The following is a 121,896-nucleotide window of genomic DNA, read 5'->3' as shown; positions in this document are numbered from 1 at the left end:
CAGCCATTTTGTGATGCCATGCACTTACACTGATTAACCCAGGTAATATATATGTATGCATGTATAGATATATGTATGCATGTATGTATACATGTATATATTCATGCATATGTATATATGTATATGTATGCATGTATGTATATGTATGCATGTATATATGTATATGTATGCATGTATATATATGTATATGTATGCATGTGTATATATATGTATAGATATATGTATATGTATGCATGTATGTATATGTATGCATGTATATATGTATGCATGCATATATGTATATGTATGCATGCATATATGTATATGTATGCATGTATAGATATATGTATATGTATGCATGTATAGATATATGTATACATGTATGTATATGTATGCATGTATAGATATATGTATACATGTATGTATATGTATGCATGTATATATGTATGCATGCATATATGTATATGTATGCATGTATAGATGTATGTATATGTATGCATGTATATATGTATATGTATGCATGCGTATATGTATGCATGTATATATATGTATATATGTATATGAATGTATGTATATATAGCCCCGGGCTTGCGTGGGTTTTCTCTGGGTACTCGGGATTCCTCCCACATCCCCAAAACATGCATGATAGGCCTGTTGAACACTCTAAATTGCCCCTACGTATGAGTGTGCACGTGAATGTTTGTCCTTGCCCTGCAATTGGCTAGCCACCGAGTCAGGGTGTGCCCCGCCTGGTGCCCGGAGTTAGGCTTCAGCACCCCGCGTGACTCTTGTGAGCATAAGTGGTTCAGAAAATTTATGAATAAAAACACTCCAAACTTAAAATTTTAACGTTATAATCAGGTAATTTTGTATTGCTCTGTCAGATGCAGGCATGTTCTGAGCCTCAACTGTGCACGATTGAGATCATTTTAACAGAATTGTAATATAATTGCAGATTTACTCAGGAGAATTGGAGCCATTGATTTAATTTGATCAAACATCTGCCATCCAAACAAGTTCTAACTTTATTCTGCCGTGACGTGCACATGTTTCAGTTTGAGAGTGCAAAGAGACAAAGGATGGAGGAAGGCAAGCATAGTTTTGATTGACAGCTGTAGAGTTGATGTTGCCTTGAAGTAAAGTAAAATGGTAAATACGGTTTGCTTATTGACACCTTTTAGGCTGAGTGATGCGCAATGTTCAACACTGATATCAGACTCATAGACACACACAAAAAAAACAATAAATTACTGTTGTTCACATACACACAGAGCAAACACTGCACAAACAACAAACACAACACTTACAGATGACACTCATCTCCAGGACTATATGAAAGATGAGCTTTTAGGAAAAGTGGAACTGCTGGTGTTTCAAAAAGGTGCTACAATTGTTTTCTGAAAATATGAAAAAAAAATATATTGCTAGGAGTATAAAAGTTTGTCTTTACAATGACTGTATTTAAGTTTGTTGTAGTAATGAAGAGGCACTATTATTATTTTACTCTTGTATGAATATGAACTAATTAAAAGGCATTTTAACTTTGTACTTGAACAATGTAAGAAAAGAACCGTGAATAAAAAAAGACTGTTTCTTGTGATTCAGTGATTGTAATTTGTTTAATCCTTGTTCAAACAGTGCACTTATTACATTGCTACTACCACGCCATTATATTTATAAGTTTTGTTTTTTAATTAAAATCGAAGGAAAATATTCAAATTTTTATTTTATTTTAAATAAACATTAATTTTGTTAGAATCATTCAGAAATGTATTTCAAAGCCCCCTCTCTCCCCCAAAAAACTGTGTAGTATCTCTACTGTGCTCAATCTTTCATCCAGGATTACAGAAACCATTTAAATTTTATTTTTTTAATAAACATGAAGTAATTATACTGCACTTCAATAATTCACTTTTGCGTGCAACACAAAACGATGCAGTAACAGTATTAGTAGTCTTAATTCCGACATCATTTTAACGCACCACTTTCTGGAGGCAAGAGACACGCCCATGTGGACTGACATAGTATCTCGTTCGCCATTGGTCAATTGTCTCCGTTAAAGTATTTGTTTAAAGGCATCCCATTGGCTGCTGCATGGCCGACTGAAGGCTGCATCTGTGTCTCGCGTTGTGCCAGCTGTCCTCCTCGCACATACACCGCAAAGGAACCCACCCAAGACGAGACAAGGGGGCAAGAAAAACGCCAGTAAATAACCGGTAAGGCACCACGAAAACTGCCAAAACCCATTGCTGGTTATCACGGTATTTCGGTATATCGTTGTTATTGAGCTCAAAGTACGCGAAAACCACCTGTTCTATTGATTAGCTATACGTCAAGAATTGTGCCGTAAAACCAATTTGCCGTCAATGAGGGCCGACCTGCTAATATTCATAATTATCCGTCGAAAATGATGGGACGGGGGAATTCGTTCACACTGTGAGGTGTATCACATTAAAAAATATATATCGGAATGCTTCATTAACGTGTAACGATGTGGTAAAATAAGGGGTCCCCACAATTGTCTATGTGAACGTTTAAGGGGGCTTGTGGGTGTGTGTGTATGCTGGCGTGCCATCACTGCAATAATAAAAGCGCGTTAGCCATTATGTAATGTTCTTATTCGTTCACGGTTTATTCTCTTTCTCACCAAATGTTGAAAGAGGATGAAACGAGGATGCAGTAAAAAGCGGGATTTTTTGTGTCTTATCATGCATGTTCAAAAGGAAAAATATTTATTAATTGTTGCTTCTTTTTGTTCTTGCTGTGTTTCTTATGTTGGCAATAGAATTTCTCTAATGCCTTGTCTATGAGGATGATGACATCATCTCAATGGTGGGAAAAAAAGAGCCTGCATATTATCTTGATTAGATGAAATAAAGTATTGTCCCAATGATATTGGGCATATTCTAGTTCTATACGGTATATCTGCGTTGTCACAGAATGTAAATCTTTTATATTTTTTACACATATCAGCCATCGTGTAATGTAACCCTTGATGGTAGTGTAATTGTGCTCTTATCTCATTGCTTTGGAGCCACCTTTTTTAGAATTTGTAGTACTACACAAGGCACAACCTGGAAGGTTCCTTAATCCACCTTGTGTCATCCCTTATTTGATTAATCCTTCTGATGTCTTAGGTTGTACCGCTTTCCGTATCAGAGACGACAGTGCGGACACTGTCATGACTCAGCAAAAGGAACATTTGACTGTCTTCTCATCACATTGACACACTGCATTTATTTGGTGACAAAATTGAAGACATAAATCTAATATCTTCAATACATTTTCATGTTTCTCAATGAAAATCCAAAAGATTATCTACTCTGAAAAAAAAATCCAACATTTATTGCTCAACTGCGCCCAAAAATATATATATTACGCCTAAACCTTGCATCATCCCCAAAAAAGTCAAAATACATACATGGGTAAATTAGGTATAACCCAAAAAGTATTTGCTACATGTCGATGGTAAAGATATGTGCACAAATATGCATGAAGCAAACTGTTTTTGACAAATGAATTGGATTTTGATCATTACTCAGCAGATAATGTCTCTCAATGCGTTAGATTCACTATGATAAAATGCACTGTGTAAATACATCCATGATGCTACATACAGATCAATGAAAGAATTCATTAAGACCTGGTCGATTCCATTCAGTTCATAGTCATTTTCATATATGTGTGATTGTATATCATATTACTGGTTGAAGACGGTGTTTGTTGAGTGATACAGGATTGGATTGGTTTATGGTTGTTGTAATTCACCTGGTATGCAGTCCTGATAGAACGTCATAGGTTGCTTGGTTGCACTCTCCCTGCAGCATGTCGTTGCAATCGATTGCTTTCACTAAAGCATTCACATTCAACTGCTTTTAAAACTACTAAATAAATAAATCTCACAAAAAATGCAGACTAACATCTGGATAGGGAAAGATGAACCTAATCCTCATTGGTGCCCCACTTTTTTGCACCCTGGCTAGCATTACGTATTATCTCTTTTGTGATTTACTAGTTTGGGGCAGCCCGGTGGACAAGTGGTTAGCAAGTTGACCTTGTGGTTCTAAGATTGAGAGTTCAATCCCTGGTGGGTTTGAACCATCCCGTGTGGAGTTTGCATGGGTTTTCTCCGGGTACTCCGGTGTCCTCCCACATCCCAAAAACATGCACGGTAGGCTGGTTGAACACTCTAAATTGCACCTAGTTATGAGTGGGAGTGCCCTGCGGTTGGCTGGCCACCAATCTGCCGCCCATAGATGGCTCGGATAGACTCCAGCACCCCCTGTGACCCTTGTGAGAATAAGGGATTCGGAAAATGAATAGATTATTTAGTTTGATTGATGCTTTAAAGCAGGGATGTCAGACTCGGGTTGGTTCGCAGGTCGCTTTAACGTCAACTTGATTTCACGTGGGCCGGACCATTTTAGATATAATATTTAGATATATTTTTTCATAAATGGATTAAAAGAACTGGTTTAAAAGAACTGGATTAAAAGTCCTGAATATACATTTTTTTATAGACCTAAAACAATGTTTATTTTAGCTTTTTTTAAATATATTTTTAGATTTTACAAAATGATTTTTGAACTAAAAACACAGAAAAAAATGATAAAAAAATTACAATTATTGATTTAAAAGGGGGAAAATCAGGAAATTTAATATACATCTATACTCTTCATTTTAATTTGATCCTAAAACAGAAAGTCGGCACTCATGATTTACTTTCCCGGGCCACACAAAATGATGCGGCGGGCCAGATTTGGCCCCCGGGCCGCCACTTTGACACATGTACTTTAAAGGTATGTATCTTTTGTATTTTCTAACCTCAATCTCTGTTTCTCTGCATATAAAGTCTATTCTTATCACCAATTGATAGTCTCTTGTCTGTTCTGTTCCGGTCTGTCTTTTTATATAACAAACCCGTACACACGCACACACACCCGTACGAAATTACAAAGACATGCCTTGTCACTGCAGCAGAAGCTATTAAGCCCCAGATCAGAAGTCAGCAGCTGTCTGCCACATTCTCTCATAAGAACACACACATACGCGTACACATTGCAGTACGTTTCATCACATTTTTAGTTTACATATTGAGATGATTATCTTAACATAGCTACATTAAAGTGATGCTTGCAATATTTTTGGTATTTTGTCTATTCTGACCAATTTTATTACCACTGTACTATTTTCTTAGGATTTGCTTTTTAAAAGGGGGGCGCATATCATTTAAAAAGTCAGTGTGTCTAATGATATGTACTGGTGTTAAGTAGTGTGACTCTATTTGTCATGTGTACATTTGTTGTGTGTGTATATAATGTGTTTATAAACTAAAGGGCAGCTGGTCTGGGAGACAAATGCTGCCTGGTGCTTTCTCTATATGCCTTTATTTAATCCTCACATTTTTCGAGCAACACGTTAACAAAAGGCATTTACCTGAAGTTTATGTGCATATTTCTTTTTTGTGGTACTTGACATATGGCATCTAGTTTTTCTTACTTAGTTCCCAGGTGGATCTTTATAGGATGAGTATTCAGTATAAGAACTCCAAACAAAAAAAGTCAAATTACAGACATGTTGTGGCAAACCCTGCTAGATTAAACCCAACGTTGCAATAGCTGACCCTCAACTGCTTGTTCATTTTTCTCTGATAACGGTCACATTATACTTTAAAGCACTTACCCTAATGATTCCTCACCAGGCCACATCATGCTATCTCATTTGACTTGATTAGTGACTAGTACTTATTCCATAAACTCGCTGTCCAAGGTCCTGATTAAATATTTGTGTGCACTAGTAGTGTAATATATTCTATTGTTGTCAAATGTATCCTATTGTAGCCTATCGTCATGAAATTGGTTATGTACATTATTTACAGAGTATGTGTTGTTGTAGGTTGTAGGTAGTGACAGAAAGTTCATGCCCCCCCAAAATTAATAATTCAAACTACTAATGGCAAAGTTGCACAAAGTCGCTGCACAATTTTAGCAGCTAAAGTGCTGAAACCTATTCAGTACAATACGAACAAATGCAGTTATTGTGCTGCAGACTTTCTCCCATACTCTTACTGTATTTCAAATTAAATGAAATAAAATAGGCAGCATTGGCACAGTCATTCTTCCATGCTCTCATGCATGTGAGTGACTAGGTTAGGGCCTTGTTTCCACCGAAGCCGGCCCCGTTCCCATCTCCTGGGAAACCATTCTTTTATTTCGTCTGCCAAGCCGGAGGGACTCTACTTTCCATAACCTCCTCCCCTCCCCCCCAAAAATATTCCCAGCGTGAACATCGCTGTCATCGAATCCAATAGAAAGATGAGTAATGGGAAAAGAAAACTTGAATTTGGCTTATGCCAAAAGTGTATTAAAGCGACAGGGTTCACCTGAATGATATTTGGTTTTGGGGTCCTCATTGTTCCCATCACTGTTTTCATTCTTCTATTATACACAACCCCCGCCCCCATCCACTCGGTTCTGCTTCCCCCTCTGTTCTCATCCATCTCTTTGACTTGATTCTGTGTGACTAGGACTCAATTGTGTATTGCTTGCAAACACATTGCAAAACGCCATCCATCCATGCAAACAGACAACAACATACACACATGATGTTCAGGGAGTAAACCCTGTTGAACCCCTGTTATAACATTTTTAGGAAAATGCCCAAAGTAAACAAATGAGCAAAAAAAAATTGTGGTTAGAGAACGTCAATCAAATCAAGTACAAAAAAATACATTTTAATTTATGTCTAATTACAATGATTTGAAATTAAGACGACGTCTTCCTACAAAAGATGATCCAAAAACGCACAAAAATAAATATGATAAATGCTTATAGCCAAAAATCTTAATTGTCTTTGAATGGATTGGAATGCATTTTATAGTCAATATAATTTTAATGATGCATCATGAAAAAAAAGACTGTAATTAGGTTAATGAGATGCATGATTCTAAATGTTATGTCCTGTGGGAGGCTTGAATGAAGCTTTTTTAAATAGTGGTTGCAGTTACATGCGTGTTTATGATGTCGAAGCGTTTTAACAGTTAATTTCCTTTTGTTTGCGTGAATTCTGCAGGAAATATATGTAATTTTAAGAGATTGGCTGTTTTTGTTCTCCCAGGAATTTGGCTGTCAACATGGGGTCCATGCGAATTCTCATCAAGGGAGGCAAAGTTGTCAATGACGACTTTACCCAGGAAGCAGATGTTTACATTGAGAATGGTATCATCCAGCAGGTGGGCGTGGCAAACATGGTTTGCTTTTATCTCACTAAATTTCAAATCAGAAGCTAATCCATCCATGAAAAATGTCATAATTAACTCACCAGAAAATTTGATGGGTACTACCCAACTATTTTGATAAAAGTCAATATTATACAGTAAAATTCAAAGTAAGTTTGCTCCTTGAATGAGTAGGAATTTTATTCTTTGTCCTAAATGTGCTCAAACCCTTGTTGGTCGACTTGATTTGATTTAAATGTATTTAAGGTTGGGAAGGAGCTGATGATTCCAGGTGGCGCCAAGGTTATCGATGCCTCTGGAAAGCTGGTAATGCCTGGAGGAATCGACACCTCCGTCCATTTGGAGCAAACTTTCATGAACGCCGCCATCCAGGATGACTTCTACAGTGGCACCAAGGTAGACTTTACAGTAGATAGTACAAATAGCAGACCATGGTTCCAAGTTAACTGTTTCCCGATTGGCCAGTTTGAGAAAATTGTCAGCGGGAAAGGTTTAAAAAAAAAACATACCACATTCCCCATCGGCAAGTGAAAAGGGATTGATATAAAAACAGTCTTCATTGGAAAGATTGCCAAATGAAGGGTACTTTCATTTTTATTTTGTTAAAATGGTTAATTATTATGCATTTAATTAGCCTTCAGAAGGCAGACTCATTGCCTTCATATATTCAAAATTTCACTTTTCCCCTGAAAAATATTGTTTATAGGGTCATATGCCAGTATTGGTCAATCTTAAAGGGAAAGAAAATATTGTTATCGGGTTTAATCATTTGAAAAATCCCATATTTTAATTTTTCTAATGTGGAATTGTGGGAAAAAAACTGATAAAATAAATAAAAGCCAGTATATCCATGAAGAGGCCGTCCGACTATTTAAGCCAATCAAATGTGAGTATCCATTATTTCCTTCCTTTCCCCACTATGTCATTAATATCCATTATCACATACACTTTTGATCGAGTCTATCAGAGTGAATGTGCTTTTGGATAACAAAATGGCTCTCATAAACTGCCCCCTTTTTTGCATTAAAAGAACAGTATTTTAGTTTTTTTCTAGTTATTTAAGTTAATTTCAAGCCCTGGTATACCGTAATGCTATATACAGGATCCATTCCATTTTGAGGAGCTATCAAACAGTCTTCTAATGTTAATCTGTAGTATTTGGAAGATTAAGATGCAAACAGTATTAACAGCCATGGTGGTTTAGCAAAATGAATGGCTTAACTTCTAATGGAATGCCAAGTGAAATCGGGTGAAAAAAATTATTTTGGGGGGCATACCCAATCCTCCGCATGCCTGCTCGCCCCAGCAACCCCCTAATCGCCATCTCTCTCACCACTGACCTCGCTACCATGGCAACCAACTCCATGCTTAATGGGGAAAATCGGGATTGAGTGTGAGCGTCACCATGTTCCTTTCTCCGCCATTTTCTGCATCCAGCAATTTCCTTGTCACCTTCACGTCGCACCTCTTGTCACATACAGCGTACTGTAATTTTTTTTTTTTTTTTTATTAAACATAATTATATGTGCCGTTAAGATCAGGCCATGTGTGTAAGCATCCATTTGAGTACTATTGGGCTGGAAATGGAAATTATAAATCAAAAGTGGCTTTAAATCTGTTGTCATTTTCAGAAAGGGACATTTTAGTCTCCATTTTTTTTTTACAGCGTCATCATTCCGTCCCTAAGGAATATCATGATGTTATATTTAAAATAGAGGATGTAACTTGGTTTTAATTGTAATTTTGATAGCCTTACTTGATGCTTGAGTTTTCTAATTGATAAATATTTTCTCCTTGCAGTGATTTGTTAATTCTTTAAATTTGCCGTCTATCAAGAGCCATATTGAGGTCGCTCTGTACTTGTTCCATCTTTCAGCTTTTTCTTCTTCCTCTGTCCCTTTTATGCTTCTTCCAAGGAGATTATCTTCACAGTAGGGGATAGTGGTTTCCGAATTAGTAGTGCTTTGGAATAAATCACTGGATTCATGACCAGCTAACTATGTCAAAGTGAATGTTAATTCAATGCACTTTCCGAACAAAATGTGCATTAGTATTCAGTTAGTGTAACCTAACATGATAAGGTTAAATGAAAATAATAGTAATTAGTTCCAAGGTGCAACTGAAAAAAAGGAAATCATTGTATGTACTAACATTGATTTAATCATGAATGCTCCTAATGCATCGCACATATTTTATTTTGAACATTCAGTCGTTCATCTTCAACACCACTTATCCTGGACAGGTCGTGGGGTGCTGGAGCCTATTCCAGCTGACTTCGTTGCGAAAGGCGGACTACACCCTAGACCAGGGGTGTCAGACTTTGGTTGGTTCGTGGGCCGCTTTAATGTCAACTTGATTTCATGTGGGCCAGACCATTTTAGATATAATATTTATATTATTTTTTTATAAATGGATTAAAAGAACTGTATTAAAATCTCTGAATATTCAGTTTTTTATAGATCTAAAACAATGTTTATTTTACCTTTTTTTAAATATATTTTTAGATTTTACAAAATGATTTTTGAACTAAAACACAGAAAAAATGATTAAAAAATTACAATTATTGATTTAAAAGGGGGAAAATCAGGAAATTTAATATACATATATACTCTTCATTTTAATTTGATCCTAAAACAGAAAGTCGGCACTCATGATTTACTTTCCCGGGCCACACAAAATGATGCGGCGGGACAGATTTGGCCCCCGAGCCGCCACTTTGACACATGTGCCCTAGACTGATCGCCAGTCAGTTGTCAGGCACACATAGAGACAGACAACCATTCGCACTAACAATAACAGCGCCTTTGAGCGGGAATCAATCCCACGCCAAGTCAGGCGAGTGAACCACACCATCAGGTGGCCGAATGTTTAGAATTTTTTTCAAAATTTCAAATTTCCATTTTAATGACATTTTTATTATGTTAATGCTTGAGGCATTTTTTCAAGGTTTTTCTCATCTGAAATGTGCAAATGTGAAGGTTCCATTGTAGTTTGAAAATACAGACTTGCTTTACCCTGAATTTTCGCTCTCATGGATAACTAGGACTCTATTTCATTACGAAATGTTGCTTGTTTTCCCATCACCACAACAGAATTCCAGTTAGACTGATGATTCTGAATGGTAGACTATTGGTGTCAAGGATGGTAGGAACATAAATGTCATAGGAGAGCACTGTCTGTTGTCATGGTTACACAATATCGTGCATTTACTCCCGAGCTAGCGGAGGTGAGTCACAGCTGGGATGCTCTTTCGCCTCATGTGGTTTTCCTCCTCGTTCTCTCATCTTCTCTTTCTTCCCTTCCTGAATCTCTCATAAACCGATTTTTCTTCACCCTTTTTGCTTTTCTATTGAACTGTGCTTAGAACTGAATCTGCTCCATGAAGGCATGTTCTTTCTTAAACCATCACAAGAAATCCATTTACAGCATCCATTACAAAGTACTAATTGTTTGGTCATCTAAAATGTTGCCCCCGTATTTAGGTGAGAGGGTCAGAAAGAACATAAAAGAAAGAATCCTTCCTGATAAATTGAAACACATCGACTTTCATTTTTCAAATATCTACCAGTGGAGAATAATGTCATTAAAAGCCAGTGTTTAGTGTGGGCAAATATTTAATGGAGGCTTTTACAATTTTAGTTAATAAAATGTGACTATCCCAGATTGCTCGCCCTTCCTTATAATGTCAGGGTTGGTGATTGCGGCTTTAAGCGTACGTATTGCGATATGATCCGGTATGACAAAGGCAAATTGGTATAGGCATTATGTACAATGCTTGTCAGACCTTTTTTTTAGATGAACAAAAACATTGTATTTATTACTTGGCACTGCAAACAATTTTCTTGAATAATAACTAGTAGTTAGCTAAAGTCATATAGCTAGACCTAAATATTGTGAAAATCATTTTTTAACAAATACTGTGAGATCCTGATGATTGTAGTTGCGTCAGTTCTTAGGAATACTCGTTCTCCCATTCACCTCTTGTTTGCGTATATCCGTTTTTATCTGCTTGAAATACAATATAATTGACGTCAAAGGTGTCACAAGAATAGTGTCATATTTTGTGCTTAAACATTATTTCGTCCAATTTCAGAATTTAAAAAGAAATAGGATTTGGATATGTACTTTGTATTTTGCATGAAGGTCGTCAATACGTGGTGTTGTCTTTCCCTGTCAGATATTGATCACTGATTTAAAAATTAAATACTTCATAATAATGCTTAAATGTTATTTTTTCTTTGGCCATGCGTCAAAAATCCATCTCGTTTCCATTGCATTTATCTTCATTATGGTTCAGGTGAGCCTATCTGATTAGGTCTTGGGCAAAAAGTCACCCAATAAGAGGGTTTCCATTTCAGTAAACATTTCAGTCCATAACATTATAACAAGGCAAACAGTGTGTATCTATTGTTATTTTGAGATGATAATCTTGTCCTTCATTTTCTATCTTCTTGACCCAGGCGGCTCTGATGGGTGGTACCACAATGGTGATGGCGCTGATCCTGCCTGAACAACATTGCTCCCTGGTGGATGCCTACGAGCAATGCCGAGCTCTGGCTGACGCAAAAGCGTGCTGCGACTACGCCCTGCATGTCGGCGTGACCTGGTGGGGGCCAAAGGTAGGGTCAACGTGCAACGTGGCATCTGTCAGGAAACACCTCTCAAGTTCGCAACCTACTAAACCTCCATACATGCAGCAACTCATTGTCATATATGGGTGAATGCGTATTGACCTAGATTAGAAACCCTACAAGAACTAGGTTAGCTCACAAATTCAGTGAGCACGTCAGGCATATACACTGAGTCACTATGGGATTTCCAGTTTTTGGTTATAGAATCTTATCATTATCAGAATATCATCTGCTGAGAATGTGGACATAAGGCAATATTAGGCAAACGGCCACAGTCTGTGACGAAAAAGTCCTAACAAATATAGACAAGAAACTATTTATAACGTACTAGGTACTTGGTTGCATAATAGCACACCTTAGGCTAAAAATGGATACATGCGGATAAAAAGACATTTTCTGCTCATGTTTTAATGCCTTTATCTATTGTTTTGGATTGGGTAACTTTATTCATCCCGTATTCGGGAAATTTCATTGTGACAGTAGCAAGAAAAGGCATAGTTATAAGTTAGACAGTACAGTCGCAAAGGCCGCAGAACAACAAAGCAAAATCACAAAGTACAAAGCAAATCAAAGTAAATCATTAAGAATCACCAAATCAAATCATTAAGACAGAAAAGCAGCAAAAACACAAAACGAGCAAGAGTGGACGGAGCTACCGCCACCGGCTGCTGCTTGAACGGCGCCATTTTGGTTGCGGTAGCGAAAACGGATACAGACTCAATCTGTTTTGAATCGTAAGAATCAACTTCAGTTTGTTATTTATCTTTTTTAGTGAATAAATTGTATTTCATCCGCTTCTTCTAGGGTACATTGTTTGTAGTTGATGTGCTGTGATCTAATTGTAGCTGCTCATCAAGCTCTTTTCATGCCCTATATAGCAAGGCACTAATTCCTAGACCGTGATTGTCTTTGCACACAGGTTTGTAATGAGATGGAGACCCTGGTGAGAGAACATGGAGTGAATTCGTTCCAGATGTTCATGGCCTACAAGGACATGATGATGCTGAGGGACTCTGAGTTATACCAGGCACTGCAGACCTGCAAGGACATAGGTGCCATTGCACGTGTCCATGCTGAGAATGGAGAGCTGGTGGCAGAGGTGTGCAACATACTTACTTGGCTGCAACATTTTCAAAACGTGTATTGTCGTTGGAAGTATATACCTAAGGAAATATTCGGCATGTCATTCAGATGAGTGCATTTTATAGATCCGTTTCAATTTTGCGTGTATTTCTAGGGTGCTAAAGAGGCTCTGGACTTGGGTATTAGTGGACCTGAAGGTATTGAGGTCAGCCGTCCAGAAGAGGTAAAGTAGACTCTTTAGTTCATTTATGTTTTGTTTTTAAGATGATTCAGAAGAGCAAAAATGTTGGACAGATGTCGGCTGTAAATAAATAAATAAATGAATAAATAATTGGTCAATTTACCCATAAAAGTGTAATCCAAACAAATGAAAAAATAAATAAATAACAAATACATATATAAGCCCCAAACAAGTATAGATTGTTGATTAACTCGACTACTCTGTTTGCTACAATTAAAGAGAACATTTTGAAACTCTTATGTTTCATGTACAAGTATTGTAAGTGTTTTATCCAAACACTATAGATCAGGGGTCTCGAACTCAATTTACCTGGGGGCCGCTAGAGGCCGAGTCTGGGTGAGACTGGGCCGCATCAGGATTTCCACAAGAAAAGCACTGATAAAACATTCCAACGTTATCAAATATCTTTATTTTTTAACAAAAAATAATGAATTAAATAAATTAACTTAAAGATGAATAAAAAATAAATCAATCAGTAATACAAAACCAAATAATACTAATGAGCATACAGTAGATATACACTGGCTGGCTAAGTAGAGAAAATGAATTATTTTTATTCCGTTTCAAATGTCTGTATTAACAGCTCTTTAACCTTTAACTTTCTGAACTTGAATGGAACATTGAACATGAAATATTCTGAACACGGCTTCTCTTGCCTACTCCTTGCTGCTAGAGACCTGGCAGCGCTTCTTCTCACATAGTCACATTTGGCTTGAGGGAGGAAGCAGTGGAGACCCTCAGTAGAGCTTGAAGATGCTCATCAGTAAGTCTGGACCTGTACTTGGACTTATTGAAGTTCAAGGTGGAGAAGAGCTTCTCACACAAGTATGTGCTCCCAAAAAGGCACATGATCCGCTTGAACCTTCGGGAAAGTTCAGGGAAGCTGGGGGTCAACTCTCTCAAAAATTGCCCAAGCTTGTCTGCTTCTCCACTCACCTCCCTGAACTTGGCTTTGAGTGCAGAGTTGCACTGCAGGTCAATGAGCTCCATTTGAAGCTCAGGAGGGGCATCTTGCACATCAAAGGAGAAGGGGTCCGCAAAAATTTGAAATGTGGCTTTGTGTGTCTTGAAGTCTGCAAATCTGTGATCAAATTCCTCCTGTAGCTTCGAAATGGCCTCAACATACTTCTCACCACTGAATGGTGTGCCTGCATCCACGAGAGCCTTGCATGCTGGGAAATGGCAAAGGTTTGTCTGAGAGAGCTGGGCTTTCCATAACACAAGTTTAGTGCAGAATGCTCTCACGTTGTCATAGACAGCACTGACAAGTTGCCCCTGGCCTTGTAGCTTCTTGTTCAGTACATTAAGCTCATGTGTGATATCAACAAGAAAAGCCAAGTCCATGAGCCATTTGGGATCACTTAGCACAGGATCAATCAACTCACAAACGGCGTAGCTAGCTTTGACTGCTGCATTACTGTCTTTGGTAGCCTTCTTGAAGAGATCCTGTTGCCTCAGAAGACGTGTTTTAAGACTGGCAACCTGGTTGGCTCTCTCATCTCCCTGGTATTTTTCGTACTCCTCAGCATGTCTCGTAGTACAATTACGTTTCAAATTGTATTCCTTGTGCACCGCAACTTTTTCAGTGTAAATGAGACACGTCGGGGTGCCCCTGTGCTCAACAAAGAAATATTGCACTCCCCACTTTTCTTGAAACTGTCTGTGCTCATCACCGACCTTTCTCTTCACGGCAGGCTTTGAAAGAGACATCTCTGGGGCTCTGTAATATGTTTTTCCACTTGGAATGAGTCTCGGGTTGATCTTTCACATTCAGTCGTGCGGGTTTGTGGCGCATGTGCACTTTCGCTCTCCGTTTCAATCGCGGAGATGGCTACAGACACTGACACAGGCTGGATCACGGATCATAGCGCCTCATTCAGTTCTATGCTGAGAGCAGCGGAGGAGTGTGCGCGCCGAGCGGAGTGATCGGCCTCACGGCTTCTCCTCCGCCCAGCTGATTGGAGGAATGAATGAGTGAGTGAGCGAGGCACTGGACAGCCCGGCCGATGTCCCGCCCTCCAGAGCCGTATACCTCACCGTGATTGGTTCATTCAGCTCCGAACCAAAGTTCCCTCTAATTTTTTGTTGGTCTGAGCAGAAAGACAACCTCCCTGAGCGCACTGAGTACCAGTGTGAGCGACATCATCGGTACTCGGATGATTCGCCTAAAGACGTTTCGCCGACGGACGTTTGACAGACGGGCAGGTCGCCGAATGGACGTTCCACCGAACGTTCATTCGGCCGAACGGAGGTTTCGCCGAAACGGGATTCGAACGCTCGCCCCGCCGGATCGTGTGTGTACAAGTTTTTCAACCTCGGCCCGCGGGCCATATACGGCCCGTTAGGATTTTTAATCCGGCCCGCCGCCGGTGTTGTCCAAATTATAGTAAAAATCAATGTTCGTCTACCATCAATGGCAGTCCGGGAATAAGCACTCTTGGGCAGGCAGATGTAGCAGAACCGAGCCGTAAAATGACAGCAATCGGGTCAAATCCATCCTAAAACAGCATTTAATGATTAAATACAAATACTGGATGATATCGCGATGGAGGCAAAAAAACGTCTATAGACGTCCATTCGCCAAACGGCTCAAAATGCTCTCAAATTCGGTCAAATCCAGCTGAAAACAGCGTTTAATGATTAAATACAAATACTAGTATTTGTATTTAATCATTAAACTAACAAATACTAGTACGACCTGTCCGTCTGTCAAACGTCCGTCGGCGAAACGTCTTTAGGCGAATCATCCGGTCACGACATCATCATTGCTCGCTATCGGCACACCAGTATCACACCTGCCACAAGCAGGTGCATGTCAATGTTCCCTCTAATTTTTCATGTAAAACATGCTGTAAAAGAAGAAAAACATGAGTGGACAGAGCTACTGCCACTGGCTGCCACTTAAACGGCGCCATCATGGGGAAAGGGGTTAAAAAAAAAAAAAAAAAATTAAAAAAAAAAAAAAAAAAAAATTTAAAAAAAAAAAAAAAAAAAATCGATCTTTCATATTAAGACGGGGGCCGCAAATTATCGTCCCGAGGGCCGCAGTTGGCCCGCGGGCCGCAAGTTTGAGACCCCTGCTATAGATTGTGTGTTATTTATTATAAAAAAGAAATCATTCATTTTTGCAGCTGGAATCAGAGGCTACACACAGAGCTATAACCATCGCCAACAGGGTAAAGTGACACACACTAGGTTTCTGTCTACTCCTGATGTGAAAAGGATTTCATTAATAATTATCTGCACATGTGGTTTTAGGCTCACTGCCCTATCTACCTGGTCAATGTTTCCAGTACGTCTGCTGGTGATATGATTGCCGCTGCCAAGATGCAGGGTGGGTCCCAGTGCAATAAAAACACACACAGATTGTGGCCATCTTGATAAAAGTGACAATAACTTGTTCGCAGGTAAGGTTGTTCATGCGGAGACCACAGTCGCTCATGCAGTGTTGAACGGAATGCAGTATTACCACCAGGACTGGGCTCATGCCGCTGCCCACGTCATCGTCCCTCCTCTCCGAATTGACCCCAACACTCCTGGCTACCTCATGGGGCTTTTGGGCAAGTGCGTGTATAGTTCACCTAAAACAAGTAGGGTTTTTTTTTTTTCTAATTTACTTAAATGCCCTCAGGGAACAACCTCATTTATTTCCCAGGAATACCAAAAAATGTTTGGTATTCATTTCAGTCCAAGAGCACTTGTATGCCACCAATTCTAAAAATAATTACTGAATCAGTTTGGCCTTCAATGGTCGTCCTAGCTACGTATATCTATGTCTTTGAGGTACTCGGAGGTTTGGTCGCCGGACGTTTGGTCGCCGGACGTTTGGTCGCCCGGACGTTTGGTCGCCTGGACGTTTGTCGCCAGACGTTTGGTCGCCGGACGTTTGACAACATGACAGAGAGTTTACTGTTGAAACCAGCTCTCAAAATTATATTCATGAGAGAGAGAGTTTAATATCTAAATATCTACTGTTGAAACCAGCTCTCAAAATTATATTCACCCGGGCGACCAAACGTCCGGGAGACCAAACGTCCGGGCGACCAAACGTCCGGTCACAGTCTTTGGAATCAACTTAACTGTAGAATTACAAATAACCGTAATCTTCAATCTATAAGTCACACCAACCCCCCCAAAAATCAATATTAAGAGGGTAAAAAATAAAACATCATTTAAAAAAAGTGATTTATACTCCGGAAGATACTGTAGTTGGCTCTAAAAGACGTTCTATTAACAAACATCTTGTTCTCAGTGACACTCTGAGCGTCGTGGCATCGGAGCACCGTCCTTTTAGCACCAAGCAAAGGGCTTTGGGCAAGGAGGACTTCACCAAGATCCCACACGGAGTGCCTGGAATCCAAGACAGGATGAGCGTCATCTGGGAGCGAGGGGTGGTACGTCCGTTGACACGCATGTACAATAGCTGCCATTCATCCTTGTTTCCTTTCTTTCCACATCTTAAACTCCACACGGTAAAAAATGTCTTCACGCCCACATGCCAACGTACTTACATAGGTTACGGGCAAGATGGACGAGAATCGTTTTGTGGCCGTGACGAGCGCTAACGCCGCCAAGATCTACAACTTGTATCCGCGCAAGGGTCGCATTATCGCCGGAGCAGATGCTGATGTGGTGGTGTGGGATCCAGATGCAACTAGGTACGTTCCCCTGCAGATGTGTCAAAAACGCTACACGGTCGATTAGTCGCCGGTCTTTTAGTCGCCAATCTTTTGGTCGCCCGGAAGGTAAGTGATAATTACCATTTAAATTGTTGCTCAAATTCCCTAAATACAAACTGCGAATTACCATTTAGTCATACTTAATGCCCTAGTAATTATTAGGCTAAAGAAAATCTCCAAATTTCCCGAACTTTTGTTGTTTTTTGTTGGAGAACTTGTTAAGACGCTGACTGACGTAGCTTCTTAAAGGGACAACACACGTACATACAAACTCTTATACACTCACATGTCGGCTCAGTGAAACTGCTCATGGCCATTGTTGGCTTTTATTGATGCGTAGACCATGTTGTTTTACCTTGTTTTGTCGCCGGTCTTTTGGTCGCCCATTGTCGCGGTCGGGGCAACCAATCGACCGCACACGGTCAAAAAACCCATTCCTCATTTTGCTCTTCGCGTAGGACCATCTCTAACGGCAGCCAGGTGCAAGGAGGAGACTTCAACCTGTACGAAGGCATGCGTTGCCATGGCGTTCCTCTGGTCACCATCAGCCGAGGGCACCTGGTGTGTGAGAACGCAATGTTCACGTGCGCTGAAGGCTCTGGAAAATTCTACCCACAACGCACCTTCCCTGATTATCTGTACAAGAAGATGGTGCAGAGAGAAAAAGTATGTGCATATGGACGCAAATAATCACAAAGTCTGTTTTCATAGTCTCATTATTTATCTGCATTAACCAATGGACAGGCACAGGCATACAAAGGGGTTGACAGGGATCCCTACTCTGGCGATGTGGTCAAAGTTTCCAACGCTATGAAGGAGCTCGGTTTAAGCCCCATTGATGGAGACGGTGCTAACAAAGGTGTCTTGAGGGGGCAACAGGGGGTTCGAGACCTTCATGAGAGCTCCTTTAGTCTCTCGGGTATGTACATTTAAAAAAAATAGTTACAACAGATGGATAAATCTTGTTCTCCTCTTCACAGGTCGGAAGTAGTTCTGTCCATTCAGACATTTTATCCATTACATTTGAAGGATTTAAATGAAATGAAAATAGCGCTTAATTGAGTTTTCTTAATAGGGTCCCAGGTTGATGACCACATCCCCAAGAGGTCCTCTGCTCGGATCTTGGCCCCCCCAGGTGGCCGTTCCAGCGGAATCTGGTAAACTTCGGCCCGTGGAAAACAACCGTCCAAGCCTCCTTGTTTTGTATATTTGTGAACAAGCAAGAAAACTGCACTGATTTAAGAAAACACACGTTTAATGTAATGTTTAAAGGGAACTTGTATTAAGTGATTGGCAAGGAACAAACCAGTTTTCAAAAGGAATTTTCACAAATCTGGTTCAAGACTATAGTATTCTGAAATGTTAATTACTGCGGTGCTATGTATAAATTCATTTTCCAAATTCAAGCAGACTTTTTTTTGTTAAGATGCCTGTCAAATGAAACAAAGTATGAATGCTTAAAAACAGTAGTTTTTGTTAGTTTGAAACAATGTCGACTTACACATTTAAAAAGAGTAGAACTGGATTCATTGATATAGCTACATCACACACTGCAGTCACGAATGAGTAGGAAAAATCTGTTTAGGATACAAACCACCTGCTGTGCTTAATACGTATGTTGGCTGTTCCTCTGTGTTTTTATTTCCAATGGGTGAACTGTGCTGTGTGGTGATGATATCCAACTGTTCAACATACTGTGATTTTTTGCTGCTACACACTCCAAACTGTCAGAGTGTATCACACTGCCTCTCAATGACAAAATCAGTTCTCACAAAGATCTCAGTGTAGTCCCTAAAAGTAGATTAAAATTTTGAATTACAGCCTCCAAAGGGCAGGAAGATTGAGCTACACATGTTACAAAGTCCTCTCGCATACTGAAGTGTCATTCCTTTCCAATTGTATTGTTTATTAACCATATTTTTGTTTGTGCAGTGTATTTAGAATGGTTTATTTGAGTTAAAAATTAAAAAAATAAATGTGCCAATGTAAGTGGGTCACCCTTGTTAATGCCACAATATGCATGAAGAGCTACATGGAAACAGAGGAATGGCCACGGGTTCCTAACTGGTGCTTTTTTGTTTTGTTTTTATACAATGGTATTAAGGTGATTGGTTTTACTGTGAGTGATTGTTGTTTAGAAGGCACTGTAAATGGTCAGTGACTGTGCGTTGTCAAGTCCGTGAATTGTTTTGTTGGAAAGTGAACCTGTTGAATATGTACGGTGGCTGCTTGTTTCTTATCACACATCATTGGAAAATCAATAAAATTGAAGGAAAAAATGGCATTTGTGTGTTTATTTTACATTACATTTGCAGGCACAATGATTCAAGAGCAGGTAGTACAACATATGGGTTGGGTACGAGAGGTATAATAAAATTATTGAATCAAAGTGCATCCAAGATGACACGTTGCATTTTTAAAACTTCCTTCAAGATGGTCATGAGCCGATGTGTGTATTTTGGGGGGATTTGTCCAAATATTTGAATCCTTAATTGGGGGAATCATTTAATTATTTGACTGTTATTGATAATTCCATATGTCCCATGCATTTTGATAATAATAATGGTTTGGGCATCTAGAGCTGTCAATGGGATTGAAAGACGTGCATTCACAGTCAATCTGGGCATTTTAATCAATTGGACAGGCAGAATTAAATACAGTAGTAAGACATTTAAAAAAAACAATTCAAGTGTTAGCTGTATAAACAAAAAAAATCTACTATTATTGATTTTAAATGAAAAATAATAATAAATTATATTTAAACGTGTTCATTAGGAATTACAGGAAAAATAATTATACATCATATCACGCACGAACTTTTGTGAGTGTTCACGGAAGTCCATGCTTTTATTGTTGTTGTTGTTTTATTTACCAAAATAAAAACTTGCTCTAATTATGAGAGCTACGAATCACCGCCTGTATTAATCACATTCGTATTATACCTTTCTTACTCATTAAAAACCGCCCGGACTGCTCTAATTAACGTCATATTCTTTAGTTAGTCGTTGCTCTCGAGCAAAACGTTGTTTTTGTTTCCGGGTAAATAAGTACATTATTAGATGCACGTAATGAACTAGCAAAGTGACATAATATTAGACATTAAAAACAACGTTGTCTCATTGTGACAAAAATATATTTTAGCTTTTAATTCTCTTTGACATAAAACTCAGAGTCCAGCCAAAAAGGGGAATTTGAGCCCAAGCGATTAGGTTAATCACCCTAAAGTGAAGCTCGGTCATTTTGTCAAGACCCGACATGGCGCCCTGATATTTTGCAGTTTCACCAAATCCAAGAAGAAAATCCTGAAACTGGGTTGCGCTTGCGCAGTGATCGCCAGATTAAGTACTCCCTGTAGCTCGGCAAGCAGCGGTCTCGGTTTTATAGCAACGGAAAAAACATCATTTCATTGAGCGGCACAGTAGTCAGCGGGACTCTGTCACCCTTGAGTAAGTCATATTTCACTTGACTAACTAACATTTCTCTCTCTTACGTGATGAATTATGGATTTAGATCGCTCTGTTTTTATCTTTACTCTCGATTAGACCGGCTAATTGCAGCAGCGCCAAGCGGAGTGACAGTCCTTCTTTCTTCAGTAACGTGTGTTTTCGTTCAGGCCTCCAGAGGGGGTACCGTTAACTTCAGACCCAACAAGTCCACATTTAAAGGACTATTCACGGTTGGATATTTTCATTTCAAACGTACGATAAAGCGATATCAATACTCGCCACGAGCCACTCAAATTTAACAAAAAAAGGGCCAAATCGCAAGTTAGTTGCCTTGCCGACGTTAGCAGAAGTTAGCAAGCGAGGCGCTAACACGAGTGCGATTGTAACGTCAACAGAACGTGAATCACTGTATATGTGCATTATTTATGACTTTTTTTAAAAATTGTATCTGTCTATCCTGCGTATTCTTCCAATTTAGTGCTGTGTCGCAGTTCTACTATGAGCGTCCATTACTGCATAGGTCACACCTCTTCTCATTTTCTGAACCGCTTTATCCTCACTAGGGTCGCGGGGGGTGCTGCAGCAGCCCAGTTGACTTCGGGCCAGAAACGGGGGACACCCTGAATTGGTGGCCAGCCAATCGCAGGGCACAAGGAGACAAACATGCATACCTAGGGGCGATTTAAAGTGTCTAATCAGCCTACCATTCATGTTTTTGGAATGTGGGAGGAAACTGGAGTACCTGGAGAAAACCCACGCAGGAGAACATGCAAACTCCACACAGGTAGACCAACCTGGATTTGAACCCAGATCCCCCACTGTGATGCCGACGCGCTAACCACTCAGCAGCCAGGACGCGCTTCTGTATAAATATTTTATTCCCCTGAATAAAATATTTTATAATATTTTACTCAATCTAATCATACAGATTTTCACATTTTTGCACATTTGTCTAACTGTTCATTTTTGCAGGGCAGCCAAATGCCGTACGTTGATAAGTTAATCCTTCAGTTAAGAATTAACCTGGTTTCATGTGTCACACTATGAATGCATTGTTGCCTGATGTGTTGTTAAACCATGAAATTATTTATTAAATCAAAAATTTAGAGCACTGATTGAGAATTGTTAAATATAACTTGATATTTCCTGTTTGTAGTTAAATATAACTTGATATTACCTGTTTGTAGTCTATGTCCAAGTCTCTTTTTAAAGGAATATTCATTAAATAAAATGTTGATTACATAGAATTACCATAGTGGTTGAGTGGTTAGCGTGTCGGCCACAGTTCTGGGGTCCTGGGTTCAAATCCAGCTCAGTCCACCTGTGTGGAGTTTGCATATTTCCCCAGGCCTACGTGGGTTTTCTTTGGGTACTCCGGTTTCCTCCCACACCCCCAAAAAATGCATGGTAGGCTGGTTGAGCACACTAAATTGCCGCTAGGTATGAGTGTGAGCGTGAATGGTTGTTTGTCTCCTCGTGCCCTGCGATTGGCTGCCCACCTATTCAGGGTGTCCCCGGCCTCTGGCCCAGAGACAGCTGGGATTGGCTCCAGCACCCCCCGCGACCCTAGTGGGGATAAAGCGGTTCAGAAAATGAGATTAGACATAGAAATTGCTGTGGTTTAATATAAATACTACGCAGTTTGTTTTTGGTCAATGTTGAAATTTAATAACCAGCTTGGAAATGCAGGATTTTATCTTTAAACCCGTGTAAAGCTTTTTAGCTTTATAGATGTGATGTTTGTTCTGGTGGTAAACATTTACTTTGTCACATTGTGGTCAAAGTACGATAAGTAGTATGTTGTTTTTGACACAATTGGAGATTTTTACAATTTGTTTTGAGGTACTAAACACATGACTAAAAATGTTTTGCATTGAACCATTCAACTTATACCATTTTTTACATGTAGAATAAATGGCTTTTACACATTTTTTAAAGGGGAAAGGAACGTGATGTGTTTTTCAAGTTGCAAGTAAAAAAATAACATTCACTTCATAATTCAAAGCATCACTAAGTTTAATTACAGAACTGCCTTTTATTTTTATTTTTTCACAAAGTGGAAAATTAGGCTTATTATTTTGGGGACAGCGTTTATTTATTTTAGTGGACACCTGGCATTGGACAGGAAATATTTCTCTGTTGTCAGCAGAAGTATGTAATAAAAAATGTTGGTCTTACTTAAATCGTACATGTATTTAAGAGCAATTATGAGTTTGGATCAGTGGGATACAAACTTGATCTAAATGCTCAATGTGTGGTGTCATCTGCAAATTAGTGGTGTGTGTGCTGACTGGACAGTTGCTTCTGTGAAGCTCTACTGTCAGGAAATGATTATTCAGCACAACATCCTGTGTATTTGTGTTTTGGGGTGGGCACTGCGGGAAATTCTTTGGTGTTTGGTTTTTTTACCCCCTTGTCTATGCGACTTTTGTTAACTATATTGGACTCTTGATCAAACCATTAGGTAAGGATTAGGCAACACTGAACTGTTTTTTTAGTGGCATGCAGTATTAGTGGTCTTGTTATAAGATTGTACAGTAATCCCTGGAATATTGCGGTTAATGTAGACCAAACATGGCCATGATAATTGAAAAATTGCCAAGTGGTTATAATTTTTTTCTTCTTCAGTGCTGAGTCATAGTAGCAAGAGTGGCTTCCACTTTAGCGTGGCTTTTCACATTGTTATGAACTTGAAAAAAAATCGCAAAGTAGTGAACCCTCGATAATCGAGGGATTACAGTATAACTAAGTATAACTTGTTCTTCCGAAGCGGTTTACTTCCAAACTGATGTAATTTGAATATTTCTTGTGTCTTTGTTATGGTACTCGGTCGTTTGGTCGCCGGTCTTTTGGTCGCCCGGAAGGTTATTGATAATTACCATTTAAATCGTTGCTCAAATTCCCTAAATACAAACTGAATTATTATTTAGTCATACTTAATGCCCTATTAATTATTAGGCTAAAGAAAAGCTCCACATTTCCCGTACTTTTATTGTGTTTTGTTGGAGAACTTGTTAAGACCCTGACTGACGTCCCTTCCTAAGGGGACAACTCATGTACATACAAACTCTTATACACTCACACGTCCGCTCAGTGAAACTGCTCAGGGCCATTGTTGGCTTTTATTGATGCGCAGACCGTGTGGTTTTACCTTGTTTTGTCGCCGGTCTTTTGGTCGCCCGTTGTTTGGGTCCGGGCAACCAAAAGACCGGCTACCAAACGACCCCACACGTTTGTTATGCTTTGTAATTGTGGAATTTAAAATATGGAGTTTTTGACACTGTATTGTATTCATTGCCCGTGTAATGAATAGGAGTATTGTTATTAAAATGACGAGATGAGAAAAAAAATTCCAAAGCCGACCGAGTACGATAGGCTGGTCTTTATAACTCACGAGTTGGAAGGACGACCGTGGCTGTTTCTAAATATCAAAGTACAGCAAGTTCAAACTTTGAAAAAATGCACCCAATGACATTATTGATTTCGATTAATTATTTTCATTCAACTTCTCTTTTGTGTCAGTAAAACAAAAAAGAGCTTTATAAACTCAATTAATATACCTTTACTAATGATTTTGTAAAACTTCCAAGGTCAAATCACTTCACTGTATGAAAAATGATGTGGTCACACACGTCTTACTGTTGTTTTGTTTGAAGCAGGAGGATGGCGGTGAATGTCCATTCCACGTCTATGACCATAGAGAATCTGAGTCGCCATGACATGTTAGCGTGGGTCAATGACTCTCTACAACTCACATACACCAAAATCGAACAACTTGCTTCAGGTAAACATGCACACAAACACACACACACACATGTACACACCATATAATTTGCTTACTGTCATTTCTCTTTAGGTGCAGTGTACTGTCAATTCATGGACATGCTGTTTCCGGGCTGTATTTTGTTGAAAAAAGTCAAATTCAATGCCAAACTGGAGACTGAATATATTCACAATTTCAAGGTTTTGCAGATTTCCTTCAAGAATATGTCTGTGGATAAGGTAAATTCCCATGTTTCAGTAAAAAAAAGGATTTTGTCAGCGTTTCGGGTTTTGTGATGTCCTGATACAATGTAGTTTATGTTAACATGGAGTACCAGTAGCTAACCCTTGTTAATAAGTACAGTGGTATCTCGAGATACAGGCTTAATTCGTTCCGGGACTGAGCTCGTATGTCCATTTACTCGTAACTCAAAGAACGTTTCCCATGGAAATGAACTAAAAACAAATTCATTGGTTCCAACCCTCTGAAAAAACACCCAAAACAGGATATTGGATTGGAAAAACATTTTTATTTGTTCTAATTCGCCATCTATTAACAAAGTAACAAATAACTAGTGGTTTAATAGTACTAAAATGTGTTCAATAGTACTAAAATTAGACGGATTTCGCGGAGGAGAGAGGGACAGAGAGAAAAGGGGTGACTTTTTGCACGGCAACACGCTCGTAACATAACATAAACAAATTTAAATGAACATGGATTATGATGCAGACGCACTCAAAAATATGTTTTATCTAACCTTAGACTAAACTTAATTCTAATTTTGTTTTAAATTTTGATACCTTTCTTCTCCCGGGTTGGCTCTATTTGCCCCGCCTCCACCCTGACTTTCAGATGCAACCTATCGAGGGTTGTTTGCATTTTTATTCCCTTCAAATTATTCCGAAAATGATGCACACAAATGTCCTCACAATAGGATAACGCATGACCACTTGCCAACGAGAAGTAGTATATACTCCTCTCGTATTAGCAATGGATCTGCCATTCGCACTGTCTGAAGGGGAAAAAAAACACTGAAAAAAATGCAATGCTCCGCCCAGTGCTCGCAGAGACATTACATGAGGGAGTTGCTACCAGAAAGACAGTGGCCATGATGTTCTTATGAGCATCCTCTTGTATCCGCTGTATGCTTGTATATCAAAATTTGTCTTGTATCTCAAGATAAATATTTGCCCGAAATTTTACTCCTATCTCAAATTGCTTGTATGTGGGGGCACTCGTATGTCAAGGTACCACTGTATTATCTAAATGGATTGAAGATTATAATTGTCACTTGGCTACTTTGATGTCACAAAATTCACCAAGCTTAAACTTCTAAATATGCCACTAAGATCATTAAATTGTTAGTTTATTTAATAAGTTGTAATTCATACACGGTGTATCTTATTTGGATGTAATTATTCTCAAATGACAGATAACAAGTTACAGTTAAAGAACATCCTGTTTGTTCCATTTCAAATCCATTGTCATGGTGTTTAGAGCCAAAATGTCTCCTATTTTGTTTATGCATTAATAGTCTGCACACCCTTGCTGCTTTGTAAAGAAATTGTTTCCCGCCGTCTCAGCTTATTCCCGTCGACAGACTCATCAAAGGCAAGTTTCAGGACAACTTTGAGTTCCTTCAATGGTTTAAGAAGTTTTTTGATGCTAACTACGATGGCAAAGAATACGACCCTCTAACGTTGCGGCAAGGTCCGGAGAGAACGCCGCCGCTGCCAAACTCAGGTGCGATGCAGTGCAGGCGAGACTGTGTGAGCGTGCGATTGTGTTTGACTGTCTGCATGTGTATACAAGATACAATCACTTGTGTTGTGTGAAAATAGGTTTCATTTCATGTCTCTTCCTCGTGGTGCAACAACATCCCCACCTCTAATACAGGTGACCCCATTGTCCACAAACCCAAAAGACCTGCTTACCCAGGTAACACCCATTTGATTGTGGTTTGTGTGCATTTGAGTGCGTGTGCTCACACAATATTTCCCTGACACATCTATACATATTAATTACTATTTATGAGAGGTACACCCATACACACTCACACCCATACCTAGGGGCAATTTAGAGTGTTCAATCAGCCTACCATGCATGTTTTTGGAATGTGAGAGGAAACCGGAATACCCGGAGGAAACCCACGCATGCCCGGGGAGAACATGCAAACTCCACACGGGTGGACGTGACTTGGATTTGAACCCAGGACCCCAGAGCTGTATGGCCGACACGCTAACCACTCGCGCCACCCTCCATTTTGACATATTCCTCAAAATCAGTGGTGCTCAAACTTAAAGATTTATTTTTCAAGGAGCCAACTTTACACGATCTACCCTTTTTTTCTGGGCCAATAACAAAGCTCAGCTGTTACCATGTCTGCTGACGCCAGTAAAAACGCAAAGTACAGATGCTCCCCTACTTACGAAAATACGACTTACGAACAACGGTACATACGAACATGTCTGCAAATTGCGTTTATGTCGAAAAATGTTCGTAAGTTCGATTTTGTATTTTTTTTCCGAGTAGTGCTTCTTTCCGCCGCTAATACCGACGCCTGGCGCTGTGAGGGCTCAGCTCACCCAGCATCTACCTTCTGTCCAATTCGTTGCAATGCGGAAGTGCGTGAACGTATATCCAGTGCGCCAAGAACCTTTTTCATTTGTATCATTAAATATCTCGTGCATCCATTATTGAATATGGTTGGTAAAAAGCGAAAGACTTCTATTGAGGGAGTTGCAAGGAAGAGGCAAGCCATTTCATTTGAAACGAGTGGCAATAATAACGAAGCTTGATGCGCGTGAGAGTGGTGAGCGTTGCACATATACAACTTGAATCGTTCGACCGTCAGTACTATTTATAAACAGAAAGATCGAGCAGCAGGACCCAAATATTGAACGTTGCACAAAGTTTGCAAATCAATTGAATGATGCCATACAGTGCTACCGCATAATTTATGATGAAAAAGAAAAGAAAACTGTGCAATCGTCGTTAGATCTCTTCTTTCGGCCAGTTTCTAATACATAAATCTCTCTCTCTCTATACAGTACTGTACATATTCTCTCCATTTTATTAAATGTATTTTTCAGTACAAACCAATGCGTCCTACTTATACAAGCCTTAAACATACAAATGCACTTATATAAACCTTCAATATACTTATATAGGCCTAAAACATAAATTATAATACAAAATATAGCACTGAATCAACTTACAAACAAATTCAACTTATGAACAATCGCTCGGAACCTAACTCGTTCGTAAGTAGGGGAGCGTCTGTAGTGTAGGCGGGTAGTAATTATTCTTGGACAAGCGATGGCGCTGTTTCCCAGCTCAAGTCCCATATCAAATTAGATTTATTTTGATGCTTTGGCTTGATTGAATTGAACTGCTGAATTGCTTCTCATATCATATCTATACATTTTGAAGTGCTGAACCTCTTCTGTATCATACCTGTACATAATTATATACACATTTGCTGTGCTATGCGTGTAACTGAAATTTTCCTTTCTCATCTAACTCATTTTTCAAGCTAATTTTTATAGCGCAACAACTGTCTTTTGGTTCTAAACAAGCAGGTGGGTCTAGCAAAGCCGGGCCCCCCTGCTTGTTTACTCTAAGGCTGGATTGGTCTGTTCTAATGTTTGCGCTTGTGTATGTATTGTAATTATAAATAATTGCACGTGAAGAGCATTTCAAAAAGAATGCATGGCTGACACAGCCAGCTGGCAAAAATTGAAGGCAGACAAGAGTATAGGTGGTTGGAATGAAATATGAATCCTAATTTGGGAGGCCATAATTTATTTCAGGTGCACCTGACCAGAATCTTCAGTGCTAACCCACAATCTTACAATTTCTGTCCCTTTAACAGGAAGGAAATTGTAAAATGTACTGTTATTATTTCATATATAGTTTATGTTGTAAACATGGAATTAACTTGTATTTTTGGAATTATTGGTATAGTTTGAAAATAACGATTAGCTATTTGCAATCCACTTTTGATCCACATTGACATTGATTCTAGCAAAGTGCAGCAATTCTCAAATGTTATTGTTTATTTGTAGGCCCGATCAGAACGTCTCCCACAGCGCCCAAGATTGCTCCCGCCCAGCAGAGGCAGATCAATGCACCACCAGCCCGCAGGAACCCTGCCATGGCCCGCAACGGAGGAGACTCCGAGCTCACGGAACTTAACCAGCAGGTAGCTACCAGCGGCGGTCCATGCATTTTCTGGCGACGCCTTCAATCCAACCCTCAAACTATTTTATGGCTATAAAACCTCTACTGCATCTACAGCTGCGACACATAAAAAAATCATCAATAATAACCTCATACAATTAAAATATTATTCAGGAATATAGCCATATTTTACTCACCAAAAATCATTTTTAACTGTACACAATATCCATCCTCCTTTCTTTCTTCCTTCTTTTCTATCGCCATCGAAGCTAATGCTGAAAGTCGAGCCTGTCCTGTTGTATTTCTGGCATACGTTTTTATTCGATTTAGTGCTGAAAATGTTCGTTGCCGGTTGTGACAGATTTGCTTGCTTTGGAGTTATCCGACCTTTCTTAATGATGTCCAGCTTTTTTTCTCTTGAAAAGTCCGTCTTGAAAATGGCTTTAAATCAACACAACAATATATTTGCTTGTGCAGCTCGCTCCAGATACAGTTTGGTAGCTTTGGCCCGCCTACTCTACCCCCAGCCAATCAAAATTAGTGAAAGCGATGACGTATACCTACGCCAGCAAGAAGGCAATGACGTATCCCTATGCTTGCGACAAGGCATTGTGGTGTTGCCAACTCGAAATCTGATTGGTTAAAGCAACAGTCTTATCGATGCTTGTTTAATGCAGCAGAGCCCGCAGAACTGATTGTGAAGGCCTTGAGGCAGATTTCTGACCCTGGCAACAAATGGCTGAAATGTGATTGGTTAAATGCTTCAATATGAAAACACACATCTGGAAGCAGTGCAACCAGGGGGGAAAGCAATGAAAGGAACCTAACAGACAATTTGGAATTATTTAATAAGTATTGATGGACAAAATATAATATATGATTCAGATATTTTTTAGGCCAGCAGAGAAGGCCTTGAAGGCCATGACGGCCCGCCACTGGCAGCTACACAATATTTTTAGAGCAGATTCACGCCAGGAAATTCCGTAGCTTGCGCTCCTTGGTTCCGAACCAAAATACAATAGGCACTTTTTTGGGAGTCCTTGGACTTGAGAACAAACTCACTAATTTCAACAACTTTCAATCATAGGACAAAACCGTCTCAGCGGGGTAACTTGATAAAATACGGATCAAAAAAGATCACAGCTGTGAGGCTAAACTAACCACATTTCTATGGCTGCGGAAATCAGTTATGTGGAAAAAGGTGTGTGATTTCAGAGCTGGTTTGTACCATTGTGGTCGCTTTCCCACATGCAGCAAACCGCAGCACGGTTCGCTTGGACGGGTACCGAGACCATCTCTCCGATGAGCTCTCAGACCGACTGTTTACCGTATTTTCACGACTACAAGGCGCACCGCATTATAAGGCGCACCCTCAATGAATGACACATTTTTTAAAAAAAATCCATATATAAAGCACACTGGATTATAAGGCGCCCTGTATATTTTGGAGAAAATTTAAGACTTAAGTGCGCCTTATAGTCGTGAAAATACGGTACTCTGTACCAGAGTTTGCTAGTCATTATTCATGTTCAGACTACAAAAGAGTCATCCCCTTTCAATCTAAAATAAATTATGACTCCAAGAAGATGTTTTTATACCCAAGTACACAGCTCTTGATTTTATTTTGCGTCAAACTGTTGTTTTTGTCTTCTTCACACAGCTGCTTGAAATGAAGCTGACTTTGGATGGACTCGAGAAGGAGAGGGACTTTTACTTTGGCAAGCTGAGAGATATTGAACTGATCTGCCAAGATGGAGATGGCAACCCAGTTCTCAACAAAATCGTAGACATACTTTATGCTACAGAGGTAAATAAATACCCAACCACACACTCAACTTAAGAGAAAGATACCATCAAAGTAAAACATTTACCATTATCATAACATGCAGTATTTCACAGTAGTCATTGCAACCAGTTACTATCAAGATTTTGAAAAAAATCCACGTTAATATTAATCTGATGGTAATGTTCAGTTCATTCAAAGCTGCTAATTACACTGGTTGTATAATGATTTCAATTTCATTCTAAACAGTCCTTTTAGACTGAAAACCTAACCAAAAATATTTGGTGAACAATGCTTTACAGGATGGATTTACACAACCAGAGGATGAAGATGTTGATGAAGGGGCACAAGGAGACCAGGAGTTCTGAGTTCTTATTTCACCCATAATTTAACCATCATAAACACAGAAAGTGTTCCCCTGTCATCAGACTACACTTTTTTATTTTATATGGTTCCCCTTACTCCATTTTCTTCGTAATTGTAATCACATATTTATTTTCTACAGATTGTCCAACAATTTATTTTTATTTCCACTTCTGCTTTTACTCTGAAAAACCAGAGGTGCCAGCTCCTGGGCACGATTGCCTTTCATAACTGTCATACATTTTTTTGGGAGAGCATTGAAATTACAGTTGTGATGGTTTGGAGCAAACGTGCAAAACAGTGTGTCTGAAGAAGATGCTGCCGGTTTTCTTTCACCATGTACTTGAATTGGTTACCATATTTCGAAATTGCCTCTGACCACACTTTGCTACACAATATTACCTAAATTCTAGATTCGTCTACGGTGTTGGTTGTCATAAATGAGATTAGATTATAAATCCTGCAGAGGAATAGAGATTTTGCATAGAGAGGCTGCAAGAGTAGCCTTCACACTTGCTCACATGCACATAAAGAAAAGAAGTATGTTTTTCAAAACAAAGCCCAACAACTGTTTGTTTTTGAAAAGCCTGATGTATTTGTTTTTATTTATTCATTTTTTTGTAACCATCTTGTTCACTATTCGAGAAAAATGGTGGTTTGGGATGAAAGGTTTTGCACTAGATGTAGCAAAAGAAACCCACACATGTGATGCTATTTGCCAACAAGCAGTGATTGGCTGCAGCCAGAAATATACAGGAAGATGCAATTTTATATGTTTTAGTGTGTACTTGGTTGTTTTTCTATCTGCATTTGAATAGCGCAAACGACCTAGTCAGTTGTCATTGTGAAATATGTATTTAAAAAAAGTTTAAATTTTGTTAATGGAGACAAGTGAGTGAAAGACACTACTAAATTACTAATGGTTGAATATTGATTATAAGCTAGACAATTTAGCTGCTATCTCTGTTGTTTTGCTTCATTTAAATTGAGTTTTCATATACTACTACATAGCACTAAAATACCACAGTGGTAGTGTCACTGGCAGCCTGGCTGAGTGTTCAGAACTAGTTGGAGGAAGCTTAAAAGCACAGCACATCTTGCTCAGTTTGTCTCAAATGATGGTGATAAACAACTGGACTTTACTGTTGGATTTAAATAAAGCTCTGAAGTTCAAGAAGGGTCATTTGATTTCATGTTACTGTATGAAAAAAAATGAATATAATGCCGTAGTCATCCTTTGTACTGCTAATTATGAGGAAATAATTTCTTGACTATAAATACATTTGTAAAAGGACTGTTTTTGCAAATATATATATATATATATATATATATATATATATATATATATATATATATTTGTAAAAGGACTGTTTTTGCAAATATATATATATATATAGCACTAATAGTTAAAAAAATATATACTAACTAAAGAAAAAAAAATGTTTTGTTAGTATAGATATTTTTATTTTTTTTGCTATATATAGCAAAAAAAATAAAAATAAAAAATATAAATAAATATATGTATATTTAATATTCAAATTCATAGTTTTTGCTATATACATATGTATAGCAAAAAATAAGTAAAAAAACAAGTACTGATTTTCTAATAAGTTATAAAATACTAAGTTTACTTGATTAAATCAATTGCTGGCAATTTATTTTGAAGGAGACGTCCGTCATACCTAAAAAAAATACAGTTGCGTAATTACGTCACACACGTCAAGACACGTGGCATTCTGACGTTCAAAACTTCCCAGACGTTAGTTCCCCTTAGCCTTTAGCCTGTTCCCTTTACCATTCAGCCACGGACAAGCCAGTCGGAACCGCTGCAGACAGAACTTAACTACGGATTGGGACGGGAAGCATGGCGTCGAGTAATGGTGCGGTCGGAAAATGGGAAGTGGTGAGGAAGACCAAGAAAAATAATGCAGGATCTGGAAAAGGCAATGTTGAAAAGAAGGGCAACTCTGGCAACAGAAAAGCACTCGGGGAATCCAACCTGCTATCCAGACGTAAGTGAACACAACTCAGTTTTGTTTAATGCCTTTTGGCCACGTGGGCTTGAATACTAAGCTAAATAGTTCATTAAATTAGAACGATCAAACGCTGTCTGTTGAGCGTGATTTACAATAACGAGTTGCGCAAGCTAGTTAGTCAGCTAGGTAGCTTAGCATCGGGCTGTACTTCCCATTTAACAATCCCGTGTTGCAGAATCGGAACATTTTACTTTTTAAATGTTACTTCACGAAATGGCGTTGCTACAATTTAGTAATGCACGAGATGTTGCTTCACAACTAGTCTGCAATTGGTAACCAGGTGATGTGTTAACGTTAGGCGACGTCATCATTGTGAGTCTGCATCATGTGCTTATAACCGATCGTCGCCTCTGCTGACTTGCCAAAATGATCCCATTTGGTGGTATTTATCATGTTTTTGGGTAAACTCACTCACCAAGGCCCGCGTTCCTAATTATTTCCAGCATTTTATTCAACTTCTGGGTAACATAATAAATGAATCCAATGCCAATATGAATCATACCGCCAAACTACAATTGTGTCTTGTTCGTGTCAAAATGCACATCATGATGAAAGTTTAGAATGTCATGGCTGAATAAAACATACATTCATTTTCTGAACTGCTTATCCTCTAAAGGGGGACGGGGGGTGCTGGAACCTCTCCTAGTTAACTACAGGCACCAGGTGGGGGACACCCTGAATCAGTGGCCAGCCAATAACAGGGCACAAGTAGACCATCCCAAACTTTCACGCACACACTCGTACCTAGGGGCAAATTATAGTGTAAACCCACCGTACCCTGCATGTTTTTGGGATGTGAGAGGAAACCGGAGTACCCCGAAAAAACCCACGTAAGCCTAGGAAGAACATGTAAACTCCACTCATTGAGGACCAACCTGGGATCGGAACCTCGACCGCAGAACTGTGAGGCTCACACGTTAACCACTTGGCTGCTGAATGTAATTACAGTAGTGTCAGTCTATTTATATTCCTTTTTTTCCGGAATGAAACAAACATGATCCCCCACCTGGTGGCCGTAGTTAGCTGGGATATGCTCCAGCACCCCCTCACCCCGTGACCCTTGTGAGGATAAGCGGTTCAGAAAATGAATGTATGACTGAATGTCAAGGCCCATTAACTACAAGTGCCCCACGTTGAATAGTTTAAACAAAGGGAATTTACAATGATCCAAGGCTGATACTGATGGGACGTTTACTTTGTGACTCTGGTGAATGTTTGGAATGTTGCCTGATTTTGCAGCAACAACATGTTGCAATTTGACCATTTGTTTGTAACTTCAAATCACGTTGTTTTTACAAAGCCTTGTATCAATAAGTGCATGTTGTCAAGGACATTCTGTGCTAATACTTAAAGGTGAAATCACCAATTTCTTCACAATATAATACAATGGATTCTTTTGGCAATATGATATTTTTACAATATGTACACATTTCAAACAATGTTACATTTCACTAAAAGTATTAAAAATACAAGGCAATTTCTACAGTATTGCCATATTTTGTTGACACATTTCAGACATTTGAATGAAAAAATGGCTGTGTAAACATGGACAAAAAAAATACGTGTGCTATAAGACCTGCAGTCTCATTAATTAATTCATGATACACTTCTATTAAGGTACCGCCGGGCGGCCAATTTCATCTAGTGTACCCTACCGTTTTCATTTCACTAATATAGCAAAGACTGCATTGTTTTTAAATATTCAGTATCATTTGTTCATAAAGTCCTTACTGTTATGCACTCTGACTCCATTTAAAACTCGTGTAAAATCTGGCCTGAATAGTAGCAGTTTATTACGAAAGCTGTAATGGTGAGAGACGATTAAACAAGCACTGTGAGGGGAGGGAGCAGAAAGGGGAAGGGAATGCAACATTTTCGTAACACCAAACTACCAAGCGCTGTTAACTGTATGACTGCTTTATCTGCGGAGATCTCATCCCCAACACCTTGCATCCCTCAGCGCCCTTGAAGATTTCAGACGGTATGTTTGTAGCCTTGGAGCAGATCCCAAAGAAACAGAACAAGGAGCAGGTTCCGCCGCCAATTCAGCCACAAAAGAAGTCTTCTTCGATGAAACCAACAAAGAAGCCGCCCCCCAGTAATGCTTCCACCCCTGCCACTCACAGGACTCTAGAAGCAGCCTTTAAAGCGGTGAGTGATTGTTTTAGATGACACATTTTTACACTTTTTTAAAAATGAATTTTATGCGGTCACCTTGTTGACCCTATATTTCCATTTGAACATGTTAACCCTTTTTTTTTCAAGCTTGGGTAGTACCATTATCATATCATATACAAGAAAAAAGCTGGTACACGAGGCGGTTTGAGGCGCTCAATCACATGCTGAATGCCGGTCTAGCTTTTACTCAATGGTTCTTTGTTGATAAATGTACTACAGTCATATCTCTACTTACGAAAATTTTCAGTGACTGACTCGAGATACGAAAAAGATCCAAGTTATGAAATCCCCCAAAAAGTAATTTCCTTATCTGTTATTTTATTTTGAAAATATTGTCGCGGATGCATTGATTCTGATTTTAGAGACCTGGGTAACTTCTACTGGGCTCTCATTTCATCGCTCTCATTCTATCTCATATAATGACAATAAAAGCATTCAATTCAATTGGCTGGCTCACAACAACCACTATCCATGTTTCAAGATTCTCTCTTACGCACCTTTCCACCTCAGCTAAATGCCCCCCTTATTAATGATTGGAATTCCCCTTATTAAACAATTAAAAACTGTAAAAATGCAATGCGGCATATATTTTCACACACACATAGGGCACATGTAAAAGTCTAATATGTAGTACAAAGTGGACGGCTTTTGGCCTTGGTAGAACGGGCTCTTATTGCCATCTGGCAGACAAACACAGGTATTAGGTATGTCTCCCATAATAACGGCCCCGGAGTAAACTATTTCTGCGGTGCAGGGCACATTTTCATACGCTTTATTTAGTTTAAGACATTAATAAATCGTTTTCTCTCATTTTTGTGTTTCCTGACATCTTTCATACAAAATTGGGACACTTTGACCAATTTTAAAGGGTTTAGTTGGTAGTTGTGTGAGGACCATGGAACAAACTCGTTAATTTATATATAAAGTACACCCCTACTTACGAAATTAATTGGTTTTAGAACTTTTTTCCTAACTTGAAAATGTCGTAAGTAGAGGTATGACTGTATTTATGTATTCTGGTGTCTTTTTATTAGCTGGATGTCAACGATCTGAAAGAGCAGTTGGCAAAGAGTCAAACAATGTTCCCAAAAAACCCGTCGGTGTGGTCTAAAGACCTGGCGGGGTACCTCAACCTCAAGCTGACGGCACCAGTGGTAGAGCCCACCCTCAGCAGTTATGCTCATGGTGTGTCTTTTTTTTTAACCTTTTCTACTTAAGAAATTGCTCTTTTCGATTGGATAGTAGTAATACTTGTACTGGACCTATCCCAGTTCACTTGGAAGGTGGGGTACGTCCCCGATTGGTCTTTATTAATCGCTTCTTTGGTCACTTGTCCACAGATTACCCATATTGTCTTACTAGCAAAGAGCTGAGGGGTGTCATCAAAGGCATCCTTGGAACCATCAGTGACAGCCTACCAGATTTTTTTGACTACTGTATTTATACAATGCTTCGAGAACTGGAAAGGCACACAGGTAGGGGGTTGCATTTACTACTATACAATAGTAATAGAATGTTTAAAAAAAAAAACATTCAATTTCTGTTAACTAACTGTAGCACCGTTTCATCTTGACACCAGCAACTATTTCACTTTGTTTCCAGGTGAGCCACTACATGGATATAGAGTTTGCATTCAAGCAATTTTACAAGAGAAACCCAAATTGGCAACTCAGAATTTGCCCGAGGTGAGTGATTATAAAAAGAGTTACATATGCACAAATTTTTAGTGCTGTTTACTCTGTATTTTTAGAACTGAACTGGGAAATCGACTCCTTTTTTATGTTTCTTGTTTTTAAGACGTGTCGTACAAATAATCAACACAACAAGTTCCTGCATAATTTATGTTTGGGAACAGCACAGGGGGCTGGTGGTTATCTAATTGACTATTTGGACACAATCAATGATTTGCGATCAGAACTATTGACCCCGTTTAGCTTTTACATTTGCCATCCGCAGCTGTTCTTCTGGCAGACAAATATATATATCGTTTGGAGGCCCCTGAGAATGGATTTTTTTTTTTGCTTGAATGAGTGGGAAATCCTTAGACTGTGTTAGTTAAATCGCTAGTACAGTATAGGCTACTGCACATTTAAAATGACACGTACAGTAATCCCTCGAATATTGCGGTTAATATAGACCAGACATGGCCGTGATGAAAAAATCGCCAAGTAGGGTCACCGCTATTATAACTACCTTTTTTTCTCCTACTAGCAACGGTGTCCTCCGCTTACAAGTTTCAGTGTGTATTTTCACATTTTTATGAACTTTAAAAACATCTATATATTTTTAAATAATTAGTAGCAAAAAAAATTGCAAAGTGTATTCCTGATCATTCAAGTCGTGATAATCGAGGCAAGATTGTACATACCTTTATGAGAGAATAATCAAAATTTGCATGACTCCATTCCTTTCTACCAGCAATGGAATCGTAACCTGAGAAGTCCACCATAAATTTTGAATGCCACAAACAAGTCATATCTACTAATCGTGCCTCTGATCGCGATAACCAAGCACACAAATGTGTATCATGTGATACAAAAACACACAAATCACATTATGGCATTATTGAGTCTTTATTTGTACTCGAATAATGTCCATTCATTTTTTCCCCCTCCACAGTTCAGCCAGGCATGTAGCATAATATTGTCTTAACCGAATAACATAATTAAACATAACTTTATTTAACTCTTCTATTGCCTGATCACAGAGAAATTTGCACATGTGTAATTATTTATTTAGCAAACCAAATATAAAAACATCAGAACATATCTGATGATTACATGTAATAAGAAAAGTGCTCCATTACTTTTATATATTTAGGAAATTAATTGAATAATGGTTGAATCATTCATTTTTAGTATTTGGAGTTGCTGCGGTCGGTGCAGAATCACCCAACGAAGTGTATGACCATCATGTGGGCTTTGGGCCAAGCAGGATTTTATGATCTGAGCCAGGGACTACGAGGTAATGCTCAACACAATCCTCACTTCAGTCATTTCTATCCACTATGTGAGTTTTCAAGCGCTGCAACCGTGTTGTGGGCGGAACGACCTCTCTTCTACTTGGCCAATATTTTGCTGGACTAGACACATCATTGCAAGTTAATGAGGCAAAAGTACACCGCATTCCTTCCTGATCTTGTGTTCTGTATGAGCCAATATTTCTCGACTAACTAGAAAATAATCCTCTCTGCTCTTAGTATTGCGGCAAAAGATGTATTAACAGTTAATTTCTTCTGTAAAGTGGGATCTCAGTGTGTTGTTGAACGTTTTTTTAATACTTTATTGATGCGCACACTGATAGATGATTCTCAACTATAAGCATTGAACATATTTACATTGAACATACACACTTGGAACATATCTAACATAATAAGCATTGGTTATTTAACACATGTCTAATGGTACACTCACAATAGGAAAATATAGAAGAAAAAATAAAATTCAATAAAAAGCAGCTTTACTGAGTTGACAAGTCCACAAAAGTTTTGATTCTAATAAAATTTGTTCATATTTCCCTTATTCAAATACCTGGTCTTGGACTTCAAATTTTAACTTGCTTTGAGATAAAGGCTAGTACCGACAATGCTTTAGCTGAAACTGGGGCGTAATCCTCCAGAAGACCAAAAATGCAAAAAATATGGTGAAATTGCTAATGGTTATTGAAAAAAATGTTAGACATACTAGCAAAATATATTTGCTAGGATTGAGGATTACTAGGTTAAAAAAACTTCACAGATATCAACCACATTTGGGAACAAAAATTGTGCCAAACACATCTTGGAGTTATGACGGCTTCAATCTGTATCAAGGTCAAATGAATGCATACATTGAGATTTTGTAAATGAGTCCCACCAATGATTAGCAATTGACAGGTCAAGGTTTTGCTTTCCAATTTCTTTTATATTAGTTCATAAAGCACTGTCAAACATTTGAAAATAATTTTACATCATTGACGCAATACATCATTGTGAGGTTTCTAGTTTTAAAAATTCACTCCAGGAAAGTTGCGGAACAATGACTCGAACCATCCCCTAGTGCGTTGTGTTAAATTCAAAGCAGCCTCGTGACGCAATTGGTACGCTAGCATCCAACCAGATTTGCCTCCATGTCCCTAGTATCTTTTAGTTAGTTGTGAGAAGATATACCATATTTACTCGCATATAAGCTGCATTTGTCGGACAAAATAATGATAATGGAATCGAGGGTATGGCTTATATGCGCATAAAAAGACGACCTGCGCGAAACTGCAAAGTGACAAAGATGAAACACCATGACGCAAGACAATGCTACGTCCTTAAATGTTATTATTATTATTTTTTTTTATTTAAAAATGTATGCTGAACAATGCTACCGCGTATGCCTGAGAGACCGGTTCAGTATCTGTTGAATTTGTGTTCCAGTGTGGCTTGGTATCATGCTTCCTGTCCTGGGAGTGAAGTCGCTGTCATCCTATGCCATTGCCTATTTGGAAAGACTGCTCCAGTAAGTACATCCAAAATTTCAAGATGCCCTCCCATTTGCTCTTGTTAAAAAGAGTTCTGTTGCTTTAGATTTATTTCTAATTCGATTGGAACGTGATAAAATTGAAGTCGACATCTTCAAAAAGAGGTTTAATGTTGATTTCAGCACAGTGCTGCAATTCAACACAAAATATTGCTGTAGGATTAAAAAAAATGCGACACGTAACAATCAGTTCTTTTATTTATTTATTTTTACTTCTAATCCAATTCTGATGCCAGAATTTTCCAGCCAGTAAAATAATTCAAAAAATATAGTATGTATCAAAGTCGAAGTATTAAAGTAGTACCAGGACTCACATTAATTAATAAGAAATGCCCAATCTTACACCATGCTCTGTTACCATCATTACTTCCCAAAGAGACATTTTCCCACTCAGCAGAAATGTTTGCCTGGTGGACTGATTTACTGTAGTCGAAAAACTCAATGGCACTGAAAAAAAAACTACTACTGGATTGGATCCGATCTTGTGATAAAATCCAATACTCCAAAAATAGGGCGCCAATATCGATACTGAGTATCAGATCGTGACATCATTTGTTACAACATAAGAGCTTTGTCAGAGGCTAGTCTCTGACCCTAAATGGATAACTAAGGGGTATCAGAAAATTGATTTATTACTACTAATTTATCACAGACTCTTCTCAGTACACTCAAGCCAAGAACACATAGTTCGCCATGACTCACCATCAAGCCTAAACAAAAAGTAAACATAAATAAAGGGTTAAATTCAATAATTCAACGCATCTATACACCCTTCACTGGATAACAAAACATGTCTAAGGAATGTAAAAAAAAGTGCTATGAATACATTACTCAAGTTCTAAATAATACATCGTCCTGTTTGTTGTCTTTCCAGCATCCATGCAAACCTGTCAAAAGGATTTGGGATCATGGGTCCTAAAGAGTTTTTTCCTTTACTGGATTTTGCCTTCATGCCGAAGAATGCCCTTCCGGCAAGGTATTGTCATGTCCAAACTTTTAGACATCCTTTGTTCGTACATGCATCGTACCCTTAAAGTCTTTTGTGTGTATTTTGGCAGTCTGCAGCAGCAACTAAGGCGGCTTTACCCTCGTCTCAAAGCCTTGGCGTTTGGAGCCAAACCTGAAAGCACCTTACACACGTATCTGCCATCGTTTCTTTCCAGAGCCACGCCCCATTGTCCGGGGGACATGAAGAAAGAGGTCGGGTGAAAGTCTTCATGTGAACTCAAAGGTTCAGAAATGTCAGCCTTTTTCCTCCTCCTGTTTCTTTCAGTTGCTGAACAGTATGACAGAGTGTTTGCGGGTGGATGCTCAGAGTTTAAGTGTTTGGCGGCAGCTGTACACCAAACACTTGGCTCAATCCAGGTGAGTTGGACAAGCTTGCGCAGACAATTTGTGTACTGATTTTTAAAATGGCTGAGTTGTGAATTGTGCTTCTTTAGCCTGCTGCTGAAGCATTTGTTGGGCTGCTGGAGTAACCTGCCACTAAAGGTATAATGCAAATATAAAGAAATCAAATGTACAGTCATACCTCTACTTACAAATGGCTCTAGGTATGAAATGTTCATATGCAAATGAGTGCCTTGAGATACGAAAAAGATCCAAGTTACGAAATCCCCCAAAAAGTAAATGCATTTCCTTATCCGTTATTTTATTTTGAAAATATAGTCGTGGATGCATTGATTCTCACTTTAAAACAGGGGTGTCAGACTCGGGTTGGTTCGCGGGCCGCGTTAATGTCAACTCGATTTCATGTGGGCCGGACCATTTTAAATATAATATTTAGATTTTTTTTAAATAAATTGATTAAAAGAACTCGATTAAAAGCCCTGAGTATTCATTTTTTTCTAGATCTAAAACAATGTTTATTTTAGCTTTTTTTATATATTTAGATTTTACAAAATGATTTTTGAACTAAAAACACAGAAAAAATGATTAAAAAATTACAATTATTGATTTAAAAAGGGGAAAATCAGGAAATTTAATATACATCTATACTCTTCATTTTAATTTGATCCTAAAACAGAAAGTCGCCACTCATGATTTACTTTCCTGGGCCACACAAAATGATGCGGTGGGCCAGATTTGACCCCCGGGCCGCCACTTTGGCACATGTGCTTTAAAACCTCGCTACACTCTACTGTGCTCTCATTGGCTGTCTCAAAACAACCACTATCCATGTTTCAAAATTCTCTCTAACATACCTGTCAACCTCGGCTAAATCTTCCTCTTATTACTAATTGCAATTCCCCTCTTTAAGCGAGAAAAACCGTACGAATGCAACGCGGCACATATTTTCACACACACAGAGGGTGCCCGCTAAAGTCTAAAATGTACTACAAACTGGACGGCTTTCTGGCCGTCAGGTCATAGGTAAATGCGCGTACGCATATCATGCTTCCGCACAGATAGATTTTGTATGCTTGTAATTCGAATATTTTAAGACATTAATACATTTTCCTATAAAATTCTCTCTTTTGTGTATTTCTCACATCTTTCGTATATAAAGTACTGCTCTACTTACAACATTTTCAAGTTACGAAAAAAGTTCTGGAACCAATTAATTTCGTAAGTAGAGGTACGACTGTATTTTCTTGATGTATCAGCAGGGCTCTTATTAATACTAAAATATTATTTGTTATTTTTTTTACTGGGCTATGAATGTGTGTTGGTGTGGTATTAGCAAAACATCTTGAGCAAATTTGGATTGGATGGAATGATAAAAGTCAGAATCGGGTCAACACTATTTTCTTTGTGTTTGTCAAACTGTTTTAAATCTTGGACTGAGCAGCCATGTGTCTTGTTTTTGTTAATGCATTGCTGCTTATGTTTCATGTTTCTTTTCTGGTCTTTCATCTTTATATGTGTAAGTGTATTGAATGTTGTGCAATAATTATTTGGTTAATAGGTGTATTCAACAGTAAAGGCTCTGTCATGGAGCATCCTTTTTTTACCTTTTCTTTTCGAATTAAGAGACTCCAATTTTGTTCATTTTTTTTCTCTTGCAGCTGAGGAAGAATCTCGAAGAAACGATTCAGTCGTTTAAAGTGACCAATGAAGAGATGAAAGACAATAACCAGTCTCAGGACCTTAGCGACTGCAATAATCTGTGTCAGGTTGGTAGACGTTTGAATCCAAAAGTCTTGTTCTTTTTCTCACAATGACAAGAAGACCAACTTATGTCGATTGGTTGCCGGATTATACTAAAAATGACTTTTTTTCTTTCCAGAGTCTACAGGTGAAAATGCAAGGTCGTGGATTCCCCTGGTCAAAGGTGTTGATGGTCCTGTTCGTGTTTGCTGCTGGTTTCATCATTCAGGACATCCGCTCACACGGCTCCTTTTCCAGTATGACATGTTTTTCCCGCCTCGGAATGCTGCACTTGAAATAAGTCATAGCTGTATGGATGGTTTGTTACAGGTTCAACCACAGCCAAATATCTTCACAGCTCGGGGGTCATGGGGGTGACTAAGCAGGCGTGGGGCAAAATCACAGTTTACTCTAAGCAGAGCTTCAGGTATTCCCGTTCAGTCCAACGCAAGCAAAGTGTTCTGGATCTTTTCAAGTTTTTGTTCAATTTAAGTGATCAAACCTGTAATCATCATTATTATTGTTGTTGTGTGTATTAAGCTGGCTCGAGACGAATATGCCATACTATTACTCTGAAAGTACACGGGCTATGAGACCGCTGTTAGACCAAGGTGTGGAGAAGACCAAAACAACAGCTGCATTCGTCGCTGGAAAAAGCAAACACGCCATCGTGTGGGTCAAAGAAAACAGCCCTCTGCTCATAGAATGGGTGAGACGTCATCTTGGGAATCCATGGAACACAAAAGACTACCGTATTTACTCGCATATAAGCCTTCAAATCGGCGAATTTTACAATTTCTCTCGTATAAGCCGTCCCGTGATTCACAATTTTCACCTCCCATATTCATGATTTTAATAGGGAGTACAAATGTGTTACTTTGAAGGGAAAATCTTAAGAAAATCATCACACATGGTATTGTATGAATCAAAAGCGCATTATTAGGGTCAACATCATAAGGATTAAATCAACCAGTAATGGTTTTCTTAACTGCAAAACAGAATAACCAACAAATAATAAATGTTACCTTGCCGAAATCTACTGGTGAGAAAAAAAGAATAGCAAGTCTTGTGCGCATATAAGCCGTACGCTTGATTCGGTCATTTTTTTTAGTTACAAATACAGCGTATATGCGAGGAAATACGGTAACTGCAAAAAAAAGAAAACCTCGATCATATGATGAAACCTTTTTGGTATGCAGGTACAGACCAATACTCCTGACAGCGTTTGCGATTTTTTGGCTTTTCTGAAATCGCTGCTACTCTTCCTCCACCAAAACTATATATTGCCAGCGTTGATGTTTTTAATAGACCTGCTGCAGCGAGCGTGGACCAACCTGCAGGACTCCTGCAAGTCAGTGCTTTTATTCAACTTGATGAATATTCAACAAGCAGATTTAATTAGTCTCATTTTTGTGCTTGCTACAGCGGTGAAATATCGGTGACGTGTCTAAGAGGGCACGCGTTGTCCTTGACCAACTCGACGTGGCAGCTGCTCCAACACACGACCTCGGCCATCACCACGTGGGCTCAGGAGCTGCTGACGCCGCCGTAATTTACTACTACAGACTAATATACAACACACACACAAACACACACACTAAAAATAGTCAAATCCACAAGGTGACCTCATCTGAAGTTGCCTTACACTCTCTGTTCTTCTCTTAAACTGTGATTGGACATTGTAGGGTCTAAAACTAACTCTTAGGTAAGTCGTTTTGTCTAAATTTTTATCAAGTTTATACTTTCTTTTCTTTTTTCTATCAATCCTTTTTCACTGCTGGATGCAGATACAGGTTGGGTTTTCTACTGTAAAGGTCAGTTTATGTAAACTTAAAGATGATTTATAAATTCCTTTTATTCATATACTATACTGTATTGGAATGCGTTGGATGACAAGTGGCAAAGTTGTTGGAAAATGTTTTTTTACCTGACCTCATCACATTCTTACTCAAATGTGACCATGCTTAAAATCACATCCAGAATGTTTGTGACTGTGTTGTATTAGGTTTTTTTTTTAATTTAATTTTTGGATGAGGAAAAGTCCACTCGCTAACACTTCAAAACCCCCATAATTGTATTGTTACTCAATGAGCCAAAACCTGTCGGTGTTTGAGATCATTCTGTTCTCCTTGTCAGAAGCACGCATATTTGGTGATTGTTGTTTGTCTGTGTGTCTGCTCAGAAACCCATTTCCAAAACCGTAAAGATAGTATTTAATTAAAAGAAAAAATGAAAATAAAAACAAGCCTCAACCAGTGTTCTTAAGCCACTGCCTTAGCCAAGCCAATCCAAAAAGCAGCTTCGTTAAGTTGCATCCCAAAATGTGTTTTGTGAGATAAAACGAGTGATCTGTCTAAGTTATCATTTGATAGATTTTTGGTGTTTGTTAAGCTGTACGAACGAATTTGAACATTGTTTATAGTTTAAGTAATAGATTCTATAGTAAGGCTTTTTCTTCAAAAAAAATGACAATGTATAGTAAAGCTAATCTCATTTTCTGAACGACTTTATCCTCAGGGTCGTGGGGGCGCTGGAGCCTATTCCAGCTGACTCCAGGCCAGAGGTGGGGGACACCCTGAATCGGTGGCCAGCCGATCGCAGGGCACAAGAAGATGGACAACCTTTAGTGTCCAATCAGCCTGCCATGCATGTTTTTGTAATGTGGGAGGAAACCCACGCAGGCCTGGGGAGAACATACAAACTCCACACAGATGGACATGACATGGATTTGAACCCAGGACCCCAGAGCTTACCATTCATGTCATCGGCCTGCTCCGTATAGTAAAGCTCTCTTTTAAAATGCGGGTATCGATCCAACCACCTGTCATGTGGTAAGCGCCCGCTTATACACACCAAGGTTTGGCTAACAATATGTCTATTTGACCTGACAAGTGACAACTTGGAGGATGTGGGAGTTGATCCAACCACCTTTAGCATGGTAAGTGGGCACTGTACTTAGTGAGCTATGTTCCCACCTCCCTACTTGACAAAAATTGACTCACTCTTTTTTTCCATTTCAGTTGAAGAGTGACAAGTTGACGTATGTGGGATTCGATCCGACTACCTTTTGCGTGGCAAGCAAGCACCCTATGAGGTGAGCTAAGTCATCCACCCACCTCCTTACTTGACACAAATTTACTCTAAACTTTTAATCCAGTTGTTTAAACCATTTATATAAAAAAAAATCTAAATATTATATCTAAAATGGTCCGGCCCACATGAAACCGAGTTGACGTTAATGCGGCCCGCAAACCAACCTGACTCTGACACCCTTGGCGAAGATGTTTGTTCACCTGACTGCCATGTGGGCAGCTGGGATTTGAATCTTGGTGTCGTTTGACTGATCACGACACTATGTAGTTCAGTATATGGATGAATCTTTTTTCATTAAAATAAAGATTTAGTCAGTTTTTTCAGCAAAACAATTTTCCAGTCAGCTTATGGCTGACTGGTGACACCATGTGCACCACTGGGATGTGAACCCTCACCTGCCACATGGTAGGCAGATGACCGACCCTCTACACCAGGGGTGTCAGACTCAGGTTGGTTTGCGGGCCGCATTAATGTCAACTTGATTTCATGTGGGCCGGACCATTTTAGATATAATATTTAGCTTATTTTTTTGATAAATGGATTAAAAGAACTGGATTAAAAACCCTGAATATTCAATTTTTTTATAGATGTAAAATAATGTTTAAATGATTTTTGAACTAAAAACACAGAAAAAAATGATTTAAAAATTACAATTACTGATTTAAAAGGTGGAAAATCAGGATATTTAATATACATCTATACTCTTCATTTTAATTTGATCCTAAAACAGAAAATCGGCACTCATGATTTACTTTCCCAGGCTACACAAAATGATGCGGCGGGCCAGATTTGGCCCCCGTGCCGCCACTTTGACACATGTTCTCTACACTATGAGGCGGTCCGCCTATACATGGTCATTGTATGCTTTTATTTAAGGAAAGACTTAGTCTTTTTTAATGGCAAAATGGTTCATCCACCAGTTTGTCTTAAATCAGCAGCCCCCGGGGTTTGAACCCCGCCTATCCACACAGTAGTCAGGTGAGCAAACCTCTGCACCATGAAGTGACCACACTCAACTTTGTCATTATTGGAAGGTCTTGACTACACACGGCTGTTTCTATTTAAGGGAAAAAAAATTCCCAACCGGGATTTGAACCGCACCTGCCCACATGGCAGTCAGGTGAACAAACCTCTGCACCATCAAGTGGCCATGCTATACTTAGTGATTATTGGAAAGTCTTGACTACACACAGTTGTGATTATTGGAAAGTCTTGACTACACACAGTTGTTTTTATTTAAGGGAAAAATGATTCCCAACTGGGATTTGAACCACAACTGCCTGCATGGCAGTCAGGTGAACTAACCTCTGCACCATGCAGTAGCCACACTTTACTTAGGGATTATTGGAAAGTCTTGACTACACACAGTTGTTTTTATTTAAGGGAAAAATTATTCCCAACTGGGATTTGAACCACAACTGCCTGCATGGCAGTCAGGTGAACTAACCACTACACCATGAAGTCATCACACTTTAGAGGGCCATCAAAGTGCAAACTTTTGGCAATTTTCACCCATTTAAGAGCACCTTTGTTGAATGATATTTCACCCATTTCATTATACACAGCTGTGTATGTTGACAATAAAGTATTTTGATTTGATATAAAGGCGTAGCATCCCATAAGACTAGGCTTTCATTTAAAACTATTATAATAAAAAAAAAAGTCGAGGGCGTTCCCGGAATTGACGTCACATTGGTGGGCCGGAAGTGAAACGGACCGGAAGAGACCATGGAAAAAAATGGTTTTCGTTGACCTGTATGCTTTGTTTTGTTTGTAAACGTCTTTTCATGTTTTTAATCGAATGATCTAAACGGCCTAATTTGGGTCAACTCCAACCAGGACACGTTTGTTAAAGGACATGAACACAAGTTCACCAAGAAGTTGTTGTTTTTTATGTTGGCTGTTTTTTGTGTACTCGACGCATGCCGAAAAGGTAAGAAATGCTCCCGTTTTCTACATTGCAAGCTTCTCTAAAGATATAGTTCCACTTGCAGTCCACTTGTATCTCCAAATCGAATTGCGTCTAGTGTTTTTTAATCGTTTAAAGATCACACATGGACAGAAAAGAAGACGGCTCAATGATGACTTTTCCAATTCGAAATTCCTTTACGTATAGACCATTTGTCTTAAAGCGAAAATCCTAATTGTGGAAAGACTCTCTCCAGTAATATTGGTGATATCTGACAACTTTATTTATTTTTGGTAATGACCATGTATAGTAAGGCTTTTTAAAAATTAAAACGACCACGTATAGTAAGGTTTTTTTTAAGATAAAAAACGACCATGAATAGTAAGGATTTTTTTCTTTAAAAACGACATAGAATAGTAAGGTTTTATTTCTTTAAAAAACTGCATAGTATAGTAAGGCTTTTATCTTAAAAACGACATTGTTTAGTTAGGCTTTTTTTCTTTAAAAAACGACATAGTATAGTAAGGGTTTTCTTTCGTAAAAAAATGACAATGTATAACAAGGCTTTATAAAAAACGACATAGTACAGTAAGGCTTTTTCCTTAAAAACGACATAGTACAGTAAGGCCTTTTCCTTAAAAAACGACATAGTATAGTAAGGCTTTTTTCTTTAAAAAACGACATAGTATAGTAAGGCTATTTTTTTCTTAAAAAACGACATACTATAGTAAGGCTTTTTTTCTTAAAAAATCGACATAGTATAGTAAGATGTTTTTTCTTAAAAAACGACATACTATAGTAAGGCTTTTTTTCTTAAAAACATCATAGTATAGTAAGGCTTTTTTTTTCTTAAAAAACGACATAGTATAGTAAGGCTTTTTTTCTTAAAAAACGACATAGTATAGTAAGGCTTTTTTGTTTAAAAAATGACATTGTATGGTAAGGCTTTTTTTCTCTAAAAAAACAACATAGTATAGTAAGGCTTAAAAAAAAAAAAAAAAAAAAGAAACAACATAGTATAGTATAGTAAGGCTTTTTTTTTCTTCTTAAAAAAGACATAGTATAGGCTTTTTTCTTTAAAAAAAGACATAGTATAGTAAGGCTTTTTTCTTTAAAAAAAGACATAGTATAGTAAGGCTTTTTTCTTTAAAAAAAGACATAGTATAGTAAGGCTTTTTTCTTTAAAAAAAGACATAGTATAGTAAGGCTTTAAAAAAAAACACCATGTATAGTAAGGCCTTTTTCTTAAAAAAAACGACCATGTATAGTAATGCTTTCTTCTTGTGGTCTCTCTGACAGGATCGAGTAGGTTTTGGACCAGCTTGCGGATGAAGCGCTGCTCCGACCGGTCGCCTTCGTATTGGCTTGGTATGTGATGTCTCGCCTTGTTGCAGCGATCATAGTGCGTGTGCATAGGCACATCCCCTTACAAAAAACTTTTTAGACTGAAAAAAAAAAATATTTCTTATAAATCAAAGTCAAGGTCAAATAATAGAACAAGAGATACTTTGCTGTCAACTTTTATTTTTATTTTTTCAGATTCGTGACAAAGGCAAAAATGGATGACTTGAGGGATGGATGGTCTTCCAACGAAAAGGTTTCCCAAAGCGTGGAGAGCGAGGACACCTGAAGACAAAAAAGTAAGTTTAAAAGAGACATTCAAGTTGCTGTGCAGAAAATATATCTTTTTTTTGTTTTTCTTAGACTCCCCTGTGGATGTAGATTTCACCAGGTGGCTGACTTGTCCTCAATAGTAGAGCACCAACTTACCATCCAAAAGGTAATCGGTTGGATTCCCCGCCTCCTCCAACTTCTCACTTTTCAGGTCAAATAAAAACCGAGTGGGCAGGACTTTACTTTTTAGGGAGGTGGCTTATACACTTAGTCAATTTCGTCGAGTGCCCTCCTACCGAAAATACTTGGCCTGTCCAAGTTTAGTGGGTGTGTGGGTGGGCCCCTTGGCGCACACAGTGGAGTATGCGCCTACCGCCGAGTGGATGCTGGTTCGCGTCCCGCAGACGTACTCTTGGTGCCTCTCCCCGCCTTCGGCGGGGAGAGACACCTGCGACATGAGACTAATTACCTTTTACTAAAAAAAACTTTAAAAATTAAATTTTACATTTAATCATTACATCAAAATTAGTTAAAAGAATTGGCTTAAAAAAAACAATAGACAAGAAAACTTTTATTGGACAGGACCATGCTGAGTACGGAGACGTCTTACACACTTAGCCAAAATCACTCCAGCACCCTCTTACCGAAAAGACTTAGCCGGTCGAAGTTTAGTGGGTGTGTGGGTGGGCCCCTTGGCGCACACAGTGGAGTATGCGCCTACCGCCGAGTGGATGCTGGTTCGCGTCCCGCAGACGTACTCTTGGTGCCTCTCCCCGCCTTCGGCGGGGAGAGACACCTGCGACATGAGAATAATTACCTTTTACTAAAAAAAACTTTAAAATTTAAATTTTAAATTTAGGTCTTTACACCAAAATTTGTTAAAATAATTAGCCTACAAATTTAACAGACAAACTTTTATTGGTCCGAAATGCGTTTGCATCGCACCAGCAACAAAACGCAATCGGCAGTCCCAATCATTTTCAACTGGTTGCAGGCGGTAGACATCCAAACGATGAAGAGATGGTGGGGGGCAGTTGGCATTCCCATCGCAACCGCCGGCCGTCGAAGAACCGCATGGTGACGTTGTTCTGACAGTCGCCCTCGTCCTCATCCACGAACGCCAAGCAGGGGCGCCGGTACCAGTCTGTCAACAAACAAGGCAAAGCATGAACTTGTGGGGAACATTTCCTCCATGCTGTAACTTACATTCAACAAATATCTTGTACATACACGAGCCTTGGGAGGATGAACCAGAAGCCAAGATTCATTCATTATGTATACAATAAAGTCAAATATGACTAAAATGCCTGTGTTTTTTTATTTTTAAAGAAAATAGCCTTACTATACATGGTCAGTTTTAAAAGAATAAAGCCATACTATACATGGTCATTTATAAAGAAAAAAAGCCTTACTGTACTATGTCGTTTTTTTTTTTAGAAAAAAGCCTTACTATATACTATGTCGGTTTTTTAAAGAAAAAAAAAGCCTCACTATACTATGTCGGTATTTTTAAGAAAAAAAGCCTTACTATACTATGTTGTTTTTTAAGAAAAAAAGCCTTACTATACTATGTCGGTTTTTAAGAAAAAAAAATCCTTACTATACTATCGTTTTTTTTTACAAAAAAAAATCCTTACTATACTATGTCGTTTTTTTTACAAAATAAATCCTTACTATACAATGTCGTTCTTTTGCGAAAAAAAGCCTTACTATACATGGTCATTTTTGAATGGAAAATAAGCCTTACTTTAGGGTGACCCGGCAGATGAGTGGTGAGCACATCGGCGTCACAGTGGGGGTCCAGGGTTCAAATCCAGGATGGTCCACCTGTGTGAAGTTATTGGAAAAAAAGCCTAATTTAAGATGGTCATTTTTTTTTTTTACAAATAAAAGCCTTACTATACACATTTCTCATTTTTATGAGGAAAAAAAGCCTTACTTTAGGGGGACCAGTGGTTAAGTGGTTTCCACGTCGACATCACAGTGGGGGTCCTGGGTTAAAATCCTAGATGATTCACCTGTGTACAGTTAAAAAAAGCCTTACTATACATGGTCATTTTTTAACAAAAAAGCCTTACTATACTATGTTGTTTTTAAAGAAAAAAAGCCCTACTATACATAGTTGTTTTTTTAAGAAAAAAACCTTACTATAAAAAGCTATGTCGTTTTTTTTCAGGGAAAAAAGCCTTACTATACTATGTCATTTTTTAAGAAATAAAGCCTTAATATACCTTTCCAACAGCTCCAAATATTCATTTTTGTGTCAGAAACATTTGTCTTACAAAATAAATATATTTAAATTTTCGCCATAGAAATCAATCATTCAAAATTATTGCAATATATTTTGCAAATTTATAAAAGAAAATCGCTGTCCAACTCGCTAAGTTTCAAGAAAATTTATCACATTTGGCTGCCTTTATAATTGAAAAAAAATCCTCGGTACGCCACTGCAAGGAATTAATCAAAATATATTTCAATAATTGGGCTGAAACTATATTGGCGCTTAGCGTGAGAAAACTGTTATTATTTTTTAAGGGGAAAACTAGATTTAAACCCCCCAAAAATAAATTTTGATGACCCTGTGAACAATTTTAGGGAATAATTTTGGTTTGGCGACCAATAATTAATGTAGCATTTTTTTTAGCATAATCAATAATTTATTTACATAATGAAAGCCCAATTGAAAATATATTTATGGCTATATTATTATGGGTTAATTTTACTGCATTGCTAGATGTAGTATTTTTTTTTTTTAAATGTAAAGCAATACTACATGATAAAGTGCAAAAAATGTAATGAAGTTCATAATCAAGTATAATCTATTAAATATTCTTAAAAGTAAGTGAATTATAGCCTGGGAAATAATTTAAAAAAAAAGATGGACTCTAGACAATTAAAAATATTACTTGAATTGTCAGAAAATAACAATTATAAAAGTATGAGGTCAATTCAAAGAACAAAACAAAGCGAATGGGGAAAAAACCCCACAGACAATCCAACTAAAAATTTCAATGTTTGAACTAATGAAATAAAATACAAAATTGGATCTAATTAATACAACCAGACGAATGTCTGCAAAAGCAGTTACGAGTTGAATTAACGGACACATTAATACGCTTTTTTTTTTAAATGAAAAGCAAACTTGTACATTGTACATATACTAGAAGTTATATTTTTGCAAACTTACCTCAGAATCAAGGAAGAGGTGAAAGTGGGTCGGGGCTCCGTCCTGATGTTGTTGACGTCCTCCTGAACATTTTGTTCGAATATTGTCATAAGTGGAACCAAAACGGCAAAATAGTAACAGACATGACATTAAATTATTGCAACCTTTGCAGGTTTCCTCTTGTACTCCTTGACGAAGTTCTGCTCCGAACTTTTCAACAAGTTTCATCTCGTTGTAGCGATCCATAATAGAAGAAGACACTGACCCAGGAGATGTTATCCAAAGTTAAACATTGTTTATATGTACTATAATCATTATTTAACGAATGATTACGGGGGAAAGTGTAGCGGTAAATCGAAATCGACGCCATGTGTCTAGCAAGAAAATCACTTCCGTATTCTGACGTGAATTTCCTGCGCCGGAAATTGGCAGTTTAGGTTGCCAAATTGAAATCGTTTCCCTCTAAAACGACAAAAAAATCATGTAACATATCTATATGAGATTAAACAACACGTGTAATAGTTTAATTACATTTATATTTTCGTTTTAATAATAAAAACAACGTTGAAAAGCTTTTTAATGTTTGTTTCACAATACCCGTTGTTGCTTCTAATTGGCAACCTTCATTGTCCGACGGATATCCGCTCTGCATATATGCCCCGCCTTCCTCTTTAAACAGACAATCTCCTTTTTAATGGGAACTCGTGTGTTTTAGCTATTTAAATCGTTTTTTTATATAAACGTTTATTTTGTATTTAAATCATAATATACGTACGGAGCTCAATGTAGGGTCAGCATTGCAAAACGATTGGAGGATGCGGGCATCGATCCCGCTACCTCTCGCATGCTAAGCGAGCGCTCTACCATTTGAGCTAATCCCCCGGCTGGATACAAAGAAATATAATTTTTCCCACTCCAGTAAAAATGGCTATGTATTCAAATTAAATTTAAGTTATAGTTCAATGTAGGGTTAACAGTGCAAAATGATTGGAGGATGCGGGCATCGATCCCGCTACCTCTCGCATGCTAAGCGAGCGCTCTACCATTTGAGCTAATCCCCCGGCTGGGTACAAAGAGAAATTATTTTTCCCACTCAAGTAAAAATGGCTATGTATTCTAATTAAATTTAAGTTAAGTTCAATGTAGGGTTAGCAGTGCAAAATGTTTGGAGGATGCGGGCATCGATCCCGCTACCTCTCGCATGCTAAGCGAGCGCTCTACCATTTGAGCTAATCCCCCGGTGCAATACAATGGGGAATATGACGTACTTCCCCAGACGTAAAAAAGGAACGAACAAATATGATACTACACGTGTCGGTAAATGGTTATTTCTTATCGGGGGATTAGCTCAAATGGTAGAGCGCTCGCTTAGCATGCGAGAGGTAGCGGGATCGATGCCCGCATCCTCCAATCATTTTGCACTGCTAACCCTACATTGAACTCTCACTTGCTTCCGGAAACTTCCAACACACCATATACGTAATTCACGTATTTGATCTGAGCATAAAAGCATTTACATTGTAGTATTGTAGCTACCTTTTGACACGTATTATGAACTCAAAGTCAATCTCCTTACCCACGCCTTTTAGGAGCAAAAAATCGGAGCAAGATATTATTGCAAAGTAGAGCGGATCAACACGTAGATAACAAAGTTGTACGCTTGACTTCACTCGAACGCCTTTTCCTCTTCTCAACTGCTGATAAAACAATTACACTCGTCTCCAGCAGCATTGTGATGATCGAAATGTAAGTGTTGGCGTCAACACCTACTGTTTACTTTGCTGATCAGCCCGTTGATGGAGATGAAAATTGTCAACGACTGCGTCAATGTAGAACTCCATTATTGAACTCAACGTGCACCGCAAAAAAAGGAAGCGGACTGACGTCGAGTTGCAGTACACGTTTTGATCACAAGAGGCCGCCATAAAACTTTATGCTCTCCCCATAACGTGCCATTTTGATAGTAATAATAGCACACACACTTTTTTGTTTAATTGAGTGTGAAAATTGTTCTAACTAGAATTCTGCCGCCTCAGCATTTCCTGGAATGCACGTACAAATCTTTGGCTGCTATTTAATTACACACTTCCTTACATTAAATAGACAATTTCCACCAATAAGGGGAATTTTTATACCGCAAATTATGATCCCAAAATGTTTAATGTATTCGCTGTTAGTGGAATAGAAAGGTGTCCAATCCATTTGAACTGGTATGGCTAGAATTTAATGATCATTCACTGGTGGCCAAAAAATGCTAGGTATTATGGTAAGTATTCATGTAGCTATGCTAGTATTTTTTATTGTACCTTGTGCCATGTTATGCCTTCTCATTTTCTGAACCGCTTTGTTCTCACTAGGGTTACAGGGGGTGCTGGAGCCTATCCCAGATAACTTCAAGCGAGAGGAGGGGGACACCCTGAATAGGTAGCCAGCCAATCGCAGGGCACAAGGAGATAAACAACCATTCACACTCATACCTAGGGGCAATTTAAAGTGTCCAATCAGCCTACCATACATGAGTACCCGGAGAAAACCCACACAGGACCAGGGAGAACATGCAAACTCCACACAGGTGGACCAACTTGGATTTGAACCCAGGACCCTAGAACTGTAAGGCAGACGCACTAACCACTCATAGGCCGGCCTGCCTCATGTCAAGTAGTTTACCATAAAATTGTAACACAACCCGAGAAAATTAGTATCCTGCCCAATTGCGACGACTCATTTAGTATATGTGCAAAAAAACGTTTTTTTTCCCCAAATATGTCATGTTTCCTGACATTCCTCCAGTTTACAAACTAGGATATGCCCAAGTAAAGAAAACCTTCATGTTGGTTCTCTTTGAGTTAAGGTTTCAACCTGCAGATCCAGACAAAGTGTCCCAGTGTTTCAAGCCGCCTGAGGAATGGGATAAATCCAAGGCCGCATAATCCGCAAGATTTAAGGTCCACTGGTATTTTGTGTGTGGGGGCAAATCCAGCAGGTAGAGCGGCTCAAATGCTCGCGTGGACACTTGAGCATTGATGCACTGCATGTCTGGTTTGTTTGCAGGGAGTCTGCATGCAGGCAGGGAGCCTGAGGCTGGTGGGGGTGCCTGTTTTGTGTGTGTGTGTGTGTTCTGAACAGGGCCACGCTGTTTGCAGCCTGTGGTACACCCACAGGAAATCTCATATTGCTGCCAGCCACTCAAAAGCAAACACATCTGTCCAACTAAGCGGCCACCTTTGCTTCATTCAATCATTTATTTATACGCGTTTATTCACATATATACTTGTAAAAGGAGTCGTGCTAGACTGATTTTGGTCGCTTTGGTCTTTGGTGCGTCGCCACAGATTTTAGATTGGACTTTGTACGCCGGCTCGTGTTTTGGTTGCAAATCAAAGCCTCTCGTAGATGAAAAGAGAAGTTGGAGTTTCGGTGGGAATAATGGATTTGTTGGGAATTGAAGATAAATATTTGGATGTTTTGTAAAATACTTATTTGGCTATGAAATACTACAGCAGGTGACTTTGGAATTGATGATAGAAGAGGATAATTTTGATACAAATCCATTCATAAAATGGACAAAAAACTCAGATGTTTTTTTTGCATTATATGACACATCTTCAATGAATGGTCGATCTTGAAATTTTCATATTTAAGGCACACAAGGTTATAAAATGCAGTAGTAGTCGTGGTGGTAGTAGTAGTAGTAGGGGATTGTGTTATACTTCCATTAGATAGAGCTGTATAAAGTGCATCAGATAAGGCGCACTTCCAATTTTTGAGAAAATTGAAGTCTTTTGATTGCACCTTATAGTGCGGAAAATACAGTAATCGTCAAACAGAAGATACTGTCACACCCAGAATTACTCGATCTGTCAGTATGCTATGCGAAGCCTTTTTATTCTCTTGTTGCCATGTGATTGTTCTAGCTAGCATAGCACTAGAAAGCTAGAAAGTATCATCATTCTAGTTGTGATGTCACAACCAGAATTGCAAAAAAATGGGCGTTTCCTACTGCACTGTTTTGCCCACCTTGACGAAGAAATGTTTAAACAAGAAAAAAATGTTTTCTACATTTAAGATTACAGTTGCATAGCCATTTTAATTGTTTTTTTTTTGCATGGTTTCAATTTCACAGCACTTTTTAAAGCACTATCGTTATCTGAATTTCCATTTTTTTAATGAGATAATCATGGGTTATCACCATGAATTCTCAATTTTGAGCAAGGAATACTGTTGCTGGGTTAATTACAATAATGTATTTTATATCTGTGTGTGCTTTGCTGCACTTTTGTGCCGTTTCTAACTTGTTCTACAAAAAAAAACTGTGTTTAGAGTAGTGTTCACAGTACGGTGCACCCCGTAGTGCAGTTTAGTTTGCTGTTAAGAACTAAATACCTGTACTTTTACACACGTGCGGTTATTTGTCTGTTTACGCTATAGCTGCAATGTGCACAACATGTGTTTGGCTGGCCTCCCACTCTGTGTAGACCGACCAAGGCTTTTTCGTATTGAGTGAACAGACAGTTAGTCATGGATGTCGTAATATAACATTGGTACACCACTTTGCTAATTGTGTCTTACTTGTGTAACGACTCCTCTCTGCGCACGGGTAATACGAAGGCCGGTAAGTCAGAGCATCTATTTACCCAAGCTTACAGATTTCCATGACTGACCTTGCTCGATGGTATTGAATCCTGCGGAAAGCAAAACATTCTGATCAATCTTCAAAGAAATGTTATGAAAATTGCTGTTCCCTTGAGGTTATTCTGTATTACAATCCCAACCCACAAACCGTAGGTTTCCTAACCCCTTCCCTTGATGTATCCAAATTCAAGTTTACACAAGAACGACTCTGAGTAGACTTTGTTGAATTATTTTTCCAAACGTATATTAGACAAACAGCCCCATTAGTTCTCATCAAGGGAGACAGCGACAAACAAACCGCATGGTCACAGATCATTAACTTCAGCCACGCCCCCCTTAGAAGAACCTGATTTGCTTTCTTGGCTTTAAGAATTCAAGAAGAAATGTCACAAAAAAAAATCAGATGAATGCAATAATTTTTATACGTATTTCTTCAGCATGATTGCAACAATAATGAGCATTGCAGTACAACAACACAAGCGCTTGGGAAGCAATGCGAGTTATTCCATTTTTTCTTGTTGTTGTTTTAAATGTGGTGCCTTCATTTGTCAGTCCGACCAATGCACCAATGCTTGAAAGCTTAAAAAAGAGAGAGATCAGACAAATAAATACTGTACAACACCATAGATGTCAAACTAGGTTCAGAAACCACAAAAAAAGATCATGCTTTTGTCCATAATAACACTTGATAGGGCCATCTTCACATCATCTGTCAATCAATAAATCTTTTGAATTTCTATATACAGTACATATAGCTTAAATAAAGTGCCTTCCATTCAAATGAGTTCAGTTCCTGAAGAAAAAAAAGGATTTGGAGCCAGCATCCATAGAAATAGATCAGATTGAAAAGACCATTCCTTTACTATTTTATTGAACTACTGAATGTGTAAGTGTGTGCTTTTGTTGATATAATGACCCAATCAAAGAAAACACATCATCTGTTCATCACTTCTGATACTCCCTGCTTGGTATCAGGACAAATTCGAGGTAAATGGACGACATCTTTTTCATGGCAGTTACTTTTGGAGTCCCCCTGAGAACACGGCAGAGACACAAAGACCACAGAAGTATTGATCCTTCTTTTTCATGCACCATTGACACGAAGAAGTTTGGACATACGTCGGCACCAAACACTGCTTTTCAACTCTTTGGCAGCCACTTTCTCTTTTTCCGATTGTGACAAAATGGCGGTTTATAAACATCTAGTCACCATTCACAACCTCGATTCCAGATGATGTCAAAACTGGGGTTTCTGTTTAAGAGTCTAGCATCTTGGTAGTGAGGACAACCAACCAACCAACAACCCAACCACCCAACCAACCAACCGGCCAACCGGCTAACCGGCCAACCGGCCAACCAACCGACCAACCAGCCAACCGACCAACCAACCATCCACCCAACCGACCAACCAACGGACCAACCAACGGACCAACCAACCAACCGACCAACCAACCAACTGACCAACCGACCAACCAACCAACCGACCAACCAACGGACCAACCAACCAACCGACCAACCAACCAACTGACCAACCGACCAACCAACCAACCGACCAACCAACCAACCAACCAACCAACCAACCAACCAACCAACCAACCAACCGACCGACCAACCAACCAACCAACCAACCAACCAACCAACCAACCAACCAACCTGTACGTCTCCATTCCCTCGAGTCAAAACTACACAAAACGTGATCTGGATCTTGAAGTAAACACAAAGAAAGACAGTAGCGGGTCCAAAACTGAATACGAGGATCTCCAATTTTGCATTCCCCGCCATTTGTGCCATTGGCTTCCTTCGTTGGCGCCTCGTGTAAAGGAGATCGGGGTAGGATTTCTCTTGGTAACGCGTGAGAGTAAACGGCTGCCGCATGCTTGAGACAAACGGTACATGACTTTGAAAGGTAGGCCGCCATCTTGGCCGTGGTCCGTCAGTACTCTCTGGCCTCCTCTAGTTCGTTCATGAACACGTCCTGGCGGGGGTTCTCCGGACACTCCAAGCCGTTGTTGGGCGGTCGCACGGCGTGGAAGCGGCTCCAGTCCCCCTTGCACAGGATCCAGGGCAGCACGTCGACTTTGAAGTGCAGCTCCGGCGAGAACTCGGTGCTGATCAAGTTGGGCATGCCGGCGCCTTTGCCCCTGGTGATGAGTCGCCCGCGCTCGTCGTAGCAGCAGTGCTGCGCCGCCAGAGTGGACGAGTCGCCGGAGAGCGCCGAGCGGATGCAGCCGCGAGCAGACGGCTTGTAGACGTCGAGGCGCTCCTTGGGGCCGCTGGCGTCGCGCCATCGGAACGTCCGTCCGCGGGAGTCGTCGTAGACGCTGACCACCGTGTACGCCACTTCGGAAGGGAAGGAGCAAGGGCAGCTGGGCAGCTCCAGAAACACCTGCCGGAGGTAGCGCTGGAGAAAGTCGCTTTTGCAGTTCAGCCACTTTTCACAGCTGTCCACATCTGGAGCAAAGATGACACCATCAACAACATGCGCCACGATTGCAATTACCGTGTTTTCCGGGCCGGCCAATTACACACAGGTCTGACTTATTTATTTTATTTTCACGCTGACAGCTGGCAGATGGGAGTTCTGAAATGGCATTTCGCAACTATTTTTAAGCTGTGGCACACTTTTTGCATTGCTGAAGATTTCATTTAAAACTGTCAAATATATATAAAGTTTTTCTAATCATTTTTTTATCAACTGGAATCATAGAAACAAAAAAAAAATTTCAATATCAGATTTTTTCACACTGCCCTTACATGGCTAAAAGTTCAACTGCAGGTCTGCAGATCCCGAACAACTTGTGGTTCACGTGATGTAAAAATAATTAATGTACCAATTTTATTCTTGCCATTTCATGACTTTTTCTCCCATCCATTTCTTAATATATTACGCAAAACGCAGTTTTGTGGTCGTCGCCAAAAGTTGACGCCTGTGATAGCAAAGCACTTCTGTATATATATATTTCACCAACACGCTTATTTATTTATACATTTATTTATACATTTATTTATATATTTATTGATAGATTTATTTATATATCCATTGATTGATTGATTAACTTATATATTACCTATTTATTTATGTCTAAAATGTCTTTTCCTGTGTCTGTATTTTCAGGCTCTGTGACAATGAAATTTCCCAAATACGGGATGAATAAAATTATCTAATCTAATCTAATCTGATATATGGGCCATCATTTAATCAAACTATTTAGTAATACAAGGCCGGAAAAGCAGCATCGATTCCAAATATATCACCAATTCAGGGTGTCTCCTGATTGGTACGTGGTAGTGGTATGAAAAATGCTTATCTTTGTGGCCTATATCGATTGAAAATGACTGGTATATGATTGTAATGTGTTTTCATTTAAGCTTTTCACGAGCTACGACCAATCGAGGTTTTGAAATGAATTCAAAGGAGGCACTGACCTGTTCCAAATGGCTCGGTGCCATTCTCCAAATCGAAAGGAAAAGGCTCCACCACCGTGTTGACCTCACCTGTGAGTAGAAAATGAGTTTGGAGTTGAACCGACTGAAACTGTGCATCATATCGCTACTCATGCGGTTGTCTACCCTCACCGGGACAGGGTTCCAGGTCACACTTGGCGGCTTCCGTCAACGTACACGAGTAGCCGCAGGACTTTGTCCTTTTCCTCTCGCCGGGTCCGCACGTCGCCGAGCAAGGAGACCACGGAGTCCACTCGTCCGTTTCCTTCTCTGCGGGAGTCGCGAACACAAATCCGGATAAATAGCAGCCCTGCGGCCCTGGCAAACTACGAACCGCGTTTGCGATATAATTGACATGTTGACAGAGCTCATGCGAAGATGAGAGTAGCCTGGCAGTGAAAAACAACAATCTTCAAAAGGATTTATGGGGATCACGAACCCAAAGGTTCCAGAATTTGTGCACTGAACTCGACGTGCACTTGAGCAGAATGTGTTTCAAAGTTTCCAGGCGATGTCATTCCATAGAAGTGACCATTTTCTCTTGATCTAACCTTTCCCATCCCGAGCCAAATTCTTTTTTTGCGAGGCCTGAAGTGAAATTAGAGAGCGAAGCTGTGCTGCGGCTCTCCGCGTTTTCTTGTGGCGTTAATAACACTGAAAACAAGCCGCTCTTGATTAAAGGCGGCAGCGGGTGCAGAAATACCAGCTTGGGTGTAGCACGCATCCAATTTGACTTTATAGGCGTTGCCACCTCGCCATGTGGCCGTACGGGAATGAGGTCTCAGGAGCGTCTTAATTACAGAAGAAGCTGCAGTTAGACGTCCTTGATTTATGTGCGCTAAGTCCTCAGAAGTGACCACTTAATGGGCATTGTTGCCTCCGGCTTGCGAGTGAGGGAAATGTTTACGGGCAAAACATGTTTTTCGGGGCACCTGCTCCAACGCGAGCGACGCCGATTTCACAACGCGCTCTGTCATTTGGGAGTCGTGCCCGCCGAAATGAGTTCTTTCTACTCGCCGTTTGCCTCCAACACCAATTGCGAGCTGACATTTGCAGATCAGGCAAAACAGAGGGGGGAAAGATAGTGATGTGGAACACGAGAAATCCCCCCCAACCCCCTTTTGAAATTCTCCAACGGGCTCAAAAAGGCCGAGCGGCAAAGGGCAGAGAGGGCCGTTGGGATGCCGGGGGAGCCCGTGGGGACCCGGCCGAGGATGAAAGGACCATCGGAATGGCCCCTGTCAGTCTGCGTTCCCAATGCGCCCTCTAATTGTCCACAAGCAGAGGGCTGTTTTGTCTCCGAGAACAGTGGCCGCCTCACGCTGCCATTAGCGAGCGCATCGGCGCCATCTTCAAAAGGCGACCATCGCGACCAGTGTCGACTTCAAAGCGGCCAGAAGCCGCAATGTTTGGATGGTCCAGCGCACGTCCTGCCTCGCACGCCGACATTGTTTGCCGCTCTGGGACTGTTTGGCGTGCGGCGTTGTGAAAAACCCCCCTCTGTTGTTCCACACGGCTCGGCTATTCCCATTATCCGCTTTGTCCTAGTCCACATTCCCAAATATTTGGCCTTAGGGGTTTTATCGCCGGGCTAAAGTCTGGTCAAGAAGGAAGAAGACGCTTACCGTAGTAGGTCTGTATTGGATCCCAGCCTTCGTTCCAGTAGTTCCCCCAGTCGCCACCGATTCCGCTGAGGGAGGGCTCCTCGCTGCCGTACAGAGAATAATCTTCTTCTTCTTCCTCGCCGGTTTCTTCTAAAGTGGAGCGGCTGGTTCCGTCCTCCCCGGAGTCGGTGTAACTCCAGAAAAGAGGCCAGAAAAGCTTCTTTCCTCCAAGCCAATCCACTGAGGAAGAAGAGGGGGAGGAAGACGAGGATGCGATCCAGTCATTGTCCTTGGCCAGGTCCATTTCCATCTCCATTTGGGGGTCATCCACTACCTCGATGGTGACCTGAAATGAGAAAGTGAGATTCTTACAGGTCCATCGCCATCTGAAATAATCACATTTTGATGTGCTTTCCAAAAATGCACATATTTAAAATTCCATTTGGAATTGTCTTCTTCGAATTTCAACATTTTAGAAAAAACAAACAAATAAGCCATGGAGTATGTTTGGATTTATGAAATCCTGGACGAATGTCCTTTCTTTAAATAAATGTAAATCTGCCAGCCATTTTGATTGATCACTTAGGGCGCTGTTTTCCAACGTTTTCTGAGCTACCACACAATTTTTGCATTGAAAAAAAATCACCATCTGAAAATCTTTGAATTTAAAACGATGTCGCCGATATTAACAATAGTCATTCTCATCAAAGTTTTATCAGCAGGAATCCCATAAACCTTCAAAATGATTACAAAATCACATTTTTAACAGCGACCTAATGTCACCAAGAGTTGATATCTGCAGACCCTGAACACCAGTTCGAGTGATCCAAAAATAAGTAATATCATATTTTTAATCGCATAATTTTATGACTTTTCGCCAAATATTACGCAAAAAAAATGTGCTCGCACAGACTTTACGTCGCCAAAAGTTGATGCCCTAGAAACGAAACAACTTCCGGTTCATGTTAGATCAAAAAAGCAACAAAATGACGGTTTCACCATTTGAATCTTCTAATAGTATAATTTATAATTTAACCTTCATCACATTTTCATTCTAACCTTATAATAGTTCAATTTTAACACTGACTTAGGGAACATTAATGCTGCATTTAGCAGAGGACTTGAAAGTTGATCAAAATGATAACTTGGGGGTGTATGGTGGGTTTATTAATATTTACAAAGTGTAGGCAAACCGTGTAGTGCAAGTTTCGGAGGTGAGAGTTTATTCAAAAAAATAAATGGATAGACACACATCTCCACAGACAGTCATTGTATTTTATATCAAGGCATGTGACTGTGCAAGACGTGTCTGTTTTAAAAAAAAAGTTTGAAACCGTCTATAATCTTAAGATTTTTACCTTTGAAGCGCATCAGTGACTTTTCCCTTTTCCAATAGCGTCACAAGTAATGAAGCATCGAATGACGCCTCTGATGACGCTATCGTCACACAACACAGTCAGACGTGAGCGTTTTGGCATTCTAATAACCCTTTCAAGGATATAATGTGAGCATTTCTTCCAAGCAACTACTTCCCATTACCTCTATGAGTCATCTTAGATGCTACAGTGCGGACGTGAAGAGTTCAGGGGTAAGTAATATTTTGGGGGTTATTTTAAAGTCTTGGAGGAAGTAATATGAATGGGATTTGTTCAATTTAATTACATACACATGCACTGATACTAAACATGTCGGAGATGTTGTCTTTTACAGAGGTGGATTTTTACGCTTGAAATTTCAGCTTAGTATAGAATGAACTTAATTGTGCTGAAATACAGTGTATTTTTGGAGGGGCCGGGGTAATTACTGTATTCATTCATTTTCTGAACTGCTTATTCTCAGAAGAGTTGTGGTGGGGTGCTGGAGCACCCTGAATCGGTGGCCAGCCAATCGCAAGGCACAAGGAGACGGACAACCATTCATGCTCACACTTATACCTAGGGGCAATTTATTCAACCAGCCTATCTTGCATGTTTTTCGATGAGAATGGAAACTGGGGTACCTGGAAAAAACCCACGCAAGCCCAGGGAGACCATGCAAACTCCACACAGTGGGGACCAACCTGGGATCGAACCCTCGAGCCCAGAACTGTGAGGCCTGTAGTGTCCATTTATTTATTTATATTATTTCATTTTTTGTTAATTTTTCTCAGGGTACTCCGGTTTCCTCCCACATCCCCAAAATAAGCCTGTTAAGATGGTTGAACACTCTAAATTGCCCCCAAGTATGAGTGTGAGCATGAATGGTTGTCCGTCTCATCGTGCCTTGTGATTGGTTGGCCACCAATTCATGGTGTCCCCCCACCTGGTGCCCATAGTTGGCTAGGATAGGCTCCAGCACCCCCCGAACACCTTTGTCAGGATAAGCAGTACGGCAAATAAATACAAAATGAAAAACAAACAAACACTTGACTATAAAAAAATGACACCATTTATGATGTAGTATTATTTGTAGCAACATTAATCAATGGTAAATCTGCCAATGATCCTTGAACTTCCCTCATAAATCTAACTTGGTAGCTAACTCTGAAATTCCTTCAAAAACAATTAAAAATCACAAGCGCATAAAACACGGCGAAGAAAAAGTTCTATAATGACAAGGTCATTGAAACCGAGTACCATATTAGATTCATGATTACGGTCAAGGTCAACTGCATCATTTGTCTTTCCAGATAAGGACATTCTTATCCTTGGCTGGCCACTCATTTTTTTAAAGACTAAAGAGACAGCCAAAAAGATCTCAAAAATATTTCCTAGTTTTTATAGTCCTGGGTTGTGGTATGTTGTCACATTCTGCATTTTAAATAATTTGACTGAAATAGGAACTGATATGCAGAGCTGCCAACAACTCCAGACAACCTCCCTAAACTTCGGAAATCCGCAAAAATGTTCACTAATTTTTTTGGGGGAAGCAACTTCCGCCATCTTGATTCAACTGCCCTGTAAACCGGAAGAATTCGGTAACACGAGTGCATTGTGAATCATCCGAGTTACACGTTCTGACGCATGATTCGTCTTCCGCGACCTCAGCGTGGCAATCGATTCGGAATCGATTCCAGTAGCTTCTGTCGCTTTAACTTTTAACATTTTCATTATTTTTCACAAGCAAAGTAAGTATTATTAAGGCTGACTAAACCACCAGTCTTTTGTTTTGAAACAAATCCTATCATTTCTGGGCTTGTTCTAAAGGAAGTAGGAGTACACAGCACTGGTAAGTCTTGGATGGCAATTTGGATGAAACTTCTAATAAGAAACCCAGACACCCGCAGAAGTTTCTTGGTTCGTATTCGACGAAATATCCAATGTTGAAGCCGTCTCCAAAAGGACAGACATTTGCGCATTGCAGAACATGCAAGTGTAACTTAGGCGTGACACTTGTCGGAATTACTGACTGTAAAACGCAAGTAGAAGGACCCAAACACAAAGATAAACTTATTTTCATTATGCTGTACTTTTTCAATAGTTTGCAAAACCACAATATTTCAATTAATGTAAAATCACGATAATAACAGTTTGATTTAAATTGTCCTATGCTTATTTATTTTACATTTTATATTGATTTTACGTGAATCGCATTCACTCCGGAAATACCCCGGAAATGGGACAAGGGTACTCCTGAAATGGGTTCAACCAAAGTTGGCAGCTCTGGATATGGGAACCTGGAACTGTGGGATCATATCAATGTGTCTGCCTGCACAATTTACCCAAACACGGTATGCTCACCTGTATGTTGGGGTTCTGCGAGTTCAAATCAGCATTGGCCAGTTCTGGGAAATTCTTCAAATCAAGGATGAAGGGCTTGGTCTCTTCCTCGGGTTCTGGCTGGGGAAGTACTCCAACAGAGCGGTGCTGGGGGTGCGTCCACTTCCTCTGATGACTGGGGGGCTCCGGCAGACTTCTCACCTGGTTCTGCATCTCAAAAGCGTCAGGGTCATACTGGATCCCATCGCTGTGAATTGGGTGGCCGTGACCCTGGTGGAGAAAATGAGCTCACATAAGAGACATTGGACCTTTGGGGATGCAAACTTTGATTTTATTATTTGCTAAGTGCCAGAACAGCCAACTGCGGTGGTTCAGTCGCCGGACTTTGATTCGGGCAAGCGTGGGATCGATTCCCGCTCAGTGGCGGTACGATTGAGAGTGCGAATGGTCATCTGTCTCTCTGTCTGCCCTATGGCTAACTGGCGACCATTCTAGAGTGCAGTCTACCTTTCGACAAATCCAGCAACCCTTAAGAGGATGCGCGGTATGGATGACGAAAAGTACCAGAACACCTGCTGATAGTTACTTCATGATAGGCCTCTGCCATTCCAAATGCGGCACTACATCGGATTTCCGAGTACACGACGCAATATGCCAGATAATTCCTTCTTCAGAAGAAATGTGAAAAATGTCTAGCACGCTACTGATTGTTCACAAGAGACCCGGAGGCATGCGCCTCACCAGCAAAGTGACTAACCGGCCTTGGTGTATTTCATTCTCTTTTTTTCCCACAACAGTCATGGCATCCAGGCCTTAGACAAAGAGGGGTCTGTGCCAGAAAGATCCTATTTTAGCTTTAATGAGAGGGCCTGGGAGGCGTGAGACCCCTGCACTGGTGTATGTGCCCGGAGCTAGGGCCACCATGTCCACCACTTATTTTAACCTTACTGGAAGACTGCGAGGACCAGAATAGAATTGATGTAAATTGCATTCATAATATCAAGCTGACTAATTTGCGCTGGGGATTGAAGTAGTCGGGAAACGGAGGAAGTGTCATTCTTCGCTCCTCTATCCACTCATTGTCAACACGCTAACTGACCTAAACATATTAGTGGACTGGAATTTGAAGATTGCACCAGTTTGTGGCCTACATGGGCCACCGGTAGCTGGGGGGGGGGGGGGGGGGGGGGCTACGAGAGTAAATGTCTGCATTAATGACTAAAGGGCTGATTTACAGTCACGGCATCTAGAACAGGACGTACTTTCTACTCAGTGCCTGTGATTGTCCCATAAAGAAGTTATGTGGGGGGTCAAATGCAAGCATGTGAACACAAAAAGCTTGTTTAGAGAAGAAGCTTGTCAACCATGATGAATGACACATGAACAGAAGCCGGCGCCCCTCCACAAACATAGGAACCAAGGTTGATGGTAGAGTTAAAGGTCTTCAAGTGCAATAGATCCAAAATCTCATACCATTTTTTTAAACACCTCACTTCAAGTCTTGTAGTTGACCAATCGCCCAAACATCTCATAAAAAAAGTATTCAATTTTCAATTAAAATCAATTTCTTTTATTTTCGTCTTAATTCAAGTACTGAAAAAACCCATTCAGTAGCGAAACAAGTATCTAAAATGCAATCAGGCTCTTTAACAAAACAAACGGCTGAGTGTTAAGACCTACCGTACGCAGATCTATGTGTATGTATGTATATATGTGCTTATATATATGGATGTGTATGTATGTATGTATATATATATATATATGTGCTTATATATGTGTGTATGTATGTATGTATATATGTATGTGTATGTATGTATATATGTGCTTATATATATGTATGTGTATGTATGTATATATGTGCTTGTATATGTATGTGTATGTATGTATATGTGTTTATATATATTTATGTGTATGTATGTATATATGTGCTTATATATGTATGTGTATGTATGTATATGTGCTTATATATGTATATGAATGTGTATGTACACGTGTGTATATCAATATGTATGTGTATATAGATAGATAGATATATGAATAAATAAGCGTGTTGCTGATATATATATATATATATATATATATATATATATATATATATATATATATATATATATCAGCAACACGCTTATTTATTCATGTATTTATTTATTTATTAACTTACTTATTACCTATCTATTTATGTCTAAAATGCCTTTCCTATTTCTGCATCCTCACCCTCTTGCTACTGTGACAACGAAATTTCCTGAATACGGGATGAATAAAGTTATCCAATCCAAGCATTTTAAGCGACTACTGAGATAATGTACCAATGTGGTGAAATATGTAATTTTGAGATTTTGTGTTTAACCCTGAGTTCTCTGACCCAGGAAGGGTACCAGTTTAAAAAAAAAGACAGCAAGGCGCGCATTTTCATAACAAAATAATACAAAATTGACAAACTATTTATTATTTTAATGTAATTTCCCTTCTGTTAAACTGATGTTAAACTATTTTGGTTCTTTAGCTCTCATGTTTTATGGGAGTTTATGAAAAAAATGGTATTGTAACAACACAAATTAATAATGTTGAACTACTAAGGAAATTTCAAAACATGGCATACTTCCAACATATCAAGCCCTCGGAATTTAGGCTGAAAATGAACTAATAACTTGATTAATAAATCACCGGCCAAACCGACTACAGAAGTTCTTGGTCTTCCAGCCATGCAACAAGTACAAACTTCACTAGACGTGCAGCTCTGTTCAGCCAGGTGCGCCCATTGATGGGAACCAAGACGTGAACTGGTGTGCGGCAGTTTAACATTCCACTCCTTTTGTAACATGAAAGTCTAACAATTTGTTGACCAAACAGCTGACAGCCCTTATTCAAGAAACACCTGCAGATTACTCTGCAAATTGAGCAAATGAATCACCCGGGCCACTTTTGGAGGAAATGCCGTAATTGAACTTTCCTGTTATTAGCATCTAATCTGTCCACTCACACCCACTCATCTTTCTTTCTACACACGTGGCCTTCCACCTACACCGACGACGGAGTCACATGGGCGTCTGCATGCTTTCACATCTTGCTCATCTCATCCTGCTACACATCTGGATCCTGTGTTCTTTTGCATTGTATATCATTCTCTTCCTCCCCCTCATCTTCTGTGATCCTGCTTGCCTCCTCCTCCTTCGTTCTGATCAAAGGCCTCAAGGCTGACGGCGTGCGGTGTGTTTAACAGGAACGCCGTATGGATGCAGTCGGGGGGACCTCTGCCTGGCCCCAAGACAACCCTAACACAAACCTTGTTGAGAAATTGAGGCAAAGGTGGAAAAAAAGTACAGATAGCTGAGAAACTAAAAAAAAAAATCACCTTTTTGTGCTTTTCAGATCACCGTTTGAATAGTTTTACTTACTGACTGTAATCATCTTTTTTTTTTTAAAGAAAACAATATTTATTACATGATTTAGTCTGTGATTCTTCAACATTTTAAAGTAAGTACCACTCAAAAAATATTTGTCGCTGTCAGTACTGGATCTTAAATTAAAATATGCCAATGTTGTAAAGGTAGTGTATTTTCCGAACTATAAGTTGCACTTTTTCCAGTTTGGCAGGGCCTGCGACTTATACTCAAATACCCCTTACATGTCTTTTTTTTTCACTCTGACTACCAAGAACTTGTTATATCATGTTAGGCAATAGTTATCCCCCAAAAAACTGTTAATACATGACATTAACAGATGCTTACTTTTGTCTTTTAATCCCTATTTTACTATTACTTTATAATATATTTTAGTTATTTCTTTCCAAAATAATATATCAATATATAAATCTATAAATATATATATTTTTTCCCTTTCATTATTCATTACATGGCTAGTGCGATTTATGATCCAAAAAATATGTATGTTTGAACATTAACACTTAACATTTAATATTAACATAATACACTTAAGGATCGAGTTAAATAGCATTATACTTAAACGATGTTTCCAAATGAACCAACTCTCTAAAAATAATATTTTTTTTAAATACAACTAAACTGCCCAAACAGATTGGAATAATATCATTAGAACTTTCAATATAATGAATCTTTAACGTAACACTAGAGGGAGCACACTTTTGAGAACCGCATCACTACACTAAAATGTTGTGAAGCGAGCTGATTTTAATTCCCTGTTACAGTACTTACATATCCCTTTTTTGTCTGCAAGTCAAATTTAAAAAAAAATCAGTCAATGGCTTGCATTTTGAAAAAACCTGTGCGGTAACGCATATTTCAAGGCTGAAGAATTGCCAGAAAGTAATTGTGCGCGTTTCCCTGACTGAATTTTATAGAAACGTACAAGAATGCACTACGGAAGCGAGGAAACGAGATGAATCCAGCCAATATTGAGGTGAAGGATAAAGTTGGAACCTTGAGGGGTGTGGAGAATGCGAGCGAGCAGTAAGGCACTTGTGATTTATATGCATGCACATATCAAAGGCCTCTGTACTTGGCTCTTTCCAAACCATTACAGAAGAACAATAAACCACTGCCCCCCTTTGATGGCCATTTTTTTTTTGCAAAAGGGCAAAAAGTGAAAACAAACGGATGGCCGAATTACGCCGAGGTTGGAAAGGTCAGGATGGGAAAACAGACCAGTCCGACGGATCTCCATATTCAGCTCAACCCGCCTCCTCTTGTGTTATGTAGGGGGGCACCCCAAAACAGGAAATTCCACATTAACACAAAAAAGAGCAACATAAACAATCAGATGAATGACACTTGACCCCAGCTGCAACGCGACACATTCAGAAGGGTCGTCTTATCTGGTTACATAAGCATATCGTTACCGGCTCTCCCCTCCTCCTCTCTTTCCTCGACTAATCTCTCCATCCAGCACTTGCGGACACACACCCTGTTGGTCACGGTGAAGGTAAAACTGCAGCCCCCTTTTTTTGGGGGAGGGGGGTGGGAGTCAAACGAGCATCCATTGGAGGCCACACAAGCAGTGTCAGCTGAACTCGAAACAAACATACTTTGATCCAAATATCTCCACGTGCAACAAAAACACTCGAAAGGGGCGGCAAGCTATAAAATGGAGAAAGAATGATGGGTTTGTTGTAGTAGAGCTATGGCAAATGTTATTATACTATGTGTATAAGAGAGTTGCGCCCAAAGAGGAAATATGTGGACTGTGCAGACATTTCTAATGTAATATTACATTTTTTTTGTTCGAGAACCAATCGATTACCCAATTGATCGACATCTATATTTACAAACTCAATAATTTTTACTCTGTTGAACCAAAAGTTGTCATCAGAATTTCACCAAGTGTTCTCATATGATTTATTATAGAGAAAAACAATGATTTCCTCACAAATCTGAACCGTCCTCCGTTTAAATGTATGCATTTTCTTCCTTGTTCATTTAAAATGTACCAATTTGAAGGGAAATAAATTAAGAAAGATTTTTAAAACTATGATTCATTCATTATTTGAAAATTTCATTTATAATTGTTAGTCTAAGCGCTAGTTGTTACAAATTATTGTTACTAGTTGTCCAAACTTATTTGGCACTGCTGTGAATGAGCTTTGCTTAATTTTAAAGTGAAATAAATTGGATTTATAATTACCTTTGCTTAGGAATGGAATGGTTCTCTCTGCCAGCCACATATATAATAATTGACAAAACAATTAAACCGTTTTCAACAAAGAAGGTATAGTGTACATCATTTAAGACAGTGAACCAGACACAGAAATTTTTAAATTGCATTACTTTCCAATTCAATATAACAGGACTTTTCCCCCCTACTTAAAACAACCAAAATTCCTAAATATAGTACTTGTAATAGGCTTAATTTAATTCCCCAACCTGCATTTGACTTGTTTACCCACCTGGTTTAATAGCTTGTTTTAAAAAAAGACCCCAAAAGAGTAAATAAATAAAAACATACCTTATGAGCCGCATTTCTGTGTCTGCTTGGGAATCCGGTAACCAAGCTAAGAAGAAGCAGGCAGAAGATGACAAGGGACCCCCGAAGTCTCCTCAAGACCTCCTGACGCATCTTCCTGGAGGACGAGCACAAATGTGGGCAAAAAAAAAAAAGTATTTGGAGATCCTCTCCGCGACTAAGTTTGGTCGCGTGTGCGCGTGGGCAACTTGGAAAGCTTTTAAACGCTTGGCCAAAAATGTGCCACTCGGTGAAGATGCGCACGCGTGCTATCCATGTGTCGGCGGCGGCGGCGGCTTCAGCTCGACGCCTCTCCGCCCCATAAAACCACACGGCTTCGGCACGGTGGCTTTAAGTAGGAGCACACACACACACACACCCCAAAAAAAATGGAGCCCAGAACTCCCCGTCCGCACCGGCGACCGCTTATTCAACTACTTTAAGCCGTGAGTCACGGCGTCGTGGGTGTTTTCTTCCGATGCACGGACATCTGGAGCTCGTGGCTCATGCGTCAACAAGGCATCGTGGAGTTGAAATTCACCGATTGACGCGCCTGTTGCTTAAACGCCATCCGGTTGACGGTAAAACGTGCCTTTTTACGCACGCGGGTTACGAGGACCGAAGTTCTAAAATGAAGTGGATGCCTGTCTGTGTGTTTGTGTGTGTGTGTGCGCGGGGAGGGGGTGATCATTACTAACAGCTGCGTCTGTGTGTGGAAAGTACCAACGTAAAAGTACAGTATATATACTTCACTGCGTAACCCAATGGCTACAATTGACGGCTATATACTTCCAATTGGGTGGCCAGGTGGATGAGTGGTTAGGGCGTCGGCCTCGCAGCTCTGGGGTCCTGGGCTCAAATCCAGTTCAGGTCCACCTGTGTGGAGTTTGCATGTTCTCCCTGGGCCTGCGTGGGTTTCCTCCAGGTACTCCGGTTTCCTCGGACATTCCAAAAACATGCATGGTAGGCTGATTGGACACTCTAAATTGCCCCTAGGTATGGGTGTGAGTCGGCCTCACAGCTCTGGGGTCCTGGGTTCAAAACCAGGTCACGTCCACCTGTGCGGAGTTTGCATGTTCTCCCTGGGCCCGTGTGGGTTTCCTCTGGGTACTCTGGTTTCCTCCCACATTTCAAAAACACGCATGGTAGGCTGATTGGACACTGGTCCCAGGTCCAGATCTTACTATGTGGAGTTTGCATGTTTTCCTAGGGTTGCATGGGGTTTCTCCGGGTACTCCGGTTTCCTCCCATATCCCAAAAACATGCAGCGTAGACGGGTTGAAAACTCTAAATTGCCCCTAGGTATGGGTGTGAGTGTGCATGGTGGTCCGTCTCCTTAAGCCCTGCGATCGGCTGGCCACCGATTCATGGTGTCCCCCGCCTCTGGAACCGGAGTCATCTGGGATAGGCTCCAGCACCCCTGCGACCCTAATGAGGATAAAGCGGTTCAGAAAATGAGATGAGATAAGACTTCCAATTGATTCTGCACTACAAAAAATGTTTTTTGGGGGGGAGTGTTATGCTTTTAAGCGAGTGATTAGCGCAGGGTTGTCCAAACTATGGGCGGGTTTTCATTCCAACCCATCAAGAGGACACCTTTTCACCAATCTGTTGTCCTACAAGTGCAATCAGTGGGTTGCAGTCAGGTGCTTCTTGTTTTCTGCACAAATCTCATTGGTCAAATTGCCTGAGCTGGATTGGTTGGGACAAAAACCTGCACCCACTGCAGCCCTCAAGAACCGGTTTAGTTCTGAGGTCGAGGGTTCCATCCCTGGTGGGTTCTCACTGTGTGGAGTTGCATGTTCTCCCGGGGCTTGGGTGGGTTTTTTTCCGGGTACTCCGGTTTCCTCCCATATAACAAAAACAATGCAGGGGTAGGCTGGTTGAACACTCAAAATTGCCCCTAGGTATGAGTGTGAGTGTGAAGTTACAAAAAAAAGGAGCATAATGACGTGATTACACATGGACATTTATAAGAAATGTACATTGGTAAAGTTCTCTATGAATTTTAGTAAAACAACTAAACTAAATCTACTAAAATGTAATGCAAAATATACAGTTGCTGACGCCCTATCCTGTTTTCACATGTATTTTTTTTTTTCTTTTTAATTCTAGGAGCCACACCTGCCATGCTTGTTTGTTTTTGTAACCAAAATTCAGACAGCACAACAGGAACTACACATTAAAGGACGTGAAGGGTGACAAAGTGAAGGTCCAGTCCCAGTACATACCGCACAACCACATCTGGCTCGTTGTTGTCCTTTGGGTAGCCGCCGGCGTTTTGATGCCCGTCTTCATCTCCATCCGCGTCAAGTCTAGAAGAAATACGAGCCGGCCCACCAACAGGCCGTAATGAAAGGCCGTGGCTTTTTCCTCAAGCTTTACAGCAGACGTGGCTCATTTCATTGATTTTGATCAAGCACCAATGCCTCTAAACTGTGCTTTCTTTGTTCCTTGCACCACTTCAGGAGTGTTTTTGCATGTTTTCCTGGCAAAGATTTGGAGTATTTTGTAAACAAGCTCTCCATACTGACTATCAATTCATCATGGTTTCATTTCAATGTCTGTGTTTAGAAGGCTTTCCGATGACAGGCATCTTTTGAAAAATAAAGAGTCCTGCAAAAAAAACTGAGATTTATGATGATTTCATACCTGTCAACCTTGGCCAATTGCTCCCCTTATTAATAATTGCAATTTTCCCTTATTAAGTGATAATAAACCGGACAAATGCAACGCGGCAATATTTTCTCACTTAAACCTACCTTTTGTATGTACTAAATTCAAGATTCTGTAGATGTCTCTGTATGACGCTGAGAGCTAGACTGACTACATTGCTTGCTGACGCGCTATATTTATATAGTGAAAAAGGAAGGCACGTTGCTTAAAACATGACAATATTAGCAGTCGATGATTATGTTTTCGTCTGCTACCAATGACTGAGACGATCCGGATTACAGCCGAAATGGCTAAAACGAGATCAGTTTAAAAAAAAAACACTCTAATAATACTTTTTCCCGTACAAAAGTTGTTATACGGGATATACAATTTTACAATTTTACAATTTTACGATTTACAATTTTTTGGTTGCCCGGAAGGTAAGTGATAATTACCATTTAAATCGTTGCTCAAATTCCCTAAATACAAACTGTGAATTACTATTTAGTCATACTTAATGCCCTGAAGTGATAAAAAAACGTATAAAATACGGAAAAACGTATAAATGGACAGGTATGTGATTTCTAAAACTGGATTAAGGTGGATTAACCAACCACATCTGAACGGTACACGGTCGATTAGTCGCCGGTCTTTTGGTCGCCAATCTTTTGGTCGCCGGTCTTTTGGTTGCCCGGAAGGTAAGTGATAATTACCATTTAAATCGTTGCTCAAATTCCCTAAATACAAACTGTGAATTACTATTTAGTCATACTTAATGCCCTATTAATTATTAGGCTAAAGAAAAGCTCCAAATTTCCCGGACTTTGATTGTTTTTTGTTGGAGAACTTGTGAAGACCCTGACTTACGTAGCTCCTTAAAGGGAGAACTCATGTACATACAAACTCTTATACACTCACACGTCGGCTCAGTGAAACTGCTCATGGCCATTGTTGGCTTTTATTGATGCGTAGACCTTGTCGTTTTATCTTGTTTTGTCGCCGGTCTTTTGGTCGTCGGTCTTTTGGTCGCCGGTCTTTTGGTCGCCCGTTGTCGCGGTCGGGGCGACCATAAGACCGGCGACCAAAAGACCGGCGACCAATCGACCGCACACGGACCAACACAATCCAGATTAGAGCCGAAATGGCTAAAACGAGATCAGTTTAAAAAAAACATACTCAAAAAATACTTTTACCCGTATAAAAGTTGTTAAACGGGATATACAATTTGAAGTAATCAAAAAACTAATAAAATACAAGAAAACGTATAAGTGGACAGGTATGTGATTTCTAAAACTGGATTAAGGTGGATTAAGAGAAGAGAAGCTCAATTGAGGATGATGGAAATAATTGAAATACTGATTATACTAAAATTTGCAATGGATATGAAAATGCTCAAACTAAATTATGGATTATTTGACAAATCAATAATTAAAAAAGAAAAAGATGATGTACAACTAACTGGAGTGATAAAATCTTACTCTGGATGTGTGCACAGTTTTTTTTTCTAGTTGGTTTTGCTTATTAGCAAATCACCAAAGGAGGAAATGACACTAAGAACTAAAAGTTGTTCAGTTAAGATGAATGCAGAGGAATTGATTCTTATTTTTCTTCTTCAGTTTCAAGGTAAGGTCTTTGTATTTGATCGTTCCTGGAGAAATAGTTCAACAAATTGGTGTTAGATGGGTTTTTGGAACTAAAATTGTTGGAGTCCTTTGAGTGGTCAACATCTAATTAATAAAAACAACATGCAAACTTCACACAGGCGCAAACTCCGCCGGGCCGCCCAAAGTTTGTGAACTTGAAGTCTTCAAATGTAATTAGATTAGATTAGATAACTTTATTCATCCCGTATTCGGGAAATGTCATTGTCACAGTAGCAAAAGGGTGATAATACAGACACAGGAAAAGACATTTTAGACATAAATAAATAGGTAATAAATGAGTTAATTAATAAATAAATAAGCGTGTTGCTGAAATATATATATATATATATATATATATATACATACACATCTACTCTGAGCTAATTTTATACATGTACATCTATGTACTATATGTATATTTAATTATATGTATGTACGTATATGTATATACATATACAGATATATATACATACATATATATACTATATATATACATATATATACATATGTATATATACATGTATATATGTATATATGTATATATATGTATATGTGTATATATATATATATACACATACACACATATACATACATACACATAGATGTAATGTATAAAATTAGCCTCAGAGTAGACAATAGCAGAGCCACAGTTGACTATTAAAAACGTGACTTTTCCCCACTGATGTTTTGCAGTAGTCATAAGTGGAGATTTCACACCCGTCTACGCCCGGGCAGGCGATGCGGCCACACTGCCTTGCCAGCTATCGTCCTGCTCCAATTTAGATTGGTGGTACACTGGTGAGGGTGAAAGTACAAGGGTGAAAACTGGCCAAATTCCAACCAATTCACCCAGAAGTCAACACCTGAGCCTGACGGACAACTGCTCGTTGGACATCCGGCAGGTGACGGCAGACGATGCCGGTACCTTCACATGTAAATCACATGGAGTGATTATTCATACAGTTTACTTGACGGTGTTGACATGTGAGTCGTCTAAAAGGATATTGTCATCTAGGATAACTAGCTAGCTATTAAATCAGTCAGTTCTTAAAACGTGGATTAGGAATAATCCAGAAGGAATGTTGCAGGATGTTGTGCCAGTTTTCCAGACTTCTTCCAACATTTCTTCTCACTACATCGGCGTTTTCCCCACAGTGACCTCTTCTTCACTGGACTCGACTCTAAATGGCGAAGTCAACCTCGTGTGTTCCGTGTCTGGCCGCTTTGCCAAGAAGTGCCCTCGTAATCGCTTCCGCTGGCTGGACGAGGAAGGACACTTACTCCCAAAAGACTACAACCGCGTCTACCCATGCCGCTCCATTTTGAAAGTACGTCTTGGCGTTTACACAAATAGTTACACGTGCCAATACCTGGAAGGTGGCGAGCCGAAGGTCCAGGCCCAGCACATAGTCCCCCCCAGAGCGCGGCCGTCCGGCCGCATCTGGCTCGTCAACGTCATTCGGATAGCCGGCACCGTTCTCATGCTTGTGGTCGCAATATTCTTCGCCATCACGCTGAAGTTCAGGAGAAATGCGAGCTGGACCACAAACAGCCTGGCAGATCCAACCCTGACATTTTGCCCGTTTCATTCAATTCAATTAAACACCAATGCCTCTTAACTTTGCCTTATTTGCTCCTTCTCAACAGTTATTTTGAGCGTTTTGCAAACTAAGATCGCTACACCGACTATCATTTAATCTGTTATGCAAGGGTTTATGGTTAAGTTCATTATTTTATCACCATCAGCAATCCGCCCCCAATGGAAACCACTTAATTTCCCCCAAAGGTCTGATAGTCTCCAGTCATTAAAATGACAAAAACCAAGCACTGTGTTAGTGATTAAAATGAACTAAAACTAAATTATTTTCTTTACATTAGGTCGATTTTTTTGCAGATAAACCTGTCCTTCTGTGGTTCACTATAGATTACAAAAGTGCTGTAGTTCACAAACCATGTGCTCTTAAATAGCGTATAATTTAAGATTATACTTACACCAAGATTTCCTGCACCTTGCAAACATCAACAACGGATCAGGACATTACTTCTAAATACTTCATGACTACAAACTATGAAACTACAGTGCCTCTTAATTATCCAGTCTTTTTAGAGGTCTCCGGGGTAATTTACTTGAATTGTAGATACAGTGGTACCTCGACATACGAGTGCCCCGACATACAAGTAATTTGAGATACGAGTCAAATTTTGAGCAAATATCTATCTTGAGATACGAGACACATTTTGATATACGAGCAGACAGCGGACGCGAGAGGCTGCTCATAAGAACATCATTATACTTAATGTCTCTCTGGTCGCAACTCCCTCGTGTAATGTCTCTACGAGCACTGGGCGGAGCGCTGCATTTTTTTTCCCTGTTAGTCATCGTGAATGGCGTATATACTACTTCTCGTTGGCAAGTGGTCGTGCCTTATCCTATTGTGAGGACATTTGTGTGCATCATTTTCAGAATGTTTTTAAGGGAATACAAAAGCAAACAACCCTCGATAGGTTGAATCTGTAAGTCAGGGTGGAGGCGGGGCAAATAGAGCCAACCCGGGAGAAGAAAGGTATCAAAATTTAAAACAAAATTAGAATTAAATTTAGTGTAAGGTTAGATTACATTTATTTTTGAGTGTGTCTGCATCGTAATCCAAGTTCATTTAAATTTGTTTATGTTATGTTACGAGCGTGTTGCCGTGCAAAAAGTCCCCCTCGCTCTGTCCATCTCTCTCTCCTCCCCGAAATCCGTCTAATTTTAGTATTATTAAACACATTTTAGCACTGTTAAACCACTAGTTATTTGTTACTTTGTTAATAGATGGCGAATTAGAACAAATAAAAATGTTTTTCCAATCCAATATCCTGTTTTTGGTGTTTTTTCAGAGGGTTGGAACGAATTAATTAGTTTTTAGTTCATTTCTATGGGAAACGTTCGTTTGACTTACGAGAAAATCGACATACGAGCTCAGTCCCAGAACGCATTAAGCTCGTATCTCAAGGTACCACTGTATTTCCCTATTTTCCCTTTGTGCAAAATCTTTTCAAAACAGAGTATCAGTTCAACTGCTTTAAAATGAACGGATACCATATTCAGTGTATTTACTACGTGATGACAAAGCTTAGTCCAAAAGAACAAAGAATGTCATTTAATCTGTTTAGAACAGCGTGATCAACAAACATAATGGCTTTACAATCTGCTCAGAACGGTTTGAAATTCAAATCAACTACAATTCCAGTGGGGTAAGTAACAGATAAATCTCATTCATCTCTATAGGTCACTTAGCATGGGGTTGCTGTAAAAATACATAGAAGAGGTGGAAGCAGTTCTGTCTCTTTTTGCAAATGTATTTTCCTCCCATATACATAAATCGGGACATTTTTTTACTGAACACACAGGATGTTAAAGCACAATTTAAAACTGCACCAACGTACAAGTTACAGCCACACCATGGCCTGATAGAAGTGCATCACTGTCATTTTCTTTTTGTTAAACGACTGATATACTAACTCAAGACTTTTCCAGTTGTTGTAGTAACTAAAAAAAAATGCATCGACATGATAGAAAAAAAAAGGTGTAAACCTGTTTCGGATCAGCATTGACCAAAATTGTCCCGACGGCTTTACGAGATATTAATTGCCATCAATAAATCAATGTCTGTATAAAACACAAACAATGTTTTGATGTAACGACGAGACATTTTGACAGCGCGTTGAATGCGAATCGAATTGGAATGCCATTCTGAAAAACAGTCCAAATGATGAAGAATAAACAAGAACATCTGACACGCCAAGCAGAAATCCTGCATATCTCAGTGACTACATCATCTGTGCATTTTCAATGCCGGTCAGTAGTGCTAGCACTAAAATAAAACAATTATTTAAAATATGCACACCCATGGGGATACATGTGAAGCTGCCTTTCAGATAACAGTTACATTTCTCACATAAAACAGACGACTGAAAGACAAGACAAATGCTTCGAATAAATAAAGCTGTATATCAGATAAGCGTGAGGGCGGTATCGTCATACATACAGTTCAAATGTACATGTGACTGTGTCAAATTTCGAAGACGACGACAGAGGTTCGAAGATGACGACAGAGAGGAAGATTGTGGAAAAATGAGACGGCAGAAAAACAATCGACGGACATTTCTGAGAGCAGGTGTAAACAAGTAAATAAGGCTAAAAAATAGCTCTAAAAAAAGAAGCTGTAAAAAATATTCTGTAGTCTTTCCTCCCGGGATATGTTTTCTATTGCAATATTTGCTTTACATATGAAGAGCAAGGTAGAAAATATAAATCTTTACGTGTATTTATAGATAGGTTTGCTTTGGTCGGTGAAAGAAGCTAATATTCTAATCTCTGTTCAAGTTTAAGTGATTTTTTTTTGCAGGTGAGGCATGTGCTAATATATAGAATAGATATGGGAAAACATATTTGTGATATCTGTTGGTTTGGCATGAGTGAATTTGTGTAAAATATTATTTACATACATCACAATTTGCTGTTGTGTTTATCATAGCTACTGCTATAATGATATTTAAGACTTAGATGCACAAGTGATGTCAAATGGAATATTTTGAATGCAAAAATCTCAAAGAAATCCATTGTAGTCACTATTGCACAAACATACACATTCATTGTGCTCAAGCGAATAAGACTATTTCTTAATGCGGTCATAGACACAAGAAATGGACATGATGTTGGTCTTCTATTGGTTGATAGATTTGAAAATGCTTCAGAGCTGTAGTGGAGTTATAAACTGTAGATATACCTGTACAAATTTCAGGTGTTTCTGATAATGATAATAATAATAATAATAATAATAATAGTAATACAAAAAAAAAAATCACGACAAATAATTCTAAAATGTTGTTAAAATTGTACAAAACAAACAGAATTTTTAAGAGAGGCCACCAATCTGCAGGCAGAAATTTCTTTCTTACTTTTTTTTTTTAATTAACAGATCATGAGCATGTGCATTTTAGTCTGTAGACCACATTTTAAGGGTCTTGTCACGGTCTTGGTTCCCAAAAGTCTTAGTCTTGTCTCTGGATATTCTGTCAAGACCAGAACTTTAACTCATTTACTTCCATTGGCAACGATAGACATAAAAACCATTGGAAATGGCTAGATGGCATTGAATAGTGATGTTTCAGTACCATTGACAGCTCTAGGCGTCCAATTCAATGGCATTGAATGGTGATGTTTCAGTACCATTGACAGCTCTAGGCATCCAATCCATTTTGACTGTAAGGTGTTATAAGTGGCAATATGCCAAAGTTAGTGTGGTCAAATGTAAAAACAGTTTTGTCAAAACTGTTTCGTCTATCTCCATCAATAGCGTCCCATCAGTTAATCTGATTTTAGTCAAAACGTGGTTAAAACCAACAACAAATAACCGCAATTTGAGTTATTAACATGTAAATGATTGCAATCGGAACAATTTAAAATAAAATATAAAGGAATTTCTACGGACTTGATCTCGCATCGTGGGGTCTTGCGCACAAATAATGGTGGAAAATATATATGTTAAAACGATCCTTGGTCTAATTACATAAAACCTGACATTTGAACAGCATTATGCATACTGTTTACACTTAAGCCACTGTATAAGCTCTGGTGAGTTCACTGAGGTTTGAAGAGAAGTAAGAAGAGGTACATAGAAGTGGTGCATAACAAAAAGTGGAAGGCCAAGAGAGCATTATCAGATTGTGTGTGTGTGTGTGTGTGTATAAACACGGAGTGAGAGGATGTGTGTGTGTGTGTGTGAGGCTTAGTCCTGAAGCTGGCTTTCCTCAGTTGTCCACCTGATATTAGGAGGAGCCGGTCTACGTCTGGAGTATTTCAGCTGCAGCAGGTCGCCCACTTCATTCATGGCTTGCAATACCTGGCAACACATCACAGGCCATGTTACCATTCACACTGCAAAGAGGACAAGCCATAACTTAAACAGTCAGTAAAAAAAACGTGAGCAAATACATGCCAAGTGGACAGTCAATTGACACCAATGGAGAGGCGTGAACTTTTGGAGTGATAGCAGAGTGATGAGCCTAAGCGACACTTTGGTGTGAACATGTCAGCGTGGCTCTCGAGCAAAGATGAACAGAAGGCGTCCGGCGGAAAGCCACAAAGGAACACAAACGTCTGCACTCCTTTCCACAGTAAATGAGCCGGCATTGCAACACTCTTAAGCACCTGGAAACAATTTACCTTCCCCCTGACCTTTTTTCCGATCCACAGCTTGAGAAACAGTAAAGTTTCGGTTTTCCCGAGACGGAAAAAGCGGCTCCTCCAAGTGCTCTACAAAGACTTTTGGATGCCCTTTAAGAGGACTTTTAAAAATGGTGTTGACATGCACAACAGTAAGATGAATGAAGTGCTTTTGGAGAGACACAGCAGCTCATATAAAAGCCTCACTGTAATACTGACAGACAGCTTCCAAGTGCCATTAAAATAAAAGGCCAAACTGGGAATCCTTATTATCCAACAAGCGGACTCAAACGCAAATGCCAATCCATGGTGAACCACACATATATATATGTATGTATGTATGTATGTATGTATATATATATATATATATATATATATATATATATATATATATATATATATATATATATATATATATATATATATAGCTGTTTTTGTTTGTATTGTTGTTGTTGTTTTTATTTAAATCAGCTATATATATATATATATATATATATATATATATATATATATATATATATATATATATATAGCTGATTTAAAAAACAACAACAACAATTACCTGTTAAAGGAACAAAACAACCTCCTAAAATTTGGATGTTATCAGCCTAGTGCACAGGTGTCAAAGTGGCGGCCCGGGGGCCAAATTTGGCCCGCCGCATCATTTTATGTGGCCCCAGAAAGTATATCATGAATGCCGACTTTCTGTTTTAGGATCAAATTAAAATGAAGATTATAGATGTATATTAAATTTCCTGATTTTCCCCCTTTTAAATCATAATTGTAATTTTTTAATCATTTTTTTCTGTGTTTTTAGTTCAAAAATCATTATGTAAAATCAAAAAATATATAAAAATATTTTCTATTTTCCACTTTAATATGGAACATAATGATTAAAAGAGATTTTACCTTACTAAGAAAAAAAGAAACATTTTATTAGATCTATAAAAAAACGAATATTCAGGACTTTTGATCCAGTTCTTTTAATCAATTTTTTAAAAAAAAATCTAAATATTATATCTAAAATGGTCCGGCCCACATGAAATCGAGTTGACATTAATGCGGCCCGCGAACCAACCCGAGTCTGACACCCTTGATCTAGTAGAAGCGATCTCTAAATGAACAACAACAAAACAAGTTTCAGTCAAGATTTGTCAAAATGTGCTTCCAATGATTATAGGTGTATATTATAATTCCTATAATTCCTAATTTTCCCCTTTTTTAAATCAATAATTGCAATTTTATAATCCAATGTTGTGTTTTAGTTCAAAAAGCATTTTGTAAAATCTAAAAAATAAATATACACAAATATTTTCTGTTTTCCATTTTAATATTGAACATGATAAAAAATATTTTGATTTTGAAATGAAAAACAAATGATTAAAAGACGTTTTCCCTCAGCTCAAATAAACAGTTTTGATCCATTTCTTTTAATCTGATTTTAAAAATATATATGTATATCCGGCCCACGTGAAATCAAGTTGACGTTAATGCGGCCCACGAACCAACACGAGTTCGACACCCTTGGCCTAGTGGGTGAGTTGGCCGTTGAAGACTGGTTACCTTATAGACTGGTCGCCAGTCAATTTTCTCCTTTTTTCACCGGTCGAGATTGTCACATGGAATTAATGTAGAATGCTAAAAGACTTTGACTGGAATGAACTTACAGTGTCCAGCATTCCCCTGGTGTGAGCAGCCGAAATGCAAAAACGCGCTCGTGATTCGATGATGGGAGTTGCCGGGAAGCCAACGACCACCGTGCCGATATTCCGCTTCAGCATCTCACGACCAAATGCCCTAAAATGCAAAAGAAATATGAAATATGGCAAGCATAACTACAAAACGCAATTTCCATAGCAATTGCGTGAGAATGCATTCATTTTTTGGTCAAAAATGGGGACTTTTTGGTCAAATTTGGAAATGTGAAAAGCATTGATTTTAGTACTGATGTCTTCATATGTGGATGAGCAAAGATGTGAACCAATTTGAATGTGTAACTGGTTACAAAATAATGACTGCCAATAGCGTGTCCAACATTGGAGATTTTTTTTTTCAAATCCCAGTTAAAAATATTTTTTGGTGGATGATGAATATGTAATTTTTTCTCTCCATTTTTTGTGAAACTATACTTTTTTGTAGTATGGGTCACTAATTTGAAAGTCATTGCAACTTTCAGCTTATTGTTTGATAATCCCCCAAAAAAATCTTCAGCAAATTAATAAATTCAATACCACAATTTGTAGAATATTTCCACTGCTTTGATCTGCATGTCTTTTTCCGTCAATATAATACATTATGGACATATAATCCAGTCTGCCTTATTTACGAATAAATACATTTTCTTGTAAAAAAAACTTTGGGGTGCATTTTGGGGTATATCTTAAAGTCAGAAAATTATGTTATTTGTTAGATCTTACAAATCAACCATTCTAAATGATTAATGACATTAAACCCCTTATCCAATATCCATTAGTATCACAAGTAGTTATTTGGTTGTTTACTAAACTGAACCATTAAAGTTGAGAAGTACCTTCAACAAAAATGATCTCAAAGCACAATGCTGTTTTTTTGCCTCACACCCAGTTTGTCAGAAAACATTAATGGCCCATGTTGATATCTTGTATGCAAACAATAGAATTAACTAACCCAATTTTGGCAGGCATGTAGAGCATCACAGGTACGACAGGTGAGTCACTGTTGCCATAGATGATAACGCCCATCTCACAAAGTTTCCGGCGAAAATAGGTTGTGTTCTCGGACAGCTGGCGGAGGCGGTCGGCACCTGTAAAAGACGAGCAGACATACGATATTAAAACTGATTCATTTTTAATGAACTACATGAGAAAATGTTTTCCATTTTGCTTCCACGCTTCCCCCAACATGACATCCAAACGATGGGAATAGAATGCACTTTTAAGAAAACGGTCCGTCCCTTGTGAGTTATGAAGTAATTTTGTAGTTTTCCTTCAAATTGCAGAACAGGTCAACTCAACGACAGCCAGAATTCATTAAGCTGGAGGTCAGCGGGGGTGAAGTTAAACAAGCATCGGCCCTCTCGTCTGACTGATGCACGCTGTGGATTTGCCCGCAGTGTCCTCAGGCCACATGCCCCATGAGATAGCGTCTTGGCCAAACAAATGGTACAATATGCCAGCGGCAACATACATCTGTCTGACTGAGCAAGAAAAACATGCACAAGACTAACTTCAAAGAACAATGAGAAGAAGCCAAGTCTGAAATTATACTTGGAGAAAAAAAAAAAAGATTAAAAGACAGAACTCAATGCACTGCCGTTAAATGAAATTTAGACACGTGTTTAGCATTTTTTCCCTCTCCTTTTCTATGATTGATGTGATTTGATGTATGAAACCGTAACTGGCTGTTTGTGTAAAGGAAACGTTCTAACTGTTTAACAGACCCAACTTTGCATTCATGGCTGGATCTTCAAAGACTTGAAACAGGTGACATGGCTGCAACACATCAGGCTGTCATTGCAATTCTTCCACAAGGCAAACTCCAGCCAACTTCGCTAGTCTGGCTATCTTCAGAGCAGATGACGATCATGACGTTAGGTCTGTTCTCAGCCAGCGAAAAGGCTTCAGGTGTTTATTACCTCTGCCAAGCACCATGGCTGGATTATGTAAAACCTACACAGCCAGTTTCCAAGACACATTTTATTTTATGACTGTAATTACACTTTTGGTGCAGATCAAACTTCAACGGCAATTCGGTTTTACTGGACCAAGTTGGACAAGTCACTAACAACATCCAGCAGATGGAGCTGCAAGCAAGGCAATTTTACCCTTATGAAAAATACATAAGACTCCATTTAATAATCTCTTCTGCTTTTGTTTTAATGACATGTATTCTGCAAAGACTAGATTTGTGGACTTGAACGTAATGCCTCTCAGAAGTAAGATTTAGTGCTCTATTTATGTACGTAGGTGTATCCAACTGAGCTTGATCTATTCCGCTCACCAGGGCTTTGCACCGTGCTGCTTTGTACCCAGCATGAAGGCAAAAAAAAACCCTTAGTAGAAACACATCTGAAAAGAATAAAGGAAGGTCTTTTTTGTACTACCTTACCATTTTACATCAGATCAACATGTTATTGCCCCAAAATCCGTAACTGAATGCTGAACCAGTGGAGAAATATATTTCACCCACTTGTTGTATAATACAGGGCGGCCCGGAGCACAAGTGGTTAGCGTGTCGGCCTCACAGTTCTGAGATCGAGTGTTCGATCCCAGGTCCAGACCTTACTATGCGGAGTTTGCATGTTCTCCTGGGGTTGCATGGGTTTTCTCCGGGTACTCCGGTTTCCTCCCACATCCCAAAAACATGCAGCGTAGACGGTTGAAAACTCTAAATTGCCCTTAGGTATGGGTGTGAGTGCCAATGTTTGTCCCTCTCCTTGTGCCCTGTGATTGGCTGGCCACCGATTCAGGGTGTCCCCCAACTGCTGCGCAAAGTCAGCTGAGATAGGCTCCAGCACCCCCCAGCGACCCATGTGAGGATAAGCGATACAGAAAATGAATGAAAATTATAATACATATAGAATATTTCACAATGGGGAAACATACTTTACCCACGTGTTTTTCTGATTAAGTTTAGGTTTAAACACTAATATGAAAGAAAAACAGCATACAAATGTACTTCTAATCAAATAGTGTCAAATTCATTTTAAGCCAAAACCCATAGTTGAAACTGAACAACATAGTGGATTGTACTGACATCTAGCGGTCAATTATTACATCACCGTCAATTTATAAAGCGCCATATATACAAACGAGGCAATCACAAATGGTTATCAAGTAGCATAGAACATACCCAGTGTGGTCCCATCTTCTCCCATGATGATTTTCATCGAGGTGATGATTTGTTGGGCCACAGGTGGAGGCATTGAGGTGGCGTACATGGCGCTGTGAGAGTGTTGTCGCAGGTATTCAATCAGCTCCTAAAAGAGGAATTCACAACTTGTGTGGCATCATCACAGCTTCAGAAAGAACAATTTGCGACACATCTTATTCCCCTAAATTTACAATATTAAATTTTACTGTCACAAACTGTCTAATCGTTCATCTTTTAGGTAACATGCTATCAACAGATAATGCACTGACACAAATCAATATCAATCAGCATACGAATGAGCAACTTCATCGTTGAATTGCGCAAAATAGAGTGCTTCCATTTTATTCACATGACAGATCGCCATTATGGTACCGTTTCCATTTTCACATTTATTGCTATTCACTGACCTTTTTGCCTCCAATATAACCGCCGGCGCCACCAAAGCTTTTTGTGAATGTTCCCATCATGACGTCCACGTCTGTGGGATCCAGGCCAAAGTAGTCCACCACTCCTTTGCCATTAGGCCCCAAGGCCCCAATACTATGGGCTTCATCCAGGTACACATATGCCTTGTAGCGCTTCTTCAAGGCAATGACCTCTGGCAAACGCACAATGGAACCCTCCATGCTTTGGGAAAAGAAAAAGTACAGATTAAAAACAGGAATTCTAACAATAACAAACAGTAAAACTAGTATTTCATTAAAATTTGGAGCTGAAGTGTGATATTTTGATATCAGTGTTATTCAAAAGCTCCTGCTTATTCCCCTTCTATTCTAAAACACAAGAATCTTCATCAGGGAAAATTTACTACCCTTAAAACATTATTTTGGATTTAGAAAAAATGTAAAAATTTGAGTAATCTTTGGCTAGGCGTGATTGACTACTCCTCCATTGAGCATTTGCTATTTCAACAATCTGAGTGTTTGCCTTGGAAACAACATTAAGAGGACTTGAAATTCTGCTGGTTGTTTGAAAATTGATGCTTATGAGTGAATACCACTCCAGAAAACACATTTCAAGGGCAGTGGGATCATTAAATTACGTTATAAATGACGCTAAAAATGAAACAACTGTGAGGAAAATGTGCCTCATCTCAGATAGCCAGCAGTAGCAAATGTGAAACGGTGAGGATCCAGAGCTTGCCTTCATAAAACAAAGGACTCCTTAGCTCCCTGCAGCCGAGAAAGCCCTTCAGCTCCCAGTGTTTGCTTTGCAGGGGAAAAACTAAACCACGATAATGAAATATGTGGTAACCCAAGTCACAAGCATGCCAGATTAGGCACGATCAGTTTAACTTTCATCAGGCAGGGCTTGTTGGAATGTCAAATTGGCCCAACCTCCATACGAGTGGAGCGAATCAGATGACTTCTCAGTTTAAGAAAATATCCTTTAGAAATATTGCTACTTGTCTACTATCCGTGGCTCTCATTTTGACTGGTATAAAACTGTCAGATTGTGCATAAAAACACAAATACTTTGTTTCGGTGTATGTATGTCGTGTATTATTATTAACGTTACCTGTAAATGCCCTCCACTAAAATGAGAATTTTTCTCCAGGGTCGATGGGTTCTTGGTTGTCCATGTACAATGGCATCTCGCAGGAGTTTCTCCAGGCTTTGCATGTCTACATTAAACCCAAGAGCATTGATTCGATTTAGAAATGTGAACTGCTCATGCGACGGTTGTGGTTAGTTACTATGAATGCTACGAGTGTACCTCTGTCAACAGTTTTGTAAGAAGTTATTATAGGTCACCTACTGTTGTGTTTGAAGACACGAATTGTTGAACCAGACAAACGGGCACCTAACACGAGTGATGCATGATTTAGCTCATCGCTTAGGATGAGGCAGCCCTAGAAACAGGACAACAGAAAGAGATAAAGTGTAAAAATTATAATCAAGTTTAAGCATGCACAATATCACTGTAGTGCACAGTGTCAAAGTGGCGGCCCGGGGGCCAAATCTGGCCCGCCGCATCATTTTGTGTGGCCCGGGAAAGTCAATCATGAGTGCCGACTTTCTGTTTTAGGATCAAATTAAAATGAAGATTATAGATGTATATTATATTTCCTGATTTTCCCCCTTTTAAATCAATAATTGTAAATTTTTAATCAGTTTTTTCTGTGTTTTTAGTTCAAAAATCATTTTATAATATCTAAAAAATACTTTCTGTTTTCCACTTTAATATGGAAAATAATTAAAGGTTTCCTTTTGAAATAAAAAACAAATGATTAAAAGAAATTTTCCCTTACTAAGAAAAAAAAATCAAATAAACATTGTTTTTAATGTTGCTTTTAATCCATTTATAAAAAAAATCGAAATATTATATCTAAAATGGTCCGGCCCACGTGAAATCAAGTTGACGTTAAAGCGGCCCTCGAACCAACCCGAGTCTGACACCCTTGCTGTAGTGTATACAAATGCGCAGTTTCATCTATTGTTACGTAACATTACCATCACCAGTTGTTGCAAAGTGTCTAAGAAAAGTGCTGTGTTATCATTTTTTTAATTTGGGCTTTAATCTTAGGTTGGAAAAGTCCTGTATGGTACAAAGTTGCATCAGCATCTTGCAGAACAAAACACTTTAGTACAACATAGTGGCCAAACAAGACCTAACGAACTGTCTTAACAAGTTTAAACTGAATGACACACCTTCAAATTTAAATTTGAAGAAGGTTAAATCAGGCCTCATATTAAAATGTCCTACAAATAATATGGTAACAATACTTTCAAGAAAAAAAATTATAAGGCCGTATAATGTCGCATTAAGCAATGACTTGCCTTACAACATTTTGCTAAGCTCAAAGGCCCAACACATTAAATGTATCAACATCTCTGAATTAAACATATTTTGGAGGCATTGTGCAACACTCGCATTTGCACATGAATATTACCTTTGGGTATTACAAGCCAACAAAAACAAGCTTGGAACACAATGTAAAATACTTCTATGAAAAAGGGAGGAAATAAAAATATGCAGCAACATGATTAGACTCAGTAAAGAATGTATGAGTCTTCGTGCCAAGGGCTGTGGCTTTTATCACTACCTTCAGTTTCTCTGGCTCGCTTTTTTTCTATTGCTCACGTCTCTGCATGCTGTATATTCTACTTCCTGCTCAAACACTGGCTATTAAAGCAAGTAAAAAGTGATAGGATTGACAAGGGTATAGGTCAACAGTGACGGCCATTAATCAAACAAAAGCAGCCCTAATCATAATATTTTGAAATCTTTATCCAGACATGAGAGCGTTTAGAAAAACCTGGCCTGTACAGTGTTGGGATAGCATTTGTTTTCACTTAAAAGCAGTAACAGGAACCAGTTAGTTCCGTGAATATACATTTGTCATTTTAAGTGTGTGGTTGCAATGAACTGAGGAGTCGGAAGGAATATCGTGCATGCCGGAGAACAATAGGAAAAAAAGGAAGACGGTAAATTTCCATACCTTCCCAGTGAGAGCAGGAATGTTCATGGAATTAGTAGCGAAGCCCATTCCAAAAGCCATAGCTGACTCCACACCAAGGAATCGGCCAATCAAATGCTCCAACTCCTCATGGATGTCAAGGTTCCCTAAAAAGCACAACATGTTAATCTAGTAGAAGTGATCTTTAAATTAACAATAAATAAAACTGTTTCAGTCAAGATCTGTCAAAATGTGCTTGGTTTCACTTCTCAAATAGTATAGTGCACATGTGTCAAAGTGGCGGCCCGGGGGCCAAATCTGGCCCGCCGCATCATTTTGTGTGGTCCGGGAAAGTAAATCATGAGTGCCGACTTTCTGTTTTAGGATCAAATTAAAATGAAGAGTATATATGTATATTAAATTTCCTGATTTTCCCACCTTTTAAATCAATAATTGTAATTTTTTAATCATTTTTTTGTGTTTTTAGTTCAAAAATCATCATGTAAAATCTAAAAATATATACAAATATTTTCTATTTTCCACTTTAATATGGAACATAATGATTAAAAGAGATTTTCCCTTACTAAGAAAAAAAGCTCAAATAAACATTTTTTTAGATCTATAAAAAAACAAATATTCAGGACTTTTGATCCAGTTCTTTTAATCAATTTATTAAAAAAAAAATCTAAATATTATATCTAAAATGGTCCGCGAACCAACCCGAGTCTGACACCCTTGATCTAGTAGAAGCTAAATGAACAATAAAAAAACAAGTTTCAGTCAAGATCTGTCGAAATGTGCTTGGTTTCACTTCTCAAATGTGACAGTACAGTGGTACCTCGAGATACGAGCTTAATCCGTTCCGGGACTGAGCTCGTATGACAAGATTCTCGTAACTCGAGGTAAAGTTTCCCATTGAAATGAATGGGAAACAAATTAATTCGTTCCAACTCTCTGAAAAAAACACCAAAAACAGGATATTGGATTGAAAAAAATGTTTTATTTCTTATAATTCGCCATATATTGACAAAGTAATAAATAACGAGTGGTTTAATAGAAATAAAGTGTTTAATCTAACTAAAATTGGGCGGATTTCGCCGAGGGGAGAGAGAGACGCACAAAAGGGGCGGGGGGCTTCGGTTTGTTTTCCACACGACGCACTCGTAAACAGAACAAACACTCCACCCTCACGTTCGCTATCGATGGGCTGTTTGCTGTCGTACTATTCCCTTCAAAATATTCCGAAAATGATGCACACAAATGTCCTCACAATCGGAGAACGCACGACCACTTGCCAACGAGCAGCAGTCTTATCAGCGATCGCACCGCTGCTCATGGGAGCTTCGGGGGCGCTGGCTAGCGGCTCCCTTTTAGCTTGTAGCATCTGTGTTCGCACCCCCTCGAACGGCGCCTATGATAGAGTTGCTACCGGGGATGCTTTTGCGAGCACGAGTATACTTCATTACCCAGAAAGCCCTCTTTTCCCCGCGCATGCGCGTTGTGCGTTTCCTGGTCTGAATAGCTCATCCGGTGCTCGTAAATATTGTTATACACGAAAGATATGCCAAAAAAAATGCCATGGCAACCTGGCTTGGTCGCATCATGAAATTTTGACCGCATCACGGGCGAATTATTCGATCGAAATTTCCCCCGTAAGACGAGCATTCCGTATGACGAACGGTCGTATGACGAGGTACCACTGTATAGTGCTTTCAGTTTTTCCTCATTTCATGACTCATTTGTTTACAATAACTCTAAAATGCATGTGAAGGAAACCATCATTTTTCTAATAGTTCTCTCACCTAATTCACATCGGGTACTGCCAACTCCCACGCCATACTTCTGCGTGACCTCAATGGCGGTGTCAGCACAAGCTCCCGTGTTCTCGGCAAAGCCGAGATAATTGTACGAGCCCATGTTGATAACACCTTTCACCACTTTGCCAGTGTGCCTGAAGGAGAGTGACACAATGACAGTAAGGAAGGGAAGACAATGACTCACAGGTCAGGGTAAAATAATTAACTGGGCTGCAGTGGTTGTGGAAACATTTCCTGTCTGGGGTTGATTCTTAGATGCCCCAGTCATCCAGCAGCAGGATGTTACACAATAGTTCATCTCAAGGAAATTCAGGTTCAGCACAACAAGACATATTTTAAGCATTCCAATCTTGGTAAACACAGATAATGAAATTGAACACATCGTGTTCAGGGGTGTCAGACTCAGGTTGGTTAGCGGGCCACTTTAACGTCAACTTGATTTCACATGGGCCGGACTATTTTAGATATAATATTTAGATTTTTTTTTTATAAATGGATTAAAAGAACCAGATTAAAAGCCCTGAATATTCTGTTTTTTTAATAGATCTAAAACAATGTTTATTTTAGCTTTTTTAAAATATATTTTACAAAATGATTTTTGAACTAAAAACAGAAAAAAATGATTTAAAAATTGCAATTATTGATTTAAAAGGGGGAAAATCCGGAAATGTAATATACATCTATACTCTTCATTTTAATTTCATCCTAAAACAGAAAGTCGGCACTCGTGATTTACTTTCCCGGGCCACACAAAATGATGCGGTGGGCCAGATTTGGCCCCCGGGCCGCCACTTTGACACATGTGCCGTAAAGGATAAAAAAAGGCATTTTGCCAAATTGAAAAACTTCTACACAACAAGTGGTTGTCATTACACGCTGTTGTTGATCATGTGTTTCTTTAGAATGCATGGCAGTTTTGATTATCCAGAAAATTATTAAAGCAAAGACATTGTTTTTTCAACAAAGTTTCTGTGCTTAACACAGTCGCATTCATTTTCTATATTTTCGCAAACCAACCCGAGTCTGACACCCCTGGTGTAGAATAAAATGTATGTGTTCAACCTCTTCTCGATGAAACTTTTTGCTCTCTAATATAAAGTGTTCAAATTTACTGGAAGGTCCAGTTGTAATCAGGCGAAACTCGCTCCACCAGATCCATCTTTGCCCCAGGAACACTACAGATGGGTCGGTTCCAATTGTCTCGGATCCTCATGTACAGGTTCCTGGTGTAAAAGTTCTCAAAGTCTTGATAGAGTGGCACAAAGTCCTACAAAGGAAAAGATAAAAACCATGAAAAAAAGAGACCAAATATCATAGAAAATGCAGTGAAAATACTTTTGATATTTCAGTTTTAACCTTCTGCTCTTCTCGCTCTCGGGCCATGGTGCATTTCCCGACGTTCCAGTGGCGGAGAAAATCCCGGAGGTAGCCAAAGATGGTGAGGATGCCATAGCCCACGTAGGTAAGCACAGCCACTAGTAGTGGAGTCTGCTCAAACGATTCCACAAAGGGCCTCTTGTACAAGCCCGAGTTGTGTGTGCCATGTTGGTTCTGGAGTACAAAACAAGCGTTTGCATTATTATCATTTGCATACTACCGTTTCTTGAGGGCACAATTGTAAAACGTTGCTGGGGTACAGTGGCTCTCAAGTGATTGCGGGTTAGTGATAAAAACGTAAAACGCGAGGGGTGCTTCCCCACAGACATGAAGTATTTTTAAAGCAAGACTGCGTTGAATTCATCCTAGCAAACTATAATTGCTTATAGCACAAAAAATAACTATTTCTGGCTATTTTGTTTCCATTACAACACCAACCTGTGGGCCTGAAACACTGTTTCATTAATGTTTCTTTAAGACACACATAAAGTTGCCACAGTAACAGCATTGTAGTAGTTGTGTATCTGCTAATACATCACAATAGTGCTAGTGGAGTGGCATTGCTGACCGAGGTTAAATTCTTAAACCCTAACCTCAGTTCGTACATTAATGACATTACCCCAATTTGTGCAGTTCATCACAAACAGTCATAATCACAGAAAATGTTTACATGACAACTCATTCAAAAGTACTGAACATTTTGAACATTTACCTTAGATACTGAATAAAGTATTTTACTCAATGCATTTTTATATAAGTAATGGTTTGATTCATACCTGCGAACAAAGTGGCATCCTAGTAAAATTCAGCGGTTAGCCAGGAATTCATCAAGCACAAGAAATTTTAAGAAGACTGTAGGCTAAGAAGTCAAAGGGCAGACATTTTTATGTTTTTATTATTCTTAATTGTAGTGACTTATGTTTCAAAACATGCTTTTATGGTTTCTGGCTGGTTGTGAATACACCAGTGACTTGACTGCCTTGAAGGATAACTATAATAAAAATGCCAAGGGTGAGGAATGTGAATAGGAAGATGCAACTTGACGTGTTAATGTGGTGAATTGGGAGATTTTTTTTATCAATAGAAAATGTTCTTTGTACAGTAATCCCTCGATTATCGCGAATAATGTAGACCAGACATGGCCGCGATAAACGAAAAACCGCAAAGTAGGGTCACCTAATACTACAGTGCTGAGTTCTAGTAGCAAGTGAGGACAGGGGAGTGGCTTCTGCTTGAGAGTTTCAGCATGGATTTTCAATTTTTTATGAATTTACAAAAAAATGATTAATTAACACACAAAAAAATCCCCTAGAAAAAAAACGCGATGTAGTGAAGCCGCGATATTCGAGGGATTACTGTAACATATTTGTATATATCCTTTAACCAGGAACTGACTACCAGGAAAAAAATGTTGTCCAATCACATTTATTTTGAAATTGCCCAATCTATGTGAAGTAATTAGAATACCGGCAAAAGAAATTTGGCATCATTGGAAATGAATGTCCTCTATAGAGCACAAAAAGGAGTTCATGGGATTGGATGCACTGGGTGGGAGATATTTAGGTTTACAAATGTCCTCTACAGAGGACAAACTTGAACTACTGGTAGTCAGAAGGATATATATATATTCCATTTGAAAACACAGACACCTGCAATGTGTTTGCTATCACGTGGTTAAAGGCTGGGTGTGGTGTGACTTCACTGAGAAAATTGCGTTTGATTGAGGGTTGGGCAGCTATTAACACTGTGGTCTAGAGCGTTTTGTTAATTTTTAATCTCATGGTTTGACATAATGTTGGCAATATAAAGTGGGAATTTCAGAGGCAATTAGTTATTCACACATGTCCCTAAAACAAAGAGATATACAATTGAAAATGACTGCCAGTTCACATTTCCCTGAGCAAACAAAGTGAGCTTGTTAGCAGAAAAAAGGGGACAATCATGATGCTCTGCCCTTTAGGTGGAACACAACATAATTTTGTCATAAGAGAGTGTAGCCTGCAGCTTAGCTGCACCTCATGTGATTAGTCTTGCTTCTCTCCAAGAAACACCACTGAGCGCTACAGAGAATGAGCATTTAAAAATGTTCACCAAAATCCAAACATCTATTTAGGCTCACCTAAATGAAATGTAATGAATTCTAGTCAATACATTAAAACCAGAGTGCTATTTTAACAAAAGGTCTGTTTTCTCTTCCATGCGTATAATGCTTTTGTTGAGAACAGTGAGGCCAGCACAGTGGAAGAGTGGTTATTACTACTGCCCAGTTGGCTGGGATAGACTCCAGCACCCCCGCGACTTGTAAGCGGAACGGAAAATGAAAGCGAGTGAGAACAGCGAGATAGTTTGATACCAGATTTCACAGCTAAAAGCAAAATGACACATCAGGTCAAGCTGCTATGTCAATATACTGAGTGTCTTATGGTGTAAAAGTTGTTGCGATACGTCCTTTTTCAACTCCCAGGTATAAAAATAGAAGATCATTTGTTACAGTCTTGATTTGCCTATTCTTGGCTTTCACTTTAAAGCAAAAGACAAAAACAGTTCAAAGTATGATGTAGCGCATTTATACAGAACTGAAAACAATAGTACTACTGCATGGTATAATAACATTGCATACTAACTCTCAGAAAGTGTCAAACAAAACTGACCATTATTATTTTTGTTAGTAAATAATTAGTACATCCCTTGTGTTGGATATTACAACACAATTAAATAGCAAACCTAAAGACGAGTCTAAAATCAAAAAGCTAGTTTAAAAAAGATAGGCAAAAACATACTATGCAATGTAATTCAAATGTAAATCAAATAAATAGAAAAAGGCATGCACACATGGCCCAGCTCCACTACTAAACTACGTTTTTGATCCCATTGTGGAAACGACCACACCCATGACAGCCCAGAGACATTCCTCACTGTTGAAGTGTCATGTGGAAGCAGGCTGGCTCAGCTCTCCCGAGAGACTCCAACTCCTAATAAAACAACAGGCCTTGGTCGGCGTCTTCTCATTAGCCAATGTAAACAGAGACCGGCCTGACTTCACAAAGACACTTGCAGGACAGAAAAACAAGTGAGTGTAAGATTACACTCCACTACAACGCTGGGATCTCAGGTGGGCCTTTGCTACATAACACTGACAACACTGGACTTTCAGGTAGACCATTGCTACATAACAATAAGGGCAAGAGCATTTTCTCTAGACAATTCACAAGCCATTTGTTTACATTTCAAGGTGACCATTATTACATCACAAGGGAAACACAATTTTTCCTAAACAATTGACAAATTTGTTTACATTAGTAATATGATGATGTGCAAATAATGGATTCATTCAAATAATTAAAGTAAGCCACACATATTGTTAATATTGAAGTATTAAACATCGGTTTTGTAAATGTTTTATGATGATGTAGATAAGGACATCTCCATCGAAGTGTATAGAAGTGAAGTACTACATTTAAAACTACACTGCTCATTCGTGGTAGACAACACCAGTTTTTTTTTATTAATACAAAACTGGTAATGTATATCTTTGTCTTTCTGAAATTATCAAAACATTTCAAGGCTCTCTTTGGCTAAGTTGACACAACACAAATAATAGATGTATGATGGGAACCGTAAACTTTTCATAATTAACATAATAAAGCAAACTGCCAGAAAGTACTAAAATGCATTTAATGTCTTATTCATATGTAATGTAAACACGGGTTTGATTATGAATGAACTGTTATATATATATTTATCAATAAGTACCAGGTGACGTAGGAGCCGCGTAGTAGTACCCCATGTCATCAAATTAGAAATTAACACTCAAACCCAGAAATTTATATCAGAATGTGTATTATATTTACGGTTGTGCGCGTGCGTGTGTGTCAGGCAAATTTTTGAAACAGTTAAGGGCCGTCTCTCGTGGAGCGTTTGACGGGCGGGCGGGCCTCACCTTCTCCCCGGGGCGACGATACTTCTGCGGCTGTTGAAACAAGCAGTGGTTCTTCACGAAGCCATTTTTGCTTGCTTTTTGACCGCTCGCGGTCCGACGACAGGCGTCCCCGTTCACTAGCTTGTTCGCGGAGCTTTCAGTCATTTCTGTCGGCTTACCGCGGCGGAAGATATCACAAATTGAAGTAGCCCAAGTTGGGTGCGGATAATCGGGAAGTCATGTATGAACTCGGAGAAACGGTCGGTTCTACGCCCACAGCGCTGCGTCTGCACGAGTACGCCGGAAGCACACGCCCCTGCTGAGCGGTCATTGGCCAAAGCGCTTGCTCGCTGACAAAGATCGTCTATTAAACTAAGATCAAACCAACGATAGGAAAAGACAATACCGTCAGTCAAGCGCCACACAACGCTTATCTTTAGCACCTTTCATTCGTCTCTAGTGTGGATCATCTTTACGATAACAAACCTAAAACCTTCCCAAGGAAACGACCCATAATAACCTTAGATCAGGAGAGAACTGAATCCCGGCAACGTCATTCTTCACCTGAGCAAGGCAGTTCTTCATAAAAGTTTAAGTTTAACCTTACAATAGGCGATCTGAAGTTACTAGCAATGTTAAACTGAGATCATATCGAATGTTATGTTTACAAAGCACGTTAATCAGATAATCTGTGTTTAGAGGTAACGTCACTAAACGGTGATGCAGTTATAAGAGATGTCAGAAATTGTCCCAAGAGCCCATAAAGATGAACAAATATGATTTTTGGGCACATAATTCTCAATAATAATGATGAATCATATGCCTATCACTCATTGCAGCAATAATCCTGAGCGCAGTAGTATCAAATACACCATAATCAAATGTCAAAGCGAAAATTAAGTGTACTATTCGTTTACTGTAGAAAATGAAAAAAAAAATTTATAATTATTACTGAAATGTATACATACAGTAATTTTTAAGGTGCTAAACATTGAACAAGCCTGCCTATAGTTGGTTGGGATAGGCTCAAGCACCCCCCGCGAACCTTGTGATGATAAATGGTGCAGAAAATCAATGTTTTTTTTAGTTCAAGCCTTGCTTCAATAATAGCAAATCTATTTTTCATGCAATTTTCCATCCATTTATTAGAAATTCGCATCCTCTTGACCCTGCAGATTGTATCATTATTTTTGAAAACATCGACAAAATGAAGTTTCACATGCGTGCCACTAAACGTCGCTGTTGAGCCGCACATTAAAATAGCTTCACCTTACCTGCAGGAATTATAATGATGCTATAAAATTCTTGTTCCTTGCTTGCAGTCTCGTTTTTAAGGTGTGGCATCCATGATTAAGGCATTGCTGATAACATCAGATGATTTGATTCTCCAATCAATTTCTGTGCCTGTGCCTTTTTTTGTTTCCTTTCAAGGTTGTAACCTTGAGTGAAGAATAATGAAACATCAGCCCTTTAAAGCTCTTGCCAACACAGAGAAGCACTTAAGCTCCTGTCCACTCCAAAGGAGATCAAGATGATAAGAAAACCAGCTTTAATAGGATCATCGCTAGAGTTAAATAGAAAGTGGATCAGTGCTCATTGATGCAGCAAATACACTTTTTTTTTTAAATTAAAGAGGAAACAAATATTGATATATCATTCAGGCCGATGTCAACATACTTAAAAATCATGATACATGTATATTTATTGTCTATTTTTAAAATCTCACATAGTAAAGGGTGTACTCTTTGACTTATTGAACTCATAAAAAGTATTGCAAGGCTGGTGTAATCTTTTAAATAATCTTATACGTTACATTTCCTTGTTGCATAAACCTCTACGTCATGTGTACCTGACTAGGTTACGAAGAGGACACAGATATCTCGCTAAGATATCAACGCCCATTTATTTCAAGGAAAAAATGAGTTTAAAAAATAGTACACTCTGTACTTCTTCAAAAGAGAACAGAAATGATTTTGTAATCCATGGAATATAACTCATGAAGTCACATGATCATATTTTGCATATCATGCGCCTTCGCATGATTGAGCTCATGATGAATATTTCAACTAACTGTAACAACAATTGTTTTTAGTTGGATAAAGTATATGATATGTTTAAAGACAGAATACTAAATAGGCTTTAAATAACTAGTGAATGAATTATGAACACATAATTGAGTGTTTGGCAAACCCTTGCTATTTTCATTTTCTGATGTTTTAGAGTCATGTGAGGATACTTAACACAGAGTTGCACTTCATTTTCATTTCCGAATTATTGTTTGCTCTATTTCACAATCAAATGGAATGCGTTCTCTCCAACGCCGTGAGCTCAGGCTTAAGTTCAACCCCTCAGTGATGTGAAGATGACCTTCACCAAACCATACCTCAACGACGTGACATTTAAACAACATATATTTTGCTTACATTGCTTATGACATAACAGAAAAACCATCCGGCTGATGTCAAGTGTATGTTTTCATTTGACTATGTTAACTTTGCAGATTGGAAGACGGGAATGGTAGTTCATGGTGGCTTTGTGTTTGTGTTTTCCAGTTTGTAAATCACATACAGTGGTACCTCGACATACGAGTGCCCCGACATACGAGCAATTTGAGATACGAGTAAAATTTTGAGCAGATATTTATCTTGAGATACGAGACTATTTTTGATATACGAGCAGACAGCGGACGCGAGAGACTGCTCATAAGAACATCATGGGCACGCTCTCTCTCCCCGCAACTTCCTCGTGTAATGTCTCTGGTCGCAACTCCCTCTTTGTAATGTCTCTGCGAGCACTGGGCAGAGCGTTGCGTCTTTTTTGTGTTTTTTTTTCCGTTAGTCAGTGCGAATGGCGTATATACTACTTCTCGTTGGCAAGTGGTCGTGCGTTATAGTATTGTGAGGACATTTGTGTGCATCCTTTTGGGAATATTTTGAAGGGAATACAAAAGCAAACAACCCTCGATAGGTTGCATTTGAAAGTCAGGGTGGAGGCAATGTCAAACAAAATTAGAATTAAGTTTAGTGTTAGGTTCGATTAAACTTATTTTTGAGTGTGTCTGCATCGTAATCCAAGTTCAATTCAATTTGTTTTTGTTATGTTACGAGCGCGTTGCCATGCAAATTGCCCCCTCCCTCTGTCTGCCCCCCCTTCGAAATCAATATTTCAGTACTATTAAACACATTTTAGTACTATTAAACCACTAGTTATTTGTTACTTTGTTAATAGATGGCGAATTAGAACAAATAAAAATGTTTTTCCAATCCAATATCCTGTTTTGGGTGTTTTTTTCAGAGGGTTGGAACAAATTAATTTGTTTTTAGTTCATTTCTATGGGAAACGTCTGTTTGAGTTACGTGAAAATCGACATACGATCTCAGTCTCGGAACGCATTAAGCTCGTATCTCGAGGTACCACTGTATTTTGCATCCTTTCGCCTGGAATTTTTGAAGTGCGTATTGGCAGACATGAGCAAGTGGCAGTACTGCTAGAAAACGACCTTGAGCAAATATACACTTTTTTAAGTAATAATAGAGAATTCAGGATGAAATTCACAGTATCCCAGATGAGACCTTGCAGCGGTCAATGAGGAATCTCAACAGTAGCTTTTAAAAATGCATTCGTACTGGAGGACGTCGTCTGAAGCAGAAAGATTAAAATTTCATTGTTTCTTAAATGGCATGTATTAAAGGTTTCATTTACTATGAACAAAATATTCTTGATTTTACTGTATTATCACAATGAATTATATGACTAAATAATATGCATGCTTTAATTTTGTAAATGTAAACTTTGGAATATTACATGAATAGTCGCTTTGTCAACCAGATTAATGCAACAAAATTCAAATTATATTTGATAATTCGATATAACTTTCGTTCATTCGCCTCATGCCGCCATAACAGCGCCTTCAATGGCAACCAATGAGTTAATAAACAAAATTACATCTGTGTATGTATATATGTGCTTATATATGTGTGTATGAATGTGTATATGTGTATGTACACGTATGTGTATGTATATATTTCAGCAACACGCTTATTTATTTATATATTTATTCATGTATTTAATTACTAACTTACTTATTACCTATCTATTTATGTCTAAAATGCCTTTCCTATTTCTGCATCCTCACCCTCTTGCTACTGTGACAACGAAATTTCCCTGAATACGGGATGAATAAAGTTATCAAAAAATCCAAATAAAGACCCTTCAAATGTCCCAAAAATAGCAGAAACTAACCCAGGAATGCCCAAAAATCTGCCTTAATCAACAAACGAACAAGAAGTCCCTCAAAATCAATAGGAAATTAACCAAAATTGACCCGAAGTGACCTTTAAGCACCCTAAAACGCAAGTTAAAAAACATACAAGTCACGCAAAATTAAATAATTACCTGCTACTGACAACAATCAAAGTCCAATTCACTTAAACTGGTTGTGGATGCTCATCTTTCCGTGCCATTGATGAACAACCGCAGCAAGTAAGTTAACTTTTTTGGGCCAAAAATAAAATGGTCCAGGCCCACTGGACATGGTGTTAACATTAATAAAGCCCAGCAACCCAAACTGGATTTTCACATCCCTGCTCAAGCAGTTGCCGTACATTCACACTCCAGTTAGGGTGCTGCCGCTGTTCTCCCAGCAGATTTCATCCTGATTGACACCACCATTAGAAATAGTTACGCCTGTCAAGGTCTTCACTTCATAATATATTATCCTGCAAGAGAGACACCTTAGCAGCAGATGGGTCGCACAGGGTCACATCCAAACCATTTTCCAGAGAGCAGTAGACTCTGACTAACTCTCGACTGCTGAAATAATGATGAGTGAAGCTACTGGATACTCGTAGTCGAGGAACTAATGTTGAAGAACGCACGTAGGGAGCTGGGATTCTTATGTTGCATGTCACTATGATGGATGCCGCTGATATCCGGATTTTCTACACCCTATACACACTACGGACATTTGCATATAGAGATACAGTTATGGTGTCATTTTTTAAGTTGACACAAGCCTGTTGGATACGATTGCAGATAATGTAGTCATGTGTATCTGACTGCATGTCTGTCGGAGTCTGTATTAAAACATTTCGCATAGAGGTTGACTCAACTGCATAACGTGTTGCAAGTACTATCATCTTTTTTGTTTTTAAAAAAGGAGAAAATAAACTTAGATAAATATGTAAGATTGGTCAGTTCATCTGTCTGTCTGTAAGTTCATTATCAATTACTTCTAAATTTAATTGAAACAAAATCTAGTTATATTTGAAACGGTCATTTTTTTTTGTTAATGACCCTTTCTTGTCAGTCAAATCAGTTGACCGGGTGGAAATCATAAAAAAATTGAAGACTATTTTTGAAAGGTCCATAAGCAAATATTTTGTTAACATTAATGAGCTAATATAAATAATTCTTTCTGCAGTTACCACCCGACATCCATATTGGAATGATTGTCATGAGGCAGCAACATCCTTGAATGTAATTGTGAAATAGCCCATTTAAACCATTTTTGATTGCATTGCATTGTTGCAGTGTGCAGACAATGACAGTGCTAATTGTTAGAATTATTAGGTAATATTCTATATGTGTTGTAAGCATTTTTCAATAAGTAGTAAAGCTATAAATCAAGTCATGGGATGGACTTCTTCCTGCGCAGTCCTCTCCTCAAGGGCAAGGGAAAAGAGACGGACACTTTTTCCCAGCAGGACCAAATGAGACTGTTATGTCGGGGCTTCACCAGCAGATTTGAAAATACGGCTTTGTTGACATTATAATACTGCTTTGTTGACATTATAATCCTGCTTGAATGCTTTGTTTTCCTTATAATGAAAATATTATGTACCATTGTTTTGGGGAGATGTCACACCATTTCATTTTGAGACTGTTGTTTTTCTAAACCAGAAGGTGTTATTGTACTGATTACATGAACATGTTTTTCGAATGTCGCGATTAAATACAATGATTCAGTTACTAGAATTTAGAATGCACTGTGGACTAAGGCGGCGTCGCATTGCATCTCCTTGCAAGTTGTAACCAGAAATGTTGAGAGATGTTTTTCCTTTTTTAATTAAATATTACTAATAATGATTTAAAAGGTTTGAATCATTATTCTAACACTAATCTATTCAAAATCCTCTAAAACGTAAACCTAATATATAACAACATTGACTTGGAGAAGTGCAATGTCATTATTATTTCCCTGGAGGCGGGTAAGCTTCTGCTTGAGGTGTTAATAGAAGACAAACGTCCTTAGGTCAGATTCTGCTGTCAACTTTAGGACCATTTGTCATTCAACATATTGCTTTTCTTTGCAAAGAGTGGAAAGGGAATAATCTCAAGAGGCATCACAAAAACAACAACAACTCCAATCCAGATGCGCTACAACATAATATTGTTTATTATTTCTAGGCTTGTTTCCAGATAACTAGCGATCCATCACGTTATCTAACTGCAACCTGAGGATTCCATTGTGGCCCAACACAATACGCCCACCGTTGAACAAAAGCAATGCCTAGGAACCAATTTCCTCCAAGTGTCATGAATAAGAATCCCATTCATCAAATCATAAAGGCAGAGGAGGGCTTAGTGGAAATACATTATTAAGCTGTCAAAGTAAAAAACGCAGTAAGACAGGGTGGAAGGATTGAATCTGTCTGTTGTTTCTGTGATAGAAGTTTTCTTAATGGTCTTGCCTGAGGAAAGTCAATATTACTCAGGTTAAAGCCTGCAGTGAAAAGCATCCAAGTTTTGTGCAGGATGATTTCAATGACTTTTATTTATACTATTATTGGTGTGCAAAAAATTCTAGGTGTAATTTTTAAATCCCATCATGGTATTTGAAAAGGTTATGTTGCCATTTTATAGTGACTGAAATGTGGCCTGAGATACTTCAGATTTTTATCTATTTTGCAATTATAAATGCCCATTCCATATCCTAAATAACAAATGTGTCACTTATATTTAGGAAGCTACTCATTCGCTCAACCGTGTAATATAAAATGGACGGAAGTATGACAACTTTTGTCTTGATATATTTTAAAAAAAATATTATTACTGTATGTAAACCACTTTAAAGGCCATTAAGAGGCTTTTACTGTGTATTGATAAAAAAATGTTAGGAGCCTTTCGTGTTGATAATTTTAAATCAAGGCAGGCTTTACTAATGCCATTCAGAAATATAGCCACACCCTTTGCAGACTAAATGAAATTTATTTTGTTGTACAAGGATGTTTGAAGCGTATAGTAAAACCTAATAGTACTAATACACAGGCATTTGAAATATTACATGATTGACTAAAAAAAAAAGGTGTTGCAAGAGGAAAAGGTCTTTTTTTGGTGCGTGTATTCCTGAAGCCAAAGCTACACTAAATTTATACACTTCCAGGGGAGAAGCTGCCATACTTCTGCTTTTTAAATGCTATTGGTAACACTGTACATAAATAAAAAAAACAAGAGAAATAACGGTGTGAGTTTCACATAGTGTGGAAAAAAAGAATGGAATAAAACACCTGTAATATAGACAAAGGGTGTAGCCAAACATCAATATGTCTAAGGTGTGCCCTTTGGCCCTTACTCCTTTCTACGCTTCTTGTCATGGTAGTCGTCCTTGGAGCGGCTGCTGGTGGATGCTCTTTTGGACCCCCCGTGCTGCTTGGCCTCCTCCAAGAACTTGTCCAGACCGAAGGGGTCCTCCTCAAACTGGACAGGCCCCTCACGCCTCTGCCCGTGGTCAGCACCAGAGAACTCTTTGTCGGGAACAAACCTGAAACGAGGATGGCAAATTCGACAGAGTTTCAGCCAAGAATTTGTTTGCGGGAATTTTCTGCAGTCCGGTGAATGTACAGACTTGAAAGTTTTCCAACTTAACTTTCAAGCTGATGATAACATCGGAGCTTTGAAATATAATGCTCTCCTCTAAGCCTATTTCTGCATGCCTGAGCTTATCACATTAAACTATTTTAGCGTTTAAGCTTATCTGATAAGTCGTTTTTTTTCCAAACTGAAAAATGACTTCAAATTATTGCAACAGCAAGAATCAGCTATACAATCGTCACATGTGTTTGTACCATTATTCTATATACCCGGTAGTCAATAAACAACAAGACGCTTTGTCTTATGAGAGCCTCAACCGACATGTTGCAAAAACACATTTTCATGTACCTGTTGTTTTGCATGAGTGTATCAAAGTCATCAGCATAGGCGTCTTTGTCAATGGCTTTGCTGGGCCGGTAGATATTGGAGGCCATGTCTCTGCCGCCGCGGAAAGGCTGGTCATACACATTGTACGTCTCGTCCTCACCACCGGCAAAGCCGCTATCCATTCCCTAGAAAGAGAAAGGACATTTTAAGAGACAATCCAATCCATTGTTAGAATGGGAAACAAATAGTAGAAGTCAGGTCCTCCTTGACACCCATACTTATTGATTCAAATCAGTAATGGGAAGATTAATTTAATTAATTCTTGTGGTTAAGAGAGATTTGTGATCAGACATTCCTAAATGTCAGACCATAATTCTTTGTCACGTAGTATAAAGCCAGTGTAGGGGATAAGACCCCCCCCATCCGAAAATTACAATTTTCTATGATCCACCCAATTCCCCACACATTTTGTATGTCTCATCTCATTTTCTGAACCGCTTTATCCTCATTAGGGTCACAGGGGGTGCTGGAGCCTATCCCAGAGGAGGGGTGGCCAGCCGATCGCACGGAACAAGGAGACAAACAACCATTCATACTCACACTCATACCTAGGGGAAATGTAGTGTCCAATCAGCCTACCGTGCATGTTTTTGGAATGTGGGAGAAAACCAGAGTACCCAGAGGAAACCCACGCAGGCCCAGGGAGAACATGCAAACTCCACACAGGTGGACGTGACCTGTTTTTGAAACCAGGACCCCAAAGCTGTCAGGCCGACGCAGTGACCATTCGCACCACAGGGACGCCCCCATTTTGTATGTACGTATTTTAAAATAAGCGTCTTTCTTATTTCTGGTATAGTGTCATAATGTCTGTATGCATGCGTTAAACTCACTTTACTCTGGTTGAAAAGTCGCTGGTCAAACTGAGCCCCGCTAGTGGTACGAGGGTTAGGGACACCGAGGGCAATAAGCTCACTAATATCTCTGTCCTGGTCCCTCTGGAGTTTGGATCTGAACCAAAAAACAAACAAACAAAAAAAACCATTACACAAATTGAACATAATGAAGCATAAAATCCTGGCAACTGACAAATGTTCAGCACCTCTTATCGGGAGCTGCCCTGGAAATGTTCCTGTCGTGTTGTCTCTCTTTCCTTCTGTCGTGGCGGATCTCTTCACGCTCCCTTGCTTCACCGTCTTCACCACCTTCACCAAACACAAGAGTGAAAATCAAAAAGTAGTAAAGGATTTTCAACATTTTCAGACTAAAATCCAGCCATATAACTCCCATGGGTTTGATATTGACGTGTCACCTTTGTCGCCATGGCTTTTAATTCCGGCTCTGCGATCTCGGGCCATTTGGGCCAATTCCCTGAGTTTCTCCTCTTTCTTTTCTTTCTCCTTTTGGGCCATCTTCTTTTCCACCTGTGCTCTCATCTCCACTGCCTCTCTGGCCTATAGACACAACAAAAACTTTATGTAGGCATTGCAAAATTCCCAACAGGTGTTAAAAAATGTTTAATCAAAATAGTATTATACACAAAGATTTTATTTAGGATTAAATCTTTTTTATGTAAATAAAAACATCAACAAAGTGATTTCAAGCGACGTCAACACCAAATACTTTAACATATTATGAAAAAGGCTTTGATTGAAACTAATCTAGGGTTGAAAATAAATAAAATAATCCAACCAATGAATTGAAAGGGCTATGCGTAAAAATACTTTTCTATCGGCAATGTAGAGCGCCTCGGCCAGCTTGGCGAAGTTTTCGTTGATGTGAACCGTTTGCAGTCCCCTCCCGTCAGCCGCCAGACGTTTGTCTAGAGGGATGGTGTAACCCTAAAACAATAAAGGCATTGTTTAGAGAGAAATAAAGGACAAAATGAATAAATGTGAATTTGGTTCCATTAACATTACCTTTGCATTTTTCCAGTTGGAGATGCACGGAGGAATCTTCCATTCTTGCTGTTCTTTAACTGTCATCTGAAACCAAGGAGAAAACATTTACCAACTAACATTTTAGTATTTTTGTTTTTTAAAAAAAGAAAGAAAATGTTATAGGGTTTAGTAGGACAAAACAGAAGGTTTTTGCCATATGTCACTTAAATAATACCAAGTCAAAACGCTTTCAGTTATGAATCAATGCTAAAACTTTAATCAAGTCATAATTTACAGTCCTGTACTTTCCAGATGATAAATCACTATTTTTTAGAATTTGGTTAGGTATCTGACCTAGTCTTATTATTTTTTTTGACTGCCAGCAGCTTGTTATGCTTTTTTAGGGATATAGTTATCCAAAAACAATTAATATGCCACAATAACAAATGCTTATTTTTACTGTTGTTCGCTATTACTGTATTTTCAAGACAATAAGCCAAACTTTTTTCAAAGTTTGGCTGGGACCGCGACTAATACTCTAGTGTAAGGAAAACCCTTCAAAAACTGGAACCAAAAGAACCTTTCTGCTAGGCGAATGCATGACAGGTGCCGGAGGGGACGGAGGTCCACGAGGGATCTTCTTGTTGATCCTGCAACACATTTATTTCTGATTAAATATGGCTGGGTTAACCTCATTGCTGAAGGACATTTGTAATATATCACACAGGACTCAAAAAAGAGAGACATAATTACTTGAAACGTGGTGGTTCCATGGGGTCTCTCTGCATTTCCACCATGCGGATAACACGCTGTTTCGCCCCAGAATTGAAAGCCACTCCTTGCTGGGATGGGGTGTATCTGATGGACACAAGCAGAACACTTTCCTTTAGATATCAGAAAATGTTTTGTATTGTTGCCGGATTAGACAACAATTACATTTTAGAACAGATTTTTCTCCACTGACAGATGATGAGAACTGTTTTGATACCTGATGTACTGTGCTGGGGCCTGTTTGTCTGCTGCACGGACAGGCATGGCAGCAGCAATCTTTTGAGACACCTGCTTGCTGAGGGCAGCACGAGTCTTTTCAGTCAGCTATAAGTTGAACACAAAGGATCAGTCTCATTCAGCACAAAATTTTATAGAAACAATTACTATTGATTGCTGTAATATGTGATGAACTTCAAAAAAAGATGAAAACCCTATGTTCTGTTTAAAAATGACCTGTACCACAATAAAATACTCAACTGCAGTAAGATAATATAACAAGTACTACTACTAATAAAATACTAGCATGTACTTAATGCAACTAAAAAAAACCATACCATATCTTACCTCTTCAACAGATTCCTCATCTGGCTTCTGTAGTTCTGGTGGGTCGTCATTCATAACTTCTTTGGGAAGTAAATCTGTATACTTACTGAAGATCACCTGCAATAAAGGCACACAATGTTCAGCTAAATATAGTTGACATTTTGAGTATTCATAGTTACTAATCAACTCCTGTATCAAACTTAGTTTTTATTATAAAAAATATTTAACCCACGTTAATGGACCATGTCAAATTACCCGTTAATTGACTAAGCAAAATGTTGGTAGGGCAAGCCTAACCCTAACTTTTGCAATAATCTGTGTTTATGTTTTAAAACGTTTTAGCCCCAAAAAAATGATGTCCTTTAAATGTGATGTTATTTGATTTAACATACCTTATCCTTGCTCTGTCCTTGCCTTGCAATCGCATCATACTTTATTTTTCCTTCCGCATCCACCTGCATAGTCAGGGCATTGGAGGTTTTCTTTTGCCGACCCATCTCCAGAGGAAACTGTGCCACATGGATCTCGGGAAAAGCTCCCCCATCACCAAAGTCCTAAAGAACAACAATAATTTTCAATTGCAGTCAAAGTAACCCTTGGAAAACTCATCCACGTGTTTGTGTCTCGATTGTCTCGTCTCATCTTCTGAACCGCTTTACCCTCACTGGGGTCGCGGGTGGTGCTGGAGCCTATCCCAGCTGACTTGGTGGGCAGCCAATCACAGGGCACAAGGAGACAAACAAACATTCACGCTCACACTTATACCTAGGGACAATTTAGAGTGTCCAATCAGCCTACCATGCATTTATATGGAATGTGGGTGGAAACCGGAGTACCCACTGAAAATCCACCCAGGTGCCCCACTGTGAGGTCTCACTCGCTAACCATTCATCCGCCCTGTCTCGATTGTAACATTTAAAAATTCCTTATTATGAATCAACTAGTATCTGCATTTAAATTCCCGTCTGCTAATGACTAGTTATCTTGGTTTCTACCTCCAGAGCGCGAGGAATCCATCCATGCCTGTGGCCGTAAGGAAGTGGTTCTCTTCGGGTAGCAACCAAGGCAGTTGAGTAGGACTTCTGGGCACGAAGTCTATCTTCTGCTTCTAGCTGGTCCTGGGAGAGCTGGATGGGCGCCGGTAAAAAGCTACAAGAAAAAATGCCATTATTATTAATCAAGTTATCCAAACCCATGATACCTGGTTTATAAGTAAACTGTTTAAATATATAGTACTCCACTGAACACGTATGGTGGCCTGCTACGCTAACGTTAGCTTTGCGACTGAAGCAATATTACGCGGCGGCTCGTGACGTTCACCTTTGACGAGTTGGATCATTTGTAAATATTTGTGTTGATAAAGCTCAAGAAAAGCAAATGCTGTCAAGAATGTTACCGATTAAATACAAAAATCCCTAGTCGCGACACTTACCTCGCGAGTGCCATCTTTTCCCTTTTTCCGTAGCAACCTACTTCCGCCTTCTTCTTCGTTAAAAGTTAATGTGGTCACGAAACTACTGACACCTGCTGGTTGAAAATAGAAACTACCGTGCTGCGCTTCTATGTTGCATACAGCAATGGAATTAAATTTACAGATATGATTTTCAATTTGTCCCAATATTTGAAACATCCACCATAGTGTAACGTGCGACTTTTCTTTTTGATGTAAAGCACAATGAATGTTGCTATCCAAATAATTTTAACATGCCTATCCTTTCCTATAATCAAGATACAAAATATATTCACCTACTTAAAGTCTAATCTTGTAGTCGTCAAATAGCATTTCAAATCTAAACTTGGGTAGAACAGTTAGTACAAATACATGTTTTCATATAGCGACTATAAAAAACCGATATAAAAATGTACACCTAAATATAAAGTAAATTTACTTTCAGTACAGTAACTTCCCACCACAGCAAATAACATACTTTACATTATACTCCCATTATTTTTATTCCCCCAACAAATCTGTGACCCTCAGAAGGCCAAACGTAAGCTTTGCGATTGCTGGACGCTTATTATTTGCATAGTATCGATTGAAAATGTGCATAATTTGATCACTTTCAAAATTCCCTTCCTGCCACAATGTACTGTAGCTAATTCAAAAACTTTTGGAGTCATTGCGGGCTTTTCTCTTTTGTAAATATTTAAACAGTATATGTCCATTATTAATATGATTCAAAAGAAAAGGCCATGTCAGGGTATATTATTCATTGCACTCTGGCAATGTCTTCACAGGGCAATGAATCTAATCATGAGGAGAATTACTTTCCCCCCGTATTCATTTAATCCTCATTCTGACCGCTACTGTCTGCGGGCACATAGAATTTGCGTGTGAAAATCATGACTGAATTAAATCTAGTCTTGGGCATCATCATCGCCAGCATCATTTGCCATCACTGTCTTCATTAATACACATCTTGCTGCCAAAATGACATTGCCATCTCCCTTTCTGCACCCACGGTACCCCCACTTAAGAGACATTAAGCCGTTTAATATCATTTAACTTGCATGGCTGGCGGAGCGTGTTTTAATCACCTTGGAGGAGGAAGTGTCATTTTCATACTGGAATGCAATTACGTACATATTCATCAGTATTTTCTTCTCGTTTTGTCATAAATACCTTTATGAAAATACCTTTCTTTTTTACAACTTTCTTTGTTCTGTTAGCCTGGCTTCTTTCTGCTACTTCTTTTTTGGAACCATTCAGCCATGCCTACGCTGTCATACACATGGGAATAGCTGTGAACAATACGCAGCAGAAGGAGCAACACCTCAACGCCGCTGGAAATCCGGAGCTGGACAAAAGTGCCGGGAGAAGAAGCGACGCTTCAGACCAACCATTCCATCTATTATTATGGGGAAAGTGAGATCCCTCCCTGATAAGATGGAAGAGCTGTCGCCGCTTACCAGGCCGGAAACGGAGTCGAGGGGTTCTACTCTGCTACTGTTGATTCTTCAGCTCCAGACTACTGAGGGATTGTGTGGATAAACTTGGAAGAGTGACTCTGCATATTTTCAACCTCGGTCACAGTCTGCAGAAGTTCCACATCTTGTGGAAGACTTCCTGTGTGTGGTTCCAGTTTTATCCAACTCCACAACATCTTTTTCTTGAGTCTATCCGTTTTTGCTACTGCAACCAAGATCTACGTCTTTTTCTTGAGTCTGTGTCTGTTTTTGCCACTGCAACCAAGATGGCGCCGCTTAAGTGGCAGCCGGTAGCGGTAGCTCCTTCCGCTCTTGCTCGTTTTGTGTTTTTGCTGCTTTTCTGTCTTAATGATTTGATGTAATGATAATTAATGCTCCCATATACTTTGCTTTGCTTTGGTGTTCTGCTGCCTTTACGACTGTATTGTCTAACTTGTAACTATGTGTAACTATGCCTTTCCTGTATATGCATTCTCACCCTCTTGCTACTGTGACAATGAAATTTCCCGAATACGGGATGAATAAACTTATCCAATCCAATCCAATAATTATCTCATTTAAAAATGGCAAAACGGAAGTATGAAATGCTTGATCTTGGGAAGACAAAATCTGCAAGAAACATTGTTGCATAAGTGTAAGAAATGCAGAGACAGCTTTCAAATAAGAGCTACTTCACCACTACAACGTCTTTTTTGTGTCTGTATCTGTTTTTGCTACTGCAACCAAGATAGCGCCGCTCAAGTGGCAGCCGGTAGCGGTAGCTCTGTCCGCTCTTGCTCGTTTTGTGTTTTTGCTGCTTTTCTGTCTTTTTTTATTGCATTTTGCTATTTAGTGTTTTACCTAGGTCTACAATGTCTTGTGTGTCTTGTATCTGTCTTGCTACTGCAATCAAGAAATTTCCCGAATACGGGATGAAATAAAGTTCTAATCTAACCTAGTTCTGAGTTCACGTCGCTAAACACTATAACATAAAGCATAGTTCAACATGTGATGGAGGATCAAATTTCATATATTTCTTCTCATACACCTAGCAAACAATTTTTGTTCCACACACCAACGCGCTGCCATTATAAACTCATCAATTTCTTGAGCTATGAAAATAAAATGAAATTTCACTTTCCCGCATTCTTTTGGCTTGACTGTTTCCAAATCTAAGCTATGTCAAAAATGATTCATGTCACGATTATTAACAGGTATGCATTGGGAATAAGGCAGAAGAGGAAGCCAGAGCCTTGTCGCCACTCATGGGGATCAAATAGGAAACCAAAACAACTCCAAGTGGGCCAGCTCCCAGTCTTCTGATATCACATACACCTTCACATGCATGCATAATTCCCATATACTACACCTCACACATACAAAGTGAGCCATTGAAGCGAACACTTATTGCAGGAGGCACATCATGTTAAACCAAGTGATGCAATCCCAGTGACACTTTCCTCATTGTGACGCACTGCAGCCTTTCACCTGATAAAATGATCTCATGCTTTAATGCTTTCTTAAAACGGACGTGCTAGAATTCTCTTTTATGTCAAACACGGTTACGTGAGGAACGCCGTCAGCTTTCAGATGCTGTTCAGTTGTTTCTATGCAAAGACCAAGTGGAATGAAAAACACTGACGAGAAAAATTGCAATGTGGAATTATCGGCCTGTGTTGATTATTTATTGATATTTCATTTTGACCAAAAAAGTACCAGCAACAGCACCCAGACATGATTCATCAAGTCTGTTTTGTGTTATAAGAGTGTGATTAAAATCAGGATTTGTTCTCTAATCTGGTGCCCCCAACCAAAAGACCCTACTGGCTGGTAATATAACTTCTATCGGTCATCACCAGGATGGAGCCCAGAGGAAAGGAAACAATTTTAACTATCCAATTTTTATGTTCACCATTTGTACAGTTGGAACAAGATTTAAATTTAAAAAAAAAATCTACTTTTCAATGTAACCAATCATGGATCATGTTAAAGTACTTCAAAACTAAACATTCATCAAAAAAGTAAAAAAAATATATATTGCTGTTCAATGTACTTTTTTAAAATTAATTAATTAATTAATTAATACACATAGATGTACATGTACATGTATATTTCCATGTACATTTTATTAATTAATTAATTCATTCATTTCGAGAAATTTCATTGTCACAGTAGCAAGAGGGTGAGAATACAGACACAGGGAAAGACATTTTAGACATAAATAAATAGGTAATAAATAAGTAAACAAATAAATAAATAAGCATGTTGCTGAAATATATATACACACATATATATACATACATACATATACATATATATACATATATATACACACACATTATATATATATACATACATACATACACATATATATATATATATATATATATATATATATATAAATGTACATATACATACATACACAGAGATGTACATGTACATTTAATTAATTAATTAATTTTCTGAACCACTTTCTCCTGACTAGGGTTGCGGGCTTTTTATTTTCATTAAATCATAAAAATATAAAATAAAATATGTATATTTTCAAAATTGAATTGAATTGAATGCCAAATTCTTACCAAAACTTGAATTACTGAATGCATTACATTGCATTCCCTACCAAGGTGTAAATTTTGACCCTTGATAAGGATGACTTCAAATGATTCATTAATTTTCCATACTGCTTATCCACACAAGGGTTACGGGTTAAAATGATTGTTAAAACTTTATTTCCATGACACTAACATAACAATATATTCTGCAGGTTGCAGAACACTCAAGCACTGTGTTGACATTAAATTATTTCCAGCCTGTGTGCATGAATCCATCTCTTGTTTCCATATTTACGAGGGAGGAGCCTATTCTTCGAGAGCATCTTCTCTTTGTGGGACCAGACAAATTGACTTTACGGCATCAACATCATCTTGCAGTTGACAAATTAAAGGTAATCCAGCAGTTTACTGTATATAAAACACAGTGAAGAAGCGAAATGTCCTATTAACAATTGATACACTTTTCATGTCCATGTCCGAGAGAACTAAAAACAAATTGTTTGTGGATGAGAGTAGCGGTTAGTAAGAAGCATTTTCCCTGGAAGGCATTCCGTAGTCTTAAATGATAAATGACCAGTGGAAACCACAGGATTTAAGACAAAGTGAGACTTCAGCGGCATGAATTCAAGCTCCATTCTTGTCATTTAATTTGTGGGCCACAACTTTGTCCTAAAATTTGCGATCACAAAATGTGCAAGTCTAATCTCAATTACAATAAAAGCATAGGTGGAACACAGAAATGCTTCATTTGTTTTCAGGATAGGAATAGTGTTTTAACATTAGATTAGATTAGATCAGATTAGATAACTTTATTCATCCCGTATTTGGAAAATTTCATTGTAACAGTAGCAAGAGGGTGGGAATACAGACACAGGAAAAGACATTGTTGACATAAATAAATAAATAAGTTCATAAAAAATAAATAAATCAATAAGCGTGTAGCTGATATATATATACGCTTACACATACGCATACGCATGCGCATACACATTCGCATGTGCATACGCATGCGCATACACATACATATACATATATAAATATACATACGCATGTGCATGCGCACGCGCATACATATACATATATAAATATACATACGCATGTGCATGCCCATGCGCATACGCATAACGCATACATATATAAATATACATATACATACACACACAGATGTACATGTATAATTACATGTACAATTAGATAAGACTAATAACAAAACCTATATTCGTTATAACAGTGTATTGTATTTATCAGAAGTTAACACTTTTCAAACTTTAAACCAGTGCATGCTCAGGAATTATAGTTAGGCAAGCTTTAACAGGGTAGTTGCATTCATGAGAGGATTATTTCTGTATGACATTCAGCCACAATATCTTAGATCATGAAGGGACCAGCTTTGTTCGCTATTTATCTGTGATGCAATGTGTGATCAATATCCATCAATGTGTGGTAAACAAAACAATTCATTTTCAACACCGCTTGTGAACAGTGTTTTCCCTTTTGCATCAATAATCCAACTTTAAAAGAAAAAAATGTGGGAATTTCTTTGTGCTGCTCGTCTCCTTCCTGACAGAAGTGCATAGTAAGAAGAAGTACAAGCAGACATTATAAACAGACTAGAATTTGAAGTTGTGAAAAGAGATAGCTTCCACACTGATAAATCTTTCCCTCGTATAAACCCCCCACCTTCTTTCTCCCACAACACAGCCTATGGGAGGAAATCAGCAATTATTGGTTGCCAGGCACCCCAGAGAGCTACAGTTAATACACACACACACACACACACACGCACACAAAAACAAATTAAATTGAAATTTTATGACCTTAAATGAAGGTCGTGCAGAGCCATATTGGGCCTATTATGGCCTCTAGATGGCAGAAAAACACAAACAAGGCCTTTAAAAAAGGCAATTCCAACCCACTTCTCATATGCTTTCACAAAATACCTGCTGCTATTTGCATATACAACATGGAACCCAATTTGCATGAAAAAGACACTGCATCATCTGCATGATGGCGAGGCTTTGTATGCATACATATGCTTCTTTACTGTGAGTGTGCTTGAGTAAAAGCCTGTGTGAGAGCACAAGAAAGCATTAGTAGTCTACGCCTGATAGAGCCGGTGCTGGCCGGTCAGGGCCGCTTTGCATCAGCAAGCGAGCTGTCTGACATATTATTTTCACCTCTGGGTTTTGGACTTTATCCAAACTGAATAGTGCATTCAAGGTGGTTCAACAACATCAACAAGAGAGTTCAAATCTCTGCCCCCAGAAGCGATTAATTAATTAACTTAAAATGGCTTTATTGTCCAGAGACATTGATGTGGAGGGGGCTAAATATGCAGCCCATCTTATTCAAATACTCACACGTGAACTACACTTTAATGTAATTACCCAAGGGTCCCCGCCTGGGCTTATAGTAGATAAAGCCTGTTTCGTGGTGTGTTCATGTTTTTTAACACGGCAAACTGTAGTTTTGCCGCTGTAACCTTGAGGGTGGGGAAGAGGACATTAAGGCGCTGCTGGTAGCAGAAGTGATGTCGCAATACTGCTAATCTCCAGAGGCTGTTGGCCAATGAGGGGGACTGATAGTGAGCATTGGTGTCGTCTCCAGCCGTGCAGATATGTATCGCCCTAAATTTGAGCCCTGGAAGTCAGTCGACGGATTTCAACATGACTTAAAACAAGGGTGTCAGACTCGGGTTGGTTCGCGGGCCGCTTTAATGTCAATTTGATTTCACGTGAGCCGGACCATTTTAGATATAATATTTAGATTTTTTTTTTTAATAAATGGATTAAAAGAATTGCTTTAAAAGTCCTGAATATTCAGGTTTTTCATAGATCTAAAACAATGTTTATTTTAGCTTTTTTAAATATATTTTTAGATTTTACAAAAGGATTTTTGAACTAAAAACAGAAAAAAATGATTAAAAAATTACAATTATTGATTTAAAAGGGGGACAATCAGGAAATTTAATATACATCTATACTCTTCAGTTGAATTTTATCCTAAAACAGAAAGTACTCATGATTTACTTTCCCAGGGCCACACAAAATGATGCGGCGGGCCAGATTTGGCCCCCGGGCCGCCACTTTGACACATGTGACTTAAAGCATTTGAAGGCAAGCTGATTTTGTGCTTTGTTTCACCTCCAATAAAGGTGACACCATTTGAGCAATCGATACGACACATGAGGCTCACACAGTTGAGCAGTAGAAAGCACTTGCTCAAACCCACATTTTTAGTCTCTGATGTGCGAACCTGCGTCACTCAACTCTTATTTAACCTGTCACAAGGGGACATTTTAAAATGGAACCGCATTGAAGTTAACTTATCCAATATCAGACACACAACAATAGCTACACTTATATGCAAAGATTCCTCCCTTTCAAATTTCAGTAGCTCCCCCAAGCCACAGGATAACTTTTTGTTTTTGTTTTTTTTGGTGAGCAACCCAATGCTTTCATCCTTATATTTACCTAAGGCGACCAGTCGCCAAATTCTCCTATCTCTGTTTAAAGCTTTATCTAGTCCAAAAACATTTTTTTTCTTTTTACATGTCTAAACATTTTTTCAAGGGAAACTCAAGCCTGCAAAAAACACTGACAGGCTAAATCAGACATTGTGATTGCAGATTTCAGTTTTAACTAATTAAGAAAACTAACAAATGGATACTTTCAGACTTTATACCAGGTTTTTTTTTCCTCTTCACTTCCAACAGTGTTGCTTAGCTACTAGTTTCACCAGCAATTTCAGTAAACTTTCTATAGGAAGTTTAACTCTTTAAATCTGGAAATGTCCAAGGTGTGGGTCACTAATGGGGAAATTGTCCACTTTTCTGACTTTTGAACTTTTGCAGTCTGGGTCGAATGTTGGTGATTGATTGGCTTCCAGTTTACGGTGAAGTTTGCCTTACACCCTCAAACTGTGCTAGTCTCCATTATTTAATGCTGCTTTGTTTATGATGATTATTGATTATTTTTTTTTAGATTAGCAGGAATACCACATGCATATAGTTTAAAACTGGGTGTGTGGTGTTGTCAATACAGTGGTACCTCGAAATACGAGCTTAATGCGTTCCGGGACTGAGCTCGTAAGTCGATTTACTTGTAACTCAAACGAACGTTTCCCATAGAAATGAACTAAAAACGAATTAATTCGTTCCAAAAACATCAAAAACAGGATATTGGATTGGAAAACATTTTTATTTGTTCTAATTCGCCATCTATTAACAAAGTAATAAATAACTAGTGGTTTAATAGTATCAAAATATGTTTAATAGTATAGTTGAGACTAGACTTAACCAAGGAAGTCATCGTGAAAACTGACTTGACATAAATCAAAATTATCACAATACTGCAAGATGTGTTGCTCTTAATTAAAAAAAAAAACTTTTCTAGTTCTAATTTGTAAAACATTTACTTTTTAATTTCAAAATATTACTGTTTATTGCAACGCTTTCCAATTTTCTCGATAATGTATTTTTATAACTCCATGTGTTTCGATTGTTGAATAGATTTTAATTATCATAAAGTGTTTCAAATTCAACCCTCAGTTAATTTGGCTTTAACTGTCGTATTCCACTCCAACGAACAATAATCTAAAATGTAAATGATTTGTGTTTCATCAAAGTCATGCTCTACAAATAATTCCAAGTGACGAGTTTGTTGCAAACTGCGCCTATGCGAAATAATAAATTCTACTGTAGATGTATCTTGGAAACAAAACAAATGTTATCTACATCTAACATTTCCATATGCTTGAGGCCAAGCAACAGGTATCCTCCATTTCCAACAAAATAAAACAAAAATACTTTGTTTAAATTGTTTTGCCAATTTTTTTGCAGCCATATGGATGAGGAATGTGACTGACTGCTTTTTCTTTTGTCGGTTGCCAAATCATTTACATTTTTTTTTTCGTGGGCTCGATTCCCGCTGGTGGCGGTATGATTGTGAGATGGTCGTTTGTCTCTTTGTGTAGCCTACGGCTGACTGGTGACCAGTCTAGCATGTCGTCTGCCTTTCGCCTGAAGTCAGCTGGGTTCGGCTCCAGCAACCCCCGCAACCTTTTCAAGGAAGATGAATAAAAAAAAAACCTAAATGAACTGATACAATGGTGCTACATGTCTCTTTATCTCATTCTCTGTAAATTGGCAGCACTTTATAAAGGTAAATTATAATATGGATATAGTATTCCTGCATACAGCACCAATCTGACTCCAGTTAACACCAGACTTGAAAAAATCACATGCATTTGATCATGTGGTTAACCATTAAGTAGTCATGCGTGACAGAAATATACAAGGCATGAAATTAGCTCTTCTGTGATATGTCTCCATGGACATCATCTGAAAATGGTGCAGCATTTCCATTACAAATGAGCTGGCAGATTAGATTTCAAATTAGGGGTCAACACTGATGAACTGTAGAAATATCAAATGTGCTAACATAATCTGAGACTGCATTTGAATTGTACAAATATATGAATAATGTGGGGATGCATTTTTAAGATCATATTTGGATGTGGGACTGATTGAAAGTTTCCCTAAATTTGGAAACTTTTATATAAAGGTATTTAAATTAGTATAGACATCTTTATTCACCTGAAAGTTAAATCGTCAAGACTTAATAAACAATATCCAGCTAGGATTTGAAAATAATCTGGGATTTCACCATTATAATTTTTAAAAAAGGTTAAAAGATGAAGATATGGCTGTGTTGGGAGATACCGTGACCATCTTAAAAAAAACAAACCCAAATAAACAAAACCTCTTAAAAACCAATTCATGTTGTTCAAAAACGTTTCAGTTTCAGAATCCTTTAAAAAAATTTGATGAGTTTCGTACCTTATTGACACAGTTCTTAGTCGCCTAAGATGTTTATTGCAAAAATGTGAATCATTTGTTTAACATTTTCTTGTTTCTTTTATTCGGTGTGATGTCATTTTTGGACTATTACTATAAGGTGCACGCATTAGCCGCAGGTGATCATATTGTATATATTTATACCAAAAGACATTTTGCTCATTAGCAAAAACAAAAAAATAGATGTTATAGACCAGGGGTGTCAGACTTGGGTTGGTTCGCGGGCCGCTTTAACGTCAACTTGATTTCACGTGGGCCGGACCATTTTAGATATAATATTTAGATTTTTTTAATAAATGGATTAAAAGAACCGTATTAAAAGCCCTGAATATTTGTTTTTTATATATCTGAAAAATGTTTATTTTAGCTTTTTATATATATATATATATATATATATTTTAGATTTTACAAAATGATTAAAAAATTACAATTATTGATTTAAAAGGGGGAAAATCAGGAAATTTAATTTACATCTATACTCTTCATTTGAATTTGATCCTAAAACAGAAAGTTGGCCAGTGTTCCCTCTAAGCTGCGCGCGTGCGCAATTGCGCACTACTTTCGTCTTCTCTGCGCAGCAGCAATCATATGGCGCGCAGTAAAAAAAAAAATCGGATTTTTTTTTTATTTTTTTTATTTTTTTATTTTTTTACCCCTTTCCCCATGATGACGCCGTTTAAGCGGCAGCCAGTGGCAGTAGCTCTGTCCACTTATGTTTTTCGTGTTTTACAGCATGTTTTACATGAAAAATTAGAGGGAACATTGACATGCACCTGCTTGTGGCAGGTGTGATACTGGTGTGCCCATAGCGAGCAATGATGATGTCGTGACCGGATGATTCGCCTAAAGACGTTTCGCCGACGGACGTTTGACAGACGGACAGGTCGCCGAATGGACGTTCCGCCGAACGTTCATTTGGCGGCCTGCCCGTCTGTCAAACGTCCGTCGGCGAAACGTCTTTAGGCGAATCATCCGAGTACCGATGATGTCGCTCACACTGGTACTCAGTGCGCTCAGGGAGGTTGACTTTCTGCTCAGACCAACGAAAAATTAGAGGGAACATTGAAGTTGGCACTCATGATTTACTTTCCCGGGCCACACA

The 121,896-nt window shown here is 38.9% G+C and overlaps 6 protein-coding genes, 2 long non-coding RNA genes and 4 other non-coding genes across 26 annotated transcripts; 5 read left to right on the top strand and 7 right to left on the bottom strand.

Annotated features, from left to right (window-relative positions):
• The first annotated feature begins 2,031 nt into the window (after window positions 1-2,031).
• On the top strand, window positions 2,032-20,132 carry LOC144064743 (dihydropyrimidinase-related protein 5-like). The gene is made up of 14 exons (XM_077587491.1): window positions 2,032-2,195; window positions 7,096-7,210; window positions 7,463-7,612; window positions 11,677-11,835; window positions 12,767-12,946; window positions 13,085-13,153; window positions 16,303-16,347; window positions 16,430-16,505; window positions 16,579-16,735; window positions 17,424-17,565; window positions 17,687-17,829; window positions 18,309-18,516; window positions 18,595-18,769; window positions 18,926-20,132. The coding sequence occupies exons 2-14, from the start codon at window positions 7,112-7,114 to the stop codon at window positions 19,009-19,011; spliced, it is 1,689 nt and encodes a 562-aa protein (XP_077443617.1). The 5' UTR covers window positions 2,032-2,195; window positions 7,096-7,111; the 3' UTR covers window positions 19,012-20,132.
• A 950-nt stretch (window positions 20,133-21,082) lies between these two features.
• Window positions 21,083-32,564, top strand: LOC144064735 (microtubule-associated protein RP/EB family member 3-like). Of its 4 annotated transcripts, XM_077587478.1 has the most exons (9): window positions 21,083-21,296; window positions 21,393-21,526; window positions 24,956-25,080; window positions 25,153-25,298; window positions 26,643-26,802; window positions 26,956-26,997; window positions 29,127-29,263; window positions 30,902-31,048; window positions 31,327-32,564. In XM_077587478.1, exons 3-9 carry the CDS (start codon window positions 24,960-24,962, stop codon window positions 31,390-31,392), a joined length of 819 nt encoding a protein of 272 aa, XP_077443604.1. In that variant the 5' UTR covers window positions 21,083-21,296; window positions 21,393-21,526; window positions 24,956-24,959; the 3' UTR covers window positions 31,393-32,564. The 4 variants fall into 4 exon arrangements, with proteins under 4 accessions (XP_077443604.1, XP_077443603.1, XP_077443602.1 ...); XM_077587477.1 differs by lacking the exon at window positions 21,393-21,526 and having other exon boundaries at window positions 21,084-21,296; XM_077587476.1 differs by lacking the exon at window positions 21,393-21,526 and having other exon boundaries at window positions 21,086-21,296; window positions 24,953-25,080.
• A 538-nt stretch (window positions 32,565-33,102) lies between these two features.
• tmem214 (transmembrane protein 214) lies at window positions 33,103-45,059 on the top strand. Its single transcript, XM_077587254.1, has 17 exons — window positions 33,103-33,399; window positions 35,384-35,574; window positions 36,636-36,786; window positions 36,942-37,076; window positions 37,204-37,286; window positions 38,460-38,565; window positions 40,004-40,085; window positions 40,981-41,082; window positions 41,165-41,306; window positions 41,380-41,471; window positions 41,549-41,597; window positions 43,115-43,222; window positions 43,336-43,453; window positions 43,527-43,623; window positions 43,737-43,905; window positions 44,396-44,547; window positions 44,622-45,059. The coding sequence occupies exons 1-17, from the start codon at window positions 33,252-33,254 to the stop codon at window positions 44,746-44,748; spliced, it is 2,052 nt and encodes a 683-aa protein (XP_077443380.1). The 5' UTR covers window positions 33,103-33,251; the 3' UTR covers window positions 44,749-45,059.
• A 1,780-nt stretch (window positions 45,060-46,839) lies between these two features.
• LOC144064593 (uncharacterized) lies at window positions 46,840-51,243 on the top strand. 3 transcript variants are annotated; one of them, XR_013296845.1, is made up of 5 exons: window positions 46,840-48,222; window positions 49,498-49,566; window positions 49,738-49,838; window positions 49,903-50,023; window positions 50,807-51,243. It is a non-coding gene; the product is annotated as an uncharacterized LOC144064593 (long non-coding RNA). The 3 variants fall into 3 exon arrangements; XR_013296844.1 differs by having other exon boundaries at window positions 46,845-48,222; window positions 49,903-49,978; XR_013296843.1 differs by having other exon boundaries at window positions 46,852-48,222; window positions 49,903-51,243.
• On the bottom strand, window positions 49,703-54,858 carry LOC144064592 (uncharacterized). 9 transcript variants are annotated; one of them, XR_013296841.1, is made up of 8 exons: window positions 54,749-54,812; window positions 54,555-54,675; window positions 53,143-53,238; window positions 53,000-53,061; window positions 51,752-51,830; window positions 51,560-51,639; window positions 50,109-50,956; window positions 49,703-50,015 (listed from the first exon to the last, which is right to left on the bottom strand). It is a non-coding gene; the product is annotated as an uncharacterized LOC144064592 (long non-coding RNA). The 9 variants fall into 9 exon arrangements; XR_013296842.1 differs by having other exon boundaries at window positions 54,555-54,672; window positions 54,749-54,810; XR_013296839.1 differs by lacking the exon at window positions 54,555-54,675 and having other exon boundaries at window positions 54,749-54,858.
• trnaa-agc (transfer RNA alanine (anticodon AGC)) lies at window positions 53,788-53,860 on the bottom strand. The gene has a single exon. It is a non-coding gene; the product is annotated as a tRNA-Ala (tRNA).
• On the bottom strand, window positions 53,967-54,039 carry trnaa-agc (transfer RNA alanine (anticodon AGC)). Its single transcript has one exon. It is a non-coding gene; the product is annotated as a tRNA-Ala (tRNA).
• trnaa-agc (transfer RNA alanine (anticodon AGC)) lies at window positions 54,145-54,217 on the bottom strand. The gene has a single exon. It is a non-coding gene; the product is annotated as a tRNA-Ala (tRNA).
• trnaa-agc (transfer RNA alanine (anticodon AGC)) lies at window positions 54,316-54,388 on the top strand. Its single transcript has one exon. It is a non-coding gene; the product is annotated as a tRNA-Ala (tRNA).
• Window positions 54,859-59,253: 4,395 nt separating the features above from the next.
• Window positions 59,254-74,549, bottom strand: ism2b (isthmin 2b). 2 transcript variants are annotated; one of them, XM_077587299.1, is made up of 7 exons: window positions 74,504-74,549; window positions 72,276-72,390; window positions 66,378-66,626; window positions 62,680-63,004; window positions 61,187-61,324; window positions 61,037-61,105; window positions 59,254-60,061 (listed from the first exon to the last, which is right to left on the bottom strand). In XM_077587299.1, exons 2-7 carry the CDS (start codon window positions 72,384-72,386, stop codon window positions 59,544-59,546), a joined length of 1,410 nt encoding a protein of 469 aa, XP_077443425.1. In that variant the 5' UTR covers window positions 72,387-72,390; window positions 74,504-74,549; the 3' UTR covers window positions 59,254-59,543. The 2 variants fall into 2 exon arrangements, with proteins under 2 accessions (XP_077443425.1, XP_077443426.1); XM_077587300.1 differs by lacking the exon at window positions 74,504-74,549 and adding an exon at window positions 72,652-72,907.
• A 5,148-nt stretch (window positions 74,550-79,697) lies between these two features.
• On the bottom strand, window positions 79,698-98,428 carry sptlc2b (serine palmitoyltransferase, long chain base subunit 2b). Its single transcript, XM_077587622.1, has 12 exons — window positions 98,167-98,428; window positions 94,206-94,400; window positions 93,962-94,116; window positions 92,835-92,983; window positions 91,075-91,199; window positions 89,391-89,484; window positions 89,151-89,256; window positions 88,040-88,259; window positions 87,612-87,738; window positions 85,428-85,563; window positions 84,449-84,578; window positions 79,698-82,458 (listed from the first exon to the last, which is right to left on the bottom strand). Exons 1-12 carry the CDS (start codon window positions 98,308-98,310, stop codon window positions 82,345-82,347), a joined length of 1,695 nt encoding a protein of 564 aa, XP_077443748.1. The 5' UTR covers window positions 98,311-98,428; the 3' UTR covers window positions 79,698-82,344.
• Window positions 98,429-105,334: 6,906 nt separating this feature from the next.
• Window positions 105,335-111,019, bottom strand: snw1 (SNW domain containing 1). Its single transcript, XM_077587713.1, has 14 exons — window positions 110,911-111,019; window positions 110,474-110,627; window positions 109,871-110,032; window positions 109,500-109,595; window positions 109,153-109,259; window positions 108,918-109,022; window positions 108,745-108,814; window positions 108,204-108,269; window positions 108,009-108,125; window positions 107,597-107,738; window positions 107,387-107,489; window positions 107,178-107,295; window positions 106,306-106,469; window positions 105,335-105,907 (listed from the first exon to the last, which is right to left on the bottom strand). Exons 1-14 carry the CDS (start codon window positions 110,922-110,924, stop codon window positions 105,715-105,717), a joined length of 1,611 nt encoding a protein of 536 aa, XP_077443839.1. The 5' UTR covers window positions 110,925-111,019; the 3' UTR covers window positions 105,335-105,714.
• Window positions 111,020-121,896: the final 10,877 nt, after the last annotated feature.

Source organism: Stigmatopora argus, chromosome 19 (assembly GCF_051989625.1).
Source record: "Stigmatopora argus isolate UIUO_Sarg chromosome 19, RoL_Sarg_1.0, whole genome shotgun sequence".
Classification (NCBI taxonomy): domain Eukaryota; kingdom Metazoa; phylum Chordata; class Actinopteri; order Syngnathiformes; family Syngnathidae; genus Stigmatopora; species Stigmatopora argus.
The sequence above is the reverse complement of the archived record's forward strand: the minus strand, read 5'-3'. Positions and strand labels throughout refer to the sequence as shown.

Coding starts and splice junctions, on each gene's coding strand:
- LOC144064743 (XM_077587491.1), top strand. CDS start 7,112: ATGGGGTCCATGCGAATTCTCATCAAGGGAGGCAAAGTTGTCAATGAC. Junction 16,736..17,423: donor CTCATGGGGCTTTTGGGCAA/GTGCGTGTATAG, acceptor TCTTGTTCTCAG/TGACACTCTGAGCGTCGTGG. Junction 17,830..18,308: donor TGGGATCCAGATGCAACTAG/GTACGTTCCCCT, acceptor CTCTTCGCGTAG/GACCATCTCTAACGGCAGCC.
- LOC144064735 (XM_077587478.1), top strand. CDS start 24,960: ATGGCGGTGAATGTCCATTCCACGTCTATGACCATAGAGAATCTGAGT. Junction 25,299..26,642: donor AGAATATGTCTGTGGATAAG/GTAAATTCCCAT, acceptor CCGCCGTCTCAG/CTTATTCCCGTCGACAGACT. Junction 26,998..29,126: donor CAAAAGACCTGCTTACCCAG/GTAACACCCATT, acceptor GTTTATTTGTAG/GCCCGATCAGAACGTCTCCC.
- tmem214 (XM_077587254.1), top strand. CDS start 33,252: ATGGCGTCGAGTAATGGTGCGGTCGGAAAATGGGAAGTGGTGAGGAAG. Junction 33,400..35,383: donor ATCCAACCTGCTATCCAGAC/GTAAGTGAACAC, acceptor TGCATCCCTCAG/CGCCCTTGAAGATTTCAGAC. Junction 37,287..38,459: donor CAACTCAGAATTTGCCCGAG/GTGAGTGATTAT, acceptor ATTCATTTTTAG/TATTTGGAGTTGCTGCGGTC.
- ism2b (XM_077587299.1), bottom strand. CDS start 72,386: ATGCGTCAGGAGGTCTTGAGGAGACTTCGGGGGTCCCTTGTCATCTTC. Junction 61,325..62,679: donor TCCAATACAGACCTACTACG/GTAAGCGTCTTC, acceptor CGACTCCCGCAG/AGAAGGAAACGGACGAGTGG. Junction 60,062..61,036: donor CACCGAGCCATTTGGAACAG/GTCAGTGCCTCC, acceptor TCTTTGCTCCAG/ATGTGGACAGCTGTGAAAAG.
- sptlc2b (XM_077587622.1), bottom strand. CDS start 98,310: ATGACTGAAAGCTCCGCGAACAAGCTAGTGAACGGGGACGCCTGTCGT. Junction 94,117..94,205: donor GAGAGCGAGAAGAGCAGAAG/GTTAAAACTGAA, acceptor TTTCCTTTGTAG/GACTTTGTGCCACTCTATCA. Junction 88,260..89,150: donor TTAGTGGAGGGCATTTACAG/GTAACGTTAATA, acceptor CTTTTCCCAAAG/CATGGAGGGTTCCATTGTGC.
- snw1 (XM_077587713.1), bottom strand. Junction 109,023..109,152: donor GCCCCAGCACAGTACATCAG/GTATCAAAACAG, acceptor TGTGTCCATCAG/ATACACCCCATCCCAGCAAG. Junction 107,490..107,596: donor TAAAAGCCATGGCGACAAAG/GTGACACGTCAA, acceptor TGTTTGGTGAAG/GTGGTGAAGACGGTGAAGCA.